This window comes from Trifolium pratense, linkage group LG4, assembly GCF_020283565.1.
Source record: "Trifolium pratense cultivar HEN17-A07 linkage group LG4, ARS_RC_1.1, whole genome shotgun sequence".
Taxonomy (NCBI): Eukaryota; Viridiplantae; Streptophyta; class Magnoliopsida; order Fabales; family Fabaceae; genus Trifolium; species Trifolium pratense.
This window is the reverse complement of record NC_060062.1, coordinates 11935098-12076979: the sequence shown is the minus strand read 5'-3', so window position 1 is coordinate 12076979 and position 141882 is coordinate 11935098. Positions and strand designations below refer to the sequence as shown.

The 141882-nt window shown below is 33.2% G+C and overlaps 21 protein-coding genes, 1 long non-coding RNA gene and 2 pseudogenes across 26 annotated transcripts; 13 read left to right on the top strand and 11 right to left on the bottom strand.

Moving 5' to 3' along the window:
• The first annotated feature begins 320 nt into the window (after window positions 1-320).
• Window positions 321-4722, top strand: LOC123923348 (agamous-like MADS-box protein AGL15). Its single transcript, XM_045976036.1, has 8 exons — window positions 321-781; window positions 1863-1938; window positions 2083-2147; window positions 2257-2356; window positions 2618-2659; window positions 3511-3552; window positions 3654-3826; window positions 4380-4722. The coding sequence occupies exons 1-8, from the start codon at window positions 600-602 to the stop codon at window positions 4441-4443; spliced, it is 744 nt and encodes a 247-aa protein (XP_045831992.1). The 5' UTR covers window positions 321-599; the 3' UTR covers window positions 4444-4722.
• Window positions 4723-5120: 398 nt separating this feature from the next.
• On the bottom strand, window positions 5121-6400 carry LOC123924679 (protein BPS1, chloroplastic-like). Its single transcript, XM_045977638.1, has one exon. It carries the CDS (start codon window positions 6195-6197, stop codon window positions 5247-5249), a length of 951 nt encoding a protein of 316 aa, XP_045833594.1. The 5' UTR covers window positions 6198-6400; the 3' UTR covers window positions 5121-5246.
• Window positions 6401-10569: 4169 nt separating this feature from the next.
• On the top strand, window positions 10570-13143 carry LOC123922117. The gene is made up of 2 exons (XM_045974863.1): window positions 10570-11392; window positions 11477-13143. The coding sequence occupies exons 1-2, from the start codon at window positions 10570-10572 to the stop codon at window positions 13141-13143; spliced, it is 2490 nt and encodes an 829-aa protein (XP_045830819.1).
• A 6646-nt stretch (window positions 13144-19789) lies between these two features.
• Window positions 19790-22788, bottom strand: LOC123919815. Of its 2 annotated transcripts, none has more exons than XR_006813323.1 (5): window positions 22186-22788; window positions 21362-21576; window positions 21054-21168; window positions 20716-20784; window positions 19790-20057 (listed from the first exon to the last, which is right to left on the bottom strand). It is a non-coding gene; the product is annotated as an uncharacterized LOC123919815 (long non-coding RNA). The 2 variants fall into 2 exon arrangements; XR_006813322.1 differs by having other exon boundaries at window positions 21362-21475; window positions 22186-22716.
• Window positions 22789-24289: 1501 nt separating this feature from the next.
• LOC123919814 (serine carboxypeptidase-like 40) lies at window positions 24290-30099 on the top strand. Its single transcript, XM_045971819.1, has 7 exons — window positions 24290-24963; window positions 26065-26172; window positions 26446-26717; window positions 28299-28559; window positions 29093-29301; window positions 29394-29499; window positions 29818-30099. Exons 1-7 carry the CDS (start codon window positions 24549-24551, stop codon window positions 29974-29976), a joined length of 1530 nt encoding a protein of 509 aa, XP_045827775.1. The 5' UTR covers window positions 24290-24548; the 3' UTR covers window positions 29977-30099.
• A 172-nt stretch (window positions 30100-30271) lies between these two features.
• LOC123919813 (ubiquitin-like modifier-activating enzyme atg7) lies at window positions 30272-35251 on the bottom strand. Its single transcript, XM_045971818.1, has 14 exons — window positions 34961-35251; window positions 33836-34053; window positions 33549-33740; window positions 33397-33451; window positions 33212-33306; window positions 32882-33071; window positions 32684-32786; window positions 32384-32528; window positions 32158-32316; window positions 31886-32074; window positions 31594-31785; window positions 31400-31515; window positions 31137-31293; window positions 30272-30848 (listed from the first exon to the last, which is right to left on the bottom strand). The coding sequence occupies exons 1-14, from the start codon at window positions 35100-35102 to the stop codon at window positions 30669-30671; spliced, it is 2133 nt and encodes a 710-aa protein (XP_045827774.1). The 5' UTR covers window positions 35103-35251; the 3' UTR covers window positions 30272-30668.
• A 3009-nt stretch (window positions 35252-38260) lies between these two features.
• LOC123921868 lies at window positions 38261-40458 on the bottom strand. The gene is made up of 3 exons (XM_045974574.1): window positions 40295-40458; window positions 40161-40213; window positions 38261-38479 (listed from the first exon to the last, which is right to left on the bottom strand). The coding sequence occupies exons 1-3, from the start codon at window positions 40383-40385 to the stop codon at window positions 38357-38359; spliced, it is 267 nt and encodes an 88-aa protein (XP_045830530.1). The 5' UTR covers window positions 40386-40458; the 3' UTR covers window positions 38261-38356.
• Window positions 40459-44079: 3621 nt separating this feature from the next.
• LOC123882153 (pentatricopeptide repeat-containing protein At1g34160) lies at window positions 44080-46839 on the bottom strand. Its single transcript, XM_045930962.1, has one exon. The coding sequence runs from the start codon at window positions 45877-45879 to the stop codon at window positions 44146-44148; it is 1734 nt and encodes a 577-aa protein (XP_045786918.1). The 5' UTR covers window positions 45880-46839; the 3' UTR covers window positions 44080-44145.
• A 659-nt stretch (window positions 46840-47498) lies between these two features.
• LOC123920943 lies at window positions 47499-48720 on the bottom strand. Of its 2 annotated transcripts, XM_045973301.1 has the most exons (3): window positions 48535-48720; window positions 48042-48361; window positions 47499-47878 (listed from the first exon to the last, which is right to left on the bottom strand). In XM_045973301.1, the coding sequence occupies exons 2-3, from the start codon at window positions 48359-48361 to the stop codon at window positions 47848-47850; spliced, it is 351 nt and encodes a 116-aa protein (XP_045829257.1). In that variant the 5' UTR covers window positions 48535-48720; the 3' UTR covers window positions 47499-47847. The 2 variants fall into 2 exon arrangements, with proteins under 2 accessions (XP_045829257.1, XP_045829256.1); XM_045973300.1 differs by having other exon boundaries at window positions 48042-48720.
• A 148-nt stretch (window positions 48721-48868) lies between these two features.
• Window positions 48869-53423, bottom strand: LOC123920942 (protein RETICULATA-RELATED 4, chloroplastic-like). Its single transcript, XM_045973299.1, has 8 exons — window positions 52718-53423; window positions 51286-51354; window positions 50919-51050; window positions 50753-50806; window positions 50627-50671; window positions 49719-49858; window positions 49382-49507; window positions 48869-49285 (listed from the first exon to the last, which is right to left on the bottom strand). The coding sequence occupies exons 1-8, from the start codon at window positions 53252-53254 to the stop codon at window positions 49237-49239; spliced, it is 1152 nt and encodes a 383-aa protein (XP_045829255.1). The 5' UTR covers window positions 53255-53423; the 3' UTR covers window positions 48869-49236.
• Window positions 53424-67637: 14214 nt separating this feature from the next.
• On the top strand, window positions 67638-71858 carry LOC123920568 (50S ribosomal protein L1, chloroplastic). The gene is made up of 7 exons (XM_045972850.1): window positions 67638-68134; window positions 69605-69784; window positions 69902-69956; window positions 70400-70527; window positions 70754-70837; window positions 71016-71141; window positions 71434-71858. The coding sequence occupies exons 1-7, from the start codon at window positions 67739-67741 to the stop codon at window positions 71566-71568; spliced, it is 1104 nt and encodes a 367-aa protein (XP_045828806.1). The 5' UTR covers window positions 67638-67738; the 3' UTR covers window positions 71569-71858.
• A 7173-nt stretch (window positions 71859-79031) lies between these two features.
• On the top strand, window positions 79032-83848 carry LOC123921894 (uncharacterized GPI-anchored protein At1g61900). Of its 3 annotated transcripts, none has more exons than XM_045974596.1 (8): window positions 79032-79295; window positions 79798-79955; window positions 80511-81383; window positions 82030-82275; window positions 82378-82398; window positions 82796-82942; window positions 83057-83104; window positions 83592-83848. In XM_045974596.1, exons 2-8 carry the CDS (start codon window positions 79922-79924, stop codon window positions 83666-83668), a joined length of 1446 nt encoding a protein of 481 aa, XP_045830552.1. In that variant the 5' UTR covers window positions 79032-79295; window positions 79798-79921; the 3' UTR covers window positions 83669-83848. The 3 variants fall into 3 exon arrangements, with proteins under 3 accessions (XP_045830552.1, XP_045830554.1, XP_045830555.1); XM_045974598.1 differs by having other exon boundaries at window positions 79112-79295; window positions 82802-82942; XM_045974599.1 differs by lacking the exon at window positions 82378-82398 and having other exon boundaries at window positions 79115-79295.
• Window positions 83849-85855: 2007 nt separating this feature from the next.
• LOC123923292 (receptor-like protein EIX2) lies at window positions 85856-89185 on the top strand. Its single transcript, XM_045975979.1, has one exon. It carries the CDS (start codon window positions 85912-85914, stop codon window positions 89032-89034), a length of 3123 nt encoding a protein of 1040 aa, XP_045831935.1. The 5' UTR covers window positions 85856-85911; the 3' UTR covers window positions 89035-89185.
• A 721-nt stretch (window positions 89186-89906) lies between these two features.
• On the top strand, window positions 89907-91273 carry LOC123922116 (annotated as a pseudogene).
• A 7662-nt stretch (window positions 91274-98935) lies between these two features.
• Window positions 98936-100657, top strand: LOC123921398 (protein RDM16-like). The gene has a single exon (XM_045973915.1). It carries the CDS (start codon window positions 98936-98938, stop codon window positions 100655-100657), a length of 1722 nt encoding a protein of 573 aa, XP_045829871.1.
• A 2546-nt stretch (window positions 100658-103203) lies between these two features.
• Window positions 103204-105936, top strand: LOC123922115 (receptor-like protein EIX2). Its single transcript, XM_045974861.1, has one exon. The coding sequence runs from the start codon at window positions 103204-103206 to the stop codon at window positions 105934-105936; it is 2733 nt and encodes a 910-aa protein (XP_045830817.1).
• Window positions 105937-107806: 1870 nt separating this feature from the next.
• LOC123921397 (receptor-like protein EIX2) lies at window positions 107807-111367 on the top strand. Its single transcript, XM_045973913.1, has one exon. It carries the CDS (start codon window positions 107969-107971, stop codon window positions 111143-111145), a length of 3177 nt encoding a protein of 1058 aa, XP_045829869.1. The 5' UTR covers window positions 107807-107968; the 3' UTR covers window positions 111146-111367.
• Window positions 111368-114550: 3183 nt separating this feature from the next.
• LOC123924588 (aminoacyl tRNA synthase complex-interacting multifunctional protein 1) lies at window positions 114551-118673 on the top strand. Its single transcript, XM_045977534.1, has 3 exons — window positions 114551-115181; window positions 117654-117860; window positions 118303-118673. The coding sequence occupies exons 1-3, from the start codon at window positions 114759-114761 to the stop codon at window positions 118444-118446; spliced, it is 774 nt and encodes a 257-aa protein (XP_045833490.1). The 5' UTR covers window positions 114551-114758; the 3' UTR covers window positions 118447-118673.
• Window positions 118674-119893: 1220 nt separating this feature from the next.
• On the bottom strand, window positions 119894-121864 carry LOC123922114 (probable LRR receptor-like serine/threonine-protein kinase At4g36180). The gene is made up of 2 exons (XM_045974860.1): window positions 120211-121864; window positions 119894-120105 (listed from the first exon to the last, which is right to left on the bottom strand). The coding sequence occupies exons 1-2, from the start codon at window positions 121862-121864 to the stop codon at window positions 119894-119896; spliced, it is 1866 nt and encodes a 621-aa protein (XP_045830816.1).
• Window positions 121865-121937: 73 nt separating this feature from the next.
• Window positions 121938-122432, bottom strand: LOC123922113 (receptor-like protein EIX1). Its single transcript, XM_045974859.1, has one exon. The coding sequence runs from the start codon at window positions 122430-122432 to the stop codon at window positions 121938-121940; it is 495 nt and encodes a 164-aa protein (XP_045830815.1).
• A 2224-nt stretch (window positions 122433-124656) lies between these two features.
• Window positions 124657-127817, bottom strand: LOC123922112 (receptor-like protein EIX2). Its single transcript, XM_045974858.1, has one exon. The coding sequence runs from the start codon at window positions 127815-127817 to the stop codon at window positions 124677-124679; it is 3141 nt and encodes a 1046-aa protein (XP_045830814.1). The 3' UTR covers window positions 124657-124676.
• Window positions 127818-129869: 2052 nt separating this feature from the next.
• Window positions 129870-133595, top strand: LOC123924089 (pentatricopeptide repeat-containing protein At2g06000-like). The gene is made up of 3 exons (XM_045976852.1): window positions 129870-131653; window positions 132883-133060; window positions 133162-133595. The coding sequence occupies exon 1, from the start codon at window positions 129961-129963 to the stop codon at window positions 131542-131544; it is 1584 nt and encodes a 527-aa protein (XP_045832808.1). The 5' UTR covers window positions 129870-129960; the 3' UTR covers window positions 131545-131653; window positions 132883-133060; window positions 133162-133595.
• Window positions 133596-134549: 954 nt separating this feature from the next.
• LOC123924166 (F-box/kelch-repeat protein At3g06240-like) lies at window positions 134550-135963 on the bottom strand. Its single transcript, XM_045976950.1, has one exon. It carries the CDS (start codon window positions 135872-135874, stop codon window positions 134720-134722), a length of 1155 nt encoding a protein of 384 aa, XP_045832906.1. The 5' UTR covers window positions 135875-135963; the 3' UTR covers window positions 134550-134719.
• Window positions 135964-140462: 4499 nt separating this feature from the next.
• On the top strand, window positions 140463-141640 carry LOC123922111 (annotated as a pseudogene).
• The last annotated feature ends 242 nt before the right edge of the window (window positions 141641-141882 follow it).

The window sequence follows — 141882 nt, the reverse complement described above, 5'->3', positions numbered from 1 at the left end:
GAAACAAATATTTGTCGAATTTAACTTATTTCATGACCAAATTTCAGATTATCGAACCTCCTCGCGAGTTAACAAAAAAAATCAACTATTAATATTTTTTATTCTTCATAAATAAATTTCCAAAAAAACACAAAACAACAAACCTCAATTAAAGAAAAGAAAAACTAGAGTGGTACCCACAAGAAAGGGCCAATTACACTGAAACTCACTCTAAATGTAGAAAAACAAAATAAAATATAAAAAAAATTAAAAATTAAAAAAAATAAAAATAGAGTCATGCACAACTTCTATAAAAGATACAAAGCCATGCAAAGTTGCCGTTTCAAGCATTCGCCATTTGGGGAAAAAACGCTCCTTCTCTCTCTCCTTAGCCCCTTTATTTATCTTCTCCCTTAAAATTTTCCAACCCTCTTTCCTAAGTAATGCAGAACATTCAAAACCCTCATAGGCCAAATGGGTTGGTGGTTTTTAACTAGTTGAGACAAAAAAGGAACAACCTTTATACTTTTTTTTCAATTAAAAATTCAATTTTTACAACTGGGTTTATTTTTATTCTTCATTTTGATCAATTGGGTTTTCTTTGTTTTGAAAAAGAAGAAATGGGTAGGGGAAAAATTGAGATTAAAAGGATTGAAAATGCTAATAGTAGACAAGTTACATTTTCTAAGAGAAGAACTGGGTTGTTGAAAAAGGCTCAGGAGCTAGCTATTCTTTGTGATGCTGAGGTTGCTGTTATCATTTTTTCAAACACAGGGAAACTTTTTGAGTTTTCAAGTTCTGGGTATGTTTTTGAGGTTTTTGAGTTTTTTGATTTTATTGCATGTTTGTTTTACTTTGTTTGTGAGTTTTGTTTGTTGATGTTTCATTAGGATTGTCAAATATATGTTTAATCTCTTGGTTGTTTGATGTTTGTTTTCCTTGTTGTTGATTGTTGCATGTAAAAAGAATATGATTTTTTATTTTTTTAATTGTATATTGGAATTTGGAATTATGATTTTGTTAATTTTTAGGTTAATTTAGGAAGTTTGAATTTCACATTTATTTGTTTGACTATGTTGTTTTGATTTTACATGTTCATGTTGAGTTACTAAAATGTTGATTTTGACATTTTTTAATCATTTTTAAGTGATTTTTATTAGACCTTACTCATTGAAGAAATTGTGTTTGTTTCTTCTGCTAGCAAGCATCACTCTGCCATAACTGCTTCTCAACAACTTCATAAGATATCTTATATTATATCACTTTCCATATCTTGTTTACAATGAATTTGTTTCCTCTAAAGCAATCACTTGACTTTTAAGGGTAAAGTAAACAGTTGACGAGAAAATGAACTATTGATGTTGCATTGTGTGTATATGCATAACAAATTATAGCCGTTGACGACACAATCAACTATTGGTGTCCTGTGTTTATGCATAACAAATTATAGCGTTGACGAGGAAATCAAGTATTTTTGATGCCGTGTGTATATGCATAACATATTATAGCCGTTGACGACAAAATCAACGATTGACTCGTGTATATGCAATATTATGCAAAACAAATTGTAACCGTTGACGAGAAAATCAACTATTAGTGTCACGTGTATATGCATAACAAATTATCAGTCTATTGAAATATCAATTGTTGATTTTCTTATTAATGCTTGAGATTACTTACTTTACCCTCTGAAGTGAATCTTTCACTTTAGAGAAGCCAAATCGGTCCACAATAGGCTTTATTAGCATGGATTGCAAATCTATGTTTTTTTTCAAAATTATGAACAGCTATGTTTATTTTTCAAATTACCTTCTTTATTGTGTGTTTCAAAGCTTTGTTATGCTCAATTTCCTACTAACCAAACCAATTTTTTATACTTGCAGTATGAAGCGAACACTTTCAAGATACAACAAATGCACGGATTCTTCAGAGAGTGCATCGGTAGAATATAAAACAGAGGTAATCATTAATCAGTAATAGTTAGAAATGATTGATTAAACAATGCTGTTTGAGTCGAGTTATGAATTCCTTCATTAGATACTTGTGATTTATTCGTTGATTTGTTGCCTGATTTTAATGTCTATTAACAAGTATTTTCTTCAGAAGGATGATACTAAGATGGTGGAGATTCTTAAAGATGAAATTGCAAAACTAGAAACAAATCAACTGTATGTGTTGTTTTCAATCGTCTTAAATTTCTTCTTCTTATGTCATTTTCGTTTGTGTTAACTCGTAACAAGATTTTCCTTTTCTGATCATTTTTATTTCTGCTTATAGACGGCTGTTGGGAAAGGACTTAACAGGATTGGGTTTAAAGGAACTGCAACATCTAGAGCAGCAAATTAATGAGGGACTATTATCCGTGAAGGAGAGGAAGGTCCTTATCTTAACCCTTTCCTATTTTTGTATGTTGTCAAATATCGGCCATGGACCGCCATGCCTGATTGTGAAGGATGCCGGTGCCATGGCATTTTATGATGAATACGGCATCTCAAAATGGTGGATTTCTGGCTTACCGAAATGGTTTGCCATCCGCAATCAATAACACTGTACCTCAACAAAATGAAGTCCTGCTATAAGTTTGTTTATGCTCATAAAAACATGCGAGACCTTTAATCCGTTATATCTCTTCTTCCAGGAAGAATTGCTTATGGAACAACTGGAGCAGTCTAGAATACAGGTATATTGAATAACATCAAACATTTGAGGTTTTGAGTGGATATGCCATATTGGTTTATTTTAAGGTGTAACTATTATGTCATACATAAATCACTTTATCTTGAGAAATCGTGAGCATAATGCATAACTTGGTTACTAGTCTTTATTTCTAAATCTTTTTGAAAGAGAATTTAGTCCATGTATTCTTCTTGATCTTTCCCTATTGTTTTGATTTCTTTCTTCTGTTCTGTTTTTTTCTTCTTCATTTCTTTCACGTCTCATCCTCATTTTTTTTTATGTTTATTTCCTTTCCCTTATATTCGGCTATTCAATTTCTTTATTCTCCTTATGCTCTCCGCTTTTTTGGTTCCTTTCTTCTTTCCTCCTGTTTTCATGTCAGTTTGTTTCCTTTTCCTTCTCTTCTCTTACACGGATTCTTTCTTCTTCCTCTATTACTCTTTTAGTTTTGTTCTTTTCATCTCCCTTCTCTTCCTTATTTTGTTTTTGGTAATCAGAATTATGAATTATCAGTATTTTGTCAGTATTTGTAACATACCTTTTTATATATAATGGTTTATGAACCACTATGTGGCTTCCGCTACTTCACATAGTAGCGTCTTTGCATTCTGAACTTTTCCGCGGTCTGCTATTGATAACACTATAATGGCACATGTGGCAAATTCAAATTTCAAGGGATGAAAACTTGGAAGTTACTTCACTTAGTGATAATGTGGTGCAACAATGATGTGTCAATTAGAGTATTAAAAATAGCTTTGTCATGTACCAATTTCTTGTAATCTACGAAGAACTATGAAGCAAGGGAAAGGGATACTATCTTTTCGTTCTGATTATTGTTTGATTTATTTTTTCCAGGAGCAGAAGGCTATGCTGGAGAATGAAACTTTGCGAAGACAGGCAATGATATTGTTAATATGATTTTAATCTTATAACTTTTCTGTTTTTGAATAACATATGACTCATTATAAATGTGCTTTTGTCGATCATTATAATTACAGGTTGAGGAGCTTCGATGCTTGTTTCCGATAGCAGAACGTGTAATGCCAACTTATCTTCAGTATCACCATGTGGAAAGAAAGAATTCATTTGTAGATAACAGTGTTAAATGTCCCAGCTTCGCCAGAAACTGTGCAAATGATAAAGCTGATTCAGACACCACATTGCATCTAGGGTACTATGCCTTTCTTTTTCCAAACAACTAAGCTTCATTCAAAATCATATTGTTAATTGTCATGGAAAAAAAATACATACTTTTGTTATGATTTGAGTTGTTCATGGATGGTCTTAAACCAAACTTAGTCAACTTTGTTATAGAATACTGCTAAGCCAAACTTAGTCGAGGAACCTAATTTAAAATCGTTAATTGTAATCTATGAAGAACTGACACATTCAAGACACCAGACACGACACTGATTGAATAACAGTTTAAGAAAATGGAAGTGATTGAATATAACATGTTTAGGCGACGTGCAAGTACCTTACACTGACATACATTGGACACCAGGCGCGTCTTCAATATGAAGTGTTGGTGCCATATAGCTTGTGATAGTTCCAAGTTTGCTTCTATTTTTCGAACCTTTTTCTTAACATTTTTTCATTATGTGATTAATTTGTTAGCTATGTGTGAAAACTTTATTATTGTACAGGAAAGATTTGAAAGGTTTTCCCCATTTTTGTTTAGTGTGCCAATTTTGTGTAGTCTCATTTCGCGGCTTGTTTTGCAGGCTACCAACTGATGTTCGTAATAAGAAGACTCCTGAGAAAAAAAAAATTTCTAATGATTCGTAGAGTCGGAAGGCTTTGCTCTGATCCAGTTCTGGCAAAAAGTGGAACTTGAGACTAATTTAGTGCAGGTGTAGTTGTGCAAAGTATCAGTTAAGATCACATAGGAAATGTAGGATTGTAGGCGACAACCAGATTATAAATGTAGAATCTGGCTCCTCTTTTAAGGGTATTTTGCAAGGTGCTGATTAATGATTATACCAATTTTTGGGATAATGGCTGTAAAAATCTTAAATTCTGAACCTTGTTTTAGTTTTCATGAAAAATATGCTTAGGCTTATTGCACATTCTTGCTTTATGTTTTCCTTTTACTTTTAATCAGTAACGTTGGACTACCTCGCAAATATCATGTTCATTCCTTTCGGAGCTTAGATCGGGGTGTGTATATGGAATAAAACCTATTTTGTCATAAAGATCTATAAAGTAGGAAAAAGGGGGCTTCTCCTCACAAGAATACACGAAATAGATAGACGTGAAACGATTCCAATCTTAAGGATCAGGCCGATATGTTTGGCACATAATAAATCATAACACGGTTCAATTCATCGATCAGGCATCTCTTAACGATAAAGAAAATGTCTAAAGGAGATGAATCATACTCAAGGACAGGTTGTAAACTCAAAATACACATGCTTTTTCAATCATTTGAATTGTATTCTTCACTATTCTTTATACACACTCTATTCTGCAAACAAATCACTTGTATTTGATATTTACATGACTTTACAATAATCATAAAATTCAGAAACATTAAAAAACAACTTGCAACCTATTAATCTTTACATGAAAAATCAAGTAACAAATTTCTATCATTGTTTCCTTAGATGATCAATTAACTCAATTCTAAGTGCCATTACCATAGAAAAAAGATCATCCACCTCTGATTTTACAGCATCAAATACCTCAACAAACTTGTTCACCTTTATCTTCAATTCATTTACTGCATCATTTTTCACTTCATCTGAAGCACCAAGAACACAATCAACAGCATCATTCACCTCCTTCACCTCCTTCAAGATCAAAGTTTTCTCATCTAACCCTTCACTGATTTTAGAATCAAGTGTGAAAACTAAAGAACCATCAAACCCACCAGCCATTTTCTTAACCTCAATATATGGCTTAACATCACTACACAAACCAGATAACAAAATTCCACATACCCAGAAACCAAATTTCTTCAATTCTTTCACACCTTCATTAACAATCAATTCCTTACCAGAAAAAAACCTTACTATATCACTTTTTTTACACAACTCATCACCAAATTTTGTATTCAAACAACTTGGGTTAATACCTTTGAGATGCTGCTGATTATTATTACTTGTATCCGAAGCCGGCGAATTCTCAAACAGTTGCAAGGCATGAATAAGAGAAAGCTTAGTCTTTTCAATATGAGAAAAACAAGAAGATATTGAATTGAAAAGATCTAACAAACACAAACTATAGCTAAGATACTCTTCAATGGAATCAACCTTCCATTTACTTATTGGATAATCTATCTCCAAAGTAAGCTTTACAAAAGCCTTGTTGATCAAGGGTAAGATTCCCAGACATTTTTGAATCCAAAGTAACGATAGGATCTCTGATCCAGGTTTCGAATCTAATGCTAATTCGTTTATTAGTTTCGAAACCTCGGATCGGAAAACCTTCAGGGATTCTGATAAATCCTCAGATTGATAGTGATGATCATGGTGATGATGGTTGTGATTCTCCAGCTTGTTGCAGAGTTTTGTAAATTTGTGTCCTAAGAGTATTACCATGGAAGATGACAATAGAAAGAGAAGTTCTATAAATTTGTGTGATGTGTGTGTGTTAACAACTAGAATTCAAAGACAAAAAGGTTTGAAAGATTAGTAGTTTATATATAGATGATTACTTCAAAGTTTTTGTGACTTATCTTTAAATAAACATAAAAAAAGTTGAATTTACTCGCTCCGTCATATAATAGAATAAGTATCATTTTTGGACAACTATCGCCGATTATAATTCTACTCTTAAAGGTAAATAATTTAAGTGTTTGGAATCCAAACTTCGACCGATACATATATAATATTATATCTGTTGATTTTCAAGTGTGAGTGTCGGCTATATATGAGAAGAATGTTGAATTTATAAAAGAGGTGATTCATTAAGCTAATACCTTAAGATTTTGGATGGAGATGTGGCGTCTCCCTCTTTTATGGTCATGAAGCATTGACTCATTGTTTCTCCCGAGCCCCCCGGACTCCCCAACAAGTGATATCGGAGCTACGGTTCGGCTTAAGTCCCACATCGACTATGTATGGGAATAATGTTGGATTTATAAGAGAGGTGACCAATTAACTTAATGCCTTAAGGTTTTGGGTGAAGATGTGACATCTCCCTTTCTTATGGTCCATTATTCCTCCCGAGCTCCCTCAGACTCCCCAAAAATATCTCTACTAACTAAGTTAAGTTGACTATATTGTCAAAAAAGGAAGTTAAGTTCACTGCCAAAAAAATAGTTAAGTTCGCTGTAACATAATAAGTGCCATTTTTTTTACTTTCACCATCAGTTTAATCTGGTTCGGATGTCAGTTCTGACATCAAGTAGGTTCTAGCCTCCTCCTGATCATAATTGCGGGTGATCGAACCATAATCCTTCATGCTAAGTTCAGCGTCAATTACCGCTAAATCAACTAACAATTGATAATGTCATTTTTTACAATAATAAAATCCAGAAACATTGAAAAACAACTTGCAACAAGTGTCATCTTAAATAATTTGAAATCGTGTAACATATGATAAGATGGATGAAATAGTAAACTTTGTGATGTAAACCACGTATAGTATTACCCATTGAAAACTCATTTTGTCGGCGGTCAAATATGATCATGAATCATATGATAATTTTTTTAGAATAAAATTTCCATTATTAAATGATCAACTTGTTGTTGTCTATTATTTGACTACAAGGATAACATATTGAATCGAATTTCTCCTTATCTTCATAGCAATCCTCTGTTTTACAATGATTAATTCAGTCCACCGTCTCATTATAATTTTGATCAGTACCATTTTTAATTGTGTAATAGTAAAAATTACAAAAAGTTTAGAAACAAAGTTTGGTGTTATCATTGAGTTGTTTTGTAGTGTATTAAATATGATTCAAACTGTAAGATCAATTATATTAGGAGACAAGTCAATCAAGTAGCTCATAATCTTTCGCATGCAACTCAGTTTAATGTTAGTCTCTAAGTCTTTGATTATTATCCACCTTGTATTGAAATCATTATTATGAATAAAATACACTAAGTTTGCTTGTGTCAAAAAGAATAATACACATGGTCAAAATGAATTAATCCCAAATTCATTTTGGGATAGAGGGACGATGTTTTTTTTTTTGGTCAGTATAGAGGATGAATATTTAATGCTTACTTAAGTGACAATCCAACTCATATTGTGTTGGTTTTGCGTGTAAAGTGCTCAAAGCAAAGTTTGCAAAAGGTTACTATGAAAGAAACTTGTGCGATTATCATAATTTGCAATTGGGTCAACTTGGATTAGTCTTCATGAACAAGGTTCAATGCAAGTGTGCAAGACACACAAAAAGTCACATTTGTTGCTCACATGATATGTAATTAGGGATGTTAATTTGCTAAGGTGAGTAGAGATTTATTGAGAAATTGTCTCATTTGGTATGGAAATGAGGGAGAAAATTCTTCGGAGGAGTTTTAGGATGGGAATTAGGATCACACTCATGCCCCGAAAACCTAAGGGTTCCTCCGCTAGGTTCGTCCATAGAGGGTGAATCAGGGCCTAAGATCAAGCCGAAAGGCGTAGTCGATGGACAACAGGTGAATATTTCTGTACTACCTCTTGTTGGTCCCGAGGAACGGAGGAGGCTAGGTTAGCCGATAAAATGGTTGTCGGTTGAAGAACACAAGGTGCACCTGTCAGAGGGTAAATAAGGGGTAGAGAAAATGCCCCGAGCCAATGACTCATAGAAAAAATGTCTTTGAAAATACTACAATTATATCATATTTTTTATTGTACAAAAGGACTAATATAATTTAAAACAAAATAATACATCACAAATGTTAATATTTGGGAAATAATGATGCACAACACCGATTCGTTATTTTAAATTTAAATGCAATTTTGGTCCTCTACTAACAATAATAATTTAAATTGAGCAGGCATCAGTTCGCATAAAATCAAATCAGTCCCACAATTACACCCTTCATTCTATTTTAACAATAGAATAACTAGATTCACAATACAAGTTACTGATCTTAACCTCTCAATCAAACTCCAAGAGAATCTTGCAAAATCCTCATGCCTGCAACACTTCCCTTACAATTGTTATTCAAATAGCCAACCACACTCTTAGAAGTTAGAATCAATACTAAGCATCACTTTCATGAAGCTCTCTTTGTCTAGCCTCTTGAAGATCTAATGACACACCCTAAAGCTCGCCACAGACATATTTTGTTCGGTTTTAAATGTAAGTGGTTAAATTTCATATCATGATGTTCCTCCGAACTCCCCAACAAGTTGTGTAAGAGTCGTGGTTCAACTTGATGAGGGGCGCGAGAGTTGATCCACTTATAGCTAGGGTGAAATTATTGGGTTTCAATTGTGAGTGGTTAAATCGATGTGAGAACTTACACTTACGTAGGTAAATGCAGTGCTACACTATGTTTAATCATGCTCAAATAAAAATCATATTTTGAGTTATGTTTCTCCAAATAAGATATTCCTTATATTATTTTAAAGATAATAAATATATCTACAAACTTTATTGTTTATAGTAAAACCAATTCAAACTCTATCACAGTAAAATAAAAAAATTATAAAAGAAAAAATGTCTCTCAAAAGTTATAAGCTCATTAGTACACATTAGGAAAAATGGATCAGAGAAAAATATGGAGGTTTGAGAAAAAAACTTATAAAAATGAGACAACAACTTTTCATTGAATTTAAGCAACTATAACCTTTAAATATTTGTGTATTGGAACTAAAATTAAAAAATATTAGCTTGGAATAATAATATCTCAACAAATATTAAATGTATTGACTTTATTATCAATTGAAAAAGAAATGTAAACTAAAAATTATTATGATAGATTAATAATTTTTTTATAAAAAAAATAAGAATTTAATAACATGTCTTTTTAAGCAAATAATTCTTACTTCATTTAGTGTTGTACATACAAAGGAAAGCTCGTGTAATAGAAATAGGGGGGGGGGGGGGGGGGGGGGGGTGTTGAACTACAAATAAATGGAAAAAATGAATGAGCCCTTTAAAGATTCAGAAATCTCAGGGCAGCCTATATCGTTGAAAAGTTAAAATGTTGTGTAAATTCTCTTCTCCCTCCACGTTTCTTTTATCTTCTTGAAATTTCAAATTTGCTCATACATAAAAAGTTTGCAAAATATTTTTCAAACTTTTTGTAGTGTAAAATATTATTTTCAACGGCAAAAAAAATTCAGAAAATACATTTCGAACTTTTTTTTAAGAATAGTTAAAAAGTCTTTTTAAGGGAGAAAAAAGAGTCTTGAGAAGGTCAAAAGATAAATCTTCAAATGTTGTATAGAGGTTGAACAAGGAGGCCCACAACTATGTTGAGTGATAAGGGATACAATTGAGCAGAAAGACATGCCTAATAGTATTATCCCTTGACCATGAGTTAAGTATTTTATTTTTATCTCTGAATAATTTTCTACTAAATTTAGTTTCTATTAAATTTTTCTTTTTCCTAAAAAAAGAACTTCTTTTAAGTTCGGTTTGTTCTGTTGAGCGGTGAAGCTTGACTAAAAAATTTGGGATGATCGACATAAAGTATAATGCATAAATCAAATGTATAAGTTATATTGTATGTCTAAAATTTCAGTTGTAATATGAGCAAAAAAAAAATATTGTTCTTAACTAGGTCAAGGCTCATTTGTGAGCTGGATCAGATCATCTGAATCACACTTAGGTGGGCAGATCATACTATGAACATGCCCTAAACTACACACGATTACCACTTGTTGGGATATGTGAGCCGTCAGATTTTGCCGCCTAGCCATAAGCTAACACCATAAAATAGGGTGTCCAAGAGAGGGTTCTAGGTTTCCTAAACTTTAATTATCTTCCTTTATAAATCTTTCTTATGAGCTAGGTCATGCATGTATTATCTTACCCAAAATACATCTCATTTTCGGCGCTTAATCTTCATAGTGTATACAAGTACCATCCCCTATCACAAGGAGATACAACAACCGCCAGTCATAAACCAACAACCTACTACAATCTATCATTCAGAACTCAAGTCCGAAGAAGATTATGACTGTCGTTATCTATCTCCTTGTGAATCTATATGGCGAATACTTGCTTTCAAAATCCATAATCGATGGCCTGCGGTTATTAGGTTAACTTTTCATCTACTTGGTAAGCAAAGGATTGTTTTCAAGGATAACGCTAAGTTAAGCTCAGTTTTAAACTACAACAACCGAATGGGCACAATGTTTTTAGCTTGGATGGATGCAAATAAACAATATGTAGAAGGTCGTCATTTAACGTACACGCAGTTTCCATCGTTGTTTACTTATGATCATGATGGAAGATTTTGGAAACCGCGTAAACGAGGTAGGTCAGTTGGCCGGTTGACTTTTATTCCTCCTGGAAATCGTGAGTTGTATTACATGAGGTTGCTACTTAATGTTCAAATGGGGTGCACAAGTTTTGAGGATATCAGAACTGTTAGAGGACATACTTATGACACTTATCGTGAGGCATGTGTTGAGTTGAGATTGTTGGATGATGATCGTGAGTTCATCGATGGCATTATTGAAGTTGCAATTCTTGGCTCGGGTTTCTCTATTCGTCAAATGTTTGCTAACTTGCTGATGTCAAATTCAATGGGTGATCCGTTAAATGTTTGGGAACAATTGTGTGAAACTTTATGTGATGGAATTCAATATAACAGACACAGGATTTTGAACTCTCCAGGTAAACCAGTTTATCAGATTTTTTCATACTTTTTCCCTTCTAATATATGTTTCATAAATATATACTAATTTTTAAAAATTTCAGATCTGATTTTATCATCTGAAGAATTAAAACAGCTTTGTTTGTATGAAATTGACATTTTGCTTCGAGAGAATGGTAAATCGCTTGATGATTATAAGTGCATGCCGCAGCTCCTCATTCCAAATATTGGCATGTTCAATAATATCTTGATAGAAAATGAGTTCAAGTACAACTGTGATGAAATGAAGTTGATTCATGATGAACATCTGGGTAACTTAAATTACGAACAGTTGTCTGCCTACCAAAAAATTGTTGGTGCAGTTGACAATGGAAAAGGATCAATGTTTTTTGTTGATGGGTACGGAGGAACTGGAAAAACCTACTTATGGAAAACTCTATCTTTTCGTATACGCTCAGAAGGCAAGATAGTTCTCAATGTTGCTTCTAGTGGAATTGCCTCGATTCTTCTTCCTGGTGGTAGGACTGCCCATTCTCAGTTTGCTATTCCTTTGGTGCTTTCAAAAGAATCGTGTTGTAAAATAGAGTTGGAAAGCAAAAAAGCAGAACTTTTGATGATGACAAGTTTAATTATATGGGACGAGGCGCCAATGATCAACAAGTGGGCTTTCGAAGCTTTTGATCGTACTTTGAAAGATGTCATGCGTGTTGTTGATGAGAATAATGGAGAGTTACCATTTGGTGGGAAAACTGTTGTTTTTGGTGGAGATTTTAGACAAATTTTACCTGTCATTCCTAAAGGATCTCGAGCTGACATTGTCTATGCTACTATTAATTCCTCTTATTTATGGCGTAAATGTCAAGTATTGCAACTAACAAAAAATATGAGATTGCAGTATTCAAATGATCCAGTTGAAAATGAACAACTCGCAGATTTTGCAAAGTGGATACTTGATGTTGGTGACGGGAAAATTGGTGAAGTTGAAGATGGAGAGTCAATTATTGAAATTCCTTCTGATCTTTTAATTAATAGTGTGACCAATCCAATTGGTGATATTGTTGATGCTATTTATCCTGACTTACTTCAAAACATGTTTGTTCCTCACTTTTTTGAAGACCGTGCTATTCTTGCTCCGACGTTGGAGGTTGTCGAAAAGCTCAATGATTATGTATTATCTTTAATACCCGGTGAATCTCATGAATATCTTAGTTGTGATTCTCTTTGCAAACAAGATAAAGATGTTGGTATTGATCAGAGATGGATTACAACAGAATTTCTAAATGAAATCAAATGCTCTGGATTACCCAATCATAGGCTTATTTTGAAAGTTGGTGTTCCTGTTATGTTGTTGCGAAATATAGACGTGTCGTCAGGTCTTTGCAATGGTACACGACTTACTGTTTTTTATTTGGGAAAAAGTGCTATTGGCGCAGAAATTGTGACTGGAACAAATATTGGGGAAAAAGTTTATCTTAATCGGATGAATTTAGTTCCTTCAGATGCCAACGTTACAATTGCTTTTCAGAGACGTCAGTTTCCCATGTGTGTTTGCTTTGCAATGACCATTAATAAAAGTCAGGGCCAAACTTTGGGAAATGTTGGGTTATATCTTCCGAGACCTGTTTTTACCCATGGCCAGTTATATGTTGCCATTTCTCGAGTTAAAACTCGAAAGGGTTTAAAAATTTTAGTGACAGATGATAATGGAGCATCGAAAACTACAACTGTTAATGTTGTTTATCCTGAAGTTTTTCAAAGGATATATATATAACTTATTGCTGTTTACTACTTTGTTTTTTTGAATTATATAATTATTCTTAATAATATTATTGTTATTGTTTTATTTTATTAAGTTCTTAATTTTGATGTTGGTTACCGTATATTTGGTTATTGTATATGTACCATAATTATTTTATGGGATCTTCATATTGTTTACTTCTTAAATTTATATTGGTTATCGGTAAATGTTATTTAATCCGTGCAAGCACGGGTAAAAACACTAGTACAAGTACCATCCCCTATCACAAGGAGATACAACAACCGCCAGTCATAAACCAACAACCTACTACAATCTATCATTCAGAACTCAAGTCCGAAGAAGATTAAAATTGATCACCAAATAATTAAACAACATAGTTTTTTTTTTTTTTTTGACTAATTAAATCACATAGCTGAAAAATACTTTAAATTTGTTCTACGCTTTTTGAGTAACTTAAAATCTTCAATAATATAAATTCATATTTTATCTTATTTCTCAGCTTAGCATTGATAATTTATATTATTGAAAGTGATGTATTAGTTGTGCCTTAGTAAATGAAAGAGTATTGATAAAGTGGTGTAGCGAGTGACTTTAGTATATCAATATAAAGTAGTAGTAAATTATTTATTTTATTTTTTTACAAGAGTAGTAGTAAATTATTATAACTAATTAAAAAGGAATTATACATTTAGCACGATTATTAGAGGAATACTAACAACACTTTTCTTATGAACATTCTCTAATATTGATTCTCTAATTAGGTCAAACTCATGTGAGTTTCACCACTTTACATGGAACATATTTCTAAATGAGCAAACCACAATTTTGGTCACTAAAAGTGTAACTTAATTAATGTAACATTATTTTTTAATATACTGAAATCGTAAATACATCTTCAATATCTCATTTGATGTTAAACTTATGAACTCAATTGACTAACAAAAAATACATTTGAGGATTAAATTGACTACTTAAATATAGTCAAGAATCAAAATAACAGAGACATTTGTAAATTTGTTTGCAATTTTTATACATTAAAGGATTAATGAGACAATGAATTACATATTCAAGGCCAAAATAGTGGTTTACATTAATTTCAACTAATTAAAGAATAATGTTCCTAACATTCATCTTACTACAATCTCTACTAAAACATATTTTTAAAGAAAACAATTAGTACATGGTTTGTTTAATCTTCATTTAACTCATTAATGAATATGTAACATGGTTATTTTTGTTAAGTAGCTTCACAACTAAAAATTCTACCATTAAGTTAAATAAATAAAGTGTCTGAAATTCGAACTTTAACTCCTACATATATATATACATATAATATTCATACCAATTAAGTTAAACTCACATACATAGTTTACTTTAACATCGTCGAAGAGGTGGAAGTTATCTTCGAAATTAATTGCGTCTCATCCCTTCCTTCCTTCCCATTGCCTGCCTATGATATTCTCTTTGGCATATTCTAATGCCAGAAATTGACGCTAAGGTCTTCAAAAATTAACAATTACTCAAGCTTACTAAACAACAGTAACTTGGGTCCCTCCTATTCCCTATCTACCCTTGCTTAGGAGAGGAGAGACCCGTGATTCATGCTCAATATAGTCAACACTCCACCCTGTACTCTATGAATCAACATAAACGGCCTTTCCAATTTTGAGAAGTACAACACATGTGAATTTACAATATGTAATAAAGGAAACAGTTTAATTTAGGGTTGTTGTAATAAACTAAACGAAACAATAATGAATTGGTCAATGTGGTAAAAGTCTTGAATCTTTTAAGTAGGTTCAATTTTTAGTTCATGTGTATAAAATAAATTTGATTGAAAGAAAGAAATCACATTTTATATATATGTCATATAAATTTTTTTGGATCCAATGTGGTAAAAGTCATATATATGAATTTGTATTTTCATATTTACCATTAAAATTACGATCCAAATTAAGCTAGCATCGTTAACACTTGAGTTTCTATTTTTCGGATGAGTTTAGTTCCTAACTAATTAAAGAATATATATATATTGAAAAAAAATCACCTTTTAGTGTTTTTAGAGTATTTGTTAACATTTTTTCCTATAAAAATATAATTATTGATAACTTTATATCATTAATAAATATTGGGTAGGGATGCTAGACTGTTAGTCTCATGGAATATTTCTTAAATCAGTAGCGCAGGGAACCTTCCAAAATGCCCATTGTCCAATGTGCCAATTGATAGCGATAGGGTACTTTTGAAGATTCACAAATATAAGGATTTTGTTAAGAGTCCACATCGATTGAGAGATGATCTGACTAAGTGTTTATATACTAGAGGCAATCCTCACCTTACAAGCCGGTTTTGTAAGGTTGAGTTAGGCCCAATACTCATTTCAATAGATTTTTGTGATTTATTCTTTGATAATTTGAGGAATTTATTCGTCAACTAATAAGAGTAAATTGTATGTGTTCGCGACCACTAATCCACGTTAAGGAAAATTTTTCTAGCCACTAGATTATTTGACAAAATAAAAAACTATATGAATATAAAATAAAAAGTTGATTTAACATGTGAAATATGAAAAACAATTAATTAGAATGATTTATATTCAAAAGAATTTTCATTGTATGGTTCTATTTCTATTTGAAATTATTTTTAAAATGAAACAAAACAAAGATATGATGAATTACGAAGATACAATTTTTTTTTAATCGACTAAATTTTATTAATAAACAAATCACATAAACAAAAAGTTTGTCGGATCAAACAAAGAACAAACTCTGGTGATGAAAATATAACAAACAACCATCTTTATCCTCCCCATACAATACAACCTAAAATCAGAATAGGACATTGAAACTGAAGTGAAGTATAATATAAACATCTCCCGCCGAAAACCATTGTCGAACCGGTCCTTCCAAACTAAAAGAAAACACCGAAACTAAACAAACTCCACACAGATCTGAGAAAACTGCAACCCACCAATGCATCTAGTTCGGTGAAGACCTTCGGAAACCTCTGGTATAAGCAAAATGTCTACATTTGCGATCTTGCGTGGTTGCAGGCAAAGACTCGGGAAAGAAAGCAATGACAGAGTTTTGACGGAGAGAAAAATATTCTTGAACTGCAACAAACCAGCCACCAACGTCATATCGGAGTAAAACACACCCACCACTGCAAACATGACACCTAAACACCGCCGGAACAAACAAAACCCACTCAAAGCTATGAACCGCCAAAGCAACCTACTCCAACACCAAGAATCCAAAACCCACCACCTAGTACCTACTGACCCAGCCACAAAAACCAAACCAATGCGCAGCCGAAAAACCACCTGCACAAAATCCAAACAAAACCATCAACCCAAAGCTACAAGCGTTGCACCAGAACATAGCCACCAAAAACACCGATGTACCACTGTCCACAGCCAAACCAACCCATCCAAACCTAAAACAAACAAAGCCAGAACACTACCACACCGATACCCATAAACTCGGCCAAAACTGAACCACCGGCAGCGCCGCCATCAACAACACCACCCTCAACCTTCTAACTCGGCCAACAGAACTACTTAATTAAGGACTCGCAACCAAAATCCCAACATCGAACCTAAAACGAGTTGGGAAAATACATCTAATCTAATCTAAATATAAACAAACACAAATATGGAGAATTTTGTAAGAATATTATTATTTCGCTCTAAAGAGCACCAAACATGAGAGTGAGTAAATAATTAAGAAGTCCAACCAATAAAGTTAAGACATCTGCTATTCCTTCTTTTCGTGTCAAATAATTCGTACAGTTTACCATTTTTCAAATAAAAACAATGCACAGCTAAGCAGCTGCATCTTATGATGAAGCATTTTCTGTTGGATGTTGGAAAACAAACAACAAATGTATGATATACAGTCATTTTCATGTAACATAGGCGAGCTAAAGAATATTTACACATTTTTGTTTGTTTTTAATTTTTGTTAATATAATTTGAGAAGCTTACAAAGGAAATTAATTCATTGAAAGGAATCACTTACCAGCCGGTTAATTCCATTTCATTCCATTCATGATGTTTATAAAACGAATCTTCTTAAGCTAGCTAGATATCTATTTTGGAAAAAAGGGTCCCCAATATTATTAGGAAGAATTTATATATGAGAATTTAAAAATGTATGATATATTTGAGAACTTAAAAAAAAAAAATAACGTAATATAATATAATATTTCGATCATATTTAATTTTTTTTTTCTGTAAAAAATTTATAGCCCTTGATAGCTTCCCTTTGAACTTGCCCTCCAAAATTTCTCATTCAACCATACCCTAACTAAAGTATTACGTTACGCCAAGTTTATTCCATCGTGGAAGACGAAGCATTGACACTATTACATGCTATGAAAGAGGCTATCCGTCGTGGATTTGAGCGAGTCCAATTTGAAAGTGACTCAAAGTTGTTGGTTGACGCCATCCATTCGAGCAAACGGGGCAATTCAGAATTTAGTTTAATTGTTAACGACATTATTCTTCTTATGTCATCTTTTTCTGTAAATTTTGAGGTTAAGTTTGTTAGGAGACAAGCGAATTTGGTTGCTCATACTCTTGCTAGGGCTGCCAATGTTTGGGCTAGTTTCCCGAGATTTGAGATTATTCCCTTATATATTGAATATTTATTAGTTAATGATATGAATTAAGTTTGTTTGGTTCAAAAAAAAAACTAAATATTACGTTACGTTATTTTCAAATACAAAGGCAAATACCAATTTATTTAATTTTGGTGAAACATTGCTAAATGTTATGCATTTCCTCCATTCAAATTATATCTATGTTTTTGGTGAAATACTTTGATATCTAATTCTAGAAGTTTAGTGATACACTCTCTAACACACTTTTTTAGAAGAATATTTTCTCCCGTAAAAATTTGATTGGAGAGGGAGCGGTGGATATATCCACCCTTAACATTCTACATCTCTGTTTTTTTTCTTTTTTTTTTTTTTTAATTTTCATTCCAAGGGCCCAAATTTCACATGATGATCATTGACTGTAGATAATATTTTTCTCCACTTTTTCACACACTCTCTTTGATTAGTTAAAATATCATGAGTAGTGTTTTAGAAAGAGTGTGTTGCTTCAATAAAATAAAAAATAAGAGTGTATTGCTAACATTACTCATCTAATTTTAATAATTTGGCATTATCCCGTTTTAAATAGAAAAAAGTGATTATTTTTTTGAAGAAAAAAGATTAGACGAATTGGATTTCGGCCTCTAAGAACTCATTAGGGTTAGGAAAAATTTCATGAATTGGAGGATACTGATTGAAGAACTTGTATATTATCTGCAAAACAACCTCACATTGACACTGTGGATTACAAGTTTGATCAACAATTGGACCAATTTACATCGGCAAAATGTAATAGTAGTTTTTGGAGAGGAAACAAGAGTAAATAATATCAACAATAAATTGGTTCATATATGATAAAGATTTTGGACCATTTAAATAGGTGGTGGTTAGTGATTCGATAATTGACTCGTCTACATGGGAAAAAAATTGGTGGATAAGAAGGGATAATCACCTTATATATTTCACAAAATTTCCCCAATAAAAACTAGACATCATCGTTAACGATGAAAAATTTATACATGTAAGATAGCCGGTAACTCGTAAAAACAACATAAATTATTTTTTGAACAAATGAGACATATCATAATTGAAAAGATAAATGTTGATTTTTTATTTATTTATTGAAGCCCTGATGGAGTGATGGGGCTCACTTCACATGTGCATAAGCAAATTGTGAATCTTCCTTTCTTCCTTTCATTCAGCAGCTTCATTTCCCTTTTCACTCTTTGTTGTATCCATAATTTGGACAATTATTTACAGCAAAAAAGTGTTAAAAAAGCAACATTTTTTAAATGATATACAGTAATTAAAAGTAAAAAAATTAACATAATGATTAAAATAATCCTTTTTTATGACCTCCATGATTAAACTAATCCTGAATTTAATAGATACTAGTAAAGTGATTATGAAAGTGAGTAGATATCATTAGATACTGAAAAAAGTTTCACAATTATTTATTAATTTTTCATACTAATTTTTAATTGTACATTGAATATTCTCCGCTAACAACTGCACATAGACTAATTTTTTAAGTCGGATAGGATCATATATACACGGCAAAACTTTTTGTATTTTTTTTAATAACATTGTATTTTTAGAGTTGGATTCGAGTTTAAAATCTCCTGTTAACACTACTAGAAAACTGCTTTGGAGCGTCGGCCAAAATGAGACGCTAAATGGCCAAAAACGGACGCTACAAGGTATTTAGCGTCAGCTTAGCGTCCATCACACAATAGACGCTTAAATGCCCGAAGCAAGACAGTTGCGTCCAGTAGACGCTATTTGGCATCCGTCTGAGGAGACGCTAAGCCGAAGCTACAATCATAGTATGCAGCAGACGCTAGTAGCATCCATTTTTGTGTGACGCTATACTTATGGTTTGGTTTTATTCAATGTTGCCTATAGAGTCTGTTTGGCGGACGCTATTTTATTATTAAAAAAAAAAATATATTTTTTAGTAAAATTCTCTCCCACCACAAAGATCCATAAAACAATAGTCATAGTCATATATATACAAAGTGACAAACACAATATCTCAACCCACAAATTAAACGTAGTGTGAAACTGAATTTTGAGAATCTTAAAAGTGACAACCATTATGTCATACAACAACACTAAGAAAAAAAAACCAAGTATATGTCTAACAAATCGAAAGTAAAGTCTACACCATAAAACTATCAAAACCAAACATAATTTGTAAGACAAAATTGTGGCAAACATAAATTCTCTCGTGACGACGGCGTTTGCATAGTGTTGATTACTACATGTCTGGAAAACTTACGAAGCATCCCTTTTACAAGTTGCACTTCCATATCATCATTAACAACCTGCAAATTATACACAAAAGTGGCTAAATTAATAATGAGGCAATTCAAAGAGTAAAAACAAATTTCAAACTCAACGGAAATACAGCCAAAGTGATTCTCAATGAAATACAACAGTTCATGATATAGGCCGGACAGAACAAAGGTAGATACAAACTATATATAAAGAGAAGATCAAAGAATCGTCTTCACCATCAAATTTTGACAAAGTTACATGATACTATCTATAATTCTGCCTAGTAGTAATGTAGGCTTCAATATATTGATTATTATAGGGTGTGATGTAATGGTCCATTAACAGAAATTACAGAGCCACATTGGGTAAGTAAAGCAGGAAATTTCAAATTTTACATTGGCTTTAAGAGTACAAATAGATCAATCATGTTGTAGTTATATTGCATTATAAGAAAAATTTGATGCTTACCATTTGGAAAACATACAACCAAGACTCAACAAGAAGCTCCATACCATGGACAATCATTATATATTATGGGACTTTTCATCCCGATGCATAACAAGGTTACTTGTTTACCATATCAAAATTTCAGAGCCATTTTGAATGCCTTTTATAAACAAGAGTTGATATGAACAATCACACATATTTTGTTTTTTAAATTGTATCTTTACAGAGCATAACATAAATATCATGTATTAAACTTACTTGTAAAGTGTTTCTGAAGCATTTCCTTCCATAGAGATCACAAATGAGCTGAACACTGAATACAACATGCTGAAATACCATGGCACATTAATGAAAATCTGAAAGCAATCAACACAAGCAACACTAGATAAACTAGAGATAAACGATTCCTAAATTATTACTATTACAATAATCAGCAACAAGGACATGCAAATAAACACATTTACAAGGCATAACTAAAACAATGGATTTCAGAAACACAACAAATACACATAAATAAATTAAAGTAAAAAAATACAGAGACAAATTACAATGGTTCAGATTCTATTTATGCTTAAGAGAGAGGAAGAGAGGCTTACTGTGTTCATTAGAAAAGACGGAAAGCGAGAGAGATGAGGTCACACAAGATATTTGATGCAAATCAAACCATGATGGCGTCAGCTGTTGATGCTGCTCTAGCAGTGGCATATTCTTCTGCACAAAAATGGCATGCATTGTCATAATTTACAAGTTTTTATCTTGTACTAAAAGTAAACTTCAATGTCATACATAAAGAATAAAGTGCTTCTCTATTAACAAAATGTTCATAATAACAACGTAGCAAAACATTGGATGCAGTGGCAATATCTTAATGTAACATATACCAATGAGTTTGATCGTACTATACCTTCAGGGTAAGCCAACTTCTGCAAGGTTGTAGGAGTAATCATAATAGGCATTGTTGTTTTGAAATAATGACTTTAAAAACACCAGGATTCCGTCTGCACCTAAAACCAGCATTCTGGAAAGGCATTGTTGTTTTGCTTTGAATTATAGATAAACATTTGAACAAATAGGACCAACCCTGATTAACTCCCTCAAATTATGACAAGGAAGCTAGGACTAAAAAGGATTTCAAATATCAATCAGAAAAGGATAAAGAAAAGGAGATGATATATAGGAAAGGCATAAATTGTTAAGCTAGAAGTACAATGAGAAGATATCCAATGGATTTTATAGCATTTATTTAATTCTTTCTTTGAAGACAATCTAAATCAAATGAGAACATATGCATCAAATTAAACCTCAACATGGTGAAAACTTAAAACACGATCAAACAATATCATAATCATAATATAAACATTAGATTCAAAGTTCACATCAACTAACAAAATAGTTCACATCAGCTAGCATCAAATTAACAAAAAATAAATACTAGCCTCTCATGTTTTATTTGCTCTTTAAATAAATACTAGAATGCAAATTGAATCAATTGATTAGGCAAAAAAAAAATCTAGAAATAGCTGAGTCTAAACCCAGATATTTAGAATCATGCAAAACATTAATTTCTCAACTTCCCAATTTCAGATTCAATAATTTTTAAGATCCCTACTAACAAGTAAATATAAAAACTGTCACTTTGGAACCCTATTCCTTAAAATCAGATTCAGAAACATATAACTACCAAACCTAATTTCTAATTTCGAAACAAGAGCCTACCACGAATCTGACCTGTGAAAGATATCCGAAAAGAGTTGAAACGGAGAAAGAGGGGAACAGAGTCCCAGAACCAAAGACCTATGAACCTAGTGCTACCACAAATTCGGTCTCCGTCATATCACGTCACGACATTTCTTTATGGCGGGTGGTGCTCGACGGTGGGTGGCGGTAGGTGGTTTCCTGAAAGAGGATGAGGAATTTAATAGTTACTAAAATAGAATAAAGATTGTGACCGGTGAATAGACGAAAGTGGCAAATAGACTCCCGGCAGAGAAGAAGAAGAAGATTGAGTCGCTGGGAGAAGGAAGAGAGGCACAATTTTAGGGTTTCAGTTTAGTTTTTTTCAACGGCAACGGAGAGGAGAGATGCACGACAAGAGATTGAAGGAGAGTTGTTCTTCGACGGCAACGAGAGTTTGAAGGAGAGTTGCGCCAAATGCTTCTTCGACGGCGGAGGGATTAGGAATAGATCTCAATTTCCATTTTTGTGTCTTGGATTTTTTTTTTGTCACTTCATATATTTGGGGAATTGATAAAGAAAATATAATTAATTCATATTATTGCAGTGTGAGACTTAAATAAAAGTGGGAAACTGAATTGAAAATTTTTGGCTCTTAACAAATAGTTTTTTATTTTATTTAATTTATCATTAGAGTCCGCCTCAGCAGACTCAATGAAATAATAAAAAAATTATAAAATGAATTATTTATTTATTTTTTCATAGCGTCTCCATGGTGTCTTCAAAAGCAGACGCTAACTTTAAAAATTAAATTAAAATAATAAAATTACAGTAGCGTCTGTCAATCAGACTCAAAAGAGACGCTAGTAGCGTCCGTGTCGTGGCTGACGCTAAAAAATTTGAAGCTAAAACTCATTTTTCTTGTAGTGTAAACTGAAATAAACTAAAATTATCTTGTACAAACACTCTTGAATTTAATTAACCTCTTACTATACGCTTGTGAATTCATCACTTTTGTATTGATTTTGACATTGCATATGAAAACAATGCTTCTCCTCCCCAAAATCACATATTGCTTAGGGGACCATACATAATGATGCAGTTTAATATTGAAAGTTGTTTTCTTAATAGTGTTTTTTATATATAAAAATAGTTGTGCAATGTTATTTAAATCCTGATTGGTCCATTGAATTTAAATGCCTTGGACCAATGTGGTGAACTTGAGCATGTGTGTGATGTGATCACATATGCACATACAGTTAAAGAAGTTCCACATTGCGAGATGACTTGAATGCATGTTTATAAGTGAGGGTAATTTTCACCTTATAAGTCAGTTTTGTAAGGATGACTTAAGTCTAATATAATAATCTAAGATGGTATTAAAGCCTCCTCCACGATCCGTTGGGTGGTCTGCTATCAGATTTCTGACCGGGTCATCCACCATTTATATACGTGCCCCAAGTCCAACAGACAACAATGCTGTGCATGATGAGGTGTATTAAGAAGTCTCACGTCACTTGCGAGATGACCTGAATATGTGTTTATAAAATAGAGACAGGACAATCCTCACCTTACAAGCCAATTTTGTATAGTTGAGTTAGACTAAATTCTAAGATGGTATCAGAGTCTCTCAAAGATTCGTTGGGCCACCTGTTGTCATACTTGCACTATCGGGTCACCCACCGTTTATATCCACGCACCAAGCTCAATGATATGATGTTAGGCGTGATGGTGTGTTAAGAAGTGTCTCACATCGGTTGCGAGATGATCTGAATATAAGTTAAGTCAATCATCACCTTAAAAATCAGTTTTGTGATAATGGATTAAGTCAATATAAAAATCTAAGACATTCATAACTTATAAAAAAGTATCAAAATACTAAATTAATTTTTCCCCGGGACATTTAAAATCTCATATACGGTTCTAAATGAATGAAAAGAATGGTGCTCCTATTAAAAAATTTGACAAAGTCTTAAAATTCTCTCAATTTTCACATTACAATTCTAACACTCTAAATCAATAGGAACAAACTTTTGACTCAAAAGAGTGAAGAATACACATTCACACATTAATAGTTCTATAATATATATTTCTAATAAAATCCATTTTTTCACATGGCCTAACATGATTGAGGTGGCCAATAACAAATCCTTAATGTTCAATTTGGTCCATATCCTTATCATATCAATTTTGGGGGGGCTAACCAATCTCACCCCTTCTTGGTTTCCTAACTTCAAAAAATAATATTTGTCAAAAAAAAAAAACTTCAAAAAATAATAATCCATTTTACAATTATTCTCTATTTTAGTTACACAAAAACAGCTAGCTACTTTTGGATTTATATACCTCATAATATCCGCATTTTTACTTTTAAATTCTCACCTTCATATATATAAATATATACCTTCACTCTCCTTATGAATCTCCATCGAGAAACACTACAAAAAAAATACACAATGAGCAAAATAATTAGTTCTTCTCTTCTTATATCTTTTCTCATTTTTTCACACTTTGTGATTGAAATTCATGGAAACAAACAAGTTAAAGCTCTTGACAATCTTCACAAAGAAAAATATAGAGTAAATTCACAAATTGATAAAAGTGAATTTGAGGTACAAGATATTGTGTATGAAGAAGCTATTGTTCATTCTCAAGAAGGACTTAAAGAGAAGGATAGGATTAAGAGTCTTCCAGGACAACCCTTTGTGAAATTCTCTCAATATGGAGGGTATATCACATTGGATAAGTCTGCTGGTAGTGCCTTTTATTATTATTTTGTTGAAGCTCAACAATCTAAAGAAACACTTCCTCTTCTTCTTTGGCTCAATGGAGGTAAAAAAAAATTACTTATATTATTATTAAATTTAAACAACTTGCTAATATGTATTTTAAGGACACCGCTAAAAAATTTAAAATCAAACTTAAATTTTAAAAAAATTGTAAAACATTGTTATATTAAATTTCTTATCATATATTATATGTATCCTGATGACGCATGTTAATATTTTTCTACAATTTAAGCATTTAATTAGTCTTTCTTTCTTTACAATGCATCTTGTTGGTTGTTGAAGTACTTCATGTTGAAGTATCCTAAAATTAATTGAAAACTTTTTTGTGGTTTATTTAATTTGAAATCTTATAAAATGTGTGGACACTGGGCATGCACATGTGAAATATCTCTCTTTGTCTCTTCTTTATCACATTTTAAGGGAAACATCATTTACAGCTGAATAAATATGTACCATAGAAATATCCTAAAGAACATGGCCAATAATACTTGCTAAATACATCCAATATAGACTTTTCTACTTTTCCTTCACTATCATCTCTCTTTGTCAATACATTATTGTTTTTCATGAAGGTGTTACATCAATTATTAATGCTCTTAATTATCAACAAAGAACTCTAGTTAGATTCATTGAGATTGTTAAGAATTGATGTATGACAACAATAAAAAAGCTAACAATAATTTAATTTGTCAAAATAAAAGTAATATTATTTTAATTTTTTTTTATAAAGTGTAATTTAATTTTTTTTCTTGAATGCAATGTAAATATTTTCCGTGAATATAAAGTACACCATACATAAGTTTATATGAATAATACAGTACTAGCTAGTACAAAAAAGTATTGTGCACATGTATAATAATAAATAAATAAATGGCTCACTATAGTCTATAGTGATGAGTTTGGTCAACATATTTTATCAAATTGGGAGCCATGTGGTTGTTAATTGGTAGGGTAACAACATCATGCTTGTGGGCACAAACATAAATAATAATAATAATAATAATAATAATAATAATAATAATAATAATAATAATGATAATAATAATAATGATGATGATAATAATAATAATAATAATAATAATTAAACTTACAATTAAATGTTAATCATTGTGGCTAATTAGTATATTATTTTTTCAATTTTTAGGTCCCGGATGTTCATCTCTGGCCTATGGAGCAATGCAAGAATTGGGACCTTTCAGAGTAAACAGTGATGGCAAAACACTACACCAAAATAGATACTCATGGAACCATGGTACATATATATATATAAAATTATGAAATTCTATTTTTATTTACTGTTTACTCATCATTATTATAAGAAATTAATTATTTTATAAGTTTATTGACTATGTGATATATTTCGTCGATATTATAGACTAAATAGATTAATAGTTTAATGAATTAAAAATTAATTTATTTTTTATAATAAGGATCAGAAGGAGTAATATATATAACAAAATAAATTATATTAATTATTAAGTATATATATCTAACTAGTTAATGAGTCAATTGGGTGATTTTGAAGCTGCAAATGTTTTGTTCTTGGAGTCACCTGTTGGAGTAGGATTTTCTTATTCAAATAAATCATCAGATTATGATATCAATGGAGACAAGAGAACAGCTACACTCAACTATTTATTTTTGGTAAATTGGTTGGAAAGATTTCCAGAATATAAAAATAGAGATTTCTATATTTCTGGAGAAAGTTATGCTGGACATTATGTTCCTCAACTTGCTCATACCATTCTCTATCATAACAAAAAGGCAAAGACAATCATTAACCTCAAAGGAATCTTGGTATGTCACTTCCTCCTTCTTAATTAATTATTCCCCTATTTTATATACACACACTATAGTTTATAATCAAGCTTTAATTTGCAAAAAGATAATTAAGAAAAATATGTAATTCATATATATTTTAATGTAAAATTTTTATACTTTTAAATTAATTAGAATCGTCAAATTATTTAGAATGTTTAATTTTAATCACAATTACTTTTAACGTCTAAAATATGAAAGTTTATTGAATATGTAAAACTTTTTATACTAACAACATTTTGAAATTAATTTTTATATAAAAAAAAATTATGGATATCACGAATTATTTCTGTAAAATGTGAGATATAATAATTGTTAGTGGATGATTATAAAGTAAAGTGGTAAAGTGGTAAGGAGATCAAAATTTCGATTTACATCTTCAATATAATTAACAAAAACTAAATATACTAATTACTAATGTTTGTATGTTTAAAAAAGAGTTATTTTGTAAAATCTTTCAAATATTATTATCATTTCATAAAAATAAATTCAAAGATGCTCTTACTAAGGCCAACATTTTGAATAACCTTTTTCAAAAGTGGAGAAAATTCTTGTTGTTTCAATGATGATAGAGATAGAATGCATAAAATTGGCTGTTTTCATAATTCTATTGGTCCATGGTCAGGCCACTTCATTTTGGGTGGGTCCAACATTTTAGTTTATTTATGGCTCATGATTGGCTTATTAACTTCTTTTGGATTATTTGTGTGTGAGAGGTATAAGAGAAAATAGAAAGAAAAAGTTTTTTGAAAAATAAAATAAAAGAGAGAAAGTAAGAGATGGGATGAATGATTGATCATGAAATATTAGAAAAATAATAGTAACATAAAAGGTATATAAGAAAGAAAATATTATTTCACCAAAAAAATAAAAAGGAAAAAAATGTGTTTAAATATAAAGGAGTTGTTATGATAAATGGTCCCTTTGGGCACTTCCTTTTTTATGAGTCAAACTTTGGGCTCTTCCTTGTTTGAGCTATGAGACATCTTGGGGAAAAAATATTAAACTCGATTTACTTTTGTCTCCTTACTCTATTTTTTATTTGTACTACGAAATTATCAAACTATTTTCGTCCGTTATTTAGGTAGCGGACATCCCTCAAAACATTCTACCTTTATAATGTTTGTTATTTAAGTAGCAGATGACATTTATAAAAATTTATTATTCTTATAATATTCATTACTTAAGTAGCGGAAGAGTAAAATGGAAAATATAATTATTCGACGCGCCCTGATTATGTCATGGACCCAAGCATGGTTTTGGTCCTTTGTGGACCATATAGGTGCTAGTAATAGTATTGAGTTGTCAAAATGCTAATTGGTTTTCTTGCTATAAAACAACATATAATTCAAAGTTCAAAAGCTTGAAAACAAAGAAAAAAAATTAACTTGTGTAACAATTTGCAAATCTATCTTCTTTTTCCATTTCCACATTAAAAATACAAATTATTTAGGAATGAGTGAGTGCAAAATAATATAAATTAGTCAATTAATAAAAAGGATTAAAAAAAATTATTATTAGTTTTATATTATGTGCATTTATTTTCTTAATATTTTGCAGATAGGGAATGCAGTAATCAATGATGATACAGACTCAACAGGAATGTATGATTATCTTGCAAGTCATGCTATCATCTCAGACAGAGCAGCTTATGCTATCAACAAAAACATTTGTGATTTCTCATCAGATAATAATCTCACAAGTGAATGCAATGCAATTGCTGATGAAGTTACTTTGGATCTTGCATTCATTGATTTATATAACATTTATGCCCCAACATGCAAAAATGAAAATCTCACATCCAAGCCCAATAAGTACACTGTAAGCCTCAAATTTTCCCAAAAAGTACTTTGGTTAATTATTTACTTTTTATCAAGTTCAATTTCAACCAAAAAATAAATAAATTCATGTTTAATTCTCTATTCGGTGATTTTGATAAAAATTTTAATCTATATTTAGTCCTTAAAATCACTGAATGAGAGATTAAACATGAATGTAATATTTTTTTTTTCTAACCCTCAATAATTAGGTTCGTTGATCTACGGCAAGTGCTTCAAAGAATCCTCACGTTTAATCCCTTTGAACCTGCTATAAGATTAATTCTCAAGTCGATAGCATAATATTCATTTTTTTTATATACAAATTAGAATGCCTCTCAAATAGATGATTTTAAGAATTAAACATGTCACTGTTAGTATGATAGTACGTACGAATGTAATTTTATTGAGAACTGACTAGAAGTGTATTTTATCGAGACTAAAAGTATATTTAAGTTTTTCAGTTAATTTAAGAAAATGCATTTATATGAACTTGAATAGAATTAATTAATTTTCCTTGTTTATCTTTTTTTGTAGATTGTGAATGATCCATGTGGTGAGTTTTATGTGTATGGTTATCTTAATAGAGAAGATGTTCAAGAAGCACTTCATGCTAATGTCACCAAACTCAAATATGAATGGAGTCCTTGCAGTAGTGTCATTAGACACTGGGTTGATAGTGCTTCAACAGTCCTTCCCCTTTTACATGAATTTCTCAATAATGGCTTAAGGGTTTGGATTTTCAGGTTAAATATTCTCATTCCCCTTTTTATATAATATTTGACTAAGAAAATTAACATCAACACAATAATACATTTTCATTAATTTATTTATACAGTGGTGATACAGATGGAAGGGTTCCTGTTACTTCAACTAAGTATTCAATTAAGAAGCTGAACCTTCCTGTTAAAAATAATTGGCACCCTTGGCTTTCCTATGGAGAGGTAATGTAAAGAATTGTTATTTATATTATACCCCTAGCCTTTTTATTGAAATGAAACAATAAATGTGTTATTTTCTTTTTTATGTTTTTAACAATAATATGTTAGAGCTTTTTTTTTCCACCCTGCAGTCGCTATATTCTCAAAAAAGGAAGAAAAAAAATTACTATTTTTTACGCTTAGAAGTATACTTTCAAACAAAAACATAGTATAATTTTTTCGAAAATCGTGGAAAAAGAAGCTAACAAATCTACTTATAGTATAAGTATAAGAATGTGTTTTCATTAAAAATAAAAAATAAGAAGCTTGTTTTTGACACAGGTTGGTGGCTATACAGAAGTATACAAGGGAGGCCTAACATTTGCTACAGTGAGACAAGCAGGACATCAAGTGCCAAGTTACCAACCAGCAAGAGCTCTTACTTTGATTAAACATTTCTTAGATGGCACTCCTCTTCCTGCTCCTAAATTAAAAAACTAGTCTCAATGAAAGCAAATTCAGTTCTAACTGGATTTCTTAGATTCTCAGTTATGATCTTTTTCATTGATCAGACTTGTATAAATAATCATAAATGTTAATGCAATATCCAATTTGCCTTGCTCACATATTTCTATTTCTTATATTTTGTTGATAATTATAATTTTATTTTCTGTATTTAAATTTTTATATAAAAAAACCAATTTCTGTGTAAAATATTAAGATAAACCAAGTAAAAACAACATTATATATTTATATAATTATTAATAGAACAAATTTTTAAATAGCTTCAAGACAATTAGGAAGAAAAAAAATTCAAGAGAATTTAAGAGAAAAAACCAAACATTATGTTGTGTATTGTAGTCAAGTAGTTCAAATTATTGAAATTAAATTAAAGAATGTAAATTCAGTTTTGTACATTTGACAAAGTATACCAACAAGCAGGCAAAACTCAAATGCATTTCCTTAGGTACTTTTTGTGGTGTTCTTAACTTAAAATACAATTTTTGTGGTTATAACGAACTTCTAAAAACGGATTTGACGAAATCATGGTAGTTATGAATATTTAAGTAAGGAACGGCGCAAAATGTACCTAAGGAAATGCATCTATGCATTGTCCTACCAATGAAGCAACTGTTGACATGGGCAAATGATTGCTCAGATTAGTTTATGTACAACTGACTAATTGTTATGTTTCATATTTCAAAACAATCTTCATCCTCGTCTTCATTATCTATTTCCTTGTCCCAATCCAATGAGAATTTGGTGGCTGATTTTATTAACTCTGTTAGTCCAGTGACATCCTCTAAGTATGTAGGATGATTAATTGCTTCAAGTATGAACTCCATTCCTCGGTTCCGATATTCGGATACAACCTGAATGGTTGCAGTTTTAGAAAACAAAGGGGATCAGGAAAATGATAATCATAGGTTTAACAAACTTAAGTAGCTTTGTTGTGACCCTAATCCTCCCTCCATTTTCAGAAATGATATTATTGAAGTTAATATTAAAATATTAAAATCATGTTAGCACACTATCAAACTTATGGATGAGGTGTTCCAGGCAAAACATCTAAAGAACTTCCGGAAGCAATATAAACAGTGAAGCCCGAAGCATACTATAACTAACCACAAAAGCATTTATCGAACATTATTCAGACTTACTGTATGGCAACAGGCTGTGCAGCTGGAAGAGGAGTAACCTATGAGGCTCATTTGAGAAAATTGAGAAAGGGAACCGCGAATCTGATGCGGTAAAATGCCAAGAGGGTTCTCAGAAGCTCCACTGACACTGTTGTTAATATCAGCCTCTGCAAATATCCTGAAAAAACGTTTTCAATATTTGAATTTTAGGCATGATACATAAAGTTGGTCAAAATTTCATTTTTCAAAATTCTTCAACATAAAATCATTGGTTGCAGAATTACCCTTGAGGGTGATGCAAAATCCCTACTAAAAGTTCAACAGCAAGGGCGGATGCAATAGGAGCTAGCCCCGGTCGGGTTACAGTACATTGCTGGTCCAAAGTGCGGTTCGATGTTGACTGCAGAAAGCAAGTATGAATTAGTTATAAATGTTACATCCATTAAAAAATCACAACATAATGCTACTTGGAAATTACATCGGTTGGCGCAACAACATCGTTACAGAAATAGCATCCCAATCTATGTTTCCCATTTGCATCCTTTCCACACGAATCAGAAGATGAAGAATTAGCTGTTTCTGCACTCAAGTCACCGGCACTACTGAAAGGACCAGCTCCGTGGCGCATCACCAAGAAACTTTCAAACCCTAGTGCTGCAGTCATGGTAATCTGCGAATATATAAATAATCATGTTAGTTAAGCAGTGATATAAATAAATAACAATAAACAACAGAACATATATGCTATTTAAAAGTATAAACTGCCCAACCTTGTTAGCATTGGCACAGAGAAGTGTCGGGAGCCATCGACTTTCCCTTGTATCTGTCAATAAAAAAACTGCATCATGAGAATCAATCAAATCGTGCAAACGTCTGCAATCATTGATCACGCTATCCTGATTCTTGCTATCAATCGGGTGTCCAGGCATTGGTATAGCCATAACAATGCCTTCCGCTTCCTGAATAAGAACAAAAAACATGCAGTTATAAATGTTATCATAGGGTTTAGCTTCAACTTAAGTCTTAGGGATTGATGATCTACCACTGCTGGAAATATCCGTTTGAGACTTTCAACTGCTGCTGTAGCTTTAAACTCTCCACCATTAAGACAGTTATCCAAAGTATAAAGAGACTGCCTCAATGGATTAGACATAGCCACCTTGCCATTGTCGACTAGAGTAATTTTCCGGACACCCCACGCCTGCAGTGATAAATATTAGTTAACAAGAATTGAAAAATTGAAACAACAGGATTTTCTTAGTACCCACCATAAGCATGCGTGCAACCTGGCATCCAAGTGTGCCTGCTCCGAGGAGAAGACACCTGAGGGAAGACAAAACACTCAAGTCCAGAGATGGCAAAGCACGCCACCTCATAAGCTTTAAATTCAAATCTGCAGCAGATACGGCCAACCTATAAAAACACATTTAAAGTGACGATGATTCAAAATACAAGATATGCTAAAAAAGTAAATAGCATTACCAAATAAAGGCAATGTCTACTGTGCACAAATCATTAAGTGGTGCACCATGCAACCTTGACTGGAGAAAATAATGAAGACAACGAACCTGGTAGGATCCATGGACTGTGCAAGGCTAATACGCCTAGGTCCTTTTTTCCCCTTATTATTAAGTTCCCAGCCAACTGCATTAGGTATAGCATCTTTCCACCCTATATACAGTTACTCCTTTCAAATTAGAAACCCAACAAACTAAAAAGAAAGAGACGTCGACAATGTAACTATCACGTGATTAACAGAGCTCTACCTTGTGGAACAGTTATCAATGCTTCACCAACAAGAGACAAGCTCATATCAGCAAAACCACGGTTCTCTCTATAGCAGAAAAATTGAACAGACTTGAGATTCCACTTTGCAGAAATAAGTGCTAACAAGTTGCGCAGAGGCCATCCAGGATTATTAGGGAGATGACACGGGTCATAAAATCCAAATAGGATCTGCCAATAGAATCTAGTAAATTTCACAAAAGACATCTATAGTTTCTCATTGAGTAATTTCTATGTATGACTATGCAAAAGAAACTTCAGAAAAATTGCAAGCAACTATTACTATTATAACAAGAGTTCGAAAAAGAGACCTTGTGATCATCGCTCTGACAAGCTTCCCAGTCCTTCAGAAGCCTAACAGTAGCACGTGAATTTGGATCTATAGTTACTAAAAAGAATGGGATATCTGCCAAATATTCTCTACTATTAGGCAAAGCATGCCGAGTTTAGAGAAAAGAAAACAACTAAAGCGATAAGGAGATTGCGATTTATATACCTGCCGTTGATTTTGAACCACGCCACTCATTACAGGCTGCAGAGAGGGATTCTGCCTGTCATTTATTTAATATTAAAACAGTGTCAGCATCCATTATAATAATAATCATACCAACAAAAACTGAGTGCTTAAAATATTGCAACTCAGAGCACCTCTTCGATGCTCAACCACTGAGAAGCTGGACTTAAATTAACCAAAGTTGCAGGAGGATCAAGCATGAGAGCAGGGAATGCAAACCAGTAGTGGAAACTCCACTTTTTCAGGTCAGCAAAAGAAATAACAAGGAATCTTGAGAGTACTGAACAGTCCTCCACAGCTCTTCCTGATTGAATATCATCCCATATCTGATTTAACAACAAACGGAAAAGTTATGATCTAAACTTGTTGATATTCAATTCTCTTATCATGTAATAATGACTACATTTACTGAATGGCTTACCTTTCTTGCCTCTTCCTTTAACAGATTCTGTATATCAAGTGCACTAAAGCTCTCCACAGTATTAGTGTTGTAAAGTATCCCTGGAACAGAACACCTGTTCCTGTTTCCATGGCTTGGTTCTGGTATTAGTGATGCTTCACTTGATTCAGAAGGTAATGACTCAGCTAAAAGAGTTAAATAATTTGATACTCGTGGGTGTGAGCAAGGTGCATAGAAACCTGCAATCAAGATAAAGCACAATCAATGGAAAATAAAAATGTCATCAAGTTGGTGCTTTAAAGTTTAAAGAGCTAATAACATTATCGGCATTGCTTAAATGTTTGGAACAGCATGTAAAAAGAGTCAAATAATTTTTTAGTTGCTATAAAATTTATATTATCTGCTCACTTTTAAGGCCTTTTTGGGTTGGCTTATTTGAACATATTTACTTGCACAAGCAGTTGTTGAGATTATTTGAGAGGGTTTTATGAAAACATATTATAACAAGTCCATAAGGTGTTTTCAGCTTATTTCCATAAGCTCTCTAGGGGCCTGTTTGGGTTGTCTTATTTTTGAATGCTAAACAGCTTATGCAAATAAATAAGCTTTTATGTATTTTTGTTAGTGAAAACTTATGAATTAACATAAAACTTTATTTATTTGCATAAGCTATTTTCATAAGCTCAAAATAAGCCAAATCCAAACGGGCCGTAGGATAGCTTATGAAAAAGCTTAAACAGTTTGACTTTATTTTATCTATTGTTATAGAAATAACTTAGACTTAAGCACTTAACTACGTTGTTTATCTAATCAGGGCCTTAGTCCCCATAATCCAACTTACATTCTATACAAAAACAATTATATGATGAAATAGCTTATTCCACAATGAAAAAGCTCATTGTATTAAATCAATTCACCAATTACTCCCCTAACATTAACATGGTTTATTGATTAAACCACGATATCGAAAGTTGAAAGTATCATAATAGAATCACACATTAATTAGTAAGGTTTAAATTCTTTCATAAAGTGATTCCTAAAAATTTATTTAAATTCTAAGTATCAAAAATATGTCTTTTACATAATTGTTGACTATAACTTACTATAAGAAAATAAATAAAAAAAGAAAAGAGTGAAGAAAAAAACCAGTTATGGGTATTGGAGAATCATCAATGCCAAGTTTATTGAGCTTCAAAGAAGACAACTTATGCCAGAAGCCTTCATCGACAGAGCTCTGCATCGGTGCAAATTGCAGCAAAGATTGATGATTGATTTTGGATTCCGCCATGGTTGTTAGCTTCGAATGATGGATCTGATGTTGCGTTCAAATTCAAATAATATTTGGAATTTAAGCAAAATTTATCTTTCAATCGCTTTTGTTAGTTAGTGACGTTTGTTTTCGTCATCTTCATCGTCAAAGGAAGTTCTGTTTAATATATATGGGCTATGGGCTTGCAAATTAATGCCAATTTATAAAAATTATTCAAAAAAATTATTACTTCATGTAAACTCAAAAAAATTTAAAAATAAAAATAAAATTGATTGAAGTCAAGTGTTAATGACTTATCACTTATCATTAAGACGTATTGTTAGAATTAGAAATTGGCATGGCAATAAAATCTATACTCGCGGTACCCATCTAAATCCTACTTGCTTTGACGAGGAAAATCTAAATTGACTTGGTTTAAGTTCGGGTTTGAATTTTTCCTGGTTTCAAAAGACGGGTTGGGGCGGGTAATTGAGACATTGATACCCACCCTGAACCTGCCTCGCTTATATTAAAATTATATTTTACCTATTTTAAATTAGAAATCCTTAAATAATCTCTTAAATTACATTCATATTTTAATTTTTAATTTGAGTAAAAGATAAAAAAAAATTCTCTATTTCTTTTATTTATTTAAAAAAAAATTGTTGATACAAAATAATTTTGGGCTTTAACTTTTTTTAATAAAAAAAAACCAAAATACAATCAAAATTCACGTGATAAGAGATGTAACGAGATACCCGATCACCGTTGAGTATGGGTTTGAGGTTATATTTTTTAACCCCGCTTGTAATTGAGATGAGTTTGGGGAAACCCGGACTTTATGGTTTTGGGTTTGGGGAGGGCAAAATCAACCTCCGCCCCGCCCTATTGTCATGCCTAATTAGAAAGAATTTTTTGATTTCTAAAAAAAAAAAAAATTGTCAAACTTTACTTAGTTTGCATTTTACCCTACTTATTTTCTATTATTTACTTCTTTTAAGGAGAAGTGGGGTCAAACACAAATTTGATAAAGATTTTAAGATAAGAAGTGTCTTTTTTGTAATGAAGAAAACACAATATATGCCTTTTAAAAAAAAGAATTTGTGTCAAAAAAATATTTGTGATAATTATCCTTTTTTAGGTGTTATTGCTAGTTGTTAATTGTTTTTTTAAATGGTATCCGGCCTTAGGACCGACTAATTCAAGGGGACCAATCTCACTGCCCACTTGCGGGGGCTCCATTTAAATCTAGAGTTTTTTTTGCTCTGTATGGACTTAGCCCACCAATATTGGCACCAGGGGAAATCGAACCTGAGACTTTGAGAGGAGCAGACTCCAAGGACTCAAGCCAACACCACCAGACCAACTACAAGTGGGTTAGTTGTTAATTGTTATTATCTATTCTTAAGTTTGTTATTATTAGTTTGTAAAAAATAAAGTTTGTTATTATTAGGATATTTGTCGTTATTATCTTTTTTTATCCTTGTTGTTGATGTTATTATTATCTTTTTTTGTCATTATTATTATTATTATTATTATTATTATTATTATTATTATTATTATTATTATTTTTTGATGTTTATTCAAATATTGTTTACATCACCATTTAAGTTTGTTATTATTAAGATAATTTATTTTTTAAAAACAAACAACGTTTCTACATAGTATAATCTTTTGTTATTTAAAAAAAAAGTAAATTTTATAAGCCTATTTTTTTCAATTCAGTAAAGAATAAAAATTTTGATTTATTCCCAAATACAAGTTAGGCATGAACGAAATTTAGCAATTTTGAATTTGTATTTTATCAATTTACTCTATTAATTTAAATGAATAAATATTATTTATTTAGTTTTTTTAAAGAAAAAAAATTTAAAAGAGGAACATCCTTATCCTTATCCTTAATCTATTAAAAATGTAAATTTTGGACGAGCCGTAGCTCTCTCATGCCCTAACCTAGCTCCACCCTTGTTAATAGTTAATAAATTTGTTTAACCTTCCTTTGTAGTATAAGCTTTATCAGGTTAGGTTAACCTTCCTTTTTTTTTTATTTGAAGTTAGGCTAACCTAAAACCTAATTTGTTTAGTTTATATTCCCCTATATTTGTTACATTTTTTGTTGAAGCAAAAGGGCTAAATGCCCCGAAAAAGTAGAATTTTCAAAAAAATAATGATTAAGAATCTGTTTAAATGAGATAATTAAAAATAGGGTAAAATATGTTTTTAGCCCCTACTTTTATATTGAGTTTTAGTTTTTGTCCCTATATTTTTAAATAACTATTTTTAGTCCTCAATTAAAAAAATTATTGACCAAAAAAAATAAATTAATTTTTTAAAAAAATTGTGACGTGGTAGCCCATGTAGGATGCCACGTGTCAACAGAATCTAATGTGTCAGTGCCACATTGACTTCCGGTAGTCAACAGTTAGTTGACCTAACATTTAGAACTAAAACCAAAATTGAAAATTAATTGAGGACTTGTTAGTTGAACATTCCATATTCACAACAACTTCTATTCCCTTCCTGAGAAATGAAATTGGCTTAACTTCATTTCAAGAAATGGGCGTAGTAGCATAGAATGCTGGATTTTGGGACATTGTTCATCACAGTTTTCTCTCTATTTCCATGGAATCTTTCTACGTTTGAGACATTGTTCATCGTTCCTTCTACCCTACTGGAGTTGCATAGAATGCTGGATTTTGGGTCGTGCTAAGTGCAATAGAGATCACTCTTTAAAATTCCATTTAAATTAAAATAAAACATGAGATTACTATTATTTTTTTATGAACCAGGAAGGTATCATCTACACACAATTGCAAAAATTAATCCCTTGAATCGGATAGAACCACAATGGATGGCAAGTGTCAATTTCAAGAGTATTTTTTATATCTAGTCTAATTTCTTCCTGGATCTTCCTTTTCAACTAATCCAAGCAAAGAAATATATAACATTTACCCTCCCATTACCTTAAACCCAGCTTCCCCTGCTCCTACGAACCATTGTATCAAAAATACACTTCAAGTCATAGAAAGACCACAGCTTGTTAACTTCTTTGCTATGTGACATTTATAATCAAGGGAAATTCTGTTGAATAATAATTAAAAGGTGACAAAACATTGCAATATTCTAAACCAAAATTCCATGTTACCAAAAGAAAAAAGAAGCAATTCAAAGCAATAAAACACTACAAAATACAATGCTGAGGTCAAGAAAAAAGGGATTATCAAAATTGCTTTTACAAATACACAATTGTATATAAGATATATTCAGTTATCACAACTTCCGTACATCAATAACTATTTATCTGCACCACTAGCAGACTCTGGTGCTGTCTTAACAATGCTTAGATAACCACCGTCCTTCGTAGCTACAGTTGCAGCTTTAATCTCATTGCAATGGTTAATGAATTTGCTCACCTCCTGGTTTAACCAAAATTTAAGTAAATAGTTCAATTAAATGCTTATTAAGAGCTAATGCATAAGTTATTTCTACAAAAATTAATGAAGTATACTATAATCCTTGTAATGTTGTGTCTAAAAGTTACCATATGGACAATACGAAAATAAGGCGAAAACTCATTTTATATGGTTTTCAAAACACTTGTAAATTACAAGTTGTAATAGACTAATGGTAGTGCAAACAAATTATGCCAGAAGATAAGCCCATAAAAAGAGTATCCAATCTAAAACACATTTTATAAGCTCTATAAAGTATAAGCAATATATAAACACCACATAAGCTGTATAAACTGTTAATATAAGTTATCATAAGAAATTCATGAAAATAAGTGTATATAAACATAGCATAAACTATTTTTTTTGTATGGTCTTCGAAAAACTTATACAAGTGTTCTTTATAATAAGATAAACATATATAGACTCTTCTAAAAGCTCACAGAAAAAGTAAACTCGTACAAATGATCAAGCAAAGACCATAGAACAGTTAACAGTTAATACTCTGAAATAATAATTGTTTCAATGTATTTTAAAAAAAAAAGAAGAGAACGCGGAAAACCAATTGCAGAAGAGTTAACTATACAAAACCTTGTCAACTCGACAAACGTAGGTTGCATTTGGATTGACTCATGAACAGTTTATTTGAATTATGAGTTTATATGTTGGCATAAGGACTTGGTAGTTGGTAGGGTGTTTAAGAGGAGCAACACTTACCTAGGCACGACACTAAATGACACATGTTGGGCAAACACACATGAATTCAAAAAATTTAAAGATAAAATGATGGATTAATATTAAGTGATGTGACTAAATTGTTTTATTTTTATTTTTTCTTCATTTGTGTGTGTGTGTGCCCAAATATATTTTATTTGTGGTTGTGCCCAACATGTGTCATTTAGTGTTGTGCCTAGGTAAGTGTTGCTCAAGACTTTCTCGTTTAAGAGAGCTCGCACAAACAATTTATGACATGCTCACAAGCAGTTTTCATTAAGCTAATTTCAATAAGTTATCTAGAGAGACAAAATTTTGGTGCATTTCCTCAAGCGCTCTTCTTAGCTTAAAAATCACTTTTTGCAGTTATAACAAAGTTTGAGAACACGGTGAATGTGAAGAAATAGTGGGTAGTTATGTAAATAAAAGTACATGCACCCTAAACTTTGGGCCTGTTTGGATTAGCTTATTTGAACTTATCTAGTGGCATGAGTTTAACAAGTCTATTTGGCTGAACTTATAAAAACAGCTTATCATATTTTTCATAAGCCTTTTCATCTTATTTAAGTTCTCCAAGATAGCTTATGAAAACATTTTACAGCATATACAAAAACAATTTAATTTCATTTAATCTAATGCTATGAAAATAGCTTATGTAAGTTTATACATAAGCGCTTATGTGCTGTATGGCCTTTGTCATATCTAGACTAGCTTATGAAATCAGCTTAGAGCTTAATAAATAGTATAAAACAATTTGAGCATATTTTATTTTTAACTATAGAAATAGTTTATATATACACTTATATGATAAAAACTTATAGTATAAGTGCTTAACTAATCTACTTATTCAAGCATACCAATAACTAGTTCAAAATTCACAGCAGCAAATACCCAAATCAGAACTAAGACTTAGCAAAAACCGAAAGAAACTTACACGATCAGCATCCATATCCTTTGTAACCTTGGATGGCTTTATATTCCTCTTCCCTGAGAAGAAAAAGTAACAAATTATTACAGAAAATTATGCAGAAAATTTCAACAAAAATAAAATGTGGGAAAATAAATTACCTTTGCGAGTTTGTGGAACTTTGCCATGACGATTGGCAGGAATCGATTTCTTCTTAGCTTGTCCCTTGAAAAGTGTCGATTTTTGCGTCATTTTCTCTGATTCTAATTCAACAAAGAATTAGGGTTAGGGTTTTTATTTGTATGTTTCGATTTCGAATTCAATTCTCATTTAGAGTGTAGTAGCTACTAGCTGTCACCTATTGGGCTTTCATTGTTTTTGGATCATTGTTAGCCCATAAATAAATTTAATTCACACCCCCACTAATTTATCTATCGATCGAAAAAATACACAAATTTTTCTCGTGTCTGGATGGGTAAATTGGTAAATTCTGAAAAAGCAGTATTTTTTCGGTGTGAATAGATAAATTCGGATGGGAGTGATTTTATAAATCATGAGGTGGAAAAAAAACACTATCGTATTATTGGTGTGAAGGGTATTTTTATTGAACATCGTTATTTTGAATTCAAATTCATTTAGTTTCTAAGATTGCACAAACAAAATACGATTCGCACCAAAAAAAATATCTCTAAAATTTTTTTATAAAAATAGAAAAGAAAAAAGAGATGTGATGAAAGATGATACAGTTGTACAATAAAGAAAGGAAAAAAAAAAGAAAAAAAAAAAGAAGTAAAAATGACATGAAAGAAAGAGAAGGTGGGAACATAAAAGAGAAGGCATTTGTTCTTAATATTATAAATAAATTAAGGGAATTCTATGGTACATTTGATAATTTTTAATGTATGGGTACATTATATATTTAAATCAGTAAATAAATGAATATTTTTAAAAGGAAATCATGTTTTATATCATTAAAAACATTATAATAACTAAATATTATTTATCAAAACTGTCAAAAATATATAATTTGACATTTTTTAATTTTATTCCTAATAATAGTCATTATTGAATTTTTTTAATGAAAAATGTCAAAAAATTAGTATAATCCCTATAAACAATGAAATTGTGTTTTTTCTTGTGATATTATTATCTCTAAAATACAATAATCGGTTAATTTATAAAAATAATTACTATTTTATCAATTTATCAGTCTAATGTACCAGTACATTCAAATTATTCAAATGTACCGTAGAAGCTCCCATGAGGACTCTTAGTATCTCTCTAGATCTGGCAAAAGCTAAAGACAACCCCTTAATTCAAATGGGGGCTGACCACTGAGCCCGCCCACTCTGGCCTCGAAGGGCGGGCCCCTTTGGTTTCGAGCTGGAGCTGCCACAACTTATGGCTAGAGCAATGGGAAGGGGGAAGGAGTCTAAATCAATGGACATTAATGAACCATCATTGATGGACATTCCACATGACACGATCAATTCGACTCAAGGTACGGCGCTAATAGAAGTTGCTTGCTCTCCTAGTTAGAAGGAAAAAGGCAGTGCTTTTTTCGTAGTAATAGTGGGCGGGTCTCATAATATCTATGCGGCCGTCGGAATAAAATGAAGGGGCCGAAGGACCATTCAATTCGATTCATTAAGGGGCACAGATCTAGGCCTCTTAGTTTGGTCAATCACCAAAGGCAAATAGAATATCTCAACTAATTTCCCAAAGGGAGACGATATTTCAAATAATTAACAAATGATCACAATATAACATGTAATTGATTTCATCTATCTATATAACATGATTGTTTTTTTCTTCTCAAAGTGCTAGAGAGCTAACTTCGTCATCTTTCCAAATCCCTTCCTCGTACTTGTACCACCTAGGAAGTCCACAATTCATTCTTGTCCGTTGGCACATGATGCATTGTTTTTCCATGCAAGTTATAAACTGACGCAAATTAGAAGTCTTCTCACCGATAGCATTACGATCGATATAACTAATAAACCTATATCCTTCCACAACTGGAGAGGGTTCCACAATGTGAAATGTTGAGTACTTCTAAATATTTTAGACGATCTAAAACTAAAATAAGAGCTTCCTTTACCAACCCCGAACATCGAAAACTCAATACTTTCAAGTTAGGAAGATGGGTAGCAAGAGAGAAAGCAAACCACTCATGTAACTGTCCCATAACCTTGAGTTCTTTGAAATTCTTACAATTCCTTGAAATTTCTTGAAAGACATATGTTGGATCTCTTATGGCAGACATTGTCATTGACTCTTGATCATTGGACATACAAATAATAATGAAAAATCAAAGTCTTGATGTTTCCTTGACTAAGATTCAATGCAACAGACAACAAATTATACAAAATATTATCACATTGAGAAGTAACCCAAACATAAGGCATAACTTGAGTCTTAACAAGTGTTTCCCAAAGTTGTTGATCATTTTTAACAAACTTTATCTTTTCTTAAGCAATAACAAGCTTTATCTTTTTTAAAATTTTAATAAGTTTGTTACTGTTGCAGGATATTTAAATTGCAAAATTTTAATCAAATCTTTCTTTTGGTAGATAAATTTTAATCTAATCTACAATTTTAACCTAATCTAGTTGAGAACATTGTTTTTTAAATATAACCTAATCTAGTTGAGAAAAGATAACAAGTTTGTTATTTTGAAATGTGAATTAGTCTAATCTACAATTTTGATCTAATTCACATTCCAAGAAACATTATACTAATATAATCTTGTGAATGTGAATTAGTCTAATCTACAATCTACAATTTTGATCTAATAACAAACTTTCTTGAAATGTGAATTAGTCTAATCTACAATTTTAAATCTTTTTCAAAAAATAAAACTTCAATTTTAATCTAATCTTTCTTTTGGTAGATAAATTTTAATCTAATCTAGTTGAGAACATTTTTTTTGTTTTTTGTTTTTGGATAAATAGATAAAATGACAAGTCATTGGAAACTCACACACTTAAAGTGAAGGGAGAGGGTTCGAATCCATATCATGGCGCTGACCTAGCAATTTTGACATTTCTATCGATTGAACTAAGATTTATAGACCGAAGAAAATAATAATAATATCTGAGTCTAAACAAAAATAATTTTGAACTATCAATCTAATCTACTTTTTTCTTCAAAAGAAAAATAATTTTTTTAATTACTCTTTTTAGTCTTTTAACTAATTTCTATGTTTGATTTTGATCCTTAATTAATAAATGTTTCACATAGGTCCCTAAATTTATCTCCGTTAGTAAAAAATGTCATTTCCATCAATTTTAACACCAAATGTATAAAGTGGACAATATTATATGTGATCTACTGTAAATCTCAATAATTTTTTAAATTTTAACCATAGGTGTTATGAAACATGGCATCCATGGAAAAGTAGAGAGAAAACTAGAAAAGTCTTATTGATAGTAAAAAGTGGAAATACAATAATGAGAAAAGTTGGATATAAATGACTATAGCAAAGCCTATTTATAGGTTAACTAACTAGTAACAACTAACTATATCTCAATAGTAGGATCGCAGAAAAGAGCAATTTGTTCAAATTACATTACACAAAAGTGCATAGTGCCACTATAGCGGCAATTTGACTAACCTTTCATACTACAACCTTTCGAACTAAATAGCATAGTGCAGAACAATAGCAATTGGTTCAAATTTCGCTACGCTATAGTGTCGCTATACTGATATAAGATAAATTGTGTCATATATGAAGATGTGGGGAAGAAGTTTAACAAGTAAGATTGCTGTTTTCAAGCAGAATGAAAAGCTGGGAATCTATGAAATCTACATATCCTGTAACATGAGATAGTTCCAAAGTAGCAGAAATATTTTGATAGATAAATCAAGAGAAGCCATAAAGAACAATTTTAATAAATCTATACATAAGGTGATGAATTACCTGAGATGTTGTAGTCACAACTTGTAAGAAATTGATTATTCAAGCTTCTATAAGAAAATAAATATACACAATAAGCATCTACTTTTCATTTTACCAATAATCTCTGCAAGAGCATACACCGTCTTTAAATCTATGAAATCTCGCTCGATCCCTTACAATAATCTCCCTATTATAAATATTTGATATAATTTTTATGAAAGTATGGCAATCCACACATATTCTAAGGTTCTTTATAACTAGAATTGGTGTTCCATCAACTGTACTAATTAAACCATAAGCCACAGCCAACTTCTCGCTATGATAATTTATGACATTCTCCTTGTCTTCATCGCCTATATCATGCAACACAAGATTAGTTTCAGCTATATATCCATAGGATTTAATCCTAAACTTGATCTCATCGAGCTTTGCATATATCTCTGTCGAATTCGGATGACTCTGATCAGAATTTATAAACTTGTGTATCCTACCATCTATTTCTGTGAAACTAAATCCCGGTACCTTCCTAACATCGTTATTTACCATAGCTTCCCTCACCCTCCCTACATCTTTCCACCTCTGTTGTGCTGCATAAACATTCGACAGCAAGACAAAATCCCCACAACTGTTTGACCCCATCTCCACCAGCTTCTTTGACGCCACCTCTGCCATTTCCACATTCCCATAAGTCTTACTAGCCCCAAGCAAAGTCTGCCAAAGAACCACATCAGGCAACATAGGCATGGAATTTATAATATCATACGCCTCTTTGAGCCTTCCGGCTCGACCCAACAAATCAATCACACTCCCATAATGCTTAACATTAATTTCCACACCCGACACCTTCATCAAATCAAACAATCTAACACCTTCATCCACCAACCCAGCATGGTTGCACCCACACAATGCAGCAAGATACGACACTGCATCCGGACACATTCCATCTAAAATCATTCGATCTAAAAGATCAAGCGCCTTATATCCATCACCATTCATTGCAAAAGCCATAATCATTGTATTCCAAGTGATAAGACTTTTCCTACAACTCATACTATTAAATACCGAATAAGCTTTATCAACAAACCCACATTTACCATACATATCAATAACCGCATTACAAACAATCACATTATTTTCTAACTTCTCATCCACAATATACCCATGAACAATCTCTCCCTGTTTCAAAGCACCCAATTGAGAACAAGCCGAGAGTGCACCAAGAACAGTCACATCATTCGGCCTCCACCCTTCCTCCTTCATCTTATTAAACAAATCTATAGCTTCATTTGGTCGACTCCCTTGAGCCAACCCAGAAATCATCGCATTCCAAGAAGCAATATCTCGTTGCTGCATTTCATCAAACACCTTCTTTGCATCATCAATATAACCACTTTTCGCATACACATCTAACAAAGTGGTAACTAACAAAACATCATCATCAAACCCATAACGCAAAACCTGAGAATGCAACTGGGTTGCTTCAGAAAAAGCTAAAGCACGCGCACATCCCTTAAGAGCGAAGGAACATGTCAAAGCATCGATCTTTTTACCGCAACGTAACATATTACGGTACCATGAAATGGACTGTGTTGGTTCGGAGCTTTGAGCCAGACCTCGAAGAACGGCATTGTAGTCGTTTGTGGTGGGGTTTTGAATCTGCCGGAAAAAATTTCCGGCGAAAGAGAGGTTGCCGGCGGGAGAGACGGCGAAGAGTTCGAGGAGCTTGGTGCGGGAAGGGTGAAATTGGAATTTTCCGGTGGTTATGAGATGAGCTTGAAGCTGTTTCATGTGAATGAGAGAATTGCATTTCTGTAACAATGAATCAATGTGAAATTGAGTGGCCATTCTATGATATGAGCGGGAAGAACATATAATAGAGAGGATTCAGAAGAAGAATTGATTAGATGAATAAGTGTGTGTTTGGTTCTACACAAAATTTGATTTTGAATTAATTGATTTTGTAAAATTTATTATGAAGTTGAAACTTGAAAGTAAAGTAAATTATTTTCCTGGCTAAATTGTAGTTTTGGCTCCTATATTTGAGAAACTTGCAATTTTGTCTCCCTATGTTTCAAAATAGCAGATCTAGCCCCCTATGTTTACCCCTTTTGCTAAAAGTCAATTTTGACCAGGTCAATTTTCGTGCGGCGGGTGCTATTTTTGTGATTCTTTTCCTTTGTAGGTCTGCTTGTTGTTGTGCCTGGTATATAGTTTCATTGTGACATCTGTGTTTGTTTAGGTGTTGCTGGTTTTCTCCTTGATTTTGGGGGTTCTAGATGACCAATGTTTAGGCTTTTGATTTGAATTATAACAAAACAAGACCAAAACATAACAATAACAGGACAATAAAATAGAACAAGTTGATTTGAAATATAACAATAACGCAACACAATTTGATTCATTAATAGATGATGCAAATAACAATAAAACATAACATCAACAACAACCCCAAGATTTCAACGACAATCACAAAATTCTTCTCATTGTTCTTCAGTTCATCATTCCTCTTCAACAAAGTTAGTATAATCTTCTGTCTTACTCGAACCTTCACGTGTTGGTGCAGTACTTACGGTCTTCATATCCAACAAAGGCACTTTAGAGTTCAAAACGAAATAGCAGGAAGAGAGAAATCCAACAACAAAAACTTTGGATTGATTCACAGTAGAAATCGAACAATAGACCTTACGATTGATTCATAGTCGAAATCCAACAACATAATTTGTTTTAAGTTTTGTGATTGAGAAGAAAGAAATTTTTGTGATTGAGAAGAAAGAAGAAACAGGATTTTGCGATTGAGAATAAAGAAGAAACAAGAAGATAGTCACACATTTTTTTTTATTTATATTATTATTTTTTAAAATAATAAGTGACAAAAAAACTGATGTGACAGCTGAGTCATTTAAGTGACTTGTCACATCAACGTTGACTTGGTCAAAATTGACCTTTTGCAAAATGGGGTAAACATAGGGGCTAGAACTGCTATTTTGAAACATAGGAGACCAAAATTGCAAGTTTCTGAAATATAGGGGGCCAAAACTGCAATTTAGCCTTATTTTCATTTATGTTTATTGTATAATAAAATTTAAGGTGATGTATCCAAGAGCCCTTAGATGAGATGACGCGAGTCTCATCTAACTTAACGGTCGTAGGTTCGATCACTGGTTTGGGCATGCAACTGTGTTAAAACTTTAGGGAGAGTTTGTCACTCATTTGAGTCCACAAGACTTGAGGGATTAGTCTCTGCAGTAGCGTGCAAAGAATACCCAGATTACACAAACAAACAAAAATTAAGGTGATGTCTTGATGCCCCAATTAAAAGGAGATAAGAGTTTTTTTAGTGCACTTACAAAAGGTAATGACATTTACCTCCCTCTAAAACTTTTGAAATTAAAGTAAAGTAATTTATGTTTTGATTAGAATCAATTATAGAGCTAAAAACAATTATATTCAAGAGCAACCAAACATGTCAAAATCAATTATACTCCTTTAGAATAGATTTTAACTCAATAGTTGTGAATCCAGATCCTAGCTAACTCAATAGCTTGTCTCCTAACAAACTATCTCTCAAAGTTTACAAATGATGACATAATATGAATAATATTAGCAACAATTGAACTAAACTCAGAGTTGCCTCTTTGCTTCAATCAGATCGCATCGACCAATAATTGTGAGTCGCTTTCAAATTGAACCCCAACAAAACTTCGAGCACGTGCCTCTTCCATCGCACAAAGTAAAGCAACAACTTCCCCCTCCACAGTGGATAATAAAGTTTGCTGCCATATGGTGACCACAGCCACAAACCGACCTTCATGGTTACGGAAATAACATGTTGGAGTAGTCACACCTGTGTCAACAAAAAAACATGCATCAATATTACATTTTATCCATCTAATATCTGATTTCGTCCATTGACATACAATGCTAGTTGCACTCATGTATGTTAAAGGTTGTTGTAGTGTATTAACAGAAAACCACTAATTCCACCTAACGAAAGTGGTGCTTCCTACCTGATTTGTGGTGCACTTGTTTTCATTCCACACTTGTTCATTTCGATTATGCCAAATACACCACACCAGAGGAGTGTTGCAACCCGCCCAACTGTACCACTATCCTCCTTATTGCAAATCGCAAAAATACGATCAGCTACAGATTCAGGTTGATACTCATCATTGTGTGGAACCATCTCAGGGCATGCTGCCTGCCAGCTATCTTGCGCCGCTATGCACCCAAAGAACACATACAAGTCGTCTTCTCCATCATGATCACAAATAGGACATAGCAACGATCCACATGCCACTGTGACAGACGATATCTCGTTGGGAGACATCTCCGACAAAGACACCAAAGTAAATGAGGTATTTTTAAACAATGTTTTCAAATTACATGGTATGCCTACTTCCATAACAAGTGATAGGGATCCTATTTTCGTGTAAATCTCAACAAATCCACCACCTACCACAATGGCCAAACATAGATAGTGACAAAAGTTTGGAGACTTACCTCTGTTGTATGTGTGCTGAGAAACCTTCTAGTTGGTCGAAATGGTTGTCTCTAGCAGAATGGTGGTATAATACAAGCTATCACTTGGCCATTCAAAATACTCCCTTTCAAGTTGTTTATGGACAGATGCCTCCTCTTCATCTATAACATACTTATCGGGTGGATCTCATTCAAGCACCGTGGATTGTACTTTATCGGCTTGAGAGGAGGCAATTAAATTGTTGAAAATTCATTTGTTGAGAGCTCATAATAGAACGGCTCAACGAGCCAACAAGCATAGGAGTACAAAGCATTATTCACAAAAAAAGTTGATGAGATTTCTGGCAAATGTTACTGAAGGAAATCTAATGGGAATTGAAACAAAGTAAAGAGAAGAAAGTGTTTTCAACCGATGTAATTTCAGCATAAACAATATACACACATAAGAATAATCAACACTCAAGAGACTCTGCCACAATCTTCCACAAAAAATGTGACTCTACTTTTTCTCATGCTGCAGCTTTCTAGCAAATTTTACCATGTATGTAATTGAAGAATCTTGGAGTTTGATGACTACTATTATTAATCGACGATATACAATTAATTACGCTCTCAAGAGCAATAAAAAACACAACACACCAACATTATGGAATTTCAATCATGAATCAACACACAACATTCGACCAGATTGATTTCATGACAATATCTTGCAATTGAAAAAACCTATTCCCTTATCTTCTGGACTCCAACCCACCGAGCATAATCCACCCACCTGTTCACGGAAACATTTGTGTAACGAAGAATGAGGACACAAGATGAAGAAAATGTAGTAAATTATATATACATAAAATTAAATCAAGAATCTTACAATAGTGAGCCTAAGAAAGTGTTTCCGGTTCTAACAGCAAAGCAGATTGCGCTTAACAAAAGCTTGTTTTGGTGCAGCAAAGGATCTAAAATCCGTTGTTCAATAATTCCAGCTAGAATTTGGTACCTGGTAGAGAACAAAGAGAAATTTTCATTTATATTATGCCGATACATGCCAAAATAAAAATTACAAACTTAGAGTTATGAACTTATGATGCAATATTGAGGTTGCAAAGCCAAATTAATTTTGAAGCTGTTTTATAGTGAATCTCATGTATACAGTACGTGATGATCTAGGTCATGGAATTTAGGACATGGATCAATCAATGGTAAAATACCTTAAGTTACTAGATACTGCCATGTAAACTCCATAGGCAACACTCGTTGATAATACCGGCACTTCCTCAGCCTCGTCAGCAAAAGATTTATCTACAACCTTCCGTGCATTAATCAATGCGTTTGTTACGCCAGTACCAATCTGAAAAGGTAAGCCATACAGTCACATGTCACTCAATTGATGCATATTCTAGAAGTCTACAATTATATACCAATTATTACATGGCGAGACAGATCTCCAAGACAGTGAATTAAGCTTAAGGTTCCCATTTTAGGGGAACAAGCATCGCTTGACCTCAAAGGAAGATTATCTTAAAAAATATTCATACCAAATTTATGTTCTCAAATCAATTGGATTGATTATGTATCTATTTTAAACTATTTCCTTTTTATTATTCTTGATTCCAGCACTCATAGGGAAGTAGAGAGAAGCGACAAGTCAATTTACAAAGAAATGAGAATGTTCCTATAAAAGTAATGAATATGGTATAACAGATTCAATCTTAGTTTAACACAACTGCACTACCCTACTATATAGTTGTGAACACGGGTGTAAAATATGGATTCCACGACATTTTACATCTGTTATATTACAAGTTTACAATCGATATAGAAAGTGATGCAGTGACATTTTTGAAAATCTATGCAACGTTTTTTACATCGGTTGAAAGGTTAACTGATGTAAAAGTGCATCTCGTATAAAAACAACACCAATTCTTTTGTTTTGAAGTTCATAACAAGAGCAGACAAAAACAACAGAATGGCATTGATAAGGGTCTGGATTAAGTTCACTAGCAGAAACCAGAAACCTTACAAAAAATAAGAAAAAAAAGTTCACTAGCAGAAAGATCTTAAATATAATTCACCAATATCTAGAAGAAGCAAGTGTATATGTTAGAATGTTAAATACCAATGATGCACCAGTCCCGACTGCAAATAGCTTCGCTCCGTTCCGCTGCAGAAGAGAAGATTATGACTAAAAACATACATATTCATATATGATAAAATAACTGAGTTTATTAGATCCAATTCATACCACAATAGCACCTATTCTCTGTATAAGTGAAAACGACGTTCCAGCCAAAGCCACCTGTTGAGCGTTGACAAAGTTAAACACAATCACACAAAAACATAATGCCAATATCTATCAAAGCGTGAAAAAGTAGAATAAACAAAATCAGATGAAGAGTTGAGTTGTTAACCTGAAAAGCATTTTCAGGGCAGCCAAAGAAGAATTTTGCAATTACTCCAGCACTAACAGAAGGTGGCGGTCGGAGAGAAACTGTCGGAGCAGGAAGCCACACAAGCATAAAATCTGCTACAATGGCCATTACCTATTAATAATTAATTATTAAATTAAATAATAAAAAATGTGATTATTATAAAAGATAATTTGCATATAGTAAACAACTTCTAGGAAAGGAAGGGACTTTTTTTTTATAGATGAATGGCCACGCGCACACAGAGAGGGGTAAAGGTGGAAACCTAGGATTGCACCCAGGCACCCGCATAAAATGTCCACACGACCTACCACTAGGTTGTAACAACTAGAAAAGGAAAGAAGCATACCACATCAGCACAAACAAAATCAAGCTCTTTAGTAAAGTTTTCTTTGCGCTTCTCCAACTCCGCAGCAGTCTGAAATGCACATGCAAAATTCATTACAAATGGATGATATGATTATGCATGATCCATGATGCTTCGCATAAATAGTCAAATACAGGGGAAAAAGTTTAGAATAGAAAATAAATAACCAAAAGCTTTGTACTTTGTGACAGTAACTAGTTGACTAAGAAAGTTCAATGGATTGTCAAAAAAACAAAAAACCTACCTATTTGCTAGATAACAGGTTTGGTCTAGAACATAATACATTGTATCAAAGACTTCAGTAGTTAAAGCAAGTTTGGATTAGCTTGTAGCTGAATTGAGTTGTTGGTTAAAAATCTCAGTTTTTTTTTAATATTTATTTTTCCATAGGTACTTCTTGAGAATTTTATCTAAACTGGCTCTTTTTGCATGCGTTAAAACTTTGTTGTCACGATTAAAAAAATTAATTGTTACCAAAAAAATATTTGCTATATATTAGTATTTCTCTTTACAATCCTCTGTTTGCAGTATAATAATTCACTATAGAAAAAATATAAGACAGATCAAATAATATTTTAGACTAGTGTTAAAAACAAAAATTCATATGGCACAGTTGTGTTAACCTCCTATGGCAGGTTGTTACTGGTTTTTAGTAAAATCATTGTGTTTTAAATACTTCTCTTATTTAATGTAATTATTTTAGAAACCCTATTTCAAATTTCAAAATTAGGCATGTCAAACCAAGTGATTGGGCTCAAATGCTTAATGAGCCCCCCTAGGACAAATCATTTGGAAGAATCCGAGTTCGATTCCTGATGGGAACAATTTTTGACCAAGTTTTACTTACCTCACGGGCGAACTCTAGATTACTAGGTGGGTCTCCTTTCCCCCAGAGGGTTAATACAAAAAAAAAAAAAAAAATAGCCACGCTTGCCATGAGTAGACGAAGATAGGAGTACCAATCATTGACAATACAAGTCTTATTGCAAGCCTAATAATGAGGCAAACATAGAATTGATCTAACATCTAAGTAAACTACTAAATTAGTCTCATATTTTGTTGGACACTCTCAAGTATATCCATGAGACTGGTTTTATAGTAAATTAGACTACTAACTCCAACTAAACAATTTTTACCAAAGGTATCTATGCAGTTAGGAAGACTAACCTTCTATTCAAGATTATTAGGGTCCATTTAAAGAATCTATCTCTCTAAAGTTATGTCCTACCATAACGTTACAAAGAATCAAAATCCTAAATGAAAATGAACATAATAAATAGTTTCTCCGGTCTCGTATATAAGCAAAGATTCTTTTTTCAGACTAGTCATAACAGTTATTCAATGAATCAGAAAAAAGAATATTTGCTTATATATGAATTCAGCAGCAAAAATATGTGCAAATTAATTAACACACCTTTGTAAAAATACCAACACCGCATTCCATAGCAACTTTAGCAAGAAACAAATCATCAGCAAGCAATCTCTCTCTAAACCCTCCAAAATTAAGCAACCACCGAAACACACTTGATTTTTCCAGCTCAAAGAATCTCTTCACAATTGAACCAGGAACTCGTCCAGCTTTAACCGCTTCCGCTAAATCCGCTGGCAAATAATCCAACGGTTTACCAACTTCCGCAAGTACTAACAAAGCTTCTTCTCTGTTCCGATCCCTATCTTCTGATTCACCTTCACCACCATCACCTCCACCTCCTCCGCCACCGCCACTGCCACTGCCTCCTTCTCCTCCGATTCCACCGCCGGATGCATGAATGGCGGTTATGGGAGGTCGGGAAGTGAAGAGGATGGATTTGGAATGAGAATGTGGAGGGCGAGAAATGATGGAGAGAGTTGGGAGTGGGAGAGAGGTTGAAGAGTTGTGGTTTTGGGTAGGGAGAGAGAAAGAATGAGTGTGGATTTTGGAGAATGAAGAAGAAGAAGCCATTGCTGCCATGGGATGGAGTGTGGAGATGAAAGGTAGTTAGTTGAAGTCTGTCTGTCACTCACTTTGTCTTGACTAACAACAGATCATTACCAGACGCCACAAATCTCACTCCAAAATTGGACACGCTTCAATTATTATTTGTTTTCTAAATAAATATCTTTTTGACGATCGATGGAATATGATAGAGTTGAATGAAATGTAGTGGTAACAATTAGATTCCATTGTTTGGACTTTGGATTGGTAAAAAATGGGAATGGATTCTCTCAAGTATAATTTATACTTGAGAGAATAAAGTGTGGTTTGTTATCATTGATCAAGAGAGAGAAATATATAAAAATTTAGAGAAAATAAATTTAGATGGTGTTAGATTACACTTTATTCTCTCAAGTGTAAATTACACTTGGGAGAATCAATTCCCGTAAAAAATGAATGAGTGAAATGGAACACAATGAACTCATTCCATCTCATTCCATCCAATCCCTTCAAGTTTTCATTCTCCCCAATTTGGAGTGTATGGAATGGAATGAAACGGAGCTTCACAATTAAAATATTACTATTATATCCCTATTTATATTTTATGTTTTCTATTCCTCGTAAATTTGTTCTTTCACTTTTTTTTCTTGTATCTCTTTTCTTATGCATTTTCTTTTTGGCAAATTCTTAACTACCCATTCCGATGAATTGGGTAGAGTAGCCCATCTGACTTGTCAAAAGCATAACGGTCAAACTCTATTCCACTTAAAAATTTGTGTAATTGTTAATATTAGTAATGTATTTTATGGAATTGTATTTTAACCCCCTTTTACATTAATGCTCAATTTTTTACGTTTCCAAGGCACTTATTCTCCCTAACATTATTTTTGCATAACACAATTTTTTTTATAAGCTTTTTCTTTTAATAAACTTTAGCATATCACATCATTTTTTTTATGAACAAATAAACAAACGGGGCAACGCCCCTTTAGCATAGGAGAAAGAACATTATTTAGTCCCCTACATTCTTCACCTCTCGTTATTTTATTTTTATTTTTGTTCTTATTCTTCTTATTATTATTATTATTATTATTATTATTATTATTATTATTATTATTTTTCGGATGCTCTCGTATTATTATTGTTGCCGCAAGTAAGTTGCAATAATTCATATAAATTATTAAAATTATGGTTTTTTTTTATAAGCAAACTGTTGGTACTCTATATTACAATATTATGTTAGTTTTTCTCCTTTGTTAGGACTTGAACATTTTGGTCCCTTAAAAAATACAATAGTTCCTACAAAAAAATTCAGCAACTTTTGGTTCCTCAAATATTTTTTGTCATGACTTTGGTCCTGCTTTTTATTCGACTCATGTATTTTTTTTTCAAATTTTATTTAGGGTTTAATTTGTATATTTAAGAAAATAATATATAATATAAATAATTACCAAACTAACCTAATTTAATAAATTGACACATAAGCAAAAAAGTGCTAATTTTGTAAAAAAAAAACATGACAATTAGTTCTTCCAGTGGTGGTTGTTGGTTTGGTCACGGCTTTGTGCTCCGATTGCTCTTCCATTTTCAGATCTACTTGCGTTGTGGTTTGGTTCGTGTCATTACTTTTAACGGGTTCAACTCCTAAAGAGGGCATCCTAACCTTTAGAAGTTCAAAATTTAACAAGTTATCTACCCTAACTCGATTTCCTAACATCAGTGAAGAATTTAACTATGTGTTAATCTTAATCCTGCCCCCGTACCTTCAGATATTGAATCTAATGGTCTCATATTGGTAGGATGAAATGTCTCTTTAGTCTGACTTATTAAGCTGCTGTCACGGGATCAATTAATTTTCCTCTAGGTTCATTCAATTAATGTGATCAATATTAAAAATGAAGAATTAAAGCTAAGACAAATATAGAAAATAACGTAATAACAATTGAGCATAAACTTTATCGAACTAGGGTTACATTTCTCAATCATTCACAAGGGAGTTCATCTACTCGACCTAACATAGGAAAAATAAATTACAAAGACAATAAAGAAAAGAACCTTATTGGCCTTGGAATTCATCGGCCCTCCTTGCCTCCTCCTTAGAATTCTCCTAGCTCTACAGTGAATATTGAATAACTCTCAATATTTTGGAATGAATAATAGTGAAGGCGGATGGCTCTATTTATAGTTTTCCAGCTGGATTTGGGTTTTTTTTGCGCATCCATCGTACTCATCGTGGCTACGATGGTGTGTAATTTTGCCTCATCGTGGCCACAATGGATCATATCGTGGTACGATGGAAGATTTACTTCAGATTTTCTGTTTTTCTTCAACCGCCTTTATCATGCCACGATGGTATGTCATCGTGGTACGATGAAAAAGATTTGTTGCAAATTTTCTTCGATTTAAACCGCATTCTCATCGCGCCACGCTGGATCTCATCATAGGTACGATGACTTGTGTTGTTTATTACGTTTTTGCTTTTGGGCTTCAATTGCTATTAAAACTACCATAATTAATACTAAAATCATCATATAATTGACTGTCATCACCTGCCAAAATAATGAACACCTAGCTAATAAACTGATGAGATTAAACTTCTTTTTGAGATTTTTTGGTTAAGTAGTTTAGTGGCTAGAAATTTCACCCTTAAGGGGTGAATAAGTGGGGTGTCCAAGGTTCGAACACCGACCCCTACATATGGAGTTGTCAAATGGGCCGGTTCGGGCCAACTCGGTCCGGCCCACTAAGCCTGCCTATATATATATAGATGTTTTCTCTTCCCACCCCCCGTGAATCTTTTATCCCCCTTAAATTTCCAATTTTGCCCTTGAAAAAACTTCGGTTCGTAGAAACCGAAGTTTTTTTTTGCCTTGAAAACAAATTTCGGTTTCTAAAAACCGAAATTTACTCTGAATTTGCACTAGTAAAAATTCGATTTCTGCGAACCGAATTTTTCTGCAAGGGCAAAATTGAAATATTGGGGGTATAAAAGATTCATGGGAGGTGGGGAGAGAAGACACCATATATATATATATATATATATATATATATGAGCCAGTTTAGCATGGCCCATTTATTATTGGGCTACAAATTAACGAGCCCGACTCTTATAGGCCAGTTTGAATTTTTGTCCCCACATTCTTGTATTTCCTTTTCTTTTTAATTTAATTTCTATTTCGTATATAAAACATTGAGATATTTATAGGAAGAGTTGAAAATGAATCGAGACGAACTTGCTTGATCTCAACTCAATAAGAATTGATTCAACATGAAATTGGGTTGAAATTTGTTACGGACCTTTTCTCATCTCTAGTTAAGTTCACAAACAACTCGATTTTACTCGTTAATTAGTTCAATTTTGTTTGCTTATTTTTTTTTCTTTCCCAAAGAAGTCAAATATTTTAGACATTTCACTACTTTTAATTATTTATATTTTTTTTGCTCAATAGTGTGAATATATATATATATATATATATATATATATATATATATATATATATATATATATATATATATATATATATATATATATATATATATATATATATATATATATGGGAAGTTACATCGGTGTAACATTTGAGTAATGTTACACCGCTCAATAACGCTTTAGCGAATATAAATTTTACAAAATCCACCGTTGGATTGAAAGCTTATATCGTATAGATCATCTATGTTAAATTTTATAAAAACCTAAAATCATTTGATTTGTTTTTGTGATAAATCAAGATTAACGGTACTCAATAAAAACGCACAAACCATTAATCTTCATCGATCTCAATAACATATCAAACGATTTTAGATTTTTGTAAAATTTAACATGGATGATCTATACGACATAATCTTTCAATCCAACGGTAGATTTTGTAAACTTTGTATTCGTTAAAGCGTTATTGAGCGGTGTAACATTACTCAAATGTTACACCGGTGTAATTTAATTCCTCCCATATATATATATATATATATATATATATATATATATATATAGGATTTGCTAATGCACACCCACTGTTTTTTATGAAGGTGTGCATTAGCAACATACACCTTAAGGTGTATTTAACTACTTTTTAGTTATCATTTGCTAATACACACCTTCTAAAAATTAAATAGGTATATTATAGCAAATGCTTATAGGAGTTGCTAACGTACACAAAAAAAAGTAGCACTGTACTATACTTTTTTTTTACGCAAGCACGGTACTATACTTATATGTGTTTGTTTGGGAAAAAAATAAAAAATAAAAGTGGCTCTTCTTTTCTTCCAAGTTTTTATGTGCTCATTAATTAAGGGATTTTTATACTACAATGTTCATTAAAAGAAAAGAAGAGCATAAAAAGATCACTGGTTTTTAAGGGATTTTTATGCTCTTCTTTTCTTCTCTTTTTTGGGTACAAGTTTTTATGCTTTTTATGTGTATTGGAACATGAATGTGGTGAATTTACTATTATTAAAAGTTATATTGCCACAATTGAAAATTAATATTATAAGTAGCATTTTTCTCAACCACTAATAATAAGACACATAGGATGGGTCACTTGACCCAATTTTATGAAATGGGTAGTCAAGTTGTCACCTTTCTTTTTTCTTGCCTGTGTAGGTATAGTTTTCATTATCTTTTCATTCGTGTTTTTGGCTGGATCAGTCTATTTTTCAAGGTTTCAAATAGATATAAAAGAAGGTTTGTTTCTTATATTGTAGTTTCCTTGCCTGCCTGTAGTGTGTGTTTGTTAGCCTTTGTATACCCTGATGCAAATGTAGGACTAGAGCTGGGTATGCGGGCTAGCCCGCCCCGTTTAACCCGCCCCGCATAAACCCGCATATTAAACGGGGCGAACAAGCCCGTCAGCAAATATAAACGAGTTATAATATTAAGTCCGAGTCCGGTCCGCATAAGCCCGCGGGTTAAACGGTTAACCCGCGGACTATTACCAAAAAAAATAAAAAATCATTTTTTTCAAAAAATAAACTAAATTAGTAAAATATTGATATAATGAAAGCTTAAAAAAATATATTATTAATAATTTTATGTTATAACATATAAATTGTAACTAACAAATAAAAATAAATAAAGTTTGTGATATCATTGAGTTTATCTATCTTCTCTTTGTAAGTAATGCAACTAAAATTAAATTCAACTGATTTTTATCGTCATATTTTTACCGTCCATTTTAGTGAGAAAAACTTTCTACATGTACCCAAAAAAGCATAAAAAGATTAACAGATTAAACTTAACTAAATCACATCAAGTTAACCAAATTATTCAAAATATAATAACGGAAAATACCCCCAAGAAAAATAACTACCCATTTGGACATGTATCTTTTAAATACTAGCAAATGTATATACAGCTAAGACAAAGTAAAAGATAGTGAAACCTGATGTTTTGTGTTGTTGTCTACTTGATTAAAATTGGAGTGTGTTGTTGCTTTTTATAATTAGGGTTTAGACTAAGTCTTTTTTTTTTTGCTGTTAAAAAAGTTGAATTTGGACATGGACCAAGTTATTTATATCTGATAAATTTTGTAATTAATTATATAAAAAAAAGCAGGCGGGCCACGGGCTAACCCGCGAACCCGCGGATTTAACCCGCATAACCCGCGGTTTTAACGGTCCAACCCACACGGGCAAAAATGTAAACGGGCCAAAAAAATTTGGTCTTAAGTCCGTGCGGGCTGCGGGTTAAACGGGTCGGCCCGCGGACCTTGGTCCGTATACCCAGCTCTATGTAGGACTAGTAATCAAAAGAAATGTTTCTTCGTCACATCTATTATTACCATTAATAGAATTTGTGTTTCAATTGGAGTTTTTTTTTTCCTGTCACAGTTCTTGCTAGCACAATGCTTTTCCCACTCACATATTTAAATTTTTATTTTATTTTTGAAGGAGATAAGTTTCTAGTAACAATAGATATTTTTAAATATTAATATTTTTTAAATGAGGGTATAGTTGGTATAAAAAAGTTATAACTTGTTTCATTTCATCTAATTTCCAAACAATGGAATAAAAATATTATTCTACTCCATCATACAATATCCAAACAGTGAAATGACATTTTTGTTCAATTCTGCTCTGTTTCACTCCATTCTATTATATGTTATTCCGCTTCATTCCATTTTATACCATCAATCCAAACATAGTCTTTAAGAGTTTAGTTTGAGTTTAGTTTGTATGTACCGTTGGTGTAAAATTTATTTACACGAGCATTTAATGATATGTTGTTATATCATTTAATGAATGTAATACATCATGTATTTTTAAACATCATACATGGTTTGTTTGTATATTATTGGACGCATGTGTAAAATAATTTTACGACTGTGTATATTAAATTCACTTTTTAAAGTTTTTGGATACATATTAAAAAATCATAATGTAATTTATTTTTTTTTACGAAAAAGTGCTCATAGCATATCATTGATTAAAATGTGTTCAATACAATTTGGTATAACAACCAGAATTTAACCAAAGACATCTCTCTTTTTCCTTAGAATTTGGAAGCGGATAAATTCTTGGAGAGGAAGAGCGCTATCTAGAGCGGGTAAAGAGATCATGATCAAGTCAGTCCTACAAGCCATTCCATCTTATGTGATGAGTGTCTATCTCCTACCGGAAACTACCATCAACGAAATTGAAAGAATGATGAACTCATTTTGGTGGGGAGGAGGGGCGAATAATCAAGGGATAAGGTGGTTAGCATGGGATCGTATGGCTTTCCCGAAAGCTTTAGGAGGATTGGGATTTAAAGATTTGCATACTTTTAACTTGGCAATGATAGCTAAACAAGGATGGAACATCATGACTAAACCACACACATTAGTGGCCAGAATATACAAAGCAAGGTATTTCCCTAATCCATCTCTTTTTAATGCCAACCTTGGTCATAACCCGAGCTATGCGTGGCGTAGTATTTGGAAAGCTCGCCATATTCTAATGAATGGTTGTAGGTGGATTATTGGGAAGGGCACTAATATAAATGTCATGGGTGATCCGTGGTTGAGAGAGAAAGAAGGAGCTTGGATTCAATCACCGCAAGTTCAAGGTGCGCATAAGATTAATGTTAATGACCTTCTGTTGCCTGATGAGAAAAAATGGGACAAGGAAAAAATTGAGTCTTTATTTTCCTCTGATGTTGTTAGTAATATTCTTGATATTCCTTTATTTGATATGGTTGAGGAAGATAAATTGATTTGGAATGATAGTCTACATGGCCAATATAGTGTTAAAAGTGGATATAATATGATGTTGAATAATACAGGAAGGGTGGAGGAGATGACACAAGAGAATTGGCAGTACCTTTGGAAAATACACGCGCCGCCGAAGGCAAAACATTTACTTTGGAGGATCTGTAAAGGGTGCCTTCCAACTCGCACTCGTCTCCAAGAAAGGCGTGTTACTTGTCCCTTGTTATGTCCACTTTGTGAACAAAGTAATGAGGATGATTGGCATATACTTTTTAATTGTAATGACAGTTTGCAAGCACGTCAAGCCGCTGGTTTAGAACAGGTTATAGCAGCTCGCATGCAGCAGTACCATACAACTCAGGATGTGATTAAATCCATCTGTCATGACATGGATAGAGATACTGCAGGACTTTTTGCGGTACTGCTATGGGTCTTATGGAACAATCGAAATGATAAGGTGTGGAATGGTTTGACGGAAGCAGGACGAAGCTTGGGACTCAAAGCTAGGCAGCTATGGTGTGAATGGTACTCGGTGCAGACTCAATGGCAACAAAGTCCAGGCGCAGAACAGCAGCAACAACAGGTTTTAACATGGCAAAAACCGCCTACGGGATGGTATAAATGCAATGCCGATGCAGGTTTCTATAACGAGTTAAATAAATCAAGTGCTGGTTGGTGTTTGAGAGACCACACGGGAAGTTTTGTGAAGGCTGGAACTATTTGGAATGAAGGTAAATGTTCTATAATTGAAGGCGAAGCGCTTGCACTACTTGAAGCGATGAAAGCGGTGAAGGACAGAGGCATCACACACGCCATCTTTGAGACGGATTCGAAGAATGTGGTGGATGCAATTCACAACTTACGTGGTGGTACTTCAGAGTTCAGTTCTCTTATTTGTGACATTAAAAATGTAATGATGTTTAATCCAAACTTTGTGGTGAAGTTTATAAAGCGACAAGCGAATATGGTTGCTCACACGCTTGCTCGGGCGGCCATTTCTTGGTCTAGTCGCTATATTTGTGAGACGCTACCTCCTTGTATTACTCCTTTATTGAATAATGAAATGATATGAGTTTTTGATTGTCAAAAAAAAACAACCAGAATTTGGACACAGCTAAAGATGGAGCCGTCGTAGCAAGGGCGTGAACAATCTCATTTGCTTGTCTCCTTACAAACCCAACACTAGAATTTACATAAAAAGATAAATGTAATTATGTTATTAGAGGAAATAATATTTTTATTAAACTATCCCGATAAGTTATTCGTTTGTTTTCTTGGAATAGTGCATAGAGTAATAATTAATTAATTATAGGATCCAATTGAAAAATATTGTATTAAAAAATAATAATGACATTTATTTTGAGATAAAATTTTATTTTTAAAGTGAAACTTACTTTGGGACGAAGAAAGTATATATATTATTAATTATTAATGTCTTAAATTCAATTTTGATCTCCTTTTCTAATTTCGCAAAAAGAAATTAACTATCTAAAACTATCTAAGAAATTTTTCACACAAGGAGTGGACAATTCCTTTACTATTAAACACTGCCAAGAAAAACATTTAATTACATCCAGCATTTCAAGTTCCATCACCAAAATTTGTTTAGAAGCAAAAATTGTGTTATTTTTTGTTTTCTATGTCGAAAATAAAATTGCATGTCACACCTAGAGCTGTCAAAATAGGCTATCCGAATGGGCCGGCCCGCAAAGCCCATTTTTTCCGGGCTTGGACCTTGAAAATTCCAGCCTGAATTTTTTTCGGGGTTTTTAGCCCGGCCCGATAAAGCCCGTTTAAAAATATGGGCTAGTCTGAATGAGTCGCGGGCGGCCCACAAGCCTGAATAAATTATAATAATTTTTTTTCAAAATAAATACTATAAGTAACTTGTTTTTGATTATTTGAACTTAGTTTGTATTATAAGAGTTTCTTTTGCCGCTCTACGAGTGTCTCAAATATCATCTCCTACTTAAGTAGCGGACGGTGTTTTTTTCCTCAAATTTCTCATTTTTACTACTTAAGTAGCGGATGAATAAAAATAGAGCGTGCGAGAAACTCATAGGTAGAAAATAGCGCGCGCGAGAAACTCGTAGATAGCGGATGATTAAAAATAGGGCGCGCGAGAAACTCTTAAGTAGTGGATGAGTAAAAATAGGGCGCGCAAGAAACTCGTAAGTATATTGGATGAGTAAAAATAGGGCGCACGAGAAACTTATAAGTAGCGGATGAGTAAAAATAGAGCTACGAAAAACTCGTAGGTAGAGAGTAAAAATTGGGCGTGCGAGAAACTTGTAGGTAGCGGATGAGTAAAAATAGGACGCTCGAGAATTTTTGATCCTATATAGTATATGTATATGTATAATATAAGAGTAATGATTAACATAGCATAGTAGTTAATTTGAATGTCTAATTTTGGTATGCATAATACAGCGTAGTAGTTTTTTAGTTATTTATATTGTTGAATTTGAACACTAAAAGTGAAAAAAAAAATTAAATAAAAAAATTCGGGCCGCCCCGAAAGCGTAAAGCCCCACAACTTGTACCGGACCGGGCTCGGACACAAATTTTTATAGTCCGTTTTTTATCCGGATTTTTTAGTCCGGTCCAATAAAACCCAAAATCCGACCGGGCCGACTCAAAACGGGCCGGGCCGCCCGTTTTGATAGCTGTAGCCACAGCTACGAAAGCTCTTTACCTTTTATTTTTTAACTTCTATTTAGGGAGCAAGAACTTTGAAAGAGCATAAAGAAGTCCTTCGGAAGAATAAACATAACCCCAATCCAATTAAAAAAATGCATACCAAATAGAAACAAAAAAAGCACATTTAATAAATAGACAATTTTCTGTTTCCGCCTCTTGTCAGCACCGCCACCACCCACACATTTAATCTGCTTCCCCCACCAAGAACCCCCGAAAGCTCAAGTTTTGCTTGGTTGGAAGACGAAATCAGAGTGTTTGCCATGAAAAAGTAACCACTTTCAAAGACACATAACTCCCCCACAATTTCATACACTTTCCGTTATCCTGATTCCATTCTAAAGGCAGAGAACCAATCCTAGATAAAAAAAATAAAAGAAAGATATAGGACACTTTTATAAAAAAGGAGACACTCAGCATATTAATATAGAAATCCATTTCTGCATGTATGATATTTGTAGTACCACTTCATACAAACCGACGACGTATATTAATATTGATACATTATTCAATATTTTCTTCTCAATATTTATATTACAAAAATTATCTCATTGAATTAAAAGTTAATATGAGATAGTTAAAGGAGATTTGTTCAATCGATAAGAAGTCGATTCATATATTCCGTGAGGAAGTGAGTTTAACTCCTCTCTTTGTTGAAGATATATACGATCTGACTTCTAGTGCGTCTTGACCTCTAGGGCGCCTCAAAAACCCAACTTATTTAAGCATTTTTTTATAAATGAAAAAAAAAGAAGTTAAAACTATTAGCATCTTAATATGTACGATTTTGTATGTTAATAATGAGATCTTATATATATATATATATATATTAATTTATTCTTTTGTTTTTTGAAGATTCAGTATTCGGCTTAATGGTTAATTAATCTGAGAATATCAATCTTATTGTCCACTAACACAAGGATCATTTGAAGCCAGATTTTTTTTAATCTTATATAGGCCAACTCAACACCGCAAATGGCACAACAAGAATTCAAGCTTAAGCTAGACTTTAAAAAAACTACACTCCAAAATATCAAACTTCATCACCAATCCAATCCACGTGAGTATATCTAAATTTATTCGTAGTTTCAATATAACCAAATCAAATTCTCCAATATGTCTATTATTTTTAGCTAAACACCATTGAAAAAGATATATCTAATACTCACAAGTTCCATTAGATCGATACTTTTATTACGACAATATAATTGTGTATTTGTGGTTTATCAATTATCCCACATAAGAGAATATGAGATGAATTTTTTTTTTTTATCAATTAGCCTAACAGAAATCTCACCTTACGATGAATAAATAGGGGTGTTTAGGGTTCGAACTTCGATCCCTACATATATAATGTGAAGGTTCCTACCAAATACCAACTGAGTAAATCTCACAGAGACGGGATAATTTTAATAGTTATAGGAATCCATTTTTGCATATATAATTCTGCAATAGACCTCATACTAACGACATATATTAATATTAATACACTATTAAAAAAAGAAATCTTCTCGATATCTATATTACAAAAATTATATCATCATTAGATTAAAAGTTTATATAATATAGTCAACAAAACCTTTAAAAGACGTGAGTTCGACTCTTCTCTTAATTTAATGAGTATGAGTACACCTCAAAACCTAACTTAAACATTCTTATAAAAGAATTTAAAACTCATTATTTTATTTTATTTTGGTACAAAAAACTACGTTTTTTTTTTTAAAGCAAAAACTACTCAGTGTTGTAACATGTGGTATTTTTTGTCCACTTATAATAATGTGATCTTTATCTATATTTTTTTTAATCAACTAAAGATTCTATGACTATATTTATTCTTAGTTCCAATAAAGATTTCATTTCTTATAATGTTTGAATTATCTTCATAATTTCGGTGCATCTTTCTTGACATCCATGTCTAAACAAAAGGACAAGTTCCCCTCAAACAAATAGATTTAAATTATTAGTGGCTTATATATCACTTAAGGCTTTTGAAAGGTGCTTCATCTTATATTGTGAAGTTAAAATTCAATTGAGAGTCTAAATCTAATCAAAACAAGACAAAATTGGCTACGTGTGTGATGGACAATATTCATTATAAAAGTCAAGTAAGAAAGAGACTTAGAAGTTCAGACAGAGAATGCTCCATAATTGAGAAGGGCAAGTTCAACCCTAGTTGCTAGCACATCAGATTATGTGAATAATTGTCCATCAGATTGGTGATCAACTGAGAGGCCTGCACCTCATAAGTTATGATGTTTTCTCCTACACTTTCTCATAAATATGTTGTGAGGGGACTAAGACCTGAGACTCATGTGTATGGAAAATTCGGCGGAAGGAGAAAATCGACCCTGTAATCACTAACAACGATGAAAACTTCGTATCAATATTATAGTAACAAAAAAGAAGTGTAGAACGTTAAGATTTAAATCAAGCAAAGTATTATTAGAAGTGAATTTTTTAGTGGTGGTAAACATTGTTTTATACAACACAATTATCCAATAAATTAGTTCATTGATCAATGCATTTTGCCACACTTTTTATGGCTTTGTACTTTAAGTTTTGAAATACTTTTCATGTCTATATATTGGATTTTAACACGTTTCCAAACTTTTGGTCTTAAGTGAGTGCTAGTGATTTTCTTTGATTAATTTTCATATTGAATTGCATATTGACCGTTGCTCACTCTATAGGCTATAACTTGGATTATGCATATCCAATTCAATATCGTGATCATATGTTGGAAAGATAAGAAGCAAATCTACAACTTTTGCTTAAACTTGAAGTCCATTTTAGACGTTTGATCGATCAAAGAGATGATTACTTGAGCAGTAAAGTTGACTAAGAGTTTTAAGTCACATAATCTTATTAGTATTTTGTATTGAGTTTATTAGTGTCTATTGAGCCTAGCTACATTTAGAAACCGGTTCGCTAAATTAGGTCAACACTATGGTATTACTCCCTTCGTCCCATTTTAAATGACCTTTTTTTACTTTGATTTGTCTCAAAATAAATGACTTATACAACTTTCAAAGTCATTTTTTCCAATTTTACTCTTTATGTGGGCCTTTTTTATGTGTGACATACTCTCAATCAATTTAATCATTACTACTAGTAATGAAAAAGGTAAGGGCAGTTTAGTAATTATACAATTTTCTCTTTTATTTATGCATTTTTCTTAAAGTATGTGAAATGATCAAATATGTTATTTAAAATGGGACGGAGGGAGTATATCAATTGGTTGTGAGATCGAGAGAAAGACTCACTTTTAGTTTTATGTATTTTATCAAAATTAATTATTTGTGTGAATCTACTATAGTTATGGATTATTTGTTGAACATATTGTTTATATTGTCAATTCAATTTTTAAAATTCTCTCTGTTTTCCTTCAAACCATAGTCTTTGCAAATTCGAATTTTAGTCAACATCTTAATTTCAATTTCGTTTTAATCTATTTTGAGATAATCGGTTGATGCTTTCAAATTAAAATTAAGATTATTCGAATTAATTTGAGCAGGTGTTTGTTTTATTTCGAATATGGTTTGATATAATCTATAATGGTAGTTGTAGGGTTCAATTGAATTCAGTTTCCAAATTAATTGTGTTTTATAACGATTGTGCAAGGATCACAATTGATCACATTTTGTGACAATTGTTGTGGTAGAATTCGTAAAAGCACTGGTCTTTGATTAAAATAAGATTAGAATCATGAAAAAAGATTAGTTCTTTAAACTTGTAATATTTCCCGAAACAACCCCATAAGTAATGAATCATTCATTCTTTTTTTACAAAGATATGGATACAAAGTTTCAAACCGCTATTAGAGTGTGTTTGATCTGTTAAAAATCAGGGGACTGGATATGACAACTTTTGTTGTACCCTGTTTGATTTGAAATTAGTTATGAGACTGGACAAATCAAGTAGCAAGGGACAGAACAAAAACAAATTTTTTTGTCTCTCACTGAACCACGGGACAACTTTTTGTCCCAGTACAACTATAAAAAAATACAAAAATACCTATTTTATTTTCGAATATTAAAATATTGTCGTCATATATCTCTCCGGTACCGTTTTTTCTTGTCCTGTATTATTTTGTTCTGTCATGTACTTTTCTGTCAAGTTCTTGCTGTTTTACGAATCAAACGCACCCTTAGCGATAACTAATCTATGTCGGGAAACATGTGGGACACACAAGGTGGGTTCTCCATTTCCAACAGAATTTTTCTCATACGCATGAGTCAAGAATCGAACTCCCGACCACATACTTAAGAGAACCAAAACTCTTACTACTTGGACCAATTCATTGTTGACAAATCATTCATTCTTAATGCATTGCTAATTTGAATTTAACAAACCATCGAATTTTTTTCCAACGCAAGAATTATAAATCGAACATTTAACTGTCTACTTAAAAAAATTAAAACTCAATTTATTTATGGAAAATGAAAACTAGTAAAATGACTACCACAAAAAAATAGTAAAAGAAATATATCAAAAACAAAAAATGAAAATAAATCCACATGGCATTATTAAGACGATAGGGCACATCACCTTCTTATCTCTTCTTTCAATATTCATTTTCATTTTCACAACATAACATAAAACATAACATCATCGGCAACACAAATAGATAACTACCGAATCAATGTCCATCTTCCATCACCACACTCTGTTTCCAAACACAACAATGGCTTCATGTACCGCTTCACCTTCATCATCACTCATGTTAACTCACCCTACTTCTTCCATCATCATCAATTCACAAGACCATTCTTCTTCTTCTTCTTCTTCTCTTCGAATTTCTAGAACCTTCTTTTTATCTCCTCTTGTTTTCAAATCTTCTAAGTCGGTTAATCTAAGTTACCAATCTAAGTCTTGTTTTTCCATTGCTGCTGCTGCTGTTGCTACTGATGTAGCGGAAACTGTTGATGAAGATGAGGAGGATGGTGTTGAGGAAGAGGATGGTGGTGCTACTAACACTGTTGTTGTTACTACTAAGCCTAAGAAAGGAAAAGCTGCATTGCTTCTTAAGAGTGATAGGGTATCTTCAAATTCTTTTCTTTTGGTCTTTAATTTCATTGTTTTCTTGTTTTTGTTGATGGGTTTTGGCTTGAATTTTGATAACTGTCTGTTATTGGGGTTTTGGTTTCAATGAGTATTAGTGTTAGGGTTATATATATGTCTATATAATTAATTCACTTTTGAATTTTGATTTTAATCATTGTACTAAGTACTAACTTCATAGTCCTACAAATTGTATTCTTTTAGGGTCTGTTTGGATAAACAACTTATTTGCAGCTTATGCATAAACTATTTTTTAGAGCAAAATATTAAGTGAAGATAAGTTGTTTTTTATATATGCAAATTGCTGTTTTCATAAGTTATATATCGGAGAACTTATGAAAATAAGCCGGAAAAAACTTGTGCAAAAATATTATAAGTTGTTTTCATAAGTTTCCTCAAATAGTCTCACAGAACTTATGCTACTAGATGAGTTCAAATAAGTCAATCAAAATAGGCCCTTAATCCTGCTTTAGGATTATATACAAGTAGTTTTCTAATTTGTAGGATGGATGGACTGAGAAATGGGTGCAAGGAGTAAAGACATAGCTAACTCTTAGTATTATTATTAGCTATTACCGGCTGAGTTCGTCCCTTTAGATGAAGCACAATGGCCACCTACGTCCAACGTTGTGGTTGTAGCACTAGAAACAAGTTTTAAGAAATAATATAATGATAAGATAAGATAAGATAAGATAAGATAAGATAGTGAAAAATGATTGAACTGTTTTTTATTTTATTTTGGGAGTAGACGGGTTTTGTTTCTCTTGGCTTCTGTTTTACATCCTCTTAAGCATGGTTCTGTGAAGATTGCTGGCAAGGGTTTCATGGTCAAGATCAAGCGTTTTGAAGCAAGATCGTAAAGTTTCCGTGTTGGGTTGCTGCTCGTTTGGGTTTCGTACTAGGGTCAGGATATTTTATATAACGCCCAATTATGTTAAACGAATAAAACCTTAATTTTGACCACGGTCCACTCCTCACTCATTCAGAACTCACAATTCCATGAACCCTGGCCTTTGTTTCGTTATTTCACGACTCACGTTCATTCTCTCCCTCCCTTTGAACGCCGGTCTCGCCTCCATGTGGTACGCCGGCGTCGTCAGGTTTTGCACAAGCTGCTCACACTTCCATATGTTGAAAACTTAAATGAAATGATTTAAAGAAAAAATAAATTTGCTTGTGCGTGAGGGTCAGAAGCGCATGCGAACAGTAGTTCCTGTGATGTCTGTCCAACCATTCTATGCAAGATTTTCGATTGGTTGGTCTTTGTATTCTAGCACATTTGATTGCCTACTTTGCATCCTCTAGTGACATGGAGTAAATGTTATAAGATAGCCATTTGTTTCTTTCTAAGATCAATTTGATTGTTTGAATCATTGAATTTTTCATGGTTGATGATATGTTTATCCTGTTTATTTTATGATTATATGTTGTTTCCGTGTCTCACCAGACAAGATCTAAGAGATTCTTGGAAATTCAAAAATTGAGGGAGATTAAGAAAGAGTACGACTTGAAGACAGCAGTTTCTTTGGTAAAAGAAACAGCTAAAACAAAGTTTGTTGAAACAGTAGAAGCCCATTTCCGCCTTAACATTGACCCTAAATATAATGATCAACAATTAAGAGCTACGGTGAGTCTCGTGATCTTTGCTTGATTCTAGTATATACAAGCACATTGAAAACCTGAGCTGCAAAATTATACAATACATCAACTAATTCTGAGTATCTCATCCACTCTCTCTTAATAGGTAAATCTGCCAAAGGGAACCGGAAATCCTATTAAAGTGGCTGTTCTTACTCAAGGTGATTATGCTTTTAATCCTCATTTACACTTTTAGTTAATTAAAAGTGCATGATCATGCTGGAAAAAACATTTTCTTGTAACGGGAATGTGAATGATTTGAATCGTGTCCTGTCCATTATGTAAACTTCGTTATGGATGGACATAAGATGATAGGTCTTTTCTCCCGAAGTGGTAGACATTGTGTTGGCTAGGCATTGACATAGAGGAAGTTTCTTTACCACTGCATACATATAAAAGTCTTAAAATTTTTTACTCATAATTTTAAGCAACATGTAGCCAGTAAAGTAATGCTTACAAAACTTGAGCTCGATGAACTAAGTACATCTACTTTTGGTTGAGTGGCGGGTCATGGAATGGAACCACTTCGTATGTGGATAATTATGAGTTCATTGACTTGCCTATGGTCGCGTTGGCTATTCTAATTTATAGTTCCTTTTGATAGGTGAAAGATTCGACGAAGCAAAAAATGCAGGAGCAGATATAGTGGGTGGAGAGGATCTGATAGAACAGATAAAAGGAGGATTTATGGAATTTGATAAATTAATTGCTTCTCCAGATATGATGCCTAAGGTGTTGCTCATTATCTTGGTCTAATCATGAGTTTATATTTTCTCTTGTTCAATTTTTCATTCATTATAATTTTAGTATTTTAGGAAATGATGTAGTATCAATACATGATTCGATATCGAAGTCCGGTTCCAATCCAGGGACCTGTGGGTTATGGGCCCACCGTGCTGTTTTTAGCATTTATTATTATGACGGAAACTCATTTAGTTGCCATCGTTGATTGTGTCAGGTTGCTATCCTGGGTAAGATTCTAGGGCCAAGAGGACTCATGCCAAATCCAAAAGCTGGCACTGTAACAGCTAACATTCCTCAGGTGTACTATCTACTTTTCGTGTTTCTTTTCTTTCTCAGTTCCCTTTAAACGAGTGCGCGCGCACACACACATAGAACCTTTTCTTGCAACGCAAAATGTATACAAATTAAGCCTGATTGCATAATTCTAAAATTGAACTTTTTTTAAAAAAAAAAAAATTTTAAAATCATTTTTACAGGCTATAGCAGAATTCAAGCAAGGAAAAGTTGAATACAGGGCAGATAAAACAGGAATCGTGCATTTACCTTTTGGAAAAGCCGATTTTCCAGAAGAGGATCTTGTTACAAACTTGCTCTATGCAATAGTAAGTTCTTCCCCGAAACAAAAATTTTATTTGTATTTCACAGACCTGGATTCTAAAGGCGCTGCAGTCATGCAGTCAGTAAATTTCAGGCCGTCCGATCTTGATCGAACGGTTCAGATGTCATTCCAGAATTTTATATATTAAAAAAAATAAAAAACCGTCCTAAGATCTGAACCATATGATCTTAATCAGACGGTTCTGAATCACTGACTGCATGCAATCCGACTGCATACAATCCGATTCCGTATTTCAGGCATTAATAAACTACTAACCCCTCGTTCTAATTTTGCAGAGATCAGTAGAAGCAAACAAACCAAAGGGTGCAAAGGGTGTATACTGGAAAAGTGCACACATATGCTCAGCAATGGGACCTTCGATTAGGTTAAATATCAAGGAAATGCTTGATTACAGGCTCCAATCAGAATAGAGCACTTGATTGAATATGCTTGTTTTGATTTAGTGAGCTTTCTGAGTCATATCTTGCCAAATATGTTGTCAAAAGATGTTATCAAGGTTACATACATGGATGAACTTGGGATAGTTTGGTTGGTTATATCTTTGTGTTAAAAATCTCCACCCAAAAATGTGATGTACACAACATAGTCTTTGACTCAGGATGAGGATTTTCTGTGTATTATTATTATTATGTAACTAACACCTTAGATTTCATTATATTATCTTTCTATGATAATAAATTTTCATTTTTGCTTTTGATAATATGAGGTACTGTGTTAGTTGTACTCATTGAATTTGGTATGTGGCTCAGTAGACTTTTGAGGGGAATTAACTTCATGTATGCTTGGAACTATGTTATGATTTTGAAATTACCTCTTTATATATAGCAACATATATATAAAAGAAATTTTAGTAACTACATATACAGTTTTGCAAGACCCTCCAAATGTATATTTTGGTATGGCAGATACTCTAAATTGGGCTACAATTGCCATTTTGTTTTTTTTTTTTTTTTTGTGGTTATTATATTTCCTAAAATTTAAACTTATTTGTATTTTAAGCCTTATATTGTTTATAATAAAATGATTTCTCAATGATATCTGAAGCAACTTTCCAAAATTGGATATGTATTTGATTGGCTTGCATTTTAGGGGACCAGATAGTTCATGATTTGGTTGGCATTTTTTTGGGTTAACCCTCTGAGAGTAACGGCCGGAAAAGGACTTCAGTAAATGTAGAATTTGGTCGCGAGGTAAATAAAATTTGGCTAAAAATTGTTCTCACAAAGAATCAAATTTGGTTCACATTGTGATCGAGAAAATTGATATGTTATCTATGTAGTATCATTATATAAACAAAATAGTTGATTTTGGTGTATTATTTTGTCTTGTTTGAATTTCTAATGAAAGAATTTAGTTAAATTCCATTCGGTAGAAACAATCCCACTCTAATATAAATGATATAAGTATTAGGAGAAATTTCAAAAACACTCTAAAGATGACTAAAATATTTTTAGGCAAAAAATTGTGTATTCTACTTTAGCCATCTTTAGAGTAAGTACTCTTAGAATTTCTCTCAAGACATTTCAAAAAAACAACTCATATGTATATTATAACTATCTCGTATACGTGAACAAACACTATAAAGAGAGCTTATTTTTTTGATCTTATTTACTAAAACTTATAATCAAAATTGGTAAAATAGAAACAAGAACATCTCAATAATGAAAATGTGATTGTTTAGAGTCGTAAGTAAGAAGTGACCTGCAAAGTCTTTGTTGTACGTTGGTGATTAATGACATGTGTGGTGCGTTTTGAATGCTTTTTGTAGCGTGCATTTGCAGAAAAATAAACATTTCAATTATATGAGTGGAGCCTTGGCAGAGACTTAAGCTTGTAAGTTTGGTGTTTAGATGTTTTCTCTCCCCAACTCGTGTTTTTTTTATATCCTTGAATTTCAAATTTTATCTTTACAGAAAAATTTGATTTATAGAAACCGAAGTTTTTTTTTTACTTTGAAAATAAATTTCGGTTTCTAAAAATCGAAATTTAAGTTGAATTTGCACTAGAAAAAAATCGGTTTCTGCAAACCGATTTTTTCTGCAAGGGCAAAATTGGAATACGGGGTGGGATTATTTCTACAAGGGCAAAATCGGTTTCTGCAAACCGATTTTTTCTGTAAAGGCAAACCGATTTTTTAAGAAAGACTTGTTAGTGCTTCAAAAAAAAGAAAGACCTGTTAGTTTGGTACTACGTCCAGCATGTGTCCACAATAAATTTGAGCGATTTTAATTTCTTTTTTCTTTAATAGTTTTAAGCAGAAAAGGAACTCGTTTTTCATATGTGCATATATATGATAAAAGTATTAAATTTGTCCAGCATGTGTCCACATTATACGATAATATTGTGACTAATAATTGAATATTGATGTAAAAAATTATTTTACTTCAACAATACATCTCTATTCATTAAACACAATTTTATATTATATTTTTTTACCACAAATATTTTTTGACAGGAACAATACAAAAATATTGTGACTATTTTCTCCAGTCCTTTTTATAAGAAACACTTTGAAAAAATTACGCAGATCAAAGAAACACATTTAACATAATTATTTTCATTTAATACTTATAAATTTAAATTTATTCCACGTATATCCTTATTTAATTACTTTTTATTCAACTAACTTACTTATTTTTAAATTCTCTCTCAAAATAAATAAGGACATAAGTGAAATTGACCATTTAAAACATTTGAAAATTGGTCAAAGTGCAAATTTTTTTTCTCAAAATGTTCCTTATAAAAAGGACAAGGACCGGAGGGAGTATTAAAGTTTGGTGTGTTTAAAAAAGACTTGTTAGTTTGGTGTTGGTACTAGGTCCGACATGTGTCCACAATAGATTTGAGCGATTTTAATTTCTTTTTTCTTCAATATTTTTAAGTATGAAAGGAACTCGTTTTTCATATGTGCAGATATGATCAAAGTATTAAATTTGTTAATAATTGATACTTATTTGTTTTTTATGGGAAGAAATTAATTAATATTTACATTAGAGTGTTGGAATATAGATATAATAATAGTGCGTATTCAAAAAAAAAAATTGTCATGCGTTCAAAACAGGAAAGAGTACAAAAAAAAATTTGGATGTACCCTAAGAGGGTACTCAGTTTTGTGAGCGAGAGATGATGCACTCAATGCTCTCCAAGTTTTAACAGCTGTCCTCTCGAGCTCAATCTTTCAAGGGTTGAGTTCATCCATCAAATGATACGAGTTTCTCTATAATAGAGTTACTCTGAAGGAAGAAGCAACATCAAGGGACTTTATTATGTAAATTATCGTTGACGATATGTTTGACATGAGTGTGCAATCACTTAATATTTCCAAAGTATCTCAAAAGAGATTCGTCGATTATTCCATTTGCATCTGATTTACATAAATTGATGGGGGCGAATTGAACCTAAAACTAAGTTTGATACACACTTTAAATTTATGTGCAATCTTCATCATGTTCAAATTTTGAAGCAGTTCCCAACACAAGATATAACACCTGGCTCTTTACTCAACTTTTTCTTATCTCTCTCTTCTACTTGGAGTGTGCCCTAATAGGTAGTGACCCAATGAAATCCAAAAATCTTTTTTCAAAACTTTTACAGTCCTAGCCCTACACATTTGTGATATGTTAGTGGTTATAAAAAGAGTATTGATTAAGTTTTGTAGTTTATGACGTCACAAACATACTCTTGCTAATATTATATATTTTTCTGCGGTCAATAATAAATACTACGAGGGGAACATAAACGAATCCTCTCTCTCTGCTTATCAAAAAAAAAAAAACGAATCCTCTCTCTCTTATAAGGTAAATTTATAAAACAATATAAATTGTCAATAAATTGAATGCTGCCACCCATTAATGATTCAGACAAGGTGTCGTATACCAACAATTAATTAGTTCAAACGATAAGAGATTTGAACCCTCTAAATAAGTGATAAGTTGTTCGATAACTAACTATTATATATGCCGAAAGATCGAGAGAGGAGAAACCATATTACTTCCTCCGGACACAAACGTAAACAAAATTTACTTTTCAAATTAATTGAATAACTAAATTATCTAATTTATACGATAGACCAAATTCATATTATATTTAATGAGTTTAAAAAATAAACTTTTATTTATAATTACTGTAAAAAAAAAGAGTACATATCCAATAAGTTTTCCAACAATTCTTATTGATAAACACTTCATATTTTCAACATAGTAGTTCAAAAAGACATAAAGTCTTGATATTATAAATGATGAAGAGTTAGAGCTGTTTTTCTTTGTTGTGCAGTGCAAAACGGTGCGTTTTATGCTTTAGAGGATCACTATCACTTTATTTATTTAGTAAATTAATGTCTTCCTTTATGGGTAAAAGAAATTAATCAACTTCCTTTAACAAAAAAAAAAAATCAACTTCCTTGAAAAATAAAAAGAAAAGTAATTAATCAACTTTCTTGAAAAATAAAAAGAAAAATCAAAATCTCATAAAATCATCAAGACTTTTTTTGCCAAAATTGTCTCATGAAATCCCAATCCAATACACCCCCCTTATTTTTCGTAAAAAAAAAAAAAACAAAACTTCTTAGACTCTATTTGGCAATGCCAAATTTTAAGTTTAGGTCTTATAGTTTATAAGTTTATTTTAAAAGAAATATTTGTTTACATGACTGGTATGTTAAATATGCAATGAACCTAAAAAATTAATTTTTGTTTATATATTGTCGGGCAGGGAGTATAACTTAGTATCAATTAAACTCATTTTACCAAATATTACAAATTTGATAACTAACTTATGATGTAACATGTAAAAAAAAAAAACTTTGTCCGCTATAATTTAACTTATCATCTATAAGCTTATCCGCTATAAGTCAACTTATCAACTATCCGTTATTTTTTCTCAAATAAAACCTTAATATCTATTTGATAACACAAATAAGCTTTGTTTTTAACTTTTTTCCAGATGCTTATTGTAAATATAAAATAAATTTTCTAGATGCTATTTTAAGTAGTACTTAAGGTTGTAGTTTTTTTAAAATATTTTTGTTCCATTTTTCTTCTTATAATTACTACCCACAAACTCAAATTAGTATAACTACTCACTCAAATAATTATCTACTTTTATATTATTTTGTATTTACAACTAAATTTATTAAACTCTTTAGGCTCGGTTTGGATTAATTGAACATAATAGAATGAAATAAAATGTAGTAAAATAGAATGGAGTGAAACGATACATAATGAAATAGAAAGATTCCATTATATTGTTTAGATATTTTAAACATAATAAAATAATGTTTTCATTCATGTGTTTGGAGAGTGGAACGATTTTTTTAAAAAAAAAAAACTTACTATTCGGCTCTAGGACCGACTAATCCAAGGGGACCAATCCGACCGCCCACTTGTGGGGGCCCAATTTAAAGTCAGAGATTTTTTTGTTTTGTATGGACTTAATCCACCGAAATTGGCACAAGGGAAAATCGAACCCGAGACCTTGAGAGGAACATACTCTAAGGACCTCATCCAACACCACTAGACCAACACCAAGTGGATTGAGTGGAACAAGTTATAATTTTTTATTTAATATTTACCCTCTTATTTTATAAAAAAACATCATCATAAATTTTTATCTCCTTTAACAGTTGAACCCACCAAAATAAAGAACATGCTTTTTGTACTAAAAAACACACCTGAGCAAGAAACATATTAAAGCAACACAAAAAGAGCATACAATAAGTAAGATAAATATATTAGTTTTTTTTTTTGTAAAAAATAAAAATAGTAAAGTTAAAAAAAAGATGATGAACACAGGAAAAAAAATTGTCAAAGCAAGAAATGAAAATATTAGTTTTCAGCGAAGAAATGCAAGGGGGGTTAAGAATAATTGGGAGTGACGAAATAGCTAGACTAATAAAAATAATTGGGATAAAAAGGTAAAATTTTACTCCTTCCAATCGCTATTATAAGCAAAAAACTATTTTTTAGATTCATTGAAAAAATAATGTATCTAGTTTATATTATTTCTAAGTACATTACTTTTTTAATAAATTTAAAAAGTGGTTTTTTGCTTATAATAGCGACTGAAGGGAGTAATTATGAATTTCATTCCATTGCATACACTACAAATTGGATGAAATGAAAATTGAAAGATTGAATAGTATGGAATGAAATGTGTTCCATTGTTTTCATATTTTACAAATCCAAATAATAGAACTTAATTATTTACAACTCAACTTCATTCCATTTTATCCTTTATCACCAATCCAAATATATCCTTAACTTTTCGATTATAACTCATCAATCAATTATGAGCTATAAACCAAATTTTCAACTATGAACTAACTTTTGTGTTTGGTTTGAGAGAGTTAGGGAAAAGAGAGTTAGAGAAGAGAGAGTTAGAATAGAAGAAAAATAAGTAAATTTTTTTGACAAAAGAAAAATAAATATTTTCTTTTGATTGATTTGCAAAGAAATTGAGAAAATAGAGTTAAAAAGTGTGGGTCACATTCATTTTTTATTTCTTCTCTCAAGTGAGGAGAAAGAGAGAAGAGATACACCACATTATCATATTTTTAATCTTAACCCTTTTGTTTCTAGCACAACCCATGCTGAGCCTCTGAACAATCTGTGGTTTCTTTCGATCCACACAACTCACACACAAGCGAGCCATATGAGCTGCATGAAAGAACGTCGTGCACGAAGACCACCTGCTGAAGCTGTAAATTGAACACAATGATCTGCAAGATTCTCACCGTAGCCAGAAACACAATGATGGGCCGCCACAGGTAAAAACCCTCGAGTAACCAGGTTTGCTTTGGTAGGTAACCTGTCCCGCAAAAGTCGCCAGGCACAGATGGAAACCTTCAAAGGAACCTGACGATGCCAAATAAGACCTGACACAGCATCCAAAGTAACTACATCCTGTGACGTCAAAAGCTGATATGCACCACGAACCGTATAAACGTCGTCCAGGTCAGACTGCCACATCCATCTGTATGAGACATGATCCTGCAAAGAAAGGGTAAGCAGTAAAGACTGACACTCCCCCAACATCTCCTCCTCTCACGCCCTCAACTGACGCCTCCACACCCACGCCTCCCCTCCAGCCCCCCAACCTTGCATAAACATCTCAGCCACTGATGCCGATTTGTTTTCTGCCAGGTCAAACAGCCGCCCAAACCGCTCCTGCAACGTACCAAAAATACCCTTATACGGAGTACTAGTACTAGTTTAATTCTAGGGTCATGTAAACCGTGTCCGGGACACTGGTTAAAGAAACCTAAAAAAGAAAGTTTTAAATTGAAAGTAACACTTTTTACGATTTTGAGAAGTTGACCGCACAAACTCTAATGTTATATTACTATCTTTGCTTCCTTAAACAGTGTCCCGTGGAATTATTTAACATTTTTCTTAATTTTATACTCCCTCCGTCCCAAAATATAAGACTTCATTGACCATTACACGTATGTCGAGACATAATTTTGATTATGAATATATTTAATTGTGTACTAGTAAAAATTATAAAAATTTGATATTTTGAAAATACTCATCGAAACAAATTAAACAAGATCTTATACAATAATATTTATATTTATATACTGTTAAAAAAATTCAATCAAAACAAAACATATAAATAATATATATGGAAAATGTTAACATGTGCACCAAAGACACATGTTAAGGAAACAAAAGTAGAAATAATATATTGAAATATGTGCATTTAAATTCTTAAGCATTAAATTTTTTTCTAACAATAAATGCAATTTTTTATATTTAGAACCTTAACATGTGCCTTTCATGCACATGTTATCATGACCCATAATATATTTAATCAAAGTGAATTTTATAAAATGAGACCAAGCATATCGAAGCATAATCTTTACTTACTCTAAACCACCAGTAATAATTAAGATTAGCAAAAAAACAAAACTCGTAGGAAATAGTGGTAGAGTAGAGTAGGTAATAAGGCTGCCAGCTGTTACCATATCACTCTTTCTCCTTCACTTCTTCTCTCTATCGTCTTCTTCTTTCTCTTCTCCACTCTCTCTTTCTCTCTGTTACTCAATTAGGGTTTCCATTTTTCCGATCCACACTTCACTCCTCCACAATAACCACCGCATCACCTCCTTTTTCTCTCTCACTCTCTCTCCTCATACACGGTACCACTCTTCTTCCCTTTCCTTTCACCACTAACACTTACTAAAATACTTACTTTTTATTATTTTCAACATTGTTACTTTTTCTGTCACTGTAATAGCCAATGTTCTTGTGTGTTGTTCAATTTCTACTCATCTTCATATGTATGTATATTCAGTGTAAAGCAGAAAATCGGTGTTAATTTTTTTTTTTTTTTTTACCTTATTAAAAAAAAAAATCAAATTTTTAGGGTTTATATAATCTTAGTTTTGTATACAAGTTAAGTTACTTTAATGTAGTGTTTTTGTTACTTCTATGCTTTAGTATGTTTATGTTGGACTTTTTGGGAATTATGTGGTATTCTGAAAAAGTATGCATGTGGTTGTTGTGATTATATTTAGCTAGCTTTTTTAGATGTTAGTTGAATTTTAAGCTGTTGGTTAAGTTATTATTAGTTATTAGTTAGTTTATTGGTTACTTTACCAAACAGATCCTAAACTTTACTCTTACTTTTTTTAATCACAGATCTTAAGCTTGGAGTTGGAGGTAGTAGTTTGATTCAGCTCTATGGGTGGTCATTTGGCTTTTCACCGGCATCGATTTGGTTCTTCTGTGTAAAAACTCAATGTTACCTGAGGGCTAGGAAGTTATGGGCTGCTATCGGGATGCTAATTATTATAGAGGTAAGCATTAGTAGTATGGTTGTGAGTCCTTATCGTTAAATTATGAATATTTTAGGGTTTAATAAGTTGCTGATTTGTAGTTTTTGTTTTGTGAATCCGATATGATTAAATGGGTTTTTGTTGGGGGTAAAACAGTCTGTTACCGCAAAAACAGCCGCGACAAAATGGTATAGGTAGCTTCGGTTTTTCACCGTTTTTATAGTGAAAAAATCACACCAAAACGCTGATACGGCGGTGACGAAACACCATTATGGACGCGACAAAATGCTATAGACAGAGACTTCTTTTTATTTTATTTTTCAATTGAAATGAATAAAAATCACATTTTTAGTACAAGTATGAACATAAATTGACCACGACCGCTATTTAAAACATTGGGGGTATTTATGCTGTAATATTTTATTTGTCATGTATCAAGAAATTCCAAGTCTTTTTAATTTTTTAAATTCTGCATTAGAGCAAGACAAAATATTGGATGGTTTTTTCTTCGAGTACTGTTATTTAATGAATTATTATATGTGTATGCTAAGTCAGGCTCTGATTAAATTGTTGCAGGTTCTTTGTGTTGTCGGGTAATTTTATTTGTCATCTGGCTTCCTTTATTCCTAGATGTGACAGCACAAGAAATATATGCTGACCGTAGACGAATTACTTCACTAGTAGTGTTAGCTCAGGAACCTACTTCTGGAGATTCCGGACTCTTTGAACCCATAGAAATATCACCTGCTGTCATACCTAAAGTCCCATTTCCCACCGGGTCTGTCCCACCAATGTATCCTGCTCTTAATTTCTCAACCAGATATGAACCAGTATTAACTGGCAAATGCCCTGTAAACTTTTCACTACCAGAAATATCAGATATCCTCGATAAAACAGCATTTGATTGCTCTGGGCCCTTGGCATCCGTTGTATGGAATGTAATATGTTGTCCACAGTTTAGTAGCTTAATGCACATCTTCCAGGGTTTCTTCGGCATGAAATCGAATAATCTGGTTTTGTCAAATGCAGTTGCCGATCATTGCTTTTCTGATATTGTTAGTATTTTAGCCAGCAGAGGGGCAAATAGTACAATCCCCACACTTTGCTCCATTAAATCATCTAATTTTACAGGTGGATCATGCCCTGTGAAAGATGATTCTACTTTTGAAAGAACAGTTAACACAAGTAAATTAGTTGAGGCCTGCAGAACTGTTGATCCACTTAAAGAGTGTTGCAGACCTGTTTGTCAGCCTGCAATTATGGATGCAGCACTTCAGATTTCTGGCAGACAGATGGCGATCAATAATGACAATATGGCTGGAGAAATGAATCACGCTGATTATCTAAATGATTGTAAAGGTGTAGTTTATTCATATCTTTCCAAACAACTATCATTTGAGGCCGCAAATAAAGCATACCGGATACTATCTGCTTGCAAAGTCAACAAAGGTGCATTGTTTAACTATTCAATTCTTAATGTTGTATATTTTGGCTTGGAGGGTATGTCAATGGCATATGACTAATCATATAATTAATGAATAGATTTGGAAAAGAATGCTGGGACTTGGGGAAATGTTTTCAAGTAATTTTATATTGCTGGTCTTAGCCTACCTCATATTTCACACTATTTAATTTTTTTTTTTGTTATTAGTGTATATTTTTCTAGTTATGGGGTCTAGATAAAGGAGAAGAGAAATTATAAGGACTTTTAATATTATAATAATGGTGTGATATGATTGATAATAAATTTGAGAATGTACCAACACCTTTGAAATATGCAATATGAACTATGATATCCAACATAATATCAAGATAATCTTCGATACTTATATACTTCTTATATCCTAACAAGTTTATTACTTCAATAGGAAAGAGTTGGGATTACCTTTTCTTTGTCGTGCTAAGAACAAGATTGCTAGAATATTGTATAATAATGCACATTCCTATAACTGACTTCAGTAGCATGTGAGTCAAACATTGAAAAGGATCTACTTGAAATAAATGTATTCATGACAAATATTTAAAAGATTGTGTTCCACAAATTGAATTGTAATCGTTTTTTGTTTTATTAATTCAGTAAATTTTGCTTGTGCAGTTTGTCCTTTGAATTTTAAGGAGCCTTCAGATGTAATTGCTGTATGTCGGAATGTAGCTGCCCCTAGTCCTACCTGCTGCAGTTCATTAAACACATATATTGCAGGGCTACAAAAACAAATGTTAATTACCAACAAACAAGCTATAATATGTGCAGCACAATTTGGATCTAAGTTACGTGGAGGTGGGGTGATGACAAATGTTTATGAGCTTTGTGATGTTGATTTGAAAGATTTCAGCTTACAAGGTATTTATACTTATGCTAAGTGATGTTCAAAGTACTACCTATGATCATTCTTTAACCGTCTCTGATTTAATTCTTCTTTTGTTCTGCATGGGGCTGGGACAGGGGCAGCATACGGAATACAAGGTTTACTATTTTTTCTACTCCTTGCATTTTGTTGATTGCTGCTATTTTTAATTTGATATTCTGTTCACACGATACTTTGGAATTTATGTTATAATTATAACAACTGTTGGCTAAATATGATCATATCATTTAAGAATAAATTCACTCGCGTTTTAGCAGAATAATATATTAGGTTTTATTAGTTGAACCTGGTATTTGGGAGACATTTGGATTAGCGGCATAGCATGTTGCCTGTTTGTCTTTCATTCAAGTGTAATTAATTTAGAAGACGGTTGATTTTATTAAAAAAAACTTACTGTTTCTACATAATTATATTCAGCAAGACTAGGATAGGAAAGACATGCTTTATTTTTGTCAAGGTATGATTGTATTAGTTAAATTGATATTATTGTTTTAGATGTAGGATGTCTACTTCGAAGCTTGCCTGGAGATGTGATATTCGACAATTCAACAGGCATTAGTTTTACATGTGATTTAAGTGACAATATTGCTGCACCCTGGCCCTCATCATCTTCATTTACATCTCTATCTCTCTGTGCACCTGGTATGAGTTTGGACAATGTTACTTTCACTTTATTATTGCTTAGTTTTCATGCAGGGTGTTGATATTACATATTGTTAGCATGTTCTTAACTTCTTTCTACTTGGAGTTCTGCAGAGATGTCATTGCCAGCATTGCCAATTTCACAGTCAGTTAAAAACATTGGTGCGTGCCATTTTGGTTCAAGTTCCATTTTGAATTTTTTTCTGAATTAAAAGCATCCAGTCTGTCTGTCGATTAATTAAATACACATTATTTAAATACCCCGTTAACAAAATATTAGCAAAATTTGGCACATCTAAGTTGTTATAACAAAATATAAGAAAAAAATTGACTTAGTCCTATTTAATGATAGTATACCAAAGACACCGTCATTTTTAGGCAATGAAGTTGAATTTTTAAACGAGACCAACAATAATAAATGTGAATAACTAATTATGTTAATGAATGCGTAAGTGTAAATGGTTAATTTTGTTAGTATTTTGTTATGGTGGGAGTATATTTCTAGCAGTGGCTATTAAGGTAGGACTTTTAGGGCGCAAAGTATTGTGTGGCTGAAATGTCTCTGACGATCATTGTAGTGCTATTTATTTGTCATGCCAATTAGTCCTGAGCAAAATATTGACTTTTGAATATGGTTTGCATTGTGCAGGTTGTAATTCTGCTGGAACGGGATTCTATGCGATTATATTTTCATTTTTTATCAGTACTGTTGTACTGAGATTTTAGGGTTTTGAAGTGTGTCAGGAAGGCATTTCAAAGTGTCTGGTGTGGGTTTTGCATGTATATTTTCTAATGGCCTATTGTATAGCAAGCATCCTTTCCCCCCCCTTTCCACCTGTCTTCTGCTTGTATGATCATTCTTGAGTTGGTGCTCATTTTATTTAGGATCCATAGTTGTTCTATGAAGGGTTCGATTGTTTTTGCGATGAAATGCAGTCGCCGGGGCAAAGTTAGCACACTGAGGTTATGCTTGCAATACACGATACCAATATCAACTATCAAGGGGGGTTGTAAGCCCAAATAATGTGTTGATTCGAGTGGTAAGCAGGTTTTTCAGAATAGAAAAAGACGAACAACCCAATAAAACAAATATCACCAATTAAAAGGGTTTGAGTAGAGATAATTCAGTGCCTAAAAGGATCTAAAGTAGATTGGGTAATTTTGCGAACCACAAGTATTGTATAATAGTCTGTTGAGGGTTGACTTTTGTATATAAACACCAAACTGCAAAAAAAATTGATTTTACCCATTAGTTTAGGGTATATTTGGACGCAGTGCTTTGAAGACTAAATTCATATTTACTATATATTTGAGATTTATAAGTGAAAGAATATGATAAATGATTATATAATAACATGAAAGTTGATCCTGCTTATCAATTTGCTACGGAACGGAAGTCCATTTTAAAACTGATTTTTTTTTTAGAACAAGTTGTTGGACTTGGATATTTCCTATTAATGACGTTGTTAAAATATTTTATTTAGACCAATTTTTTTATTACTTCATTTAATTTTAAATTAAAAAATGATTTCTCCCTCCCCTTGAAAATTTTCGAGTTAAACCTACATTCGTATATTAATTATTATGTTAGTTTTTTCTCCCGAGTTAAATCCACCCTTAATGGGTAACCAATCGTTAGTTAATTCAGTGGTGATTGATGCCGAACTTAGTAGGGAGGACTACGGTTCGATTTCCTGTAACTATGATCGGGAGGGGGTTGGAACTACTGATGCCAAAACTGACCCCCGAACCAGATTCAACCTTAATGGGAATGAATGAATGAAATCGTACAAAGGATGGATTTAGATGAAAAGAGATGCCAGATTCTCTCTGATTTGGGAATGAAAGTAGAAACTGGAACCTGGAACATACAGTGACTGCTTATAAAGATGATTGTGAAAAATTAAGTAATAAAAATGATTTAAGTATCAGTTTTTTTTTCTTTTCTTTCTTGAATCATACAATCTCTGAATTGTTTAGTCAAAATGTTTAGTAATGCAGCAGGTTTTATATCTGATGGAATAATACCAGAGAAGATGGCGCACCGTCTTGGCAGTTGAAATGTGAGTTAATTTCTGCTTTATATCTCACTACTGTTCCTAAACATTCTCTAATAAATGAGAATCTCTCCGGCTAATATTTTATTTTGTTATGTTCTGAGTTATATAGTTGATTAACTATAACTACTGCCAAATAAAAAAAATTGTCCCAAGTTTGACTAAGTTAAAATATTGTGTATGTTTACGATGTTTTAAACGGATAGATTATTGTTTAGTCTTTGGAAGAGGTTACTTAGAACAGAATTGGTAGTTCCAATCAAAGTCACTTAATTAAGCCAGCAGAATGCATGCTTCCAAACTAATAAACCTGCAGGGAAGTGACCTGCATTATAAAATATGAGAGCTCTATCTCCTTCTCCATGCATCTATTAATAAACAATGTAGAATGTCTTATTCCAAACAACTATTTATCTATCTATTTTATATCTCTAATTATAAAATATAAAATAATTGACTTCAATAACAGCATCTCTAATTAGTCATTAGGAAAACCACACATAATTTAATTCCTTTGTTCACTTTTGATTGTGTCCTCCTCCCGTGGAAAAGTCAAGTTTCTTGTGTTAGGTAGAAATACATGATCAAACGTTTGTTTTTTTTTTTTTGAAAACTTGGTATCCGGCCTTAGGACCGACTAATCCAAGGGGACCAATCCCACCGCCCACTTGCGGGGGCCCATTTAAAGCCAGAGTTTTTTTTTGCTCTGTATGGACTTAGCCCACCGAAATTGACACAAGTGGGAATCGAACCTGAGACCTTGAGAGGAGCATACTCCAAGGGCCCAGGCCAACACCACTCGACCAACCCCAAGTGGGTTTACATGATCAAACGTTGAATTGTACAAGTTGAAAAATAGATATCTTAAGTTCAAAAATCTTATATAATTGTATTTTTACAGCTAGCTAGAGAATGAGAGCAACTTCAATGGAAAAGATATCTCAAATTGTGTTGTTAATATTACTAGTTTATGGCTTGTTACTTGCTTTTTCTAACATCAGTGCTCTAGCTATTGAATGCTTAGCTTCTGATCATGAAGCTCTTGTAGACTTCAAAAATGGGCTTAAGGATCCTCAGAAGAGGCTCTCTTCATGGAGAAACACCAACTGTTGTCAATGGCATGGAATATATTGCAATAACGTCACAGGTGCAGTCGTTGCAATTGATCTCCATAGGCGGGATAAAATGTGGCACCTGAGTGGTGAGATAAGACCATCTTTGCTGAAGCTCAAGTCACTACAGAGTTTAGACTTGAGCTTCAACAGATTCAACGATATACCAATTCCTAAGTTCTTTGGATCACTGATGAATTTGCAATCCCTGAACCTGTCATATGCTGGCTTTGCTGGTATAATTCCACCCCATTTGGGAAACCTTTCTCACTTGCAATCTCTTGATCTGAAGTCCTTTAGCTTGAAAGTTGAAAATCTACAATGGGTGGCTGACCTTGTCTCTTTGAAACATCTTGCCTTGGATGGAGTTAACCTTTCACTGGTAGCAGGAACAGACTTGGTTAGTGCAGTAAACCAACTTCCTTTTTTAATGGAATTGCATCTCTCTTCTTGCAAGATTTTTGGTTATATTTCATCTCCTCCATCTCTCAATTTTACTTCACTTTCAGTTCTAGATCTTAGTTCTAATAGCTTTGTTTCAATGATACCTGATTGGCTTGTTAACATTAGCACCTTACAACATATTGACATAAGCAATAGTGGTTTGTATGGAAAAATACCACTTGGTTTAAGATACCTTCCAAAGTTGCAGTCCTTGAATTTAAGGAACAACAATCTCACAGCAAGCTGCTCTCAACTCTTCATGGGAGGATGGGAAAGGATACAAGTGCTTGATTTGGGAGGTAATAAGCTAAACGGGAGACTTCCTTCATCCTTTGGAAACTTGATTCATCTCACTTACCTGGATCTTGCTTATAATGCTATTGAGGGTGTTATTCCTAGTTCCATTGGTGAACTCTGCAACTTGAATATGCTTGATATATCAGAAAACAACCTGACAGGAACTCTACCTGAATTTCTTCAAGGAGTAGATAACTGTCCTTCCGGAAAACCGCTTCCTAATCTGACATATTTTATCATGAGCTACAATCAGCTGTATGGTAAAATCCCAGATTGGTTAGTTCAGCTAGAAAATCTAGCCGGTATAGGTCTTGCGTATAATCTGCTTGAAGGTCCTATTCCTGTTTCCTTAGGGTCATTGCAAAATATTGTCACCTTGGAACTTGAAGGGAATAGATTAAATGGTAGTCTCCCCGATAGTTTAGGACAACTTTCTAAGTTGTCACGCTTGGATGTTTCTTCCAATCAATTGACAGGCATGGTAACTGAAGATCATTTCTCAAAGCTAAGTAAGTTAGTGATTTTGCTCATGTCTTACAATTCATTCACTTTAAATGTTAGTGCCAATTGGATACCACCATTCCAAGTAGATACACTTCATATGGGTTCATGTACTTTGGGGCCAACATTTCCACCTTGGCTGAAATCACAAAGTATAGTCAGAAATTTAGACTTCTCCAATGCTAGCATTGTTGGTTTTATTCCAAATTGGTTTTGGGATATTTCTTCCCAATTGATACATTTAAACATGTCTCATAATGAATTACGAGGTTGGCTTCCAAATCCAATTCCAATAGCAATTTCTTCCGTATATGTGCTTGATCTAAGCTTTAATCTTCTTGATGGACCACTTCCTGTCATAGCACCTGGATTCGATTTGCTAGATCTCTCACATAATCTCTTTTATGGTGAAATCCCATTTAACATAAGTCAACACATGCATTATGTGCAATTTTTATATCTTTCACATAATCAACTCCATGGAGAAATACCATCGTCTTTCGGAGAAATGTCCTTTGTTACTGTCATTGATCTTTCAGGAAACAACTTAACTGGAAGGGTCCCTCTAAGCCTTTCTAATTGCTCTTTATTGGAAGTACTAGACCTTGGGAATAATAATCTATTTGGGTCAATTCTAGGTTCTTTGGGCCAGTTAAAACTACTCAGATCATTGCACCTTAATGACAATCACTTTTCAGGGGATTTACCACCACCTTTACGAAATTTGTCCATTTTGGAAACCATGGATCTTGGAAACAATAGACTGTCTGGTGTTATTCCGACTTGGTTTGGGAAAGATTTTCCCTTTCTTAGAATTCTAATTTTGAGGTCTAATGCATTTTCTGGAGAATTGTTACTTGAGTTTTCAAAACTTGGTTCTTTACAAGTCCTTGACCTTGCTATAAATGATTTTAGTGGCAACATTCCACCTAGTTTGGGTGATCTGAAAGCAATCACTCAAGTGCAGAGAAAAAATAGATACTTATTGTATGGAAAATATGATGGTCACTACTATGAAGAAAGGTTGAATGTGTATATGAAGGACCAAATACTAACGTATACCAAGACTCTCTCCCTTGTTACTAGCATAGACCTTTCTGATAACAACTTTAGTGGAAATATTCCTAATGAAATAACAAAACTATTTGGTTTGGTGGTTCTGAACTTATCAAGAAACCATATAACCGGCCAAATTCCTGGAACCATGTCAAATTTGCTTCAACTATCATCTCTTGATCTCTCAAACAACCAACTTTCTGGAACAATTCCTTCAAGCTTGTCTTCCTTGTCATTTTTGGGGTTCCTAGATTTGTCTAGCAACAACCTCTTGGGTGTGATTCCTTATACAGGTCATATGACAACCTTTGATGCAATAGCTTTTACGGGAAATCCTGGTCTATGTGGTCCTCCACTTCCTTTGAAGTGTTCAGGTGATGATGACAAGAAACAAGGTAATGATGATTCAAATGACAAGGAATTGTTTGATAACTGGTTTTACTTGAGTCTTGGTTTGGGGTTTGCAGCCGGCATTCTAGTTCCTTATGTCATTTTAACAGTGAAGACTTCTTGGGGTGATGTCTACTTTGATTTTGTGGATCAAGTTATTCACAAGTTATTAAGGCTAACACACAAACAAGGAATAAATCATGGCCAACAGAGGATGATTCCTCGGAGGCGGTAGTTTATACTTTATACAGATGTTTGTACAATTTTCTTTTTAATCTTTGTTTGAAATTGTATGTACAATTTTCTTTGATCAAGATGTATGCACAAATTTCATATATGATTTTATGTACCATCCAAGGTAAAATAAAAAGGTCAAGATTAAAATATTATAACAATTAGATGATGCAACAGGATCATCTACTCTTCCTCTAGCCTCCCAATTATATTTAAGTTTTTAGATTAATTTAATGATTGAGATATTAACACTCTTAGTCATTATTTTATTTCAATGGCTGAGATATATTTATTGATCTGCGCACAAAGATACTCTAGAATTTTGTTTTTACAGTGACAGAGTAATTCTTCATTTGGTATTATGTTTCAATTTGGACTACATGTGTACTAACTGTGTAGTTGACTATAGATGAGTCGCAACAACAACACTCGATGAATTTCTTCCAATAATTGAGATAGTGTCAAAATAGTGTTTGATCAGAATGTGTTGTTAGCAATATTCTTGACCATATTCTTTATCACACAAAATTGTATGATTGTACATGTATGTGTTTTTGTACATGTATGATAGTTGTGACTTTTTTTTTATCTTGGAACGGTATTTCATGAAACTCTGGTATAGTTTTTGTATTGTATCCTCTGATTTGGGTATGATAGAGTTTGGAAGTGAAATTGATTGGGGGTGTGTGACTGTGAGGGAGATATTATATTTTGGACTGTTTGTGTGTGTCACCCACATTACAATGATTCTGAGTTTGCGATTTGATATTTTAATTTTATTGTGTTGATTCAAGAAATAAAAAACTAGGAGGTTTTATAACATCAACCATAGTTGTCAAACTATGGAGTTTACTCATAGAACCGTATACGTTTATGACTCTAGTATTTGTGGAGGTGCTTGTTGTCAAATATCATCGAAAGTCAGTAGCTGCTAGTTTGGTCCAAGGTGTTTACGTTCTAGGAAAAGACCGGCAAGAACAACGAAAAGGTCTCGATTTTATAGCATTTTCTTGGTGGGCATTCTTTCATTTTCAGCTGCTTCATACACTAGTTGATGATGTTGATAGTTCCGTATTTGGTGCAATTTATGAGTTCAAGCCTCCACCATCAATAGGCAACAACACCTTACAAAGAAGTCCACGTTATGTAATTGCCTTTCGTGGGACTATAACAAAAGCAGACTCTGTCTCGCGCGATATTCATCGAACTTCATTCTCAGAAATAGCCATCAATACTGTCAGAAATATGGTGGCTAATGTTGGTGGAAATGGTTCCAACATATGGTTGGCTGGTCATTCTCTAGGATCAGGCATGTCATTGCTTGCCGGCAAAACAATGGCAAAAAGTGGCATATTCATCGAGTCTTTTCTTTTCAACCATCCATTTGCATCAGCTCCAATTGAGAGAATAAAAAATAAGAAAACGAAACATAGGCTTCGAATTGCTGGCAGCGTGCTAACAGCCGGACTCGCCATTGCTATGAATTCGGATAAACAAAGTTCGTCCCATGATTCATTTGCTGCTTTGTTTGCTTGGATTCCATGCCTATTTGTAAATCCATCTGACTCTTTATGTTCGGAGTATTGGATACTTCGAACACCGAAGAAAAATGGAGGAGATTGGTGCTGGTAGCATTGAAAAGATAGCAACCCAAAACTCACTTAGTCTCTAATGATGAGTGCTTTTGGGAAGGAATCTGAACCTCTGCATCTCATTCCTTCAGCTATTTTGACAGTGAATTTGACCCCTCCAAAGAGTTTCAAAGAAGCTCATTGGATTCACCATTGGTGGAAACCAGACTTACACTTGATTATTAATATATACTTGATTTTGTATAAACTCAGGTAGACTTTTTTAGCCTCAAAATAGACTTGAGAGTTTGAAAACCAAAATATAACAATTGAATGATAAGACTTTGTGAAGAACAAAACATTAGCACACAACTATATACAAGCATCCAACATCTGAGCGTGAACCCATATGCAAAGGAGGTAAACGATGCTGTATTGTTGCTTATTAAAATACGAGTTATGTGACGAAGGTACTTTATGTTTTGCAATTAATGTATTTGATGTTGTTATGTGACAAGTCTGAAGCCAAGGAGTATGCATGGTGTCAAGTCTTGCGGAATTTTGATGGCTGCTTCTGATTCAAAGCATGAGAATGTCGAACTTCTGTTCCCTCCCAAGGAAGCTGGTGAAAGAATATGGTTTGGATCTGAAGATGAAAATGACCATTAGCCTGATTCTGCTACTCCGAATCAGGCAATAATTCTATTTGAATCAGTATTGCATCCGAAAAACTTTAGTGGTTCATATATGGGTGGAGATCTTACTACTGATGGAGTAACTCTTGACATAGTTATTTTGCTTCACAACTCATTGCATTAAACTTTAATAATAGAATATAGAAAATATTATATTATTTGTTGAGAAAATATCTCTATGATTTGGTTTGTTTATTCTTAGCCCTATAATAAAGGGATTTAGTTTAGATTTAAGTTTATTCACTTGGTTATAAATACCAAGGTAGTCATACTACTTTTTTTTTTTTTTTTTTTTTCGGCTTTTCACCACCAGTTGAATCTGGTTCGGGGGTCAGTTCTGGCATCAAGTGGTTCCAGCCCCCTCCCGATCGCAAGGTAGTCATACTACTTTATTCATGTAAATAGTAATGTAAATAATGTAAATATTGTAATTCGGGTTATTGCCATCATCATCAATAATATTTTATTGTTCCTTATTATTTTCTCCTATCCTTTAACCTAAATTCCCCAAATTTCAACATGGTATCAGAGCCATGGTATCCACCTTGAAACATAATTCCGCTGCAATTTCTCCCGAGAATAATTAATTCTTGGTTATTCTTCACTTTACCTTTTTTATCTTTTTTTCATATAAACCCTAGCCGTCATTAGAATTTATTTTTATTTTGTTCCACACCTTTGTGATTTTTGTTTACCCCTTTGCTTTCTTTTCTAACCCTTATTGATATGTTACTTAACACATGCAGTCACATGCCAATTTTCCATGAATCCTTTACCTTTAACCACCGTTTTTTCCCAAGATTGATCATCAGTCTCTCTTGATCTTGTTTTGGTGGCCTAATTACCTGTTTTGTGATACCTTAATCTGCGGGCATACCCCGTTTGTGATCCCTTAATCCGCGGGCATACCCCGTTTGTGATCTCTTAATTTGCGGGCATACCCCGTTTGTTATCCCTTAATCCGCGGGCATACCCCGTTTGTGATCCCTTAATTTGCGGGCATACCCCGTTTGTTATCCCTTAATCCGCGGGCATACCCCGTTTGTGATCCCTTAATTTGCGGGCATACCCCGTTTGTTATCCCTTAATCCGCGGGCATACCCCGTTTGTGATCCCTTAATCCGCGGGCATACCCCGTTTGTGATACCTTAATCCGCGGGCATACCCCGTTTGTTTTCCCTTAATCCGCGGGCATACCCCGTTTGTGATACGTTAATCCGCGGGCATACCCCGTTTGTGATACTTTAATCTGCGGACATTTTTACTTAATTTGATATGGATTCATCTCTTCGGTCGCTGCTTTACTACTTCTTTGATTGCTGCTCTTTATGGCTTGCTATCAATGGATTTAATTTATTTTTAGGGTTAATTTTGTAACAAGCTTAAAGCTTAGTAAGCTTTAGCTTGAGGGGGAGTGTTAGAATATAGAAAATATTATATTATTTGTTGAGAAAATATCTCTATGATTTGGTTTGTTTATTCTTAGCCCTATAATAAAAGGATTTAGTTTAGATTTAAGTTTATTCACTTGGTTATAAATACCAAGGTAGTCATACTACTTTATTCATGTAAATAGTAATGTAAATAATGTAAATATTGTAATTCGGGTTATTGCCATCATCATCAATAATATTTTATTGTTCCTTATTATTTTCTCCTATCCTTTAACCTAAATTCCCCAAATTTCAACACCAACTGTTAAATTAAAAAAAAACATTAGTTGATCGCATGATATTTTTCAAAAATGTAAATGTTGACTATAAGATTAGCTATGAATAGCTGTAAATGTCTAAATTATCTATAATTTGGTGTGCATGATCATTATTATAATAAAAAAATATTCGACAGTTGGTGAGTAACTATGCCAAGAATTACTCCTTTAGTTGTCTGATCCACCCTATATGTTGTGTGATTGCTTCGTTAAATGGCAGAAGTTCAAAATGATTGTTTTTCTCAAACCTTACATATCGGTAAGTTTGACAGAAAGACTGTGGAGAATTGGGATGCCTGGGATTATGTTAAGGGCTGACCCAAATAAAAACTAAACCCAATATCTTGGAGCTCAAAATGTTAAGGAGAAAATGATTAATCTATAGATGTCAGATCCTTTTTTATGTATTCCCTTTTATATTAGGGAGTAATAGGGTTGCTCATTGTATAATTGTGAACTTCGTACTTGATCTTCCTAACAAAATCAGAGAGATGACTCTTTGAATGCCTGTAGACGGTCCGGTGACATTGACCAAACCACCTAAATCTATCTAGTTCTTCATTTTTTCCATTTGATCTATTGCATGCTTTATTCTTGTCTGTTATGTGTATGTTTCATTTGTAACTTAATATTCTTGTGTAACAACATGCAGATACAAAAGAAAAAGATATGAGAATTGTGCAGCCTCATCCTAAGACAGATGTTTCTTGTACTATGATGCTAGGTGAGCATGTCATGCGTACACAGTGGCATGCTACTCTTTGCAGAATGCAAATATCTCTAAACCAACACTCAATTTCTCAACTTCTTATAATATCGAAGAGAAAACAAAAAGAGAGCCTATGGGAAGCAGCTTCCTGATAGAGACTTGAATTATGAATTGGGCCTTGATTATGATCCTAAGCCCAAAGTAAGCGTGAGAAAGAAATAAGGGAGGATGAGCTGGCAAAAAGAAGGGATATGCTTGAGTTAGTTACTATATAGTGGGAAAGGGGGAGTGAGAGGGATTAGCTAAGAATTTTGTTATTTGCTTGGTAGGGTCACCTTTGGTGATTTGGGGAGCACGCTGTGCTTTGTGGGCTAGCAGCACTTTTGCTGTTAGTTTGTTATCTTCTTCTATTCAGTTTTCTATTGTAATCACTATTCCATTACTATCCATTAATACAGTACCTTCATTCATCGTCATAATATCATCGTTTCTTTGTTTAATTCATACACATATCCATCAATTGGTCCGACCTGCCGGATCCAACGGAGAGCCAGTGATGGAGGACGTTTGGACTATGAAAAAGCAATTACCAGATTTTATGGGAACCGATCCTGTTGGCTGGATTGCTGCGGCTGAAAGGTTCTTTGAGAAGAATGAAGTTCCTTCTCGCGATAAGCTTCAGTGGGCTTTTATGAGCATGGAGGATAAACAAGCCATGATGTGGTTTTATTATTGGTGTGAAGAGAACCCAGATGCAGATTGGAAAGCATTTTCCATTGCTATGATAATTCAATTTGGAGCAGAGTATTTGACAGAAACACACGATGAGCCAAAGTTGAAGGTGATCGAGGCATTCACGGATGACCGAGAAGAAATTCGCATCAAAGAAACTGATCGCGAATCGGAAACGATCGTGATCGCAGAAAGGTTAGAAACAACTGAGACACAAAGAAATGAGAAAGAGAAACAAATGTTTTGTGACCTGACGATGGTTCCACCACCTTCGCCGAACTCCATCAATCCTTTGATTGCGATTTCAAAGCGTGGACAGCTGCCTGAGCCGCAAGACTCCGAAACAGTTGTTACTATTACGACGCAACCAAAATCATCAGATGTGAATCTTTTCATCGTGGTCGGAGGGGTTTCAGTCACCAATCGCGTCAAATCGTGGAAGTCAGAGATGAAGGTGGAGAGACGACGTCCTCATAGTTCAGATTTGCAACCGCCGTCAAAACCACCGAACGTGGAGTTTGAACCGAGCTTGGATCAATTTGCAAAAGTTAGTTCACGGCGAGAACTGCCGGCCAAACCGCCAGATCGAAGCGTAGCTTTGGATAGGGGTGGATATTTGAGAGCGGATGCAGAGAGAAGGAAGATACAAACGTTTTTGCTCAGGCCACAGCCTCCACCGAAACCACCGTACGCCGGTGACAATTCCTTTCATGTGCGTGGTGGTGGTATCGTTACTAAAGGCGAAGAGATCCTGGAGAAGGAAAGGGCAAAAGTGGTATTTGGTGAGTGGGGTGGTGTTCTCCTAAACTCAATGGGTCAGATGCACAAATCCTGGCCATACATCTTACACAATAACAACTTATCACACGTGTCTTCATCAGGTCAGCACACATCTCTTTCTTCTCATGAGTTACCAAATGGACACTCATTATCAGCTGTTATGTGTCACCAATACACAATACAATGTGAGTTGGGCCAACTCTATATGATAAGGGGTCAGGCCCAAATAAATGCTAGTTTGTTGATGAAAAAAATTAAAAACTGTGGCAGAGTAGAAACACAAGAACTGGTTCCTTTATGCAACAACACTTGGATTCATGGAAAAGAGGGTTCAGTTAGCAAAATTCCTAGTCTAATTTTATGGGGCCCAGACCATAATTTTCTATATTGTTCTTCTATCGATTGGAAAATCTTTTTGCTCGGTGAATATGAGCTTCTTATACAACAAGCTTTGGAAATTAATAATGATAGTGTTCATGATATGCATATGTATAGAAGACCCTTAAGTGTTGATATCTCTTCATTAGTAGTTTTTGAGAAGATAATTGATAAATTCAATGACTCTCTTAGAAAATTATTCGGCTCAAAGCAAGACAAAGATAAGGTGTTTGAATTTCAAGGATGGAGTAACATGATTTCCTGCTTACATGGTGATTTAGTTCCAAAGGAAAAAATTGATTTGTTATATGAGTTGTTTCAAAGTCAATCAACATGGAATAAAGGTGTCTACAAAATATTCAATGAGCATTCAAGTAAAAAAATAATTTACCTTGGTTTTCTCAAGGGTTCAGTCAAGGATTCTGATGGATTTGCAAATAAGAAGTTGAGGAGAGTTGATGAAATAGAGGTAGAAAATATTGTTGGAGTTGGGTATGGAAATGGAAATTTCAAGATAACATTCCTGCCAATGTATCTGAAGGTGTATGATCATGAACAAAGATTGGAAAAGTATACAAGGGCAGCTATTATAATTCATTACATGAAGCAGCCAAGTTTGGATAGACATGATATTTCTATAGTGGCATATGGTCAAAACCATTCTGAAAAGACACACATTATGGTGGATGTTGCAAATGAGCTTGATTTTCTTCTAGCTTGGCCAAAAGGGAAGGAGGTAAATGTGTGTTCATGGAGCTCTTTGATTGATAGAAATGATTGGCTGACAACTATTCTAGGCGAGACACTGGCGCAATTTTGGAACACATTGATGGGGAGTTTAGAAGAAATGAAGACCGGGTTTCCTTTTGGCACGTCGTCATTGCGTGCATTCCGACAATGGGACCTAGGAGAACTAAATTTTTCTATGGCAACTGGAACTTGTGACTGCTGCTGGAATTATTTGATTATCTTTTATGGATGGTTCAACCTTGTATTTGATAGAGGCAAGTTGGATGGATGCAAATACGCAACCTTGAGGACAAGGTTGATTTGAAGGGGTCGGTATTGATAGAGACTTGAATTATGAATTGGGCCTTGATTATGATCCTAAGCCCAAAGTAAGCGTGAGAAAGAAATAAGGGAGGATGAGCTGGCAAAAAGAAGGGATATGCTTGAGTTAGTTACTATATAGTGGGAAAGGGGGAGTGAGAGGGATTAGCTAAGAATTTTGTTATTTGCTTGGTAGGGGTCACCTTTGGTGATTTGGGGAGCACGCTGTGCTTTGTGGGCTAGCAGCACTTTTGCTGTTAGTTTGTTATCTTCTTCTATTCAGTTTTCTATTGTAATCACTATTCCATTACTATCCATTAATACAGTACCTTCATTCATCGTCATAATATCATCGTTTCTTTGTTTAATTCATACACATATCCATCACTTCCATACTTCAATAAGAGGTAAAACATCACAAAATACTATTGGTATAATCACAGGAACCTTCACCAACTGCATGAAGCTTATATAAAATAGGTTTAAGAGCACATTTGATTCTCCTATTTTTACCGATTCACAATTTTAGACCCTTCCATTTTTTAATTTTGAGAATATAATCTCGAAATTTTTAAAATTTCAGAACATTTTTGCACAACTAAATTTCGGGCTTATTTTTGCTCATGTGTCAAGTTGAATAATGATCTGACAAGTCGATCACAAAATTATTCTTACTGATAATTGTAGCATTCAACTCCATAAAAGTATTTAACATCCCAGCGTGAACCTACATGCAAAGGACAATGAGATAAATGATGTTGTAGTGTTCTCTGCAACTCGGGAACATGAAGTTGGAATCGCTAGTAATCGCGGATCAGCATGCCGCGGTGAATAGGTACCGTCTCAACCTCATAGCTTCAGCACAAACAAAAATCAAGAACCAGAAATGAGAAAACATGAATTTTAATGATCCAACTGTCAATTTAATAATTCTTGTTGAGTAAATCAACTTAACAAATTCTTGTTGGATTATTCAAACTCAATGTCTAATTTAAGTGATTAAGAAGAGTAATTATGCCTAGACTAGTTCATGTATGCTCAAGTGAACAAAAGAATGTGCGTGACAGAAAAATGGTGCTCGATGAGAACCACCACGTCAAGGTATGCTCAAGTTCAATATAGATGCTGCCTTCCATAGAGCAGTGAATAAAACCAGTTTTGGGAGCTGTGTGAAAGACTCCAATGGAAACATAACTCATGCTTCTCAGGAATATGCATGTGTGGTGTCAAGTCTAGTGGAACGTTGATGGCTGCTTCTGATTCAAAGCATGAGAATGTTTATCAGTATGCTGTATTTATGTTTTCTTATGTTTTGGAGCGACCCTAACGTACATATTTGGCTAGGTTACTAATCCAGTAGACGAGTTCGTGGAAAGGTTGAGTGTTTGGGTAATAAAAGGTCGAGAGTCTCGACCTGAGAATTTACTTTTGAGTTACAAATTAAATTAATGCTTTGTAATTACTATTACGCAAATTAAACCCCATATTTTGTCGACCAATACAATTAAGATCATATTGATTGACCCTAGTAACAATCTGAAGCAACACATTCATATGCAACATTCCACATCCTTCGGTGTTGAGTGCAACCATATTTCTAGCGCAATCTCACATTTGATGTAGAACTTCAAGTAATATGTAATAAGGCACATCATGAAAGGTGTTGATCAAAAATCTTATCAAGTAAAAATTTTTAATCAAGAAAAAGTTTTTTTTTAATCAAGAAAAAAACTGTCAGGAGTAACCACCGTAAACAAAACCCAATCATAAGTAGGGTTGGTGCTAGCATTCTATCAACTAACTTCAGGTAAAACTTGCTTATCAAGAAAAAATAGGATAATAAATTTAACTTGTTTATCAAGAAAAAATAGGCTAATAAATCTAATAAGATTTGGTGAAAAGATAAAATAAAATCTAATAAGATTTTATTAGATTTGAAATAAAATACATGTAACCGCAAGATTAGGGGAAAATTTGTGAGGAATATATACCAAAACTATAGTATCTTCTTGTAGCCAAATCTTATTAGATTTATTAGCCTATTTTTTCTTGTTAAGCAAGTTAAATATATTAAAAAAAAAGAAGATTATTTTAGATTAGATTAGATTAGATTAGATTAGAAGTAGATTTTAAAAAATTATTAGTATAAATAAAGCTGAAGTGATTGTTAATACTCCACACAATTCTTCATCTCTCTCACACACACACACGCGATAGAATAGAGTATCTCCTTTCTACCAAAAAAAGAAAGAAAAGAGTATCTCCGAAACCCTAGTATGGACGTCACCCCCAATAGGCGAAAGAGAGTTCGACATTCCGAAGGTGACCACCCCCATCATCGATCTGACCGGAATGCCAAACGCGACCGCAAAACCAGGGACGAAAGAGAGGGTACCAAATTGAAGAAGCGCGATCAAGAGATGGAAGATGATTTCGAAAACGGTGGTGTTGCTATGGGATCACCACCTGCTACTGCGGTGTCTCCTCCTCCTTCCTTTCCTATTATTAAGGTATCATCGATTTCTACCACAAATAATGAAAATAATAATTTTACCATGTCTCATGAAGTTACTGGAAAATTTAGTACAGATGGATCATCATCTTCAATTGCTGGAAAACTCTCTATTCATGCCTTAGCTAAGGCAAAGAAGGTTTTACAAATGCAAAAAGACTTGTCGGAGAAGCTCAAGAGAATTCCTCCTCCAGCTACTACTGGTGTCACAACTAAGGCTGCTCATGTTCTTCGTCTTGACGCCCATGGACGGGAAATAGATCAACATGGGAATCTTGTTGTTAATGTAACTAAGCCAACCAACCTCAGCACATTAAAGGTCAACATTAATAAACACAAGATAGATGATGCATTATTTGATTCTAACCCTCATTTTGACAACAGTATTGGCATCAACAAAACAAAGCTCATGCGCCCCAAGAGGACGAATTTTCTGTTTGTCCAGGAAGGTAAATGGTCAAAACATGCTGAATCAATAAAGTTGAAGAGTAAATTTGGAGAAGCTCAAGCAAAAGACCACAAGGCCAAACAAGCACAGCTAGCAAAGGCAAAAGTTGCTCCTCATATAAATCCCAACTTAATAGAAATTACAGAGAGAGATGCAATGAAAGAAAACCTGAAGGATCCAATTCCAGAAGTTGAGTGGTGGGACGTGGCACTTTTGCATTCTGGAAATTATCATGACATAGACAAAGATAAACTGAAAATGGAAAAAATCACCTTTTATGTGGAGCACGTTCTCCCCATTGAACCGCCTGCTCACCTTGCCCCTCCACCACCTCAACCTCTCAAGCTAACCAAACAGGAGCAAAAGAAACTCAAGTCCCAAAGGCGTATAGCTAAGGAGAAGGAGCGACAAGATATGATTAGACAGGGTGTCATAGAACCGCCAAAACCAAAGTTAAAGATGAACAATTTAATGAAAGTGCTAGGGACCGAAGCAACTCAAGATCCCACTCGGCTTGAGAAGGAAGTACGTAATGCAGCTGCTGAGCGTGAGCAGGCTCACATAGATAGGAATATCGCACGCAAGCTTACTCCTGCCGAGAAGCGTGAGAAGAAGAAAAGGAAGCTGTTTGATGACTCAAATACACCGGATAGACTTGTGGCACTTTACAGAATTGACGACCTCTCTCATCCACAGACTCGCATTAAAATTGATCGTGACGCTCAATATAACGAGTTGACCGGATGTGCTGTGATTTATGATGGTATTAGCGTTGTCGTGGTCGAAGGTAAAACCAAGACGATTAAGAGGTATGGAAAACTAATGCTCAGACGTATCAATTCCGAAGATTCAAATGATGACAAGCCTGCCAACAAGTGTGTTCTGGTGTGGCAAGGAAATGTTGCCAAACAAAACTTCAATAAATTCAGTGTTCAGGCTTGCATCACTGAAGCAGCTGCTCAAAAAGTGTTTGTGAATGCTGGGGTTCCTCATTATTGGGACCATGCTGTCAACTATGAAGATGGCGGTGCTGCTTGAATTGTCTTCTAATGTTTTTGGTCAATATTATTAGCATGGTTAGCCAGTCCGACTTATTAAGTCCGACTTATTGTAATTTTGCACAGATTTGTTTTTAGTATAAAAACTAACCTGATAATAACTGATTTGAATAAATGATTAATCTATAGATATCAGATCCTTTTTTATGTATTATCTTTTATGTTAGGGAGTAATAGGGTTGCTCATTGTATAATTGTGAATGTCGTACTTGATCTTCCTAACAAAATCAGAGAGTACTCTTTGACTGCCTGTAGACGGTCCGGTGACATGGACCAAACAACCTAAATCTATCTAGTTCTTCATTTTTTCCATTTGATCTATTGCATGATTTATTCTTGTCTGTTATGTGTATGTTTCATTTGTAACTTAATATTCTTGTGTAACAACAAGCAGATACAAAAGAAAAAGATATGAGAATTGTGCAGCCTCATCCTAAGACAGATGTTTCTTGTACTTCGATGCTAGGTGAGCACGTCATGTGTACATATGTAGGTTCAGTGGCATGCGACTCTTTGCAGAATGCAAATATCTCCGGACCAACACTCAATTTCTCAACTTCTTATTTTCGAAGAGAAAACAAAAAGAGAGCCTACACAGATACCATACTTGAACAATAAGAGGTAACTTAAACAACTACATAAACCATAAATAAATAAAACATCACAAAATCTTCAGGTTTTTATCTCTTTCTTTTTCCCTTTTCTTTTAATTGAAATTATACTTTACCCCTCAATATATGTTTTTTGGTGCATTTTATCCAATTTCAATATGAAATATTAATTCTGTACCAAACTATGAAACTATTGTGGTTTGAGTGTCAAGTTGTTTGGGTCTGTAAAGCATATATATATATATAGGGCCTGTTTAGTTAGATAAACAACTTAATATTAGTGTGTATGTATAAATCTTAATGATTTATACTGAAGTGGTCTACATAGGGACTTCACAGTTCCCAATAGTGATGTGGGACTTTCTGATAAATCTTAATGATTTATAATACTCAAGTGTTGTGCTGTGACTTTTTTATCTTGGAACCTGGTTTTGGGACATAACTCATAAGTCAGTACTTGTTACATCATTAGGATTTCATGACACTCTTAGTTGATGCATTGTATTTTGGCCTGTTTGTAGCACTCAACTCCATAAAAGCATCCAACATCCGAGCATGAACCCATATGCAATGGAGGTAAACGATGTTGTAGTGAGTCTCAACCTCATAGCTTCAACACATACATAGTCATGGACCATAAAGCATGAACAAACTCATCATTGCAAATTTGCAATGAACCCAACAGAACAGTGAGTTGAATGAACCCAACTCTGATGTGTTGACACTTGAAATATAGCTCTACTGAGCTAAATCTAGCTCTCCAGTGAGATGTTGGGCTTTGTGTTCTAGTCTCACGAGTTTACAAATATTGACTTGAGAATTTCACATACTTTACCGAAGAGCCTTTTTTCACGTGTGAAAGGCAAGGAACACTTCAAAATAGTTGTTGCACTAGTGTTCAATTCCATACTTCCTCAAATACCATTATAACTTGTAGTCTGCAATCTGCATCCTTCAGTGCTGTTTTTATATAATAGTTATACTAATATTGGTGGACATTGAGGTTTTTGTCTTATTTGAAGATTTGTGGTTTCATGTTTATCCTGTATTAATTTCATATGTTGTACTATAGTAATGTTGTGTCCTACGAATCATGATCTAGAATTTAGATATTTTTTTAAACGACCAATGTTAGTATTTAGTTGTTAGGTTAGTATTTTGTTCCTTCACTAGGGTTTGAATGCAGGTCCTCCTATTCCTTTAACCCTTTACTCAAACCAGTTAAGCTATCCACCCCCATTTAAACCATTTGATACTTCATCAAGAAACATCAATTGAACGTATGATACATCTTTTAAAAATATCAGGCCTCGTTTTCTTTGTGAATTTGTTTTCTAAAAGGATAATGAACACCTCTTCAGTCATTAGATTTCCATTTAGTATTTTATTTTGTTCTGTTTTGAGTTGTATAGTTGATTTTACACAAATAGGATCCTTTCTTTGCATGTATCCTTTCACCTTTCTCAGTACAATTATTTTATAATTAACGACTGAAAACATGATTTCTTTTTACATATAATGACATATATTCTTTAAAACTAGCCTGTTTGCATATATTCTTTGCATGCCTGCTGGGAGATGGCCTGCATTATAAAATAGGAAATCAGTTTGACTTTTTTAAAATTTATTGGACTCATTATGTTCTATATAGTTGTTTTTAATATATGCATTTTGTAGTATCTGTGAACATTTAGTTTAGTTTTGATTGTGACCCCTTGCATGGAAAACAAAACAAGTTTCCAGTGTTAGGACTTAGGAGGGATCTAGAATTGGCCAAATGGCTGGCTTCTGTTTATAAATATAATACAGTTTTCCGTAAAAAACAAACTATAATCAAATAGCCATAAAAGACAATGTTTTGATTGTGACCAAGGTTTTCACAATTGACATATAATTATTAGTTTACAGCCAGAAAATGAAAGAAACTTCAATGGAAAACATGTCTAAAGTTGGGTTGTTAATATTACTAGTTTATAGTTTGTTATTTGCAATTTCTGTAAAGAGAAATAATGCTCTAGCTATTGAATGTTTATCTTCTGACCATGAAGCTCTTATGGACTTCAAAAATGGGCTTGAGGATTCTCACAACCTTCTCTCTTCATGGAGAAACACCAACTGTTGTCAATGGCATGGAATAGATTGTGATAACATCACAGGTGCAGTTGCTGCAATTGATCTCCATATTGCTTATGACATGCCGGACCTGAGTCTGAGTGGTGAGATAAGACCATCTTTGATGCAGCTCAAGTCACTGCGGAGTTTAGACTTGAGCTTCAACGCATTCAAGGATATACCCATTCCTAGGTTCTTCGGATCACTGGTGAATTTGCAATATCTGAACCTGTCAAATGCTGGCTTTGCTGGTTTAATTCCACCTCATTTGGGAAACCTTTCTCACTTGCAATCTCTTGATCTCACGGCTGATAGCTTGCGTGTTGAAAATCTACAATGGGTGGCTGGCCTCGTCTCTTTGAAACATCTTGCCTTGGAAGGAGTTGACATTTCATTGGTAGCAGGAACAGACTTGGTTAGTGCATTAAACCAACTTCCTTTTTTAATGGAATTGCATGTCTCTTATTGCCAGATTTTTGGTCATATTTCATCTCCTCCATCTCTCAATTTTACTTCACTTTCTGTTCTAGATCTTAGTGAAAATATATTTATTTCAAAGATACCAGATTGGCTTGTTAATATTAGCACCTTACAACATATTGACATACACAGTAATGGTTTGTATGGAAAAATACCTCTTGGTTTAAGAGACCTACCAAAACTACAATATTTGAATTTAGGGTATAACTACAATCTCACAGCAATCTGTTCTCAACTCTTCATGAATGGATGGGGAAAATTACAAGAGCTTGATTTGTCAATGAATAAATTACATGGGAGACTTCCTTCATCCTTGGGAAACTTGACTTCTCTCACTTACCTTAGTCTTTCTTCTAATTCTATTCAGGGTGTTATTCCTAGTTCCATTGGTCAACTCTGCAACTTGAATACTCTTGATTTATCAAATAACAACTTGACGGGAACTCTACCAAAATTTCTTCAAGGAATAGATAACTGTCCTTCTAGAAAACTTCTTTCTAATTTGGAATTTTTTGTCGTCGGCCACAACCAACTGGATGGTGAAATTCCAAATTGGTTAGCTCAACTTGAAAAGCTTTCCTGGCTAAGTCTTTCGAATAATCTACTTGAAGGTCCCATTCCTGTTTCCTTAGGGTCATTGCAAAATCTCTACAACTTGGAACTTGATGGGAATAAATTAAACGGCACTCTCCCAGATAGTTTAGGACAACTTTCTAAGTTGACACTCTTAGATGTTTCTTCCAATAAGTTAACAGGTATGGTATCTCATGACCATTTTTCAAAGCTAAGTAAGTTGGACCTTTTGTTCATGTCTTCCAATTCATTTACTTTAAATGTTACTGCCAATTGGATACCACCATTCCAAGTATCTTATCTTGGTATGAGATCATGTGTTTTGGGGCCTTCATTTCCACCTTGGTTGAAATCACAAAGTAATGTCATATATTTAGATTTCTCTAGTGCTAACATTGTTGGTTTTATTCCAAAATGGTTTTGGGATATTTCACCCCAGTTGAGAGTTTTAAACATGTCTCACAATGAGTTACAAGGCTGGCTTCCAAATCCAATGCATATGTCACACTTATATTCTTATGTTGCTCTTGATCTAAGCTTTAATCTTCTTGATGGACCAATCCCTGTTATAGCTCCTGGATTCCTGGTTCTAGATCTTTCACACAATCGTTTTTATAGTGCAATCCCATTGAACATAACTCAACACATCGATAATGTGGGATTTTTATCTCTTTCTCATAACCAACTGCACGGAGAAATACCAATGTCTTTAGGAGAAATGTCCCATGTTATTGTCATTGATCTTTCAGGTAATAACTTAACAGGTAGGATCCCTCCAAACCTTGCAAATTGCTCTTTTCTGAATGTAGTAGACCTTGGGAATAATAATTTGTTTGGGAGAATTCCAGATTCTTTAGGACAGTTAAAACGCCTCAAATCACTGCACCTTAATAGCAATCACTTTTCAGGGGATTTGCCATCATCTTTAAGAAATTTGTCAAATTTGGAAACCATGGATATTAGCTACAATATACTATCCGGTACTCTTCCAACTTGGTTTGGACAAAATTTTCCATTACTTAGAATTCTAATGTTGAGGTCTAATGCATTTTGTGGAGAATTGTCACTTGAATTTGCAAAACTAAGTTCCTTGCAAGTCCTTGACCTTGCTAGAAATGACTTTAGTGGCAACATTCCAGATAGCTTTGGTGATCTGAAAGCAATAGCTCAAGTACAGAAGAAAAATAGATACTTATTGTATGGAAAGTATGAAGATCACTACTATGAAGAAAGCTTGAATGTGTATACCAAAGGCCAAATACTAAGATATACCAAGACTCTTTCTCTTGTTACCAGCGTAGACCTTTCTGATAATAACTTCAGTGGAAATATTCCTAATGAAATAACAAAACTATTTGGTTTGGAGGTGCTCAACTTATCAAGAAACCATATAACTGGCAAAATTCCTGACACCATGTCAAATCTACTTCAACTATCATCTCTTGATCTCTCAAACAACCAACTTTCTGGAAAAATTCCTTAAAGCTTGTCTTCCTTGTCATTTTTGGGGTCCCTAGATTTGTCCAACAACAATCTCATGGGTGTCATTCCTTATATGGGTCATACGACAACATTTGATGCAATAGCTTTCACCGGAAATCCTGGTCTATGCGGTCCTCCACTTCCTTTGAAGTGTTTAGGTGATGATGACAAGAAACAAAGTAATAATGATACAAGTGACGAGGGATTGTTTGATAACTGGTTTTACTTGAGTCTTGGTTTGGGGTTTGCAACAGGAATTCTAGTTCCTTATTTCATTTTAACAATGAAGAGCTCTTGGGGTGATGTCTACTTTGATTTTGTGGATCAAGTTATTCACAAATTGTTAATGCACTCACACAGACAAGGAATAAATCATGGCCAAAGGAGGAGGATTCCTCCGAGGCGGTAGTTTATATTGATGTAAAATAATTTTTAGTTTGTTTTATTTTGAATTGAAATAGTTTTATTTTTAATTAAACTGTGTAAGTCCAATATGGGCTACAAAATTAGCCTTATGATCCATTTTAAGAATGTGTTGTCTCTCTTTAAATACCATTGTAAGACTCGCATTTTGGATGTTTGAAATGAATTAGATTTTTTTCTCTTGATTATGAAAAGTGAATGAGCTAGGTCTCTTGAATTCTTGATTAAAACTTCTTGAATTTTATCAATTGCTTCATCATGACGGATGTTTCTTGTATTGTGATGCTAGGTGAGCATGTCATGCATACATCTGTAGGTTCAGTAGCCTGTCCTTGTTTGCAGAATGCAAATATCTACTGAGCAACACTTAATCTCACAATTTACACATTTGAATAGACGCTACCTATCGGTATATAAATCTTCATATTCTTCATCATGTAATTTTTGACTCATGAGTGAACATTTGCTCTACATGTACCTTGTTTCTTTGTATGATTTGAAATTGTTTCTCCAGTATTTCACTTGACAATAAAGATTTCAGCATAGCATAAATATATTCTCATGACGGTGAATGATTTTGTGTTTATCATCTATGAAATGATACTGTTAATTTTTTTACGGACTTTTAATCACATATCGTCCTGTAGATATTGTGAGATATGATTAGACTTTTAATCACATGTGTTCAGATAGGAATTCTCTCTGGTTTTCACTCAAATATCCTTCAAGAACTTCATGGCGGCCTGTTATCTAACAATGATTAAGAAGTCTTAAAACACTTAAACCAGAGTTAACTTAAAAAAAATTAAATTAAATAATATATATATATATATATATATATATATATATATATATATATATATATATATATATATATATTAGTGTTTCTTTCTTCTTCAACCATACAATCTCTTAATTGTTTAGTAATGCAGCAGATTATTTGTCTAGTGAGGAGTATTGGAGAAAGAACTGTGAGTTCATTTTTTCTAGTGTATTCTCTTTTTGGTCTCGAATATAAATAACAAAATTGTTTTATTTGATGACCTTAAATATAAGCAAAACTTACTTACTTCTATTGTATTATTAAATGTTATTATCCTTAAATATAAGCAAAAGTTAACATATATATTCTTTAAAAGTTAAAACTTGCCTGTTTGTTTAAGATTATTAGTTATTACAGTCATTTGAAGAGGTCAGAACAGAATTGGTACATGGTAGTTTATTCCAATAAAAAATCACAAGCCGGCAGAGTGCTTACTTCAAATGAATGAACTAGCGGGGAAATTACCTGCATTATATAATATGAAATCAGTTTGACAATGCAGTGATCTATTAATAAACAATGTAGAATCACGGATTCAAAACACCTATTGTCAAATTTGTCTCTTCTGCCTCTAATTATAAAATTTGTTTTTCTGCCTTTAATTATCTGCTAATCTGTTGGCACAAATCTTTTATAGGAGAAGGAAATCAACACATGGTCAAATGCTGAATAGTAAAAATTATTAAACTAGTCCCGAAAGACTAGTAACAGGAAATTTCGCCTTCAACATGATGTATATATATAGATCGAAAAATTTGAGATGTAATTATCACTTTACAGCCAAAGTATGAGAGCAGCTTCAATGGAAAATATGTCTAAAGTTGGGCTGTTAATATTGTTACTAGTTTATGGCTTGTTGTTTCTATCAAATTATGTTAACTGTAAAGCTGTTGTTGTTGAATGCTTAGCTTCTGACCATGAAGCTCTTATGGACTTCAAAAATGGGCTTGAGGATTCTCACAACCGTCTCGCTTCATGGAGAAACACTGACTGCTGTCAATGGCATGGAGTTTCTTGTGATAACATCACAGGTGCGGTCGTTGCAATCGATCTCCATAACCCACATCCAGTGCTCTATGATTCGTCTCCCAGCAAGTACGAAATGTGGAACCTGAGTGGTGAGCTAAGACCATCTTTGATGAAACTCAAGTCACTAAGTCATTTAGACTTGAGTTTCAACACATTTAAGGAAATACCAATTCCTAAGTTCTTTGGATCACTGGCGAATTTGCAATATCTGAACCTGTCAAATGCTGGATTTGTTGGTCTAATTCCACCTCATTTGGGGAACCTTTCTCACTTGCAATCTCTTGATCTCGAGCATAATAGATTGCATGTTGAAAATCTAAGATGGGTGGCTGGCCTTGTCTCGTTGGAACATCTTGTCATGAATGGAGTTGACCTTTCATTGGTAGCAGAAACAGACTGGGTTAGTGCATTAAGCCAATTGCCTTCTTTAAAAGAATTGCAACTATTTTTTTGTCAGCTTTATGGTCATATTCCTTCTCCCCCATCTCACAATTTTACTTCACTTGCTATTCTAGATCTTAGTGCTAATAGTTTTGTTTCAAAGATACCTGAATGGCTTGTTAATATTAGCACCCTACAATATATTCGCATAAGAAATAGTGATCTGTATGGAAAAATACCACTTGGTTTTAGAGACCTGCCAAACTTACAGTTTTTAGATTTAGGGGACAACTTCAATCTCACAGAGAATTGTTCTCAACTTTTCACAAAAGGATGGGAAAATATACAAGAGCTTGATTTGTCATTTAGTAAATTACATGGAACACTTCCTTCATCCTTAGGAAACTTGACTTCCCTCACTTACCTTGATCTTTCTTATAATGTTATAGAGGGTGTTATTCCTAGTTCCATTGGTCAACTTTGCAACTTGAATTATCTTGATTTAACAGAAAACAAGGTAGGAACTCTACCTGAATTTCTTCAAGGAGTAGATAATTGTCCTTCCAGAAAACCTCTTCATAAACTAGAGTTTTTTGCAATGAGCAACAGCCAATTGCGTGGTCGAATCCCAGATTGGTTAGTTCAACCTGAAAATCTAGTTACTCTAAGTCTTGCACATAATCTTCTTGAAGGTCCCATTCCTGCTTCCTTAGGGTCATTGCAAAGTATTATCAAATTGGAACTTCAAGATAATAAATTAAATGGTACCATTCCAAATAGTTTAGGACAACTTTCTATGTTGTCACAATTAGATGTTTCTTCTAATCAGTTGACAGGCATGGTAACTGAAGACCATTTTTCAAAGCTGAGTAAGTTGAAAATTTTAATCATGTCTTCCAATTCTTTCACTTTAAATGTCAACGCAGGTTGGATACCACCATTCCAAGTATCTTTTCTTCAAATGGCTTCATGTCATTTGGGGCCTTCATTTCCACCTTGGTTGAAATCACAAAGTAAGCTCCAGTATTTAGACTTTTCAAATGCAAGCATTTTTGGTTTTATACCAAATTGGTTTTGGGATATTTCACCCCACTTGATAATTTTCAATATGTCTCATAATGAGTTACAAGGCCGGCTTCCAAATCCTATGCCTATAGCAATTGCGACTTCTTTTGCTACTCCTGTTATGATTGATCTTAGCTTCAATCATCTTGACGGACCACTTCCTGTTATAACACCAGGATTTGGGATGCTAGATCTCTCACACAATAACTTTTCTGGTGAAATTCCATGGAACATAAGTCAACGCATGGCTATTGTGGGATTTTTATCTCTTTCTCATAATCAACTCCATGGAGAAATACCGTTGTCTTTAGGAAACATGTCCTTTGCTACTGTCATTGATCTTTCAAGAAATAACTTAACAGGAAGAATCCCTCCCAACCTTGGAAATTGCTCTTTGTTGGATGTAGTAGACCTTGGGAATAATAATTTGTTTGGGACAATTCCTGGTTCTTTGGGCCATTTAAAACGCCTCAGATCACTGCACCTTAATGACAATCACTTTTCAGGGGATTTGCCATCATCTTTAAGAAATTTGTCAAGTTTGGAAACCATGGATCTTGGCTACAATATATTGTCTGGTATTATTCCAACTTGGTTTGGCGAAAAATTTCCATTTCTTAGAATTCTTATTTTGAGGTCTAATGCATTTTCTGGAGAATTGTCACTTGAGTTTTCAAAACTAGGTTCTTTGCAACTCCTTGACCTTGCTAGAAATGACTTGAGTGGCAACATACCTGCTAGCTTGGGTGATCTTAAAGCAATAAGCCAAGTGCAGAAGAAAAATAAGTATTTGTTGTATGGAAAATTTGAAGAACACTACTATGAAGAAAGCTTAAATGTATATATGAAAGACCAAGTATTAGAGTATACCAGGACGCTCTCCCTTGTTACTGGCATAGACCTTTCTGATAACAACTTCAGTGGAAATATTCCTAATGAAATAACAAAACTATTTGGTTTGGTGGTTCTCAACTTTTCAAGAAACCATATAACCGGCAAAATTCCTGACACCATGTCAAATCTACTTCAACTGTCATCTCTTGATCTCTCAAACAACCGACTTTCTGGAACAATTCCTTCAAGTTTGTCTTCCTTGTCATTTTTGGGGTCCCTAGATTTGTCCAACAACAATCTCTTGGGTGTGATTCCTTATACAGGTCATATGACAACCTTTGATGCAATAACTTTTACCGGAAATCCTGGTCTATGTGGTTCTCCACTTCCTGTGAAGTGTTCAGGTGATGATGACAAGAAACAAGGTAATGATGATTCAAATGATGAGGGATTGTTGGATAACTGGTTTTACTTGTGTCTTGGTTTGGGGTTTGCAACAGGCATTCTAGTTCCTTACTTCATTTTAACAATGAAGAGTTCTTGGGGTGATGTCTACTTTGATTTTGTGGATCAAGTTATTCACAAATTTTTAAGGCTCACACACAGACAAGGAGTAAATCATGGTCAAAGGAGGAAGATTCCTCAGAGGCGGTAGTTTATACTTTATATAAATGTATGTACAATTTTCTTTGATCGGGATATATGTGTGTGTGTGTGTGTGTGACTACATAATTTTTTTACCACTACTTTATATATCTCACTACTCTTCGTAATCATTCTCTTCTGTCATTGAGTTTCCAGTTAGTATTGTATTTTGTTCTGAGTTGTATAGTTCATAACATGTCCTATTGATTCTTCTTTGCTTGTACCTATTGATTCTGCTGCAGTAGCTTTGGAAAACCGAGCTTGATTCTTCGTCAAGAAATTGTTTCAGAAGAACATAATGTAATACTATTTTATAGGTTAAATTATATGTGTGATGGTATTCGTTAATTTATACCCGAAAAAAAATAAGGCAAAGGTGTGTTTAAGTAAACTTACATTTCTCCTTAAAAATCATTTGTATGTGATACAATCAATGATTCAAATTGAAGGCGTATCTATTTATCGGATGTCCGGCACCTAAAATCTTAAAGTTCAAAGAATGGAAGTGTTTGGACAATGTTCAATCAAATGTGATAATCATGAACAATACAATTATTCGGATCTATGTGATTCTGTGTGTGATCCTGCTGCAGTAGCTTTGGAAAACTGAGTTTGATTCTTGCACAAGAAACTGTTTAAAAAAAACATATTGTAATGCTATTTGTACCCAATTTGGCTAAAAAATCAGCACTCACATTCACTTCTCTAAGAGTGTGAGATAAATTCACCTCCCTATCCAAATTCATCAACTTTTTAATATCAGCTATCAAAGAAGCATAACAATGAAACCTATCGATTGACTTAGAAATGAGACCAATAACAGTTTTGGAATCCGAATAACAATAGATATAGATGTAACAGTTGGACATCGCAAGATTCAATCCATGATAAAGACCAATAAGTTCTGCGTAGGTGTTAATGGCTATCCCAAGGAACATGACCATCCCAAAAATTTGGGGTCGGATTCTAATTTTAAAGTGTTATTCAGCGGTGTAACAATACTCTGAGTCAATTTTGCATGAGACAAATTAGGAGTATGCATTTATTGAGTCGTGTTTACAAGTCAATTTTGCGGGTTTTTTTTTTTTAATTTTCTAAAACAAATTTATTTAAACTCTAAAAGAAGAGTGAAGATGAGTTATAGAGATATACAATAACATAGAACTCTAAAAGAAAATTTGAAATTTGTATACAAATTAAATATGTTTATTTCAATAACATATAACACACAAATAGAACTTAAACTCTTACGATCAAACTATTAAAAACGGAAACACACCACACTCACACACCTAAACAAAGAAGCACACTAAACACACTAAGCACACCACACCCACACACCAAGTTTATAGAAGAACATTTATTTTGTGCTACTGTACTCCTCTTTCCTTTGCTCTTTTGTTTCAAAGTTAGTGTGACACTTCAAATACTCAAACTTTCCACCATGTGTAGCGGACATAGTATCTTTTTCAGCTTTCTGGTCTGCAAATATGTTGTTGTTGTCACTTTGGGTGTCGTCGAAGTCTTTGTTGCTGCTGTTGGTGTTGTTGTCGCTTGTTACTGCTGGAGCCATTAAACCGAACAAATTTTCTACAACAAATCAAATAAAATGATATTAACTATGTAATTTGGGTATGGAGTATGGACATCAACCCTGTTACTTGTTACTTTCTTATATAGTTCAATGTGAACAAATAAGCATGAATGAGAAGTTGCAGCATACAGTTTGAATGATCAAAGGTTTGGAAGGTTTGGAATACCAATTGTGTGTGTATGCTTCTATTTCAATATCTGCATGAACAAAATCAAGAAGAAATTCTTGTGTCAAAAAAAAAAAAAAAGAAGAAATTGAAATATATTTTAGATTTATATTTAAAATAGATATTATTAGATTTTAAAATTTATATTTTTGTTTAAAATATTTAATTTTGTTTAGAATTTATAGGATTATATTAGTTTGTTATTTTAAAAGATATGATTTAAAATTTATTGGATTTCATTGAGACGTGGCATCCTATGTGGACAATCACGTCAATTATTAATTTTTTTTTCAAAAATAAAACTGATGCGGTAGTCCACGTAGGATGCTACGTGTCAACGAAATTCAATGTGCCAACGTCACGTGAACTTCCTTTAAATCAACGGTTAGTTGACCTAACATCTATTACTAATATATTAAAATCGATTTTTTGTAAAAAAAAAAAATATTAAAATCGATTACCACCAAAGTTCATAAATTATCCTTATTGTTTTTAACCAGGTTGCAAGTTTTGTATCATTCATTGTAATTTCACTAAAACAAATATAAGATAAATAAAAAAAATCAAATATATTTTAAAAAAATATATGATAAATACAAAAAAAATGATATTCTTAAAAATAGGAACAAAACAAATTATAGATAGAAACAAAACAGAACAATAAAAACATTACTAAAAAATCGCAAAAAAAAAACAATAAAAACATTATAGAAAGTTTACTCAATAAAAAAAATTATAGAAAGAATATAGAAAAAGAAAAAGAAGATATAGTAAAAAAAAAGAAAAAATAAGAAGAAACCTCATAAAAATAAGAATATAAAAATAATTAATAGTATCAAACTTACTAAATTATCCTAAATATTCATAATAAAATTTATAATTTTTTTAAAAAATATACACGGGACCATTATTTATCACTTAAACATAAAAAATTGAATAAATAAATTTACAAGAAAAAATACAATAATTCCACTTATATTTTAACAATATTATATAATAATTTTTTAAATATTTAATTATAAATAAATTCTACCTTAATATAATGCCAAACTTAGATATCAAATCACACGGGTCTTTAAACTTTTCCATCCGGGATCATTTCGTTCAGTTTACTTTATCAGCTGGTGGATCTAGAGCACGTCGGTCTTTTTTGCAACTCATTTGGCTTGCTAGTGTATGGGTTGTGTGGACAGAAAGAAATCATAGAGTGTTCAGAGGTTCAACTAGCACTCCTCATCGGATGTTGGACAAGATCAAGCTCTTTTCTTATAGGTGGTTGAAGGCGACGAGTGTTACTTTAGTCTCAAACTACCATATGTGGTGGTCTAGTCCTTTGTTATGTTTGGGCCTTATATGATTGTGTGTATTTCTTTCTGTGACTATTTATAGACTTTGGTAGTCTATCTTAGCACATCTTGTGCTGAGAAGATTGCTTGTGTTAATATATATATATATATATATATATATATATATATATATATATATATATATATATATATATATATATATATATATATATATATCTCATTTTGGCTCGTTCAAAAAGAAAAATCAAAACTGAAAATTAATTTGAGACCAAAAATATAATTTTAAAGTATAAGGACGGAAACCAAATCTCTCTATAAAATGGGACTGAAAAACATGTTTTGCCCTTTATTACCCGAATCTCACGGGGATACCCGAACCCCGTTGAATATGAGTTTTGGGTTTTAGTTTTCATCCCGTTAAGAATTGAGACGGGTTCGGAGATATCCGAACTTTATGGATTCTCTTGAACAAGGATTGAAAATTGAAATCCCTTAACTCACCTCATTCATTCTGTCTTTCACATCACATATTCGTATCATTCATTCAATCCCTACAATGGCTAATGTTTTGAAGGGTGGTACTGTTGTTATGCTCTCTTTTCTCTCTTCACGCACCACAATACTCTCACGAACAACAACAACAACCCATTGCTCATTTCTTCCCAAGTTCCCTTTTTTCTCACTCTCATCTTCCTCACGCTCAAAAACCCCATCTGGGTTCCCTTCATTTTGCACTCTTTCTTCTGAGCCAGTCACCGAAGCCATAGCTGTTGAAACCAATAACAATGGTGAAAATGACAACAAGAGTAGTATTAAGGATGTTGCTGGGTTGCTTGACATAAGGGTTGGTCAGATTGTGAAGGCATGGAAACATGATGAAGCTGAATCACTTTATGTGGAAGAAGTTGATATTGGTGAGCCTGAACCTAGAATTATATGCAGTGGCCTTGTTAATTACATCCCTCTTGAAAATCTTCAGGTTTATCTCTTTCTTTTTCTCTTTTCTTTTAATTGAAATTATATACTTTACCCTCAATGTATTTTTTTGGTGCATTTATCCAATTTCAATATGAAATATTTATTAATTATGGTCCAAATTTATCTGTTTCACTCATCTATCAATATTTGGTGTTGAACCTTAATCCAGCCTATAGATAAGTTGTTAGAATTATGCCAAACTTGTGTGGTGATTCTGGCGAACCTTGTCCAATTTCAATATGGAACATTACTTATGGACCAAAACATGTGTGGTCTGAGTGGTAAGTTGTTAGGACTTAAGCCTATGTGGAGAGTCCAACTCAAAAGACTAGTTCTTTAGGTGGGAGAGTCTCATGACTTATTTGGAACTCATAACATTGCCACCTTTAATAGTTGATGTCCGTGACGGCTTTCACCCTGTCAACATGGACCTGTTGTTACCATTTTCTCTTCAGTGTCTTCATTTGTGTGTCCGTATTTAGTGGTAAACCTTAACTCAGCCTATAGGTAGCCACTAGACCTCTCTGAAGTTCAGCTCTCAACGAAAGACCCAATTGTTACGACTTCAGCCCATGAGGGGAGTCCCACCCAAAAAATCTAGTCCATTGGGTGGGAGAGCGTCATGGCTTAATTATCACATTGAACATTTTTATCTACTTGATGTGTGACTCATAACATAAGTTTTTTGGATCTCTTAAGCATGTAGTCAATGGTTTGGTTTTAGACTCATTACCATCAGTATTGAGGAGACCCTTAAATGTACTTAATATCCACAAAGGAATTAATCTTCAAAGTTACGTTGTCGATAGCGCACCATAGCGGTGTAGTATGGCAGTGCGACCCTCTACTACCATGCCATAGGATTGCAAAGTGACATTGAGAGTAGTGGCGCTATTAGAAGTTGAAAAGCGGCGCGATCGTGGTACAATCCCGGTATCGTAGAGGTTTGATGGCCGTTGTTGCAATTTTGGGTGGAAATTCTGAATGGCAATACTTTCACACCCTTTGAGCACCTAATATTGTAGCCCATGTGTTAGATTGCTCAATTGTGGCTGCTTTTCGTTCTTCTCTCTGTGCTTCCATTGTTCCTTCTAGTTCTTCTCTATTTTGTGTTCTGCCATTGTTGTTCTCCTTGCTCTGTTTCTGTGCAAAGGTTTATTTTGTGTATTTTTCCATTTTTGAGTATTTATGTATGTTTTTGGAATTTATGTTTACTTTGTACATGGTTTTTTAGTCTTCACAATAGCAATCATCCTGCTATCCGCTTAAGCATATGGTCAGTGGTTCGATTCCTAATTTATGCGTTTGGAGGGAACCCTTAAATGTAGGGATTAAACTCCTAAGTTGCATGTAGGGATACTATGGAAATATAAAAAATATTAATTTTGTGACCTAGTAATTTTTCATTTGGTTTAATGTTTCAATTTGGACTTCACATGTACTATTTGTGCAATTGACCATTGAGGAGTACTAGGAACACATTGTTTGTTATAGGCTTAAATTCATGATTCATGTGTATTCCACCACTTTTGAGGATGTTTCCTGCCACTTAGGAAATGAGATCGACATAAATTCACACTCTTTCATACCATGAGGCAGGCATGCATTTCAGCCAATAAATGATATAGTGCTGGAGAAAGAGTACGAGAGTGTGATGTTAGCAATTCTCTACACTGTAAATGATATGTATGTATATGTTTATGTGTGTTTAGTTTTTATGTAATGTTCCACATAAGGGCTTCCCAATTCACATACTGATGGAGTGATGTAGGCTTTTCTGATATATTTAAATGGTTTATACGTATGTATTGTGCTTTTGCTATTTGGCATTCTGTTAGTTCGATCAGTTCTTTACGGTTAAAGATGAAGTTATTCTGTGAATAGTGTGAAAATAGAGTGTCAGTTGTGACATTTCATTTTGGAACGTTGTCTTGGTACATAGTAGTTGGTACACCAAAAGCTGGAAGTGAAGTTGATTTTAGGACTGTCCGTAGTGTGTTTGCTACGTTACAGTGAACTGAGTTTAGGATTTGAGAATTTTCGTTCTGGTTCAAGAAAGGAAAAAATTCGGGTGTTTTATAACCTCAACCGTGTCCGTGGATGTCAAACTCTTGAGTTGACTTAGAACCTTACGAGTTTATGAGTCTCGGTATCAAAACGAGTTAACTTGATTACACAATTGTTTTTGCGTAAACTCAGGTAGACTCATAGGCTCAAATAGAATTGAGAGTTTGACAATGATTGAACGAGTGTACAACAAAATTGTAATTTTTCCTGTACAACAACTGAATGATAAGACTTCGTGATGAACAAAACATTAACGTCACAGTCGTAGCACTCAACTCAGAATGTGAATTCTGCGACGAAGACACTTATGTTTTGTAATTAATGTATTTGTTGAGGTTGTTATATTGGAATCAATCATATTTGTATATTTCTGTACAATATAACAAACGGTAAGGCACAAATGCAGGGAAAAAAAGTTATTGTTCTTTCAAATCTGAAGCCAAGAAATATGCGTGGTGTTAAGTCTAGTGGAATGTTGATGGCTGCTTCTGATTCAAAGCATGAGAATGTTGAACTTCTGTTCCCTCCCGAGGAAGCAACTCCTGGAGAAAGAATATGGTTTGGATCTGAAGATGAAAAGGATAATCAACCTGATGCTGCCACTCCGAATCAGGCAATAACTCTACTTGAATAGTATTACATCCAAAATAGTTGCATAGTCCGTTTAATAATTCAACCGTCAAATTAAATATTTTTGTTGAGTAGATCAACTTTACAAATTTTCATAAATTTTAAAACTATTTGATACTTCATCAAGAAACATCGGTTGACTGTATGATACATCTTTTAAAAATACAAGGCCCTATTTACTTTGTGGATTCATTTTCTATTTTCAATTTCTACAATTTGTGTTAATTTTACTTGCTAAGGAGATAATAAACTCTTGAAGTGAATACTTGTGTGCATTTTTTGGAAACAATGAAAACAAAAGAGTTGTTTTTATTATTTCTAGAAATGCATTATCTTGAGTTAGCATTTCATCTTCTCTCCATCACAATAATTCACTTCAAGAATCTCATATCTCATATCTCATATCTTCTTGTAACATTATGCAGATACAAAAGAAAAAGATATGGGAATTGGTGCAACCTCATCTTAAAACAGATGTTTCATGTACCGCGATGCTAGGTGAGCATGTCATGCGTACATCTGCAGGTTCGGTGACAAGCCAGTCTTTGCAGAACGCCAATATCTCCTGACCTACACTCAGATTCTCAGTTTACACACCAGAATAGGCACTACCTATCTGTATGCAATTCTTCTTTTTTGGGCTCATGTATGAACATTTGTCATGGCATAGATATTTGTTTTTTAGTAGTTTCACTTGGAAAAAATGATTTCAGCATAGCATAGATATTTTTGTCATGGCGGTAAATGGTTTTACATTTATTTTCTATGGAATGATGCAATAATTTTTTTACACTGACATCCTATCAGTTTATGAATATTAAAATCAAGGAAATATTACTCTAGAATTTGTGCCTTGATGGTTTTTCATTCAAAGAAACAAAACTCTTAGTTAAACAGTTGTCTCTGACTTTTAAGACTGCTTTTGTTGCTTCCCCTTTGCTTTGATTGGATATGATTCTCTCTGGTTTTTGATACAATACATAAAAAATATTGATAAGGAAACAAAAAAGGAGCACGGTGGCCGGTTTCCTAACTATGATTACAAAGTCTTATAACAAAATACTACTGGTATGACATAGGGTGACCGTACATCAATAAGAGGTAACTTCAACAACTATATAAAACCTAAATAAAATAAAACATCACAAAATACTAGTGGTGTAATCAAAGGTACCTTCAACAACTACATGAAATATATATAAAATAAAACATCAGAAAATACTACTGGTATCCATATGAAATCTCACTATCTTAATAATACTACATTTAAATATAATTCATAACTTTCTCAATACATTTGCAAATTGTAAAGAAGCCTATAATAAGAGACAACGGTACGTAGTACCAAAAACCAGAGATGCATACACACACGCGCGTATATATAAACTATCACAAGAAGCATATAATAAGAGACAAAGATAGTACGTAAAACTAGAGATGGAGGATACACACACATGTATATATAAACTACTGCCTCTGATGAATCTTCCTCCTTTAGCCATGATTTATTCCTCGTTGGAGTGGGAGCCTCAATAATAATTTGTCAATAACTTGATCAAGAAAGTAAAAATAATTGTCGCTCCACGACAATACTAAATAAAAACCAGTTTCAAACAATTTATCATCATGTTCCATATTATTAATTTGTCCACTTTCAGAGTCATGAATATGATCGTCATGACCTGAGCACCTCACAGGAAGTGGAGGACCACAAAGACTCGGATTCCCGGTAAAAGATGATGCATCAAAGGTTGTCACTTGACCTGTGTAAGGAATGCCACCCAAGAGGTTGTGGTTGGACAAGTTTAGGGCCCCTAAAAATGTCAAGGAAGGAAAACTTAATGGAATTGTGCCAGAAAGTTGATTGCTCGAGAGATCAAGAGATTGTAGTTGATGCAGACATTGTTTCGGGAATTTGGCCGGTTATATGGTTTCTTGACAAGTTGAGAACCATCAAACCAAATAGTTTTGTCATTTCATTGGGAATATTTCCAGTGAAGTTATTATCAGAAAGGTCTATGCTAGTAACAAGGGAATGAAGGTATACTTCAGTCTTTGGTCTTTTACATACACATTCAAACTTTCTTCATAGTAGTGACCTGTATAATTTCCATACAATATGTATCTATTTTTCATCGGTGCATGGGCGATAGCTTTCAGATCACCCAAGCTTGCTGGAATGCTTCCACTCAAGTCATTTTTAGAAAGGTCAAGGACTTGCAATGAGCCTAGTTTTGAAAGATTAGACGGCAATTCACCAGAAAATGCATTAGACCTCAACATAAGAATTCTTAGAAACGGAAAACCTTCGCCAAATTATGTTGGAATAATACCTGACAATCTGTTGTTTCTAAGATCCATTGTTTCTAACAATGACAGATTTCTTAAAGACAATGGCAAGTCCCCTGAAAAGTGATTGTCATTAAGGTGCAGTGATCTGAGATGCTTTAACTGACCCAAAGAATTTGGAATTGTCCCAAACAGACTATTATTCCCAAGGTCCAGTACAGATAAAAAAGAGCAATTTGCAAGGCTTGGAGGGATCCTTCCAGTTAAGTTGTTGCCTGAAAGATCAATGACAGTGACATGTGACATTTCTCCCAAAGACAATGGTATTTCTCCATGCAGTTGATTATGTGAAAGTGATAAAAATCCCGCAATATTCATGTGTTGACCAATGTTCAATTGGATTGCACCAGAAAAGCAGTTGTGTGAGAGATCTGACAACTCGATTTCTGGAGTTATAATAGGAACTGTTCTTTCCAGAAGATTAAAGCTTAGATCAATTGCATGAGAAGAATATCCGACATGTATTGGATTTGGAAGCCAACCCTGTAACTCATTATGGGACATGTTTAAAAATCTTGAGTTGGAGGTAATATCCCAAAGCCAAATCGGTATAAAACCAAAAATGCTAGCATTTGAAAAGTCTATATTATGGAGCTTATTTTGAGATTTAAGCCAAAGTGGAAAAGAAGGCCCCAAAACACATGAACCCATACGGAGATGCGATACTTGGAATGGTGGTATCCAATTGGCACTGACATTCAGAGTTAATGAATTGGAAGACAATTTTAGGACCACCAATTTTGTCAGCATTAAAAAATGGTCTTCAGTTACCATGCCTGTCAACTGATTAAAAGAAACATCTAAGTATGTCAACTTAGAAAGTTGTCCTAAACTATCTGGTAGAGTACCATTTAATATATTATCGGTAAGTGTCAAGGTTGTGAGATTTTGCAGCGACCCTATGGAAACAGGAATAGGACCTTCAAGCAAATTATGTGCAAGACTGATCTTAACTAGATTGTCTAACCGACCTAACCAATCTGGGATTTTACCATGAAGCTGGTTGTTGCTCATGATAAAACTCGCCAATTTAGGAAGAAGTTTTCTAGAAGGACATTCATCTATTCCTTGAAGAAACTCGGGTAGAGTTCCTGTCATATTATTTCCTGATAAATCAAAAAATTTCAACCTGCAGAGTTTACCAATGGAACTAGGAATACCGCCATCAATAGCATTGTAACTGAAGTCAAGGTATGTGAGAGAAGTCAAGTTTCCAAAGGATGAATGAAGTCTCCCATGTAATTTATTATGTGACAAACGAAGGGCTCGCATGTTTTTCCATCCTTTCATGAAGAGTTGAGAACAACTTGCTGAGAGATTGTGGTTATACCCTAAATTCAAATATTGTAACTTTGGAAGGTCTCTTAAACGAAGTGGTATTTCTCCATACAAATCATTACGGCTTATGCCAATATGTTGTAAGGTACTTATATTAACAAGCCAATCAGGTATCTTTGAAATAAAGCTATTAGAACTAAGATCTAAATCAACAACTGAAGTAAAATTGAGAGATGAAGGAGATGGAATTTGACCAAAAAGTTTGCAAGAAGATAGATGTAATTTCATTAAAGAAGGTAGCTGGTTTAATGCACTAACCCAATCTGTTCTCGCTACCGATGAAAGGTCAACTCCATCCATGTCAAGATGTTTCAAAGAGACAAGGCCAGCCAATCATTGTAGATTTTCAACATGCAAGCTAAAATCCTTGAGTTCAAGAGACTGCAAGTGAGAAAGGTTTCCCAAATGTGGTGGCAAAGCCAGCATTCGACAGGCTAAGGTATTGCAAATTCACCAGCGATCCTAAAAATTTAGGAATTGATATTCTTTTGAACGAGTTGAAGCTCAAGTCTAAATGCCTTAGTGACTTGAGCTTCATCAAAGATGGCCTTAGCTCACCAGTTAGGTTCCACATTTGATTCTTTCCAGTAGAAGAATCAAATGACACTGGATGCGGGTTACGGAGATCAATTGCAACAACCGCACCTGTAATGTTATCGCAATATATTCCGTGCCATTGACAACAGTTTCGGCTTCTCCATGACGAGAGACGGTTGTGGGAATCCTTAAGGCCATTTCTGAAGTCTATTAGAGCTTCATGATCAGAATCTAAGCATTCTATAGCTATAGTATTGCTTTTAACAGAGATTGCAAGTAGCAAGTTACAAACTAGTAATATTAACAACCCAACTTGAGACATGTTTTCCATTGAAGTTTCTCTCATTTTCTGGCTGTAAATCGATAATTATATGTCAAGTGTGAAAACCTTGGTCACAACAATCAAAACATTGTCTTTTATGCCTATTTTTGATTATTTTATTTGTAAATTATAATATTTGTCAAATATGAAGAAACCAACATTTGACTATTTCTGATCCCTCCCTAACACAGGAAACATGATTTTTTTTTCACCATGCAAAAGGGGTCATAGTCAAGACTAAACGTTCACGGATAGTACTACAAAATGCATATATTAAAAAAACTACAGAGTCCTAAATATTAAAAACCATTATTGAATTATATGTACTTTAGCTTTTCCTTGCGAGTATATCTGTTTGGAAGTATGCATTCCGTTACTTTCTATCTTTCGAACAGCCTGCAAACATTTATGTGGCATATAGTCCAAAGCTCAAATCCTTAAAAAATTCAAAACTAAAGCATATCCATAGGGTCTTAGAAAGCAACTTAAAAGGCATTAAAATGAAGATATTAGAATCCAACTTAGAATGGAGTACATTAATAGGGAGATATTAGAAAGTTAAGAGTCAACAAATTAATGTTTCTTGTGCTGGTTTGGTAAAGAAAAATAAAAATTTGACACTGCCATACAGAATGGATTTCAAGACATATGCATTGCTATACCTGCATTTTTTGGACCTAAAGGTTACTTGATTTGAAGGCTTTATCTAATATACACAAGTCAAACAAGTTTTTCACTATGCATAAGTTTGTTTTCACCATTGAATCAATATGTATGAGACTTATTGATCTAATGGTTAAAAGTTAGAACACGCTTGTGCATGATGAAGGACTTGTGCACCATAGACTTGTCCTGATTTGAAACCTATAGAATTAGTAGATTTGTGTAATGGTTTGTGTCTAGACAACTAGCAAATCATAACAATTGATATTAACACTCTCAGTCAAGCTAAAGCTTAATATGCTTTACGTTTGTTACAAGAAAACATTTTCGCACAAAACTTGAAACTAAGTTCGACAACTGTTGGGCTAGTGTGAGTCACCATCAAGATGACCAACAACGTGAAAAGAAGACATCATTAATGATTCATTTGTGGAAAAAGTGTCACCACTCGGTTGTTCGTCGGTGGGAAAAGAGTCATCACCAGGTTGTTCGTTGGTGGGAGAAGTGTCACCACCGGATTGTTCGTCGGTGGGAAGAGAAGTCACCACCGGATTGATCGTCGGTGGGAAGAGAAGTTGCCACAAATAGAATCTAGGTATTTGTGCACCGAAACAAACACCAAGACCAAATCTGAAACCAGTGGGCCGAGGCGACGCCTTAAAAGATGATGCACGTGATGATGACATCTGAAACGTGTTGGCCAGAATGAGCGCATGAGATGTCTATTGACGGTGATCTCATGTGTATAGAAGGAGGAGGTTGTAGTGATGTTTTGGTTGCTAGAAAGCCTGCTAGGGTTGACTGTGACGGAAGACTGTATGTGGACAAAAATTGAAATAAATGAAAGGTGGTGCTGCTGGCGGCCATTGCCGCCGCCAACAGCGGTAGTGAAGCACATAGACAGGTTAATGACAGTTTTTGGTTTGTTGGTTCTGTGTTGTGTGCATTTACTATCGATAAACCAAATTTCTCCAAACTACTTATATTTTTGGCCATGAACAAGAGCTCTCCATCATTTTCATTCAATTTAAGTGGTATTTGCATTTGATAAGAATGACTTTGTTGTTTTTGTTGCTGCTCTATCAGTCAAAAAAAACCTCTCATTATGACAATTTTTGTTACAGTATCTACATTGGATTAGTCATGAAGTTTTCATTTGTACCAACAATCACTATTCTTGGGTCACTGACTTTTAAAACAACCTTTGTACCAACAATCATTCCTGAGGTTTTTCCTTTGTACCAAAAATCACTCTCTTGCTGTATCCACAATCCACACTTTTGGAAACTTTTTCAAAATTGACACATTAAATATAATTCATAAATTTCTCAATACATTTGCAAATTGCAAAGAAGCCAATAATAAGAGACAACAGTAGTACCAAAACCAAGAGATGCATACACTCACACACACATGTATATACAAAGATAGTACATAAAAAGATAGTACACACATGCATAAACTATCACAAGAAGCTTATAATATGATACAAAGATAGTACATAAAACTAGAGATGGAGGATACACACACACTTGTATGTATAAACTACTGCCTCTGATGAATCTTCCTCCTTTGGCCATGATTTATTCCTCATCGGTGTGGGGGCCTCGATAATAATTTGTCAATAACTTGATCCAGAAAGTAAAAATAGTCGTTGCTCCACGATCTCTTCATTACTAAAATAAAATAAGGAACCAAAATGCCTGTAGCAAACCCCAAACCAATACTAAATAAAAACCAGTTATCAAACAATTCATCATCATGTTCCATATTATTACTTTGTCCACTTCCAGACTCATGACTACGATCGTCATGACCTGAGCACCTCACAGGAAGTGGAGGACCACAAAGACTCGGATTCCCGGTAAAAGATGATGCATCAAAGGTTGTCATTTGACCTGTGTAAGGAATGGCACCCAAGAGGTTGTTGTTGGAAAAGTTTAGCGCCCCTAAAAATGTCAAGGAAGGAAAACTTAAGGGGATTGTACCAGAAAGTTGATTGCTCGAGAGATCAAGAGATTGTAGTTGATGCAGATTTGACATTGTTTCAGGAATTTGGCCGGTTATATAGTTTCTTGACAAGTTGAGAACCATCAAACCAAATAGTTTTGTAATTTCATTGGGAATATTTCCACTGAAGTTATTATCAGAAAGGTCTATGCTAGTAACAAGGGAAAGAGTCTTAGTATACTTCAGTCTTTGGTCTTTTACATACACATTCAAACTTTCTTCATAGTAGTGATCTGTATAACCTCCATACAATATGTATCTATTTTTCTTTGGCGCATGGGCGATAGTTTTCAGATCACCCAAGCTTGTTGGAATGCTTCCACTCAAGTCATTTTTGGAAAGGTCAAGGACTTGCAATGAGCCTAGTTTTGAAAGTTTAGACGGCAATTCACCAGAAAATGCATTAGACCTCAAAATAAGAATTCTTAGAAACGGAAAACCTTTGCCAAACCATGTAGGGATAATACCTGACAATCTGTTGTTTCCAAGATCCATTGTTTCTAACATTGACAGATTTCTTAAAGATGATGGCAAGTCCCCTGAAAAGTGATTGTCATTAAGGTGTAGTGATTTGAGTAGTGGTAACTGACCCAAAGAATTTGGAATTGTCCCGAATAGACTATTATTCCCAAGGTCCAGTACAAATAGAAAAGAACAATTTGCGAGGCTTGGAGGGATCCTTCCAGTTAAGTTGTTGCATGAAAGATCAATGACAGTAACACCCGACATTTCTCCAAAAGACAACGGTATTTCTCCATGGAGTTGATTATGGGATAGAGATAAAAATTGCAGATAATGCATGGGTTGACATATGTTTAATGGGATTTCACCAGAAAAGCGATTGTGTGAGAGATCTAGCAGGTTGACTCCAGAAGTTATAACAGGTATCGATCCTTCAAGAAGATTAAAGCTTAGATCAATTGCATGAGAAGAATATCCCGCATGTATTGGATTAGGAAGCCAACCCTGTAACTCGTTATGTGACATGTTTAAAACTCTCAAGCGGGACGAAATATCCCAAAACCATATTGGTATAAAACCAAAAATGCCAGCATTTGAAAAGTCTAAATGATGGAGCTTATTTTGAGTTTTAAGCCAAGGTGGAAAAGTAGGCCCCAAAACACATGAACCCATAAGAAGAAACGATATTTGGAATGGTGGTATCCAATTGTCACTGACATTCAGAGTTAAAGAATTGGAAGACAACGCTACCATCTCCAATTTTATCAGCATTAAAAAATGGTATTCAGTTACCATGCCTGTCAACTGATTAAAAGAAACATCTAAGTTTGACAACTTAGAAAGTTTTCCTAAACTATCCGGTAGAGTACCATTCAATTTATTCCCTCTAAGTATCAAGAATGCGAGATTTTGCAGCAACCCTATGGATATAGGAATAGGACCTTCAAGCAAATTATTTGCAAGACTGATAGCAACTAGATTATCTAGCTGAACTAACCAATCTGGGATTTTACCATGAAGCTGGTTGTTGTTCATGATAAAATACGCCAATTTAGGAAGAGGTTTTCTAGAAGGACATTCATCTATTCCTCGACGAAACTCAGGTAGAGTTCCTGTCATATTATTTTCTGATAAATCAAAAAATTTCAACCTGCAGAGTTTACCAATGGAACTAGGAATACCGCCTTCAATTGCATTATGACTGAGGTCAAGGTAAGTGAGTGAAGTCAAGTTTCCAATGGATGAAGGAAGTCTCCCATGTAATTTATTAATCGACAAATCAAGCTTTTGTATCTTTCCCCACCCTTTCATGAAGAGTTGAGAACACCTTGCTGTGAGATTGTCGTTCTCTGCTAAATTCAAATAATTTAGCTTTGGCAAGTTTCTTAAACCAAGTGGTATTTTCCCATACAAAGCATTAGTGCTTATGTCAATATGTTGTATGGTACTAATATTAACAAGCCAATCAGGTATCTTTGAAACAAATTTATTTGAACTAAGATCTAAAACAGCAAGTGAAGTAAAATTGAGAGATGAAGGAGTTGAAATATGACCAAAAAGTTGGCAGAAAGATAGATGCAAATTCATTAAAGAAGGTAGCTGGTTTATTGTACTAACCCAATCTGTTCTCGCTACCGATGAAAGGTCAACTCCATCCATGGCAAGATGTTTCAAAGAGACAAGGTCAGTCAACCATTGTAGATTTTCAACATGCAAGCTAAAGGAATTGAGATCAAGATATTGCAGGTGAGAAAGATTTCCCAAATGGGGTGGAATTAAACCAGCAAAGCCAGCATTCGACAGGTTCAGATATTGCAAATTCACCAATGATCCTAAAAACTTAGGAATTGGTATTCTCTTGAATGTGTTGAAGCTCAAGTCTAAATGTCTTAGTGACTTGAGTTTCAGCAAAGATGGTCTTAGCTCACCACTTAGGTTCCACATTTCATACTTTCTAGGAGGATCATCAAATGACACTGGATGCGGGTTACGGAGATCGATTGCAACAACCGCACCTGTAATGTTATCGCAATATATTCCGTGCCATTGACAACAGTCGCTGCTTCTCCATGACGAGAGACGGTTGCGAGAATCCTTAAGGCCATTTTTAAAGTCTAGTAGAGCTTCATGATCAGAAGCTAAGCATTCAATAGCTAAAACATTATTGCCCTTTACAGATATTATTGCAAATAACAAGCTATAAACTAGTAATATTAACAACCCAACTTGAGACATGTTTTCCTTTGAAGTTTCTCTCATTTTCTGGCTGTGAACTGATAATTATATGTCAATGGTGAAAACCTTGGTCACAATCAAAACATTGTCTTTTATGCCTATTTTTTATTATTTTATTTGTTTCCAAGTAAATTATAATATTAATAAAAGATGAAGAAAAACCCACTTGGGTTGGTGCATTGGTATTGGCTTGAGACCTGAGAGTGTGCTCCTCTTGAGGTCTGAGGTTCGATTCTCTCTGGCGCCAATTTAGGTGGGTTAATTTAGCTTCTTCAAAATAAAAAAATAAAAGATGAAGAAACCAACATTTGACTGTTTCTGATCCCCTCCTAACAAAGGAAACTTGATTTTATTTTTTCCTCCTAACACGGTGAATATGTCAGAATCACGGTGACCCCATCATGATTTTCTAAAAGCTACATTTTGTAGTTTTTGTATCATCGTGATTCTAGCATATATTTACTATCGTGATACCAAACATACACAGAACTATATAGAAGCTTAAATATTAAGTAACCTTATTAAATTACATGTAGTTTAGCTTTTCCTTGTGAGTTTATCTGTTTGGAAGTATACATTATGTTACTTTCTATATTCAATAAATAAATAGAAAATCTTTCGAACAGCCTGCAAACATTCATGTAACATATAGTTCAAAGCTCAAATCCTTAAAAAATTCAAAACTAAAGCATATTCATAAGGTCTTAGAAAGCAACTTAGAAGGCATTAAAATGAAAGATATTAGAGTGTCTGATGCATGGAGGGAGACTAGTGTACCGGTACGGGGTGTAATTGTGTTTTTAAATAAAATAATTTGATTAAAATATATGTTTTTAAATTCAAATAAACAATATATGTTTTTAAATTAAAATAATTTGATTAAAATATTTTTTCCTTCAATAAAATGGTAAAATAGATGACAAAAATAATTGTATTTTTGTTTTCCTATATATATATATATATAGGGAGGGATCAAATTACACCGGTGTAACATTTGAGTAATGTTACACCGCTCAATAACGCTTTAACGAATACAAATTTTACAAAATTCACCGTTGGATTGAAAGCTTATATCGTCTAGATCATCTATGTTAAATTTTATAAAAATCTAAAATCGTTATATAATTTCCCTATTTTTCAAATTAGGAAAGTTTTTGGTATTTATTCTCATTTGAAATATTTCCATTGTAAAATATAAATAATGATAAGTAATTAGGTGGATAATATAGTTAAAGTCTTGAAAAATTTATTTTATTGGGATTTACTTATTTTTATATTTTATTTAATGGTATTTTTTATATTATGGCATATTTTCAAAGAGAAAAAAGAATATGTACCCCACTTAAACTCATTTTCTTAATATGAATGAAACGTTGAATGATTTTTATTGGTTGTCAGTGTAAAATTAGTTTACACTTTACACTGACATTACATGTACTTTAAACTCATTTTTAAAATAATTAGGGAGTTAAAATCCAAATCCAGTCAAAATAGGGAGTTAAAATTCTGAATTTTTTTTTTGGTACATAAAATTCTGAATTTTAAAATAGAGGAATTAAAATCCAAATTTATTCATAATATAGGAAGGCTGAAATTCCAAATTTTAAATTTTAAATTAGGATTGTAAAAATTTAAATTGAGTAAAAATAAATTGTTAAAATTGAATTTATAATATACTCCCTCCGTCCCATTTTATAAGACATACTTTGACTAAATGTAATATTCATGTCTTGTTTTGACATGATTTTTCTAAAAGTATATAAATGTAAATATTATCATATAAAATATTGTTTGATTTATTTCGATGAATATTTTCAAAATATTAAATTTTTATAATTTTTACTAATACACAATTAAAAATATTCGTAATCAAACTTATGTATTGATGTACGTGCAAAAATCAACAAAGTTTTATATTTTGGGACGGATGGAGTAATACTGTAACACAAAACCCAGAAACTCTTAAAATATCTTTTAAGTGATTATCAAATCTGAGTCGTTGATTATTTCAAAATGCCACATGTCCTTCATCTAACGTATAAAACCATTTCTTCTCCAAAAAGAAAATCCCAATTACTCGCTACTCACTCCTTCCTTCTCCTCCCAAAACCCTCCTTCCTGCAATTCTCCAGATGAAACGACACCGTTTTCCTCCCAAAATTCTCACATGAATTTCTCTCCCTTCTTCACCACTCTCCGAATTTCCCATTACCACACTCTCAAACCCAACAATCCCGAACCATGGTTCGTCAAAATCGTTTCAACTCTCTTTCTTCGATTCACAAATCCATTCAACGATAAATTCTCTAATTACATTACTCATCACTTAACTCCTTTACTTGCATTACAAGTTATTCAAAAACTCAACAATCCCCAATTAGGTTTCAATTTTTTTCAATTTACTAAACAAAAATTCAATTTTTCATATTCCTTTTGGACTTACAATATTCTTTTAAGGTCTCTTTGTAAAGACCGACGACACGATTCGGCGAAATTTGTTTATGATTGTATGAAGTCTGATGGGTTATTGCCTGATAGTAGATTGTTAGGGGTTTTAGTTTGTTGTTTTGCATTTGCTGATAGGTTTGATGTTTCTAAAGAGTTTATTTATGATGCTTTGTGTAATAATGTTGATGTTAATGTTGTTGTTTATAATAAATTTTTCAACATTTTGGTTAAATGTAATAGGTTAGATGATGCTGTTTGTTTGTTTAAGGAGATTGTGAGATTGAATTTGAATGTTGATAGGTTTACGTTCAATATATTGATTCAAGGTTTTTGTGTTGCTGGGGAAATCGATGAAGCGTTTAGGTTTTTGAATGATATGAGAAGTTTTGGTTGTTACCCTGATGTTGTTACTTATAATACTCTTATACATGGCTTATGTAGAATTAATGAGGTTGATAGAGGACGAGAGTTACTTAAAGAGGTTGGTTTAGGAAGTGAGTTTGGTCCTAAACTTAATGATGTGAGTTATACGACAGTGATATCGGGTTATTGCAAAGTGGGGAAGATGAACGAGGCTTTGTTTCTTTTTGATGAAATGGTTAGGTTCGGAATTAGGCCTAGTTCGGCTACTTTTAATGCACTTATTGACGGATTTGTTAAGGCTGGTGATGTGGCTTCTGCATTAGGTATGCATAAGAAGATGCTCTTGCATGGTTGTTGTCCTGATGTCTTTACGTTCACTTCGTTGATAAATGGATATTGCAGAGCCGGACAGGTGGACTATGGTTTGGACCTTTGGTATGAAATGAATACAAGAAATGTTTCTGCAAGTTTGTATACTTTTTCTATTCTTATCAATGCTCTTTGTAAGAGTAATAGACTACAAGAAGCTCACGAGCTTCTGAGACTATTGAATCAGAGTGACATTGTTCCGCAGCCCTTTGTCTACAATCCTGTCATTGATGGATATTGCAAATCCGGGAACGTTGATGAGGCTAATGCAATTGTGCTAGATATGGAGGAGAAATGCAAACCGGATAAACTGACATTTACTATCCTTATTATTGGTCATTGTATGAAAGGAAGAGCGCCCGAAGCAATTCGTATCTTTTATAAAATGTTGGCTACTGGTTGTTGCCCAGACGACATTACTATTAGAACTTTAAGTTCATGTCTTTTGAAGTCTGGGATGCCTAATGAGGCTTCACGCGTTAAAGAAACTCTTTTTAAGAATCAGAGCACTTTGCTTAAAAAATCTTATCATCAAAGTACAAATTCAGATACGCGGCATTCTCTTTATTGAAGTGCTACTGAAATCAGTGGTTGTTAGACATTGCTTCCACGTTTTCGCTTGAGCAAGGGAATTAGAATTGCCAAATTCCTCAATATTCTGCTGTTGTTGAGATATGCAGGTTAGCATGCTGTATCTTATTTTATTATTTTTAGAGTTTGTTTGTCGACTAAATTTGAATTTTGTTCTTATGTCAAATTTGTTCTATATTCCTCGTTTTTTATTGTGCTGTTTTAGTTGACTTTCTTGTTCACTTGGAAGCATATTAGTTTTAGAGTATTTTGAATTATTCCTGAAAGAAATAGAAGTAACTGAAATATGGAATATTTGCTCACCGGAATTTCCTAGTATAAAATATTCATTAGTACTGCTAAAATGTAGTAAGATTATTACGAGGATTTACATTGACAAAAATATTTGAAAAAAGGTAGGATGGGAATTGGCGGGCTTAAAAGGTCGGTGATTCACAAGAGAGCTGGTTGTCTGATGGAATTATTGAATCTTAAACTTTGTTATAAAAATTTACTGTATATTGGGAGAAACTTTTTCTTTGTGAAATTAAATGGTAACCTACATTAGCATATTTCCACAATTTTCTTCATATTTCCACAATTTTCTTCAATTTCTCTTTTTTCCGAAATAAAGTTCAGGAATATGATTAGATCTATGAAATAATCCTCCTTTCTTGTAAGGCTTTGGTTATGGGAAAGGTCTACAGATAAGTCTGTTAAAAAAAAATTAACTACGAACCAAACTGAATCTGCCAAACTGCACAGAACCTAAACTAACTGCACCAATATATAAGTTCGAGAACCGAACCAAGAATTCAAGCACAGTTCTCTAACCATGAACCAAAGTCTTCTGTTTTAGACTATGATGTTAATAGCGGCGCTATAGCGCGCTATAGTGGGATAGCGTAGCGGCAGACCCCCTCCCCGCTATGCTATAGGCCCGCTTTCCGCTATTTAGAGAAGCGGAAATTGCGGCTGCTATATGCAGGTGAATAGCGTTTTCTTAGCGGATCCATAGCGCTATTTGGCCACTTTTGCCTTTTGGGGGGGAAAAATTGATGAAAATCCCAATTTTTTGAAATAAATCATAAACTTGGGGGTATTTTGGGCTTTTCTGCACCGCTTTTGGTGCCTAAGTTCTCATATCACGTACGTTGATTCTTCTTTATTTAAAACCTATTTAGTCTTTATTTAAAACCTATTTTGATGGTCAATGACAATATTAGTATAATGATTAAGTATGAAAGTCCCTTTAATTTTGTGTATTTTTCTATTTTCTAGTATTTATGTATGTTGTTGAAATTTATGTTTAATTTGTACCTGGTTTTTTGGTCTTCAGTATCATTGTCGGTTCAACCATGGCAAATAATTGGAGCTTCGTAAAACTTACGACAGTGTCACTTTGGAACGTGAGATATCGGACGCAGCTGCTGCAGCTATAATCAGGGGATAAGTCTCTGACATAAGGGCATTGATTATTTGAGTATCTGTAGAATTAGTTGTTTTCCTGTGAACTGGTAAGCCGGCATTGATATCTTGAATGCAGCCATGAATTCCCAACTCCATGGGAGGAAGGATGCTTTAAATCACTGATGCTCCTATTTTTATTGTATTTCAGGATCATGGACGATGCATGTCTATTCTGTTTTGGTAGTACTTGGAATGGCAAGGGTAGTGCTTCACAATCCTTGACATAGCACTGATGTGGGAAATGAGCCTACCTGGTTGGTAACAAGCTTGATGCTTTCTGGATGTCATTTGGAGTAATAAAGAGATAAAGTTTGTCATATGGAAGAGATTTCATGCAAGTTCAACTTGGTTTTTCCTTAAATTTTTATTTTTGTCATTCAGACCCGCAATTTTCTGCAGGTTTTGTATTTATTGCATATTATTTATAAGGTATTGTTCATTTATGTGTAGTTATGGGTGATGAATCCAAACCCTCCTATGAATTGCAATAGGATATTGTTAAATCCAAAATTGGTACACCTTCCAATGATTTGAAACCGATAAATGCTGAATCGGAGGTCTTAGTTGTTGACCTGTTGTTGATACAAGTAGTCACTTTGACACATATATGCTATTTTTTACTATGAATAGATACAAGAAACACAAGAATTACACTTGAGAAACAAAAAAACAAAAAAAAAAACATATGACGGTGGGATGCGGCAGAAATCATGGACTGGCTGGAGATAAATTCAATGGTAGTGATTCATTCTTGCATTTCATTAAGTGGTGATTCGTAAAATGAAGCATTCCCCTAAAAAATATAAGGATCGAGATGAATTGATTAGTTGAGTCCGTTGTGAAGTTGAAAAGTTAAAATTTATTGTTGTCATAGAAAAATCCGATAGTGGTTTAGATAGAAAACAATTTTTTGTGTTGGGTTGTGAAAGAGGTGATGTGTACAAATGATAGCCTTGCAATTGCAGGAGAATATCGTCGTAATAAAGAGAGTATTGATCCACAAAGACGAGTGAAGATGAGAGATATATGATTCTATATATATTAAGTTTGATTACCGAAAAGTAGTAATTTGATGATGAGTGAATTGATTTGGTTTTGTTAAGAAAAAAATTAAAATAAAAGACAAAGTAAAGATGTGAATTGAAATAAGAAACAAAATTTAGGTCAAAACTTAGGTCCTAACGCACAACATCTGAATCAGAGGGGAGTGACATAAAAGCAAGCTCATTAGAGTTTCTCATGTATATAATGGCGTGGCGTGGCATGGCATCATCATATGAGTTCATCCCTGCATATACTTTATTTTTTAAATGGTCATGATCGAGCAAATGATAAACTTCAAATAGAGTGGCCGGCCGTCTTTAAAATGACGAGGATTTTAACTTGTCGAGGAAGCAACCGTGGAACTTGCTCCTCAGTGAATGCAGACGATTACTTAAGCCGGCCTGCACTCAAAATTTGGATTTCACCACTAATTAAGCTTGCTGGTATTGTATTTCAAAACAATGATATTACACTAAGAGATTTATGGATACTAAATTACTGAAATTTTTATGTTCATTGAAGAAATTATGTGTAATAAACTAACTAGTCTAATCTTATAGAGAGGTTTCTAAACAGAATATAACTTGAATTTATGATCAAACCACTTAACTATAGGTATGAATAAACAAGCATACTTCATACAATCATAGGTAAAAACTAAGCTAATAATTTACTCCTCCCATTGGAAGAACACTATTTTTATAAATTAATATATGACTATAATCCTCTCCTTCAATGCACAGCTCCTCCATCATTTGGGTACGTAGATTATACCAAACAATGTTTCCGTCTTTTTTCCTGAAAAATATATCGCCATTATTCCCTACTCCAATAGTTTCTTTAATATTGCAACAAAATGGTCCAATACTATAGAGTTTAATCCATGACTCTTTTGCACCGACTTCGCCCAAAATTGATATGTCAAAAATAGTTGTATCCCAAATACATGAGATAGAAGCAATGGATCCATTTAACCCGGTGATGTATATATTCCTTGAATTTAATTTTAAGGGTATGGGTGTTGTAATTAACACTTCATTGTCAAAGTCAAATGATACCAAGTCTACTCCTCCATCGTCAGACGGACTTAAATTCCACCAATGACACATTCCATTGATGTAAACACGTTTTCCATTTCCATTAAAACCCAAGATAAACTGATGCAAATGAGGGTCAATGAAATCAAGTTTTTTCCATGTGTTACTTTTAAGGCTATATATCTCCCATAAGTCGTCGTATGATAAATCACGTAAATGTGGAAGATAACTTACATACCTAATCAACTTATAATCATCTCTAACTTTGTCATAACCAAATCCAACAAGATCAACATTAATATCATAAATATATATATAAGGTGATGCCAGATGAAAAGGGCTTGGAGGAATGATCTTGAATTCCTCGGTTGTCGGGTTCCAGAATACAGTTCTTCCGCAAAATAATTTGTAAAGACAAAGAATTCCAGTGATACTACCACAATCCAAAACATAAAAATAAGGGTCCTCCTCATGAAATGGGTTTGGCCAATTTAATTTGACAATATTCTCAAAATCATCGCCAGAAAGGGAATAAAGATCTCTATTGGTAGACTGTAGCATAAGAAATGTATCATCGTAGCAAGAATGATGATAAGATATGAAATTGCTGCGAAAAATGTTCATGAAATGATTATTCTCAAACAACAGATTCCATGATCTTCGTACACATCCAAATCGCTTCAAAGATTTTAGAGGCAATTTTGATAAAATGCATAATGCAAGATCATCAGGTATGTAGTTTCTAACCTTTTCACATGTTGTGCTCCAACCTTTCTCCATCTCTGATTCAAAATGTAAATCTCCGAGCAAGAGAGGTTTTGTGATCTGAGCAAGTTAATTGGTGCTCACCATAAGATATTCTTTATCCAAATAAATAGATTATAAAGTGCAAAAAACAATCATTTCTTTTTCACACAAAAAAAAGATTATAAAGTGCAAACTTAATAGATAAGTAACATCAAATAACTTGATTCTTGATTTCAGCATATATTGTTATCACAAGCAGCTGTACATGAGTCAACAAGCAAATAAAATGGAATAATTTGTTATTAATAGGATATATTTTCATTCAATAGAAATCATTGTAATTAATTGTCTTTAACTATTTTTCATTTGTATAGTTACGTTTCATATTTTTTTTTTTTTTTTTTTTTTTCGGCTTTTCACCACCAGTTGAATCTGGTTCGGGGGTCAGTTCTAGTTACGTTTCATATTTGCTTGTAAATATATTAGCATAAGCCTAAGGGCTTATAAAAAAAAAAAACATGTGCCCTAAGGGCACATTTTAAGGTGCATTTAATTAACCAATATCTCATTTAATTTACTTTAAAAATAACAATAATCAACTTTATTAATTAAAAGATATGGTTCACTATATTTATTACCAATTTTAAAAAATTGCATAGGCAAAATATGATATTTGCCAAATACTTGATCTATGATCACGCGATTGGTCAATTTTTTTTTGCTACAAAGCTTTTTTCTTTCAAACTTTTTTTTAAGATGAAAAAAAAAATTATAGTAAGTATTATAAAATTCTAAAACATATTAGCAATTCAAAAGTTAAAATAGTACTAACAATGGTTACCATTACAACATAATACTATAATAATCAGTCTTGTTCACCGAAAAAAAATAAAAATCACAAGTTGGCATAAATCAAGTATTACCAGGAGTACTGTAAGTCTGATTGTTAACAAACCAAAAAAAATTGGATGCATATAATTATGGTCGTATTACCAATCTCGTGATCATAAATCAAATTTGACAGCATATCATATTTTGTCTTTCCAATTCTCTTAAATAGATAATAAATATAGTGGACTATGTCTTTTAATTAATAAAGTTAATTATTACTATTTTTGAAGTAAATTAAAAGGGATATTAGTTAATTAAATGTACCTTAAAATATGCCCTTGGGGCACATGTTAGCATTTGCCTTTAAGAAAACTAATATATCGAAATCTTTTACTAGTAAAAGGAAGGTTGAGTTGCTCATAAACAAGCATTGTGATGATGTGGCACCTCTAAGAAAACTCCAATTATTTGATAAAAAAAAAAAAAACTCCACTTATAAATATTTAATTTAATTAAATTTTTCATAAGAATGAATTGCACAAAACATGTTTTTATATTATTTATAATTTTCCACTATCATAATCATACCATTAAGTATTTTCCACCATTACATTTTCTTAACCTTAGAGCTTCTTGCAAATGTAACCAACATAGAGTAATAAAAGAAATATTGCTTAATTTTCAGTTTCACTCTAACCTTTATAACCACCACTTATCACATTTTTTTTCATATTTGTTCTATACATTTGACACTTGCAATGGTACTCATGAGATCATATACATCTTCAAGTTGTACACTATGTCTACTATTGATAGCAATCTCAGCAAGATATGTAAACATTTTTTCAATATACCTTTGTTCATTTGTCTTTTATAGTAAACTTAATTATTGTACATTCTTTTGTTCTTTTGTTACTTTTATATTCATTTATTCTTTAATGTCATGAAGGGAAAACATGATTGATTGCTCATGTTCGGAATGTTCAGAAGATTTGAAGGAGAACTTAGGTGAGTTTTGTCAATCCCTTGAATAATTTTCTAACTTATCAGCTACACTCAAAACAATGTCAACAAGTAAGTAGATCACTTTTTTACCAACTTTTTATCTATTGTGTTTTTAAGTTTACATATTTGTTGTTTTTATATATGAACACATAGATGAAGGCATATGGTTTTATGGACAACCTCACCATTAACACTAATATTCATTGCAATTAATTATTGTACATTATTTTGTTCTTTTGTTACTTTTATATTCATTTATTCTTTAATGTCATGAAGAGAAAACATGATTGATTGTTCATGTTCGAAATGTGAGGAAGATTTGAAGGAGAACTTAGGTGAGTTTTGTCAATCCCTTGAATAATTTTCTAACTTATCAGCTACACTCAAAACAATGTCAACAAGTAAGTAGATCACCTTTTACCAACTTTTTATCTATTGTGTTTTTAAGTTTACATATTTGTTGTTTTTATATATGAACACATAGACGAAGACATATGGTTTTATGGACAACCTCCCCATTAACACTAATATTCATTGCAATTTCATGTTTTTCAATCGTTACCAGTGTTATGAAGAATGATATGTTGCTGATTGGAAAATGGTGTATGTATTGGTGCAAGTCAAGTATAATTTTTAATTTAGTTTTATATGTATAGTCCCATTCAATTTTTTTTATTACATAATTGTTATATATTATTACTGTAATTTTTATTAAATATATGACTAATCTTTACTTTTTTTTATTCATTGCTAGCAACATCTCTATTTAATTTTAGGTACAAGTAAAATTCTAAACACGGAACTCAAGAGTCGTCCCTAAGAATTTTGATTATGTTAAAGCAAGCATAATCAAATTTATCCATCACTCATTCCACGAATTAGTTAATCAACACTCCTTTTTCTATTTAATTTCATTTATAGAATAACAAATTTAGTCAAAAAAATATTTTTATTTATTTATTTATTTATAAAAATAATAAAAGGTTCAAATTGATGAAAGGTCAATGAAAAGTCGTAAGTTACAAACTATTTATATTTTATTAAAATATCAATTGTTTACATTTTTTATTAATAGTATAGGAAAAAAGTAGTTGAAAAATTGCACAAGTGAAAAAAAAAATGATAAAAAAAAATATAGAATAAATTTTAATAATAAATAAAGCTCAGCTCAACAAAGTCAATATATCAGCACAAGACAAGCATGACTACCTCTAACATACAAAAGTAAAAAAACAACGGTAAGAAAAAAAAAGTAAGAAAGCAAGGCAAGTTGCGACTATACTTCCACGATGCATAAAAAGAAAATTAAGTTCTCATACTATTACACTATTATAATAAAATATAATGCACCTCTTCAAACTTATGAATATTAACAGATATTCACTAAAAATTATATTAATTGTCCTTAATATAAACAAATCTACTATGTAGGTTAATATTAAACAAAATCTTTTTTTTTAAATAACCTTGTTATTTTTAATATAGATTTATACCAGATATAAACATGTTACTATATTTAAAATATTAACAATCATTTAATTATATATGATTATACTTATCATAATTATTATTTTTATTGATAAAAAATATTTTAAATGTGTGTTTTAATCAAACCCATAAAATGAAAGAAAATAGCAAATCCTCTATAAAAAAGAGTACTGCATTCTAATAAGCATTACTAAATTAAATTGAAAATCCAAATAAAAATTATTAAATAAAAAAATTAAAAGCAAAATGAGCGGAGAAAAACCTCATGGAAAAAAAACCAAACAATAGACCAAAAAAATCGGGATAAAATTTCACCAAGTGAATAATTGATAAGAAACTTCAAGAGAACGAGAGGGAGGTAAGTAGATAAGTTATTTGACATCTTAAATTGTATAGAAGGGAGTAAACAGTAATGTTGCTATTTGATAGGTAATTTTCAGAACACGAGATCACGTGATAAAAAATGTCAAAACCACCACACTTCTTAGTTCAACATTACTCATGAACAATATTTTCACCAAGTATAAGTATGTATGACCTCTAACTCTTATTGAAAATAAATAAATAAGGAATACATTAAAAATAAAAAAGCAAAGTGATTTGTGACTAAAATTGTAACTCATATAATGAAAACTAAGATTTTATACGATGACACAATTAAAATAAAATATGATGCATCATTTCAATAAAAATTATTTTAATTTTGAACAACTTTTTTGTTTTTTACACATATATAATATTGAATATAACCATATCGTAAAATGTATTTAACAATGTATTTTAATCGAATGTGTGATTATACTTCACAATTATTATTTTTAATTATGTATTTTAATCGAACCCGTGCAACGCACGGGTTTACCCCTAGTGTTTATAAAAAGAAAAAACAAAGATATCGGGGAATGACATTATTTGAAGTTACTTCTCAATTAAGTCTCCAATTTATTAAAATAAAAGAATATTTAAATAAAATGTTCTTTTAAATAAAATGTTCGTTATAATCTTTAATCTTTAATCTTAAATGCAGTTTTGGTTATATTACTTTACAAAATACGCAATTTTTGTCATTCCTATTTTGTTTTGCTCAATTTTGATACCCCTATTTTGAAAAATGAGCAATTTTGATATTTTTTCTAAGTATGTTTTTGGTCCCTATAATTTCACATAATTTTCGCTTTAGTTGTTTATTTGGATAAAAAATATTTGATTGTGAGTATGCTATATATTGCCAACTCCAGTACCACTTGCTTTGAACACTAAACCTCTCTTGCTCGGAGATTTAAATTTTGAATCGGAGATGGAGAAAGGTAGGAGCACAACATGTGAAAAGGTTAGAAACTACATATCTGATGATCTTGCGTTATGCATTTTATCAAAATTGCCTCTAAAATCCTTGAAGAGATTTGGATGCGTACGTAGATCATGGAATCTTTTATTTGATGATAATCATTTCATGAACATATTTCGCAACAATTTCATATCTTATCATCATTCTAACTATGATGATACATTTCTTATGTTACAGTCTACCGATAGAGATTTTTATTCTCTTTCTGGTGATAATTTTGAGAATATTGTCAAATTAAATTGGCCAAACCCATTTCAGGAGGAGGACCCTTATTTTTATGTTATGGATTCTGGTAGTATCACTGGAGTTCTTTGTCTCCACAAATTAGATGATGGAAGAACTGTATTTTGGAACCCAACAACCGAGGAGTTCAAAATCATTCCTCCAAGCCCTCATCATTTGGAAACACCTTATCTAAGAACTAAGGTTTATCCTGCTGGATATGGTTATGACAAAGTTAGAGATGATTATAAGTTGATTAGGTATGTAAGTTATGATACACTAAGTTCGCAAGAATGTCAAGAAATTGGTATTCCATATATAATAAGTGATTTATCATACGACAACTTATGGGAGATATATAGCCTTAAAAGTAACGCATGGAAAAAACTTGATTCCATTGACCCTTATTTGCATTGGTTTATCTTAGGTTTTCATGGCAAACGTGTGCACATCAATGAAATGTGTCATTGGTGGAATTTAAGTCCGACTGAAGATGAAGGATTAGACTTGGTATCATTTGACTTTGTCAATGAAGTGTTAATTACAACACCCATACTCTTAAACATAAATTCAAGGAAGATCATCACCGGGTTAAATGGAACCATTGCTTTTATCTCATGGATTTCAGATACAACTATTTTTGGCATATCAATTTTAGGCCAAGTCGGTGCAAAAGAATCATGGATTAAACTCTATAGTATTGGACCATTTTGTTGCAATATTAAAGAAATTATTGGAGCAGGGAATAATGGCGATATGTTTTTCAGGAAAAAGACGGAAACATTGTTTGGTATAATCTACGTACCCAAATAATGGAGGATCTGTGCATTAAAGGAGAGGATTATTATTGTCAAATATTAATGTATAAAAGTAGTGTTCTTCCAATGGGAGGAGTAAATTATTAGCTTAGTTTTACCTATGATGGTTTATTGTCTGCTAGTTTATTCATACCTATAGTTAAGTGGTTTGATCATTTTTTTTTAAGTTATATTCTGTTTAGAATCTTTAAGATTAGACTTGTTAGTTTATTACAAAACATGCATGGCAGCAGCAGCTATACATAATTTCGGGAAAATGTTTAATTAGGATTAAAACTGATTCTTGTACCTCTTTGGAATTTCTTGTAATAAAGTACTTTATTCGATAT

Excerpts from the sequence above, each read along its gene's own strand:
- LOC123923348 (XM_045976036.1), top strand. The coding sequence starts at position 600 with ATGGGTAGGGGAAAAATTGAGATTAAAAGGATTGAAAATGCTAATAGT. Across the intron at positions 782-1,862 it reads TTTGAGTTTTCAAGTTCTGG|TATGAAGCGAACACTTTCAA; the intron begins GTATGTTTTTGA and ends TTATACTTGCAG. Across the intron at positions 2,660-3,510 it reads TGGAGCAGTCTAGAATACAG|GAGCAGAAGGCTATGCTGGA; the intron begins GTATATTGAATA and ends TATTTTTTCCAG.
- LOC123924679 (XM_045977638.1), bottom strand. The coding sequence starts at position 6,197 with ATGGTAATACTCTTAGGACACAAATTTACAAAACTCTGCAACAAGCTG.
- LOC123922117 (XM_045974863.1), top strand. The coding sequence starts at position 10,570 with ATGTATTATCTTACCCAAAATACATCTCATTTTCGGCGCTTAATCTTC. Across the intron at positions 11,393-11,476 it reads CAGGATTTTGAACTCTCCAG|ATCTGATTTTATCATCTGAA; the intron begins GTAAACCAGTTT and ends TAAAAATTTCAG.
- LOC123919814 (XM_045971819.1), top strand. The coding sequence starts at position 24,549 with ATGAATCTCCATCGAGAAACACTACAAAAAAAATACACAATGAGCAAA. Across the intron at positions 24,964-26,064 it reads TCTTCTTTGGCTCAATGGAG|GTCCCGGATGTTCATCTCTG; the intron begins GTAAAAAAAAAT and ends TTCAATTTTTAG. Across the intron at positions 29,302-29,393 it reads TTAAGGGTTTGGATTTTCAG|TGGTGATACAGATGGAAGGG; the intron begins GTTAAATATTCT and ends TTATTTATACAG.
- LOC123919813 (XM_045971818.1), bottom strand. The coding sequence starts at position 35,102 with ATGGCGGAATCCAAAATCAATCATCAATCTTTGCTGCAATTTGCACCG. Across the intron at positions 33,307-33,396 it reads TGGTTCAAAATCAACGGCAG|ATATCCCATTCTTTTTAGTA; the intron begins GTATATAAATCG and ends AATATTTGGCAG. Across the intron at positions 32,529-32,683 it reads CAGTCCATGGATCCTACCAG|GTTGGCCGTATCTGCTGCAG; the intron begins GTTCGTTGTCTT and ends GTGTTTTTATAG.
- LOC123921868 (XM_045974574.1), bottom strand. The coding sequence starts at position 40,385 with ATGACGCAAAAATCGACACTTTTCAAGGGACAAGCTAAGAAGAAATCG. Across the intron at positions 40,214-40,294 it reads AGTTCCACAAACTCGCAAAG|GGAAGAGGAATATAAAGCCA; the intron begins GTAATTTATTTT and ends TTTTCTTCTCAG. Across the intron at positions 38,480-40,160 it reads AGGATATGGATGCTGATCGT|GAGGTGAGCAAATTCATTAA; the intron begins GTAAGTTTCTTT and ends TGGTTAAACCAG.
- LOC123882153 (XM_045930962.1), bottom strand. The coding sequence starts at position 45,879 with ATGGCCACTCAATTTCACATTGATTCATTGTTACAGAAATGCAATTCT.
- LOC123920943 (XM_045973300.1), bottom strand. The coding sequence starts at position 48,436 with ATGGAAGTAGGCATACCATGTAATTTGAAAACATTGTTTAAAAATACC. Across the intron at positions 47,879-48,041 it reads ACAAGTGCACCACAAATCAG|GTGTGACTACTCCAACATGT; the intron begins GTAGGAAGCACC and ends TTGTTGACACAG.
- LOC123920942 (XM_045973299.1), bottom strand. The coding sequence starts at position 53,254 with ATGGCAGCAATGGCTTCTTCTTCTTCATTCTCCAAAATCCACACTCAT. Across the intron at positions 49,859-50,626 it reads TCGGGACTGGTGCATCATTG|ATTGGTACTGGCGTAACAAA; the intron begins GTATTTAACATT and ends TTACCTTTTCAG. Across the intron at positions 49,508-49,718 it reads GCAGTATCTAGTAACTTAAG|GTACCAAATTCTAGCTGGAA; the intron begins GTATTTTACCAT and ends GTTCTCTACCAG.
- LOC123920568 (XM_045972850.1), top strand. The coding sequence starts at position 67,739 with ATGTCCATCTTCCATCACCACACTCTGTTTCCAAACACAACAATGGCT. Across the intron at positions 68,135-69,604 it reads TGCTTCTTAAGAGTGATAGG|ACAAGATCTAAGAGATTCTT; the intron begins GTATCTTCAAAT and ends GTGTCTCACCAG. Across the intron at positions 71,142-71,433 it reads CAAACTTGCTCTATGCAATA|AGATCAGTAGAAGCAAACAA; the intron begins GTAAGTTCTTCC and ends CTAATTTTGCAG.
- LOC123921894 (XM_045974596.1), top strand. The coding sequence starts at position 79,922 with ATGGGCTGCTATCGGGATGCTAATTATTATAGAG. Across the intron at positions 82,399-82,795 it reads GGCAGCATACGGAATACAAG|ATGTAGGATGTCTACTTCGA; the intron begins GTTTACTATTTT and ends TTATTGTTTTAG. Across the intron at positions 82,943-83,056 it reads TCTATCTCTCTGTGCACCTG|AGATGTCATTGCCAGCATTG; the intron begins GTATGAGTTTGG and ends GGAGTTCTGCAG.
- LOC123923292 (XM_045975979.1), top strand. The coding sequence starts at position 85,912 with ATGAGAGCAACTTCAATGGAAAAGATATCTCAAATTGTGTTGTTAATA.
- LOC123921398 (XM_045973915.1), top strand. The coding sequence starts at position 98,936 with ATGGACGTCACCCCCAATAGGCGAAAGAGAGTTCGACATTCCGAAGGT.
- LOC123922115 (XM_045974861.1), top strand. The coding sequence starts at position 103,204 with ATGAAAGAAACTTCAATGGAAAACATGTCTAAAGTTGGGTTGTTAATA.
- LOC123921397 (XM_045973913.1), top strand. The coding sequence starts at position 107,969 with ATGAGAGCAGCTTCAATGGAAAATATGTCTAAAGTTGGGCTGTTAATA.
- LOC123924588 (XM_045977534.1), top strand. The coding sequence starts at position 114,759 with ATGGCTAATGTTTTGAAGGGTGGTACTGTTGTTATGCTCTCTTTTCTC. Across the intron at positions 115,182-117,653 it reads TCCCTCTTGAAAATCTTCAG|GGAAAAAAAGTTATTGTTCT; the intron begins GTTTATCTCTTT and ends GCACAAATGCAG. Across the intron at positions 117,861-118,302 it reads ATGCTGCCACTCCGAATCAG|ATACAAAAGAAAAAGATATG; the intron begins GCAATAACTCTA and ends AACATTATGCAG.
- LOC123922114 (XM_045974860.1), bottom strand. The coding sequence starts at position 121,864 with ATGGATGGAGTTGACCTTTCATCGGTAGCGAGAACAGATTGGGTTAGT. Across the intron at positions 120,106-120,210 it reads TAGAAACAACAGATTGTCAG|GCTCATTGCAAGTCCTTGAC; the intron begins GTATTATTCCAA and ends TTTCAAAACTAG.
- LOC123922113 (XM_045974859.1), bottom strand. The coding sequence starts at position 122,432 with ATGGAAAACATGTCTCAAGTTGGGTTGTTAATATTACTAGTTTGTAAC.
- LOC123922112 (XM_045974858.1), bottom strand. The coding sequence starts at position 127,817 with ATGAGAGAAACTTCAAAGGAAAACATGTCTCAAGTTGGGTTGTTAATA.
- LOC123924089 (XM_045976852.1), top strand. The coding sequence starts at position 129,961 with ATGAATTTCTCTCCCTTCTTCACCACTCTCCGAATTTCCCATTACCAC.
- LOC123924166 (XM_045976950.1), bottom strand. The coding sequence starts at position 135,874 with ATGGAGAAAGGTTGGAGCACAACATGTGAAAAGGTTAGAAACTACATA.